The sequence below is a fragment of the Lycium barbarum genome, chromosome 1 (assembly GCF_019175385.1).
Source record: "Lycium barbarum isolate Lr01 chromosome 1, ASM1917538v2, whole genome shotgun sequence".
In the NCBI taxonomy this organism is placed as follows: domain Eukaryota; kingdom Viridiplantae; phylum Streptophyta; class Magnoliopsida; order Solanales; family Solanaceae; genus Lycium; species Lycium barbarum.
Window position 1 is genome coordinate 169104997 of NC_083337.1, and position 108742 is coordinate 169213738.

The following is a 108742-nucleotide window of genomic DNA, read 5'->3' on the forward strand; positions in this document are numbered from 1 at the left end:
GTCACGATTCTCTTAGCTAATTTTATAATGATCCTAATTAATTAAAATTTCAACCCAAACTCTGGATCCATGTAAGAGTCATACCCGCCATGCCTAAAAGCTTTATTTCTCATGGATTCACAATACACCCATTTGGTCTTCGAGCTTTTTCAAACCTTCCAATGGTTATTACAATTTTCCTTTGAATACATATCCCCTAACTTAGTAAGTACATCTAAACCTAAATACAACAAATGATTTTCCAAATGATTTTAACAATGGGTAACCTACAAACTTTAGTTCTCATATTTTTGAATTGGGATCTGAAATCCTTTAGCTTTAAAAATGGAGTTTCAATAGTTTCCTTCAACTTTTTCTTCATATTATTCACCAAATCAACAACTAAATCAAATTAGGTCAAACCAAAACGACCTCAAAGATGGTTATACTCAAAGATTCACCAACTTACATGTGACGACCCACCTCTGGGGACCCACTACTCAGGTATTGTCTATGCCAGGGTACAGCCAGTCCGCACAGGGGCTTGCCCCATTATCCCTCTTCACGCTGCAGCGCTACGGGGTATCGAACCCGGAACCTCTGGCTCCTTTACATTCCCCAAAGGGAATCGGCTCTTACCAATTGAGCTGCAGCTCAATTGGTAAGAGGCGATTCCCTTTGGGGAATGTAAAGGAGCCAGAGGTTCCGCGTTCGACCCCCCGTAGCGCTGCAGCGTGATGAGGGTTGGGGCGAAGGCCTTGGGCGGACGGGCTGTACCCTGGCATAGACAATACCTTGAGTAGTGGGACCCAAAGGGGATCGTCACATTACAACTAGAGGAATGGGCTGGCCCAGCCCAACCCAATCCAATCCAATCCAATCCTAAAGGGCCAAGAATTAAATGGGCTAGGACGGGCTGGCCCTTTTAACTGAAGGGCATGTAAAATGACAGCCCAGCCCAGCCCTAAGCGGGTCGCGGGATAGGACGACCTAGCCCTTTAAGTTTTTTCGTCTTCCGAAATAACATTTTCTAAGTGATTTTGGTGCAATTTGAACGTGAATTTTTTGCAATATGAAATAAAAGAAACTTTTGCAGTATGAAATAGAATCCTCTACCACCCATTCTTGCGCAAGTCGATATCATAGAAGAAAAAATTCAAGAGAACAAATATAAATTATTATTTTTAATCATTAATTCAGATAACGTTCAAAAGAAATTAAACACAATATAAATTCTAAGACTAAAAAATACTACTCCACTTTCTAATTACTACTTAGTCGTAAGTACATTCCTTTTTCTCATTACTTTTTATTTAATTTACTTATATTTTAAAAAAAATTAATTAATTTATTATTCTTTTCTGGCCTCAAGGAGCCCAACCCTTGAGGTCGGTGGGCCAAGAAAGGCTGGGCTTATGAGCCTCACTTCTGTATAGGCCAAAGAAATATTAGCCTAACCCTACTTAAATAAAGGGTTGGGTTGGACCGGCCTCGCGGGCCAAGCCCATATTGACAGCTTTACTTACAACTTTAAACAAAACCCCAAACAAATTCGAAATCCTTGAACCCTCAAATCAGTAGATAAATTTGATATTAGTAAATGTGCGATTTTGAGCTTAAATATGATTAGTGTTGTATGTGAAACTTAAAACTCATTGTAAATCATTTGAATATTGATAAGAAAAAAAATTGATTTCAAAATCTGTTGACTTATTTTAAAATTTGTTGAACACCATTGAAGCTCGGATGAACCTCTAATGGAGATTTTGAATTTTCAATCCATAATTTATTGCTTATTTTCAAGTGGGTGATTCAAATTATTGTTCTTAGCATCACTGTAAAGTTGTATTTTAATTTTGGAGCGCTCTGAAGCTGGACTAAGGTGGCTTGGATCGATTTTGGAGTTGAGTTCAACGAAGAAGATGATCAACATTTTGAAGACCAAATCAAATTTAGAACAATTAACAAAATGGGAATCAAGGTTTCTTTTCTTAGTTAAATGGGGCTTTTAGACGGGGCGGGAATGGCTCTTAGATATGGATCCAACTTTTGGGTTGGGATTTTAATAATTTGAATCAATTCAAAATTAGCCAATAGAATCACGCCACATAATAAATAATTTCATTAATTTTAATTTTAGAGTGGCCCGCTAAAATAAGGGTAGTTTACAACCAAAAGTTTGACGGGGGCATTTTTGGCCCAAAAGGTAGATGGAGTGTATTATTCTATCAAAAATGATAGTTCAGGGCATTTTAGGCCATTTTCCGTTAAAATTATGATGATCGGGGCTTGAGCTATCTTTTTCTTGTTTTTTTTTTCTTCATAATAAACGACTTTATTGTATTAATGAATACACGGTCTCAAAGAGTTAAATGGTGCAGTAGCATCAATTATAATCCAACTACGAAAGCCAAAAACCCAAGTAACCTTACGTAACAACAAAATATAAAACTTAGCTAAATTATGCCCTGCCATATTACGTGATCTAGGAATATAGACAACATGAACATCTTAAAAAATAAAATAAAATAAAAACTCATAAGCTTCCAGGTATCTTCACAAGTAGCCTCTTTCTCCCATGAAATTACGCTTCTTTTCAATATCATGTCCAACACAAATTTTGCATGGGCAAGATTTGCACTTTTGACCATTCATTTTCCTTAGCGTTTTCCAATGCTTATTGCTAGTGCTTCAACAGTGATGGTCTTCCCAACAAATTGAATTGGGGTGCCAAAGGCTTGAAGCAAATGACCACAACTATTCATACTTGTCACTCCAATGCTTGTCATCTTTTTAACCTTTTGTAAGCTATCATTTGCAAACACAATAATATGTTTATCATTAGTATAATCTGATAAATGTGTAGGAGAAAAGGTAGTGAGCAAATTGTTTTCGTATTCATGAAAATAAGAAAATGCTTTGTTTACAATTTTACTGAGTTCACAAAATTTCCTGTTAAAGTTCATTGAGTTTCTTGCCTTCGAAATGTATGGGGCTTGAGCTATCAAACTACTATATACAATTAAGAAAACAAACTTCGTTGTGCAAATCAAATACTATATAATTTGGACTACGAGAGTTTAACTAACTAATTTTTGTTGTGAATGCAAATATATAATATATAAATTTATTGAATTTAGTTTTATATATTTTAAAAATTACATAAAATAGCTATTATAAGTCGCAATACTAAACAACTCTTCACGTAGAAAGTAGAAAGTAAGGAATAGTAATAGTGGCATATTGTTACGCCTCGCACTTTCAGAGCATGAGCATTGCAAATACTTCACCGTATTAATGGAGAATCGAAGGCGTCCCATGAAGTTTTAGAAGGTACAAGTCATAGGAAGTACGTAACAATGAAGTAAAGAATGAATTACGATCTGGTAAGTCGTGACCGGGAAGGACAACTTTGGAACCAAAGGATATGACCATTATCAAGTATGATTAATGATAAATATCATGTATGGAGAGTTTTGGAAGATTCTGGGACCAAGCAAATCGAAGAAAATAAGTTTGTTGAAAATTTGAAAAAAGTTGGAAGAATTTTGGACAGAAATTTTGGGTCAACTTTAGAGGGGTATATCTCCTAGTATATCAGGAGTTTTGAAGTGAAACAAAAGCCTAAATTGAAGTTCAAGAAGTCTAGTTTCCAACGCAACAAACTGTTCGTCAAAACGACATCGGAGTAGGGAGTTATGGGCATTTCAAGATAAGCCTCCAAGCTGTCAAATGGCTCCTCGCGGGCTCCACTTGGAAAGTCTGTGGAACTGACTCTCAAGGGGTATAAATACCCTATCATTCCACTTTTGTCATCATTTACACTTCTTGGGAGTTCTAGACACATCCATACACATCTCTTAAACACTTATAACCCTTTAAATCAAGAATTCAACAAGATTACACCAAATTAGTTCATGAAGAGTGATTGTTCTTATTTCTACTTGATGTTGTAGTGAGTTTGGTCTTGAAGAAAGTTGGTGTGGCTAAATTTCTTCAAGTATAAGTTATGTTCTTCATCCTATCTCTTATCAAGTCTTAAAAGTCAAAATAGTTATGGAGGAAAGGTCATAAAGTGTTGTGTTGTAGTTGTTGAGTTTATGGACTGCTTTAGAGCATGTTGTACCTGTGTTGTTGAGCTAGTTTCCATGTATATGGATGATATCTAATGTTGTTGGTGTGTTGATGAGATTATGCTCCTTGATTGGGAAGAAAGTAAGTGTATAGTGTTATTGTATGTTGATAAACATCGTGTGGGAAGTTTTATGGAATATTTGGTATTGATGATGATGCTATTGATGTTAGTGTTGTTGTTGTTGTGTTGGTTCTTGGTATTGTGATTGCGGGCTAGGGGTATAAACAGGGGAGATACTGCTCGAATTTTGGCAGATTCTAAAGGGGTTTAATTTGAAGACTTAAGATAAACATATGACAATAAGCCTAACAGTGGTATGAATTCTCTTGAATGTAGATTTACAAGCTTGGAAGGATAAACGTTAAGTTGTAGGAGACCAAAAAGGTATGTTAAGGCTAAACCCTTTCTTTTTAAAGGCATGATTCTTTTCTTATGAACCCATATATGTTTTCCATAATATCCTTAGTCTCAAAAGCTAGAAGTTCATGATGCTTAGAGTTTCTTATGATGCTAAAGATAAGTATGTTCCATGATGATAACGATGATGATGATGATCCTATTTTTGGAGATTCCAAAGCTTATGGATTTGATGCTATTATGAGATTATTAAGCTTATTTCAGGATTTCCTTGATTTTATTCATTGTTGTTGGTCTCACCTTATGATAATTGTTCCTTCGAGGTGAGATATAGCGATGATGATTGTTCCATAATATAATCGGAGGTTACCGATCTTACGTCACTCTGATAGAGTTGTAGCTTTTGATTGGGCTCTCATGCATGCTTATTTTTATGTATGATTACATCGGGCCTAGTTGGCCGGGCAGACACCACTTCGGTGGGCGGCTTATGGATAATGATAGTTACACCGTGCCTAGTTAGCCGGGCAATCACCACTAGTGGGCGGCGTGAGATGATTACCCGGACGCAGGCTAATGATGATATTATGTTATGTATGTATGAAAAATGTTTTTCTTAAAAGGCCAAGCATGCATGGTATTCACCTTAAAAGGCAATCATATATGCAGGTTATCTCTTTATCTCATGTTATGTTCTATCTCTCTTGTATGTTGTTATTCATGCCTTACATACTCAGTACATTATTCGTACTGACGTTCTTTTATTTGTGGACGCTGCGCTCATGCCCGTAGGTAGGCAGGGAGACGGATCAGATCCGTAGGTGCTTTATCAGCGGATTCTCAGGAGCACTCCACTTACTTCGGAGCTGCAATCTATTGGTATTGGTCTTTATGGTCACTTGTATTCTATGTAGAGGCTCATAGACACGTGTGTACAAATAGACGTTTCATAACCCTACCGGTTCATACCATTGTATAACATTTTAGTAACCTTGTCGGCTGGTGATGATGAACATAATTGTTGAAGTTATATAGAGATGTGCCGTTATGTTATGATATATGTCCTTACAGATTATGATATCCATGAGCTATCTTTATGGTCCACCCAGAAATGTTTATGAGATATATATTTAGAGGTGCTCGGTGTGTTAGCTCCGGGTGCCCGTCATGGCTCTGTGGTTAGGTCATGATACATATTATATAACATCGTAAGATATTCTGCCAATACCGAAATAAACTATACTGAGTTACTACCTCGAGGCCACTTTACTTGTCACATTTTTGTTTTACATGTCCCTTAAGAAACTACGTGTCTTGACTATTATGCCCTTATTTATTATCTTAAATAATTAAGAATGTTAATCTCGGTGTGGGTTCCCAGTAAAATAAACTACCATGCAAAAAATAATCGGACAAAAACACTCCAAGGGAATCGATCCCGCGTCAATGACATGAGCACTGAAACGGGGGTTCCTTTGTTGTTGATGAGGTAATAACTTCTTTTAGTAGTGGATTCCCAACTATTAATTTATTGTATAATTAATGAATTCTTGATATAAATATAGGGTTCAGGCTATTGGTGCGGTTCTCGAAAAATCCCACTTGATATTCCGAATCCGCCCATGAATCTAAACAATCACAATGTTGGAGGATATATATATATATATATATATATGCTTTCCACTCAAGTTTTTTATGCTAATTAGTCAATATTTATTACTAAAAGCAAAATGGGAAGAATGAATATAATTATCTCTTGATTTTCTTAAATGATAACTATTTTAGACCATCTATTTTTAATAAGGGTGACAGAGTATTTGATTAGTCATGGGAGTTTAGAAAACACAAATCTAAACACCAAAAATCACAGTCTTCTAAAAATAAATAAAACTTTGAAAATTGTCATGCAAACACAATTTATATTTTCAAAAATTCTTTTCCGACAAATCTGCCGAGAAGCCACGTAAATATCAACTAAAATTTTCAATTTCATAATGCTACTTTTTTTTAACACAAAAGAAAAAGAAGTTGCGGGTCGGACCAGATCCATATCAAAGAGAAGACATGTCTCTGAAAGCCCAGGCCCATTCACTTGCTATATATACTGAAATTTCTTATGAAGGAACATAGCTGCTTGTCTGCTGAACCTTAAAACTTCGAAACTTCAAACTAGGTTTTTTCAAGATGATCATTCCAGTTCGCTGTTTCACCTGCGGAAAGGTAATTATATTTATTTACCGAGGAAAAGAAGCTGATTTTTACTTAGTGTTTTCGAGTGATTAATTCTGTGAAACTGGTTTAGTGCATAAATCGATTGTTCTTTTTTATGTATTTAGGTCATTGGCAACAAATGGGATGAATATCTTGATCTTCTCCAAGCTGATTACTCCGAAGGGTAAGAATCCTTACATTCCCTGACCCCTTAACACCCCCCCCCCCCCCCCACACACACAAAAACTAAAAAAAAAAAAAAAGAATAGAAAAATTGTCTGCCATTATTTTTTTAAGGAAAACATTTTCCAAGATATTTAGTTCAACCAAACAAGGAAAAATAGGAAAACATTTTCCATCATACCAAAAACACCCATAATGGATTTGATGGAACAATTGATTATGAAAGATGCTTATTCGCTTTCGTTATTTTTATTTCCATATCGCTTTGAATTTCTTGGCTTTATCTGACCTCTTTTTATGCTTTCTATTGAGCCGAAGGTCTTTCGGAAACAACTGTCCTACCTTGGTAGGAGTAAGGTCTGCGTACACTCTACCCTCCCCAGACCCCACCCAGACCCCACGTTGTGGGATTTCACTGGGTTGTTGTTGTAATTGATTATGAAAGATGATTTTTGATAACCCAGCTGATAATAGGCAGCGAATATCTCTCAATCCCTAATGAGTTCCCTAGGGAGTTGATGATTTGACCATCTTTTACGTTGTTAGTATACATATCCGGGCTTGGGACATAGAATGCGAAGTTTAAATCGGATGTGAAGCTCATGTAGGTAGAGTTATACAAAACTATGCACGAAGAATTTGCTTCAAAATGAAACTCGCAGAACCTTATAAAAGTCTTTTGACTTTCGGTTATGTTAGCATGGATCTTTGATATGTATTATCTCATCGTGCAGGGATGCACTTGATGCATTGAATTTGGTTCGCTATTGCTGTCGTAGAATGCTGATGACTCATGTTGACCTCATTGAGAAGCTTCTCAACTACAACAGTATGTTCCTCCTCTCTCCCTCATTTGTATATAAGTATATGATGTTAAGGAACAAGTATGCATTTTTTTTTGGAAAAGGTAAATGTTATGAACAAGTATTATGCTTGAAAAACTAATGGGACTTGCCAATTAAAGACTTCTTGTCTAAACGGGCTCGTATGCGTAATATGCTTGAAAAACTTACAGAACTTGCCAATTTTAGACTAGTGTACACATTCGCCTTTGCTTTGCAAGTCTCTTCTTTTGATGTTGGTGTATAAATATGTGTACCTAGCTTATTTTGCTGATTGACAGGGCTATATTGTTAATATATCGTTCTCAATCTTGTAACAATAATTAGGGGGTTCAATTGAAGGTTTTGGAATTGGTTAAGCGAGGGCTTTCAAAAATAATGACATGTATAATTCTTAAGCAATTATCATACAGCTCTTTTATATTTTGCGAAGGTGAAAGATTTCACTGATGACATAAATCTTCATGTGATTTGAGTTAGACTCACTTTCAGTTGCTGAATATTTTGACACCGCCAATGGTGAATAAACTACTTGTTTGTGTCTTCTTCTCCATTCTTAATCATGTATTCAGCAGATAGAACCTCCTCTTAGAAAAACTAGCAGCTCTATGTCTGTTTGACTGAAAACCTGTATATATTGCTTGTTTTTCTATATAGAGTTATTGTGCTAGTGTAGCTCCAGTGAAGGAGGCACCGCCTCACCCAGTCCCCTTCGTCTTATCATGGAAAGCACCAAATCAGTCACTATGACAATGGCCCGCCTTGCACTTCCATTAGTCTGTCCGTTGATCTATCTATAGCAACAGCACATAGCACTTCCTATTAACATGTGCCCTTGATAGGAACCTTTGGAAATTGTTCTTCCCCTGTTCTCTTAGTAAAGAAATCAATATCACCTCATGGAAGGAGGTGATGATGCTACTTAAGACCAAGCCAATATAGAAATGATAATCTACATGGTTTTAACTGCTGACTCATAAAAAACAATTAGAAAAACCGTGTTCAAGTTATTCTGCAGAGAGATATGTAACTGGAAAAACCAGATAGAAATATTAGTTATTAGTTTTATCTTTAATGTTTCCACTGTGATCAAATGACATGATTAACTTCTTAAAGCACGAGTAGATCAATTTTCTAATGTGGAACTCATGTTCTAGCTGCTAAAATTATTATTTTCATCTTCTGTGGTGCTATATTTGGTTATCACTTCTCATTACGTGCTGGTAAGAGAAGCTGGCTTTAATACTAACATGGTCATCTTATGCCTCTTTTCCCCCTTTTTCTTTGGCAGCACTGGAGAAATCCGAAGGCAGTTGAAGCAACTTCCCGGACTAATGAGCTTAATTAACTAGTGTTTATATCTAGAACGTTTACTTTTAGCTGTAATTCTCTTTCTAGTTGTAAGGAGGTGAAGTAAATTGTTCCCTTATGAAGTGAGCCTTTTGATTCGTGCAACCACTAAACGGTGTGATACTGCAAGCTGCACTTGATTTTTGTTGGTTCTTAATCTTCTGGTTGCCTATTGACAATGTAATTGCTGGTGTAGTAAAACCCAAAACTTTAAAGTTTGGACCTTCTACTATTTTTGTTTTACATTTTAGTGCAAGGCGTTCCATTTACGGTTTGTTTAGCATTTCATTCATGGTGGTACATTAAAATAGTTGAGGAAAGTAAGAAGGAAGAACAAGGTATTTTCATTCGCCAAAACACCTCTCGCTTTTATTGCAGATGGTTATTCAAATCCATATTTCTAATTTCTCTGCGGAGAATCAAATAGCTTATATAATAGAGATAATCATAAAAAACGTACTTCAAGTATCACTTATTTTTGAGTTTCTACTTGAATTATAAAGTGTCAGAATTTCCTACCTAAACTAGTTCACTTTCCTTACCTGAATTATTACCAACTAGTTTGCAAAACAAATCTCAACTATTAATTTTGAGGTGTGTTTTGCTCAACTATCAATTTTGAGGTGTGTTTTGCAAATAAGTTGGTGATAGGAAAAGTGAACAAGTGATAGTTGAGGTGTGTTTTGCAAATTAGTTGGTGGTAGTTTAGGTAGGAAATTAAAAATAAGGTGATACTTGAGGTGTGTTTTTTACCCTTAACCCTGTATAATACTTTTCAATGTTTCACATATGGGTTTTGTATATAAATTTTACCTCGTCTCAATATTTACATCAGATGGTTGACCACTTGACCTTTGCGTTTTTTGTAAATTGAATCGAGTAATTAGTAGTATTGGAAGGAATAAATAAAAAGATAAGAGTAGAAATAAGAGACAGGAAAATTGCTTCAAGCCATGCATGTGAGAGGATGGTGGTTTGGGCAACGATCAATGTGGAATTGAGCTGTTGGTATCAATCAATTCGAATGAATCATTGGCAGCGAGGGCTCGTGCATGTGATTTGTTGATGGTTGGTCATCATATTTATTACTAGTACTAGTGCTTGAAAAGGAAAGTAGACAGAAATCTCATCACTCGCGGATGATCAAGGAAGTTACCAGTTCTTAGATTGAATTTGGAAATACTATTGCATGTGACTTTGCCGGGAGAAATGATATAAAAGATTGTTTTTCTCCAGGTTTGACCAGTGAATTGAACTGAACGGGAATCAGGTTTTTCATTTTACGAAGTAAAAACGCATAAAGTTTTATAAGCTGTCGATGTAAATGTTTTTTCCATCAAGTCATAAGTATATCTATAAAGATTTGAGATCTTAAAATAAGACATATCACATTTTACATCATGCAAAGATCCTTTGGGATGCTTACCTGCCAATACCTTAAAACAATACGTTTAATATTGCACCACGCTAATATACTAATTGGGTCTAGTTGAAGTACATTCATACCTTATGAAGTAGTACTTCATAAAACTTCTTACAATTTGATACTGCGGAAACTAAAATTCACAAACAAAAATTGACTCTTCAATAAAAGTTTAACAGAGATGGAACAAAAAAAATTCTGGTTCTATTCTCCCCCTTTTAAAAATCCACCCTCTCTTTTTTAATTAAACATTGGCAACAAAATACGTTTTCCTCGGGGTGGGAGTTGACTGTTGAGTGGGAGAATGTGAAACAAACGTGAACAACGTTAATGCACCAAAGTGACAATCTGGAAAAGGGAAGTGTTAAAAAATAGTATTGTTATGTCACCATTACTTATGTTTCACTTCTTGGTTAAACTAATCCAATCTTTATGTTTATGTTAGTCTTTTCCATGTTGCGCCTAATATATTTTCTTATTCTAGTAAGTTTTGAACAGAAGAAACAATAAAAATACACTACTGGTACTAAATGAGACTTACCATTTCTGCAGTTTCCTGTCTTCTGCTCATCCCTGTGCTTTCTCTCTCTGACAGGAGATTTCATAACTTTATTTTTTTAATATATTTCGGATTTGAAAAATCCCATCTTTTAAGCATATTTTGAGCGACTTGTTCCCCATTTCTCTGCAATACGTTATCATATTCAATGATAGTTACCGCACCCCCTTATAGACTGGTATGAAGCTACCTGGCAAATGTCACAAACTAGCATTTTGAGCTAAAAATGCAATCTTTTCACCTTCAATTGTGGATCTAAATTTTATGTTCTTTCTTGATTTTAAAGACAACCCATTTAAATTAAAGCTATAACAATGGTGGGTTTGATAGAATCTTGGTGTTTCTGTAATGGAGGTGGCAAGACTGAGAAAATGAAAGGCACCATTTTTACAGGCAAAGGTTCTGCTATGGCTCATATAGGTGAAAATGGCACTGGTTTCTTGATCCACCGGAATTTACTGCTTACTACACATGTAATTCTTCCTTCTGTGAATGCTGCTGAAGGTGCTGAGATCCGCCTTCAAAACGGTGTCGTTGCTTGCCTTTTTCCCCACAGGTTAGACTTTTCTGTTATTGACTTTGATCTTTGGTCTTTAGTTTATGCTTTATATAGAGTGGAATTGATACTTATGAGTGGCAGAGTTAGAATTTTCATTAAGGGGATTCATAGTATAGTCAAACTTCTCTATAACAGCGTCATTTGTTTGGATATGTTTTTGCTACCATAGCAAAATGTTGTTATAAAGAACATATGATATATCATGGAAGATCGGTTCCACAGAAAACATGGTTGTTATAGTGAAATGTTGTTATAGAGTATGACTGTTATAAACAGGTCTGACTGTATAAGGAAGTACACACGCAAAAGCCAATGTGATTCAATATCTACTATATATACATAAAAGATAATTTTGACCTTGTGCCCCCTAGCTTTGCCCCCTGATGAGTCATATGGTTTACTCCAACTAATTTGGGAATAGTTGTATTTGTTGCTGCTGTTTTATTGTAATGACTGTTTGTTCAGACTCCAAAGGGTGAAAACTTTCCTCTATTATGCTTGTCTTAGTCTATTGAACACCTAATTGACTTAAGGATTCTGTTAGTTCATGACTGTTTTTGGTAAAAAGTTTACTCTTTGTGAGTATGCATCAAATCATTGGCCTTCCATCATCTACATTGTATAGGAATCTTTCAAAATCATATTTTCCGTCGATAGACCTTTTTATGTGGCATTGACACCATTTCAAGCTCCAATTATACATAATATCTCTAAGGGTACAGGAAAGAGTAGTATTTAGTAGTCAAAACAGTTCTTTCTCAAACTATCATTTCTGGTTCACATTCCTGGTCTACTGAAATCAACACTGTGGGTTGTGGCAATTAGTGAAGAGATTGGAGTCTAGATGCCTGCCGATGAAGCTTGAAAGGTGTATGCCAGGCTTCAGCTGGCAAATATTCTTGTTAATGAAATTTGTAATGGTGTTCACTAGTTTGATTTTAGTGAAGCGGATGGTGGTGTTGGTACAGTCCTTCAAACTAACCTTTCCACCAGGCACTGTTCTGTTCACCTCTTACATAAATGATTGATGATGATAAGAAACAGATCAAACTAGCTCTGGTGGTGGTAGGTGTGCATGTTGATCTTGAATTGCTCAAAAATCAGACTACCTGCAGAAGCCAGAAGCTTGTTAATACTTTGTACATATTGAATTCAGTTATACCATGTTCCTCCCCAGAAAGGGAAAAAGAGTAACTCAAAAAACCTCATAATACTCCCAAGTCAAAGAAGGAAACACTAGGAGATTATAGTAATAATTTCTCTGTTTCCCCGTAAAAGAAAACATGCTAGAGTTTCATGAAGAGCTAGTCCTAGTCAAGTGGGTAATACTTCTGTGCTTCTGAAAATTGTTTTGCTGGATCCTTTATTCCCAAGAGTCACAGAATTTTGCTGTGAATGTATATGTTTGAAAGGTATTTATGAATTCAATCATAAGATTAGGGCCACTGCTGACGGAATGGCCCAAATAGGGTGGAATATATAGAGGAGTCAATTGTTGGGCTGAGGTGTAGTTGATTGATTATCAATCACATTAGCAGTAGTTCAGATTGGAGTCATTAATAGTTTATGAAGTGGTTTAATCAACTCAAGTACGATTAATTCTGTGAATAGATATCACACTTGACCTTCCCAAACAAAAAGAGAGATCTGTGGCCTACCAACTCCTGTATTTGCCCGATATGATGTATGTGACAAGAGAGCATGAGAACATAAGAGAAAATGCAACAAGGATTAGATCTGCTAATCTCCACACTACAAGTTTGATGTTTTGCAGAAGATCGGGCGGATCTTTGGGCATTCCATCTTTGGACGAATTTGGATTTTGGAGCTATAAAAATCCATCTCTAGTCGCTGATGTCATCTGTGGCTTTAGATAGAGCATAGCAAACTAAAATGCATGCATGTAATGTTGATGTGTATAAAAATCATTTTCTTCTCGTGTTGCGCAGCAGCTCAAGGTGAATTAATTTTAATTATAATCAGGTTTGAATTTCTTTGACAGGCTACAGTAAAGGTTGCCGATAAATACTTGCAAGTTCTAAAAAAATGCAACATTGATCCATAAAAGGAGAATAAAAATTCCTGGTTAACTGTTATTACCCGGTTCACCAGTCATTGAAGGACATTCTCCTCTTTCCTTTTCTATTTTCCAGTGAGGGAGGCAAATTCTGGAAGTTGACTTGGGCACTAAATTTCCTCATTTTTATCAGATTGAGTGCTTAACTTTATTTTTGTTTTTTAGACTAGCGAATGCTTCTGAATGTTATGCATTATACTTGGGCAGATTTGTCTACCTGGTCAAGTAAGTTTTTGTTTTCGCAGCCCATCTCATTTTATGTAAACTACCTTTTATTGCAGATTCTTCATTACCAGCACCATACTAGATCTGACTATAGTGGGCCTTGATGTCATGGACGGAGATACAAATGCACATGTTCAGCAACCTCACTACCTGAAAACTTGTTCCAAACCTAATCTCGAGCTGGGTAATGTCATTTACCTGTTAGGTTATAGCAAGAAAAAAGAGTTAACAGTTGGCGAAGGAAAAGTGGTAATAGCCACTGACAATCTTATAAAGTTGTCAACCGATGGAATAACTTGGCGCCCGGGCTCTGCTGGTTTTGATGTAAATGGCAATTTAGCCTTCATGGTATGTGATCCGATGAAGCTAGCAAAATCTCCTAACTCGAAATCCTCATCAACTTCACCATCCCCATTATCATCACGGAATCATGGTATTCCTATGCAATTTGGTATACCCATACCTATCATATGCGACTGGTTGAACCAACACTGGGAAGGAAGCCTCGATGACTTCAACAAGCCAAAGTTACCGCTAATTCGGTTGATGTCTGCTGGGCAAAAAAGTGATCATTCTTGTGCATCCTTCACGATGCGGCGTGTTTTTAAGTCAACTGAAGCTGAAAATGACGGGACACCATCATCTTCGAACCGATTGTCCAGACCTAGAGAGGATCTTGGACCAAGCTGTTCTGCTACTAACACTAATTTGGAAGAGGAAGCAGTAACTACTGATCCGCATGCTATCACTCATGTCCAGGTAAGGGTGTCAAATGGGCGGGTTGGGCTGAATTTGGGCAGGTTAACAACCTGTCGAAAAGTTACTTGGGCTGAAATGGGTTGGGCTAAAAAGAGGATCATAACCCAACCCAATTTTTATTAAGTTATATTTACTTTCTTTGGTCTTTTATAATATCTTAGTACCTAATTAAACTATCTTTTTTTTTATTATTGCTTTATATATCATATCAAATAAGAAAATTGACATTCTGAAAATATTTAGACAAGATTTCTCATGGGTCAATTTGAACTACATATCAGCCCAATGTTTTGATGGGCTGAAATGAGCGAGTCAATAACCAGCCAAATCTTGGGCGGTCATGTTTTCATGGGCTAATTTTGCCACTTCTATGTCCAGGGAATTCCAACCCCTGAAATTTTTGAGTCGCGGAGGTTAACTTCAATACAAGTTAGGAAGAAGGAAAGTACTCAAATCCAGCTTTTGGATATTAACTTTCCACCAAAGATTATCAAAGCTGATGATAATTGTATCAATAAAGCGAGAGAAGAAAAATCTAGTGACATCGGCCAGCCAAGCCCTGTGCCAGACGCTGAGGTGTCCTCGACTGGATCTGTTAATGGGGCCCATCAGAGTGAGGTTGAATCAAGTTGCTCTCTCATAGATGTATTGGAAGCTCAAAATGAATACAACAGTGATGGAGAGACAACAATGTACTCCGCTGAAACTGCTGAAAGCAGAAACTATCCAAGTCCTAAAGGGGGAAGGTTTCAGCAAGTAGGAAGAAGCCAAAGTTGTGTTAACTACAATAGATGGGGTCCGGTTTCGAAAAATTCAGCAGCTCGTATTAGGGTAATGCAAGAACAGAAGAGGGGAATTATGCAAGGAAGAAAGGTCTACTCTCAAGGGGCAAATTCTCATAGGAGTAATAATAGTAACTATTACAGCCCGACAGTATCTTCAATCGTGAAGAAACGGAACAACTTGGAGCCGCAAACAAGACCACCCCGTTTAAGTACAGGAAATTCATCACCGAGATGGAATTTCTGATTAATAAATTCTGAAATAAAATCATTCTTTATGTCAGTAACTTTATGTTGGGACGACATTGCAAAGGAATAAAGAAAGAGAGAGAAAAATCAAGTTAGTGGTCATTTACTGAAAGTTCAATGACAATTCTGTGAAGGGGAAAAGATCCTTGAGGCATCTTCAACAGTCCAACATTTTCACCAGTTAACGATTGGTTAGTAACTGCTGCTTATCATTCTGTTTGCTGAGAAAGCAAAATAGGTGGATATAACATACAATTCAAGTGTTAGGGAAAGTGAAAACAAAGCAAATGTTCGATATTGTGTTCTCTGAGGTAAATAATACTCGCAAAAAGTGACTTGCTTTTCCTGAAGATCAAGTTGACCTCATTTTGATGCGATTCTTTATTAGAGTATATTGTATTATGTGTATTTACTCTATGCAAATCAATAAAATTGGCTTCACTTTCATTTCCATGTCTTAGTATGCTTGATTTTATGGAATCATCATCAGAAATAGTGTGTTGTCCTCTTTGAAGGGTTAGTATGCAAGAAAAACTTGACCAGTTCCACTGATACCAAAGAAAGACTATAGTAAGGACCATTTTGAATCCCAGAAGCTGGTCTACTAGAAACTGACATCACAGAGTATAATGCTTTGAAGGTATTTACAACATTTTGACGTGAAATCTCATTTGGTCAGTCAAAACTTCTAAGAAAACAGACAAAATCATTACAACTTCCAAACATGAAAAGGGAAGTACAGAAGATCAAAATGACGCCCATGATGGATTTTGTGATTTGCTATGTCAGAAGAAGAGACAGTGCTGGAATTATGCAACATCTCTGGGACCATACTTGCAGTGATAACATAATACTAGATGGTCTTAACATAGTTACCGGCCCCAGGGTGTGAATGAAGTGGCAATCGTAACTCATAAGGTCTTGTGTTCAAATCCCGAGAGAGCTACTTGGTACTTGTGGGCTTGGTAGAGTTACCCGGTAGCTGTTATGTGACGGGAGGTAGTAGGTACCGTACCCCCTGGAATTGGTCGAGATGAGCGCAAGCTGGTCCGAACACCACAGTTATGATAAATAAGAATAGTTAGTGTGGGGCATATTTGGACTTCTTAATTGACTTGGAATATATTTGAGAGAAATGAAAACGTTAGGCTCATTTGTAAGTGATAGATTAACGAAGGCGAATATGAGACAAATTACGAATGTTAAAGGGTATTTTTGACCCTTTTTCAAGGAACATAGACTATCATTTCATCAATACCTACCAACACATGCACCATATAATCCTATGCACTACGGTGTAGATAGATGAAAAAATATTAAGTACCACACTACAATTTAGATAGATAAAAAGAAATTAACTAACTTGTAGGCACTGGGTACTCCAGACTATGACAAAAGACAAAAAGTCCACCCACTTAATTTGCTAGGCAAATAGTCAAGATCTTCGCTGTAATATCGAAACGTGTAATATAGCCTTAGTCATACCATACTCTATCAAGCTATTAGAACTTCTACATTCTGGTCCTATCCACCTATTGCTGAATCAAACCAATTTTTGAAAAGGACGTGAACACTTCTGTGAAAATAGGCAATAGATGGCGAAAGTTAATAAAGTTCGAGGTTCTTTGTTTATTTTGTTTTTATCTTTTGATTATTATTCTTGTATTCTTTATGCTTAACTTCTTATCCAATTACTATAATTTAATAAACTTAGCATAAAGTTGGTGTGGCAATAGATGGTGAAAGTTAATAAAGTTCGGGGTTCTTTGTTTAATTTAATTATTGTTATGATATTCTTTATGCTTAACATCTTATTCAATTACAATTTAATAAACTTAGCGTAAATTTGGCTGTCCTCAAATGATTATCGTGATCCCTCAGCTATGAATGTACACGAATATATCATCAATAAGCTATGAATGTACAAGAATATATCATCAATAAACACTGTATTATAAAAGTGTTTAAAATGACTTGAAAACCCGCTTCATCACTTTTATAAAGCTATCGGTGGGTTCGTCAACCCAAAAGACATGCTAGGTAATTCCTGGATCAACAAGTCAATGTCGTAAATCGAACTTAGGCACTTATCGATTAAAAAAAATTGATCACCTTAAAGCTCAGCTGAGCTCGAGTGGTTAATTAGTCCGGTTATCTCGGGAAATTCCCGAAAGGGTTGGATTTGGATTGAGCAGAGCCCAACGTATGCGTGGAGATGACTTCATTCAAACGAAAGTTTAAATTTAAAATCAACGACATCGAGCCTAAAGTTAGGATTTGACAAACCCAACCTTAAACCCGTATGTTTGAAATTTCGAACTACATATCCGAGATTTTCAACCTCAATCACGTATGTCTAGAGTTGATTTTGAATGGGCTAAATATTAAATTCTTTGTAATTTCGATTATGTCTTAAATATCGATCTTCCAAGCAACTACACGTGGTAAAAATTTGTAAAGACTAGCCATTTTTCAGACCGATTTTTAAAAAAATAATCATGTCTGAAAATTTGTTGGAAAGTAAAACATCATGATAGTATCATGGATTTCATACTTTTAGTTATGTCGGATCCGGCATAACTTTAGTTTTTCTTTAAGGAGTGTATGCCGGATCCGGCATACACGCCCCAAGGCTTGCCTTGCGAAATTATTATTTTTATTTTATGTCTGAGCAAGAGTTCGAACTCAAAACCTCAGGTATTCGCCCACCTTTTCAAGCGAAGGAAAAAAGTAAGAGATAATATGAAATGGAAGATCAAGTATCTATCTATATTCGCCCACCTTTGAAAGTGCTTTGAAGTTTCCTTCATGAACCTCTCTATGTACATATTTGAGTTGCGATACAAGAGATTAGACGGATCTTTTTCCGCTTAATCATGTTTAAAGATCCTAAAAAAGTAATGCAACACCACTCTAAAACCCAAGCGTAAAAAAGGAATTGGATTTCCAAGTAATTTGTCCATGATGCACCACCGCTCTACAACATTGAGGGAGCAAGTAACTCTTGGAGATATTGATTTTTCAATCTAATGTATAGGTTCTAATAATCAATAAGATAGTGCAAGTTTATCCGAAAATTTTGGTTTGGTTTATCATGCGGGAAAATTTCACTAATGTACAATCTAGCATATAAAATTACATTTGCGTAGTCATATTTTTAAATTACATCCCGCATAGCCACTTTTTTCACAATATACAACATTATACAATAATATACAACTTTATAAATCTGGAGTAGACGATGTATCAACCTTGTATAAAAGTGTATAATAATGTATAGTAATGTATAGAGCTGTTTATATCCAAGAAAATTCAATTGTTTATAACAATATACAAAAAAAATTCAATTGTATTATCACATATGTTAGGTAGCCCCAGACAATGTATCAACATTGTTAAAAATGACATAACGAATTATTAACACAACAATACGAATAATTGACACAACAATCAATATATCAGTAATAGCCAATTTAATCGTACTTACCTTCTATTGCCAAACCTTCCAAAAACGAAACCGCCAATCCTTTTCGTAAAATCTGGCATGCCAGAAACTTAATGATCTTCCGTAATAGTCGCAGCAAAATTCCACCTGGATGTAAATCAATTCTTTCATATTTTCTATCTAAAAAAAAATTATTTTCCTTACTACTTCAAAGGGATCCCGTTATATTTTCTCGCTAAAATATATTCTCTTCCCTAAACGACTGGGACAAAAATACTTACTATCCATGACGTGTTAAAAAACTTTAAATATATTTCTATTAAGATTAAACTATTTATATTTTTCTTTTCAAAGTTAAAATGTTTATGTAACTAATGATTGTTACAGCTAATAGAAGGGAAACTTTTATGTTGATAATGGCTAGTGATGGCCTTTGTGTTGATCCAATGACGTTACAGTGAAGGGTAGAACGGAGCTTTGCAAGACCAATACATATTTTTAATATCATTATTCAAGATTATTTGGGAACTATATGATAGTTAACTGTGGTTAAACACTAAGAACTATAGTTAAATAAAATGACATGTGTTATGCGTTTATTGGCCGGGTGTAAACACCCCGTGTGGGTAAGTTTTTACCCTATCAAAAGTGTTGATAAGTATAGCATTTTCATCGCCAATGCAGAACTTTGACACATTATTATGTTACTATAACAACCTGAATTGACCAAGCAAGATCAGACGTAGCCCCTTATATAGAAAATTATAGTATCATAGCAACTAAATATATAAATTTCCATAGAGCTCTTCAGTTGATTTTCAAAATATCAACATAATACACGGTCTTAACAAAAGTACCAAATCTTTGAATAAATAGACATTCCAAAACTTACATGCTTGTACAAAGGACGAGACAGGCATATAGTCAGGAGCCTTTGGTACATTAACAAGTTACTATAACATTCAGCTCCTTATATAGAATATCATAATATATAGCAAGTAAATATATTAATTTCCAAAGAAGGTCAATTCATTTGATTTTTCAAAACATGAACAAAATCTATCATAATTAATAATATTCCAAAAAAGGGACAATATTTTTGTATAAATAGACACTCCAAGATACACATTTCTGTACACAAAACAAGACAGACAGATAATCATATAGACAAACAAAAGCCTTTGATTTGAGAAAATGGCTATTAACAAATCCATTCTATTAATTGGTTTCTTTTGTTTGGCTCTTCTTTTGATTTCAAGTCAAGCAGCTGATGTAGTCCTTTTAGGACCATGTGATCAATTCCCAGATTGTAATGCAGCTTGCATGAAGGCAGGATATCAGAATGGCACTTGTACTAAGATTGGTGCTGGGATTTTGGGTTGTTACTGTGCATCACTTTAGTGAATTTACTTTTTTACTGCAAGTTATGGTCATTTTTGTTTCATGAATAAGTTGTACTCTCCACAGTATTTGGATGTTCCAAATCTATAGAATTCCGTATGGTTAATTAACAACAAATTTTTTATCTTCTATGAGTCCAATTCAATTTTAGCAAATCTTTATCTTCTATGATTTATCGTGGTGATGAACTTGCAGTACTGTTTCTCCTTCTATAATCTTTCCTTATGTTGGAGAATTCAACAAATTTTATATAATTAAAAATAGTAATTTATTTTTACTCTATTTGTATAATATAATTTTTTTGATAAAGGGAGAATCAATTGAATCTTCTTACCAGAGCCGACTCAACAAGATCAGGGGCTCAAAACCAAACTTCACAAAGAGGCCTATTTTTTTTTTTAAGAAAGGAAAGATTCATACATAATTTTATTTAAAGCCTACTTTTCTAGATTTTTAGTTGTGATGTCATTAACTACTGGTTTATAATCCATTTGTTCTAACAAATCGTTTTCGATTGACAATGTAGCTATCAAAGATTCCTTTTTGGGATTTAGTTAATTCTTCCCAAAAAAAAAAAAACCTTTTTCAAATTAGAATATTTACAACAACATACCCACTTAATCCCATAAGTGGGATTTGGGGATTATTGGTTGTATGCTGACCTTAGCCCTTTCGGAGGTAGAGAGGTTTTTTCCCATAGACCCTCGACGCAAGGAAAAACATATTAAAATAGTACATAAATAGAAATATTTAATAATAAGAATAGTAAAAGCGAGAAAATTAGAATTTGATAATATATAGTATATTACAATATTTTAGGAAAGGGGCCTAAAAATGTTGGGACCCCAAGCCATTGCTTTACCGGCCTTATGATCGAGTCGGCCCTGCCTCTTACCTCCAAGCTCGGTTTTGGTTGTGAAATTAGGGCTAGCTGTGGTTGTATTTGTGAAAGATTTGAACAATAAAGTAAACACAATGTAGGTTTTTTTTTTTTTTTTTTTTTTGGTTTCCCACCCAGTATGTGTATATGTGTGTGTGTATATATATATATATGTAGATTACCCGCATTGGAGCCCGACAACATTCGGGATTGCGCCGCGTAGGGCCCCATTAGCGGGGAATCGCTCACTACCAAGAATTTTTTCATACTCAGGGTTTAAACCCGAAACTTCTGGTTAAGGGAGTAGCAGCCCCATCCGTTGCACCACATCTTTTGATAGTACACTTAATTTAGTTAAATATAAACATTGAAATACAAATCCCCATTAAGTGAAAACAAACAAAACCTCATTATTATTTATTTTAGAGTTTAAATTATATATACTTTGCCCTTCGCCTAGAATCCCATGAGTTTCGGGTTCGAACTCCTGTTCAGTCAAAAATTTTAAAAAAATTCGCAAGACAGAGTTTGAATTTCGCTTTGACTCTTCCGGCAGAATTTGCCTTGAGGCATATTTTTTTTTTTTTTTACTTTTCAAGGCAAACTTTTAGTTATGTCTTAAGGAAAAGTTCCGCTTTATGGAACATACTTTTAGTTATGCCTTGACTAAAAGTGTGCCCCATAAGACATAACTAAAAGTATGCCCATAAGGCGGAACTTTTTCTTAAGGCATAACTAAAAGTTTGCCTTATAAGGCAAAGTCTATGCTTTAAGGAAAAGTTCTGTCTTACGGGGCATAACTAAACTATGCCTTAAGAAAAAGTTCTGCCTTTTGAGGCAGACTTTTAGTTATGTCGGATCCGGCATAACTTTAGTTTTTCCTTAAGGAGTATATGCCGGATCCGACATACACGCCCCCAAGGCTTGCCTTGCGATTTTTTTAATTTTATTTTATACCTGAGCGGGAGTTCGAACCCAGGACCTCAGGTATTCGCCCATCTTTTCAAGCGAAGGACAAAACTTAAAGACTATAAATATGAGGGCCAAAATTTAAAGATAACCCCAAAAGAAGGGTAATCCGCGGAAAAATAAGTTGAATTTTACCACGTGTGCAGTAATTCCAAGACATTTGTGGTTTAGACCGGATCGGGTCCCGGGTAGGTAAAATTGGCAGGAAACAAGTGGCATCATTAATTTCCTCTGTAAATGCGCTAACTTCCTGAGAACCTCAACTTCACTTCACCTCGAGCACATCGATAAAAAGAAAAAAATCAAGACAGACGCAAACACACAACTCACTCAATTAACATTCGACCACATCAAACACTCAACTCTCTCTCTCTCTCTCTCTCTGTATTAATTCGGGGTCAAACAATGTTGTTGCGAACGACGTTTCAAGCTTGCAATGCAACAATTGGAGATAACAATCAGTGCTCTTCAAAGCGATTCTTTAATTCGAATTCCGTTTCAATTGGGTGTAGAAAATCTTTTATTTCTTCTTCTTCTTCTTCTTCTTCGGCGGGTCGGGTCGGGCTGGTTCGGGCTGTAGCTACTAATGAGACGAAGAGTAAACAGGTTGCTTACGAGCCCAGCCTAGCGGATCGGTTAAGGTTAGGGAGTATGTCGGAAGATCGAATGTCGTATAAGGAGAAGTTTATTGTTAGGTGTTATGAAGTTGGGATTAATAAAACTGCTACTGTTGAAACCATTGCTAATCTCTTGCAGGTCTGTTATTATTATTTTGCCATGATTGATTTTTTTTTTGGGGTGTTGATTAACTCTTCCAGTGAATTTGAGTTTGTCAATGCACGTCTATTTCTAGAAAGCATCGCCTAACTTTTGCTGGTCTGCTTTTGTGACAAGATTGATTTTTTGTTTTTTGTTTGGTGTTGATCAGCTCTTTCAGTTAATATGAACTCTTGATTTGTCAATGCGTATATGTTTCTCGAAATCATCGAATCCATTGTATGTGTGCTTTATACTCTCTGTGTATCAATTTATGCGGCACACTTTCCTTTCTAGTTTAATGTCACCTTTCTATATTTGAAAGCAATTTGACTTTAAAATTCCTCTTTTATCCTTAATGAATGAGATATTTATGACTACACAAATATTTAAGGCTTGTTTCGGACCATAAATTTTAGAAGTCCTCTTTTTTTTCTTTTTCTTAAACTCCGTGCCTAGTCAAATATTGTTACATAAATTGGGATGGAGGGAGTAATAAGTTTGATTCTTTTGTGTTAATCAACTCTTTCACTGAATATGAGCTCTTGGTTTGTCAATGCATGTCTTTTTTCTTTTACTCCCTTCGTCCCCTTTTAACTGTCACTTTAGCTGGAAAAGATTGTCCCAAAATAATTGTCACTTTAGGAATTCAAGATTAAAGTTGGTAATTGTTTCCAACTATACCCTTAACGCTAAAGAAGTAGTTCTTTCTTAATATTGCTCAATTCTCAAAAAAAAAACAAACAAAAAAAAAACATAAAGGGTTAACTTAGTAATCTATATCTTAACGGGCATGAAAAGAGCTAGAGCGATAGATAAAATGGGACTGAGGGAGTACTTTTCTTTCAGCTGGAATGGTATGAGTATAAAATTTCGGGGTATTATCTTTCGCTCTCCTTACTCTGTCAGTGGTCCTATAGTATTATTTGGCTAAACATGTATGCTTATATGGGCATAAATATACCTAAACTCTATTATGCAGGAGGTCGGATGCAACCATGCACAAATGGTTGGATTTTCAACTGATGGATTTGCAACTACCCACACCATGAGAAAATTGCATCTCATATGGGTTACTGCTCGACTGTACATTGAGATCTATAAGTACCCTGCTTGGTAATCCTTTTATACCTTTGAGAGTGTTCACTGTATAGTTGATTTGACAAGGATGTTGCAGCCATTTTTAACGTTGCCTGTGATATGGAACAGGAGTGATGTCGTTGAAATAGAGACTTGGTGCCAAAGTGAAGGTCGGATTGGGACTAGACGTGATTGGATTCTCAAAGACTGCGCTACTGGTGAAGTCATTGGAAGAGCAACCAGGTGGAGAATTTATTATAAACTCCATAATCCGTAAATAGACCTAATAGAAAGAATATAGGTAGCACTAAAAGAGATTCTTGTCTAATGCACCTCTCCAGGTGTCCTTATCCACAGAAAAGAAGAAATAAAAAAATGCACCTCGCGAAGTGGACATGTATGCTTCTGGGCATGCAGTTTTCTGGGCTTAAATATATTTGTTGCAAATACTTAATCTTTTTTATACATATTGTTATCCTGTGAATTCCTTACCTAACAAGTGTGGTCTAGTTTTTCCATGCCACTTGGTTATTAAATACATTTCCCGCAAAAGTAGCTTTTGGAATGAATGAATTCTTCTTGTAAATTACTGCATAAAAGCTGAAAGGACCTCCCATGGAGTATGTGTTACGCTTCTAAATCAACCCGGATCAATATATTTACTTTGTGGCACTGTAAATGATTTTTCTCTAGTATCAAGGTCACAGATCCCAATTTTTGACAATTGATAAATCCTTTCTTTTCCTATATTGCTTGTCTTGTTATTCTACAAAACTTAAATTAGGATATTATGATATTTGATTGCAGCAAGTGGCTCATGATGAACCAGGACACAAGACGGCTTCAAAAGGTCACTGATGAAGTTCGTGATGAGTTATTGATTTATTTTCCAAAAGAATTGAGGTAAACTTAGGTTCCTTTTTTGCCTTTTTCTTATTTCCCTTCCCTTCGGTGGTACTTGTAATTTCCTTAGTGAGTAAATTCTTGTAAAAATAACTCTAATGAGAAGCTGTTCATTGAACTTCTTGAAAGGACTGGTGTTAGGTGGGTACACGCTTCTTTCTACTTGTAGATGAAAATTTAACTGTTAAATACTATCATAAGTTATGCTTATATCTAACACTTAATTGGTTTGGATCTTGAGGATATTACAAATTCGTAATTATTACATCTATTTCTTGGTATTTGATGAGTATGTCTGTATCTTAGACTGATAGATGGAATGGAAGAGTATAACACTTACATTGATGGTGTAGAAAATGGGAACCTGGCCCCCTCCTCAAAACTCCTCAGATCCATTTGACTACCTTACAAAAATTATTGAGTAGAGATATGAATTGCAGGGGGAGTTTTTCGTTCCTTTTTTTTTTTTTTTTTTGGGTTCAAAATATTCCTTCATGCCATTATTAAAAAGATCATCAATAAAAACTTATCCTTCTATTTATCATAATTTACATCTTATTTATCTATAGTAGTTAATGCTCCTTTCTTTCCGGACTGTTCTACCATGACTTTCTCACTTTTGTTATTCCTTGTTTTCATATTGTTTTCGATATGCTTGGTCCTATCTGACCTTTTGTCTTGTTTTCCTCTCTTGTTCTCCTCTCTTGAGCCGAGGGTCTTTCAGAAACAACCGCCATACCTTTCAAGGTGGGGGTTAGGTCTGCGTACACTCTATCCTCCCCAGACCCCACATGGTGGGATTATACTGGGCTTGTTGTTGTTGTTGTACAGTCTAGGGCTGGAAAACCATTTGTTCTCCGAAAAAATTTTATTTTGCTTTCTGGAAAAGTAAAGGTTGTTTCTCAAAAACAATGCTTCCAACATATGCAAAACTAATGCTTCAAAACCAAATCCAAACATGCATGCGCGCACACAGTTTTGCGGAAATCAAAACCGAACTAAAACCAATCTGTTTCCCAATCCAAATGCTATCTGCCACCATTCTGAAATTGGACTGTAAGGAGGAAATAAATATTGGTCTTTCACCTCCCTTCCACCTTTATCATCTTAGGGATCTGAAGAGTACTTCACTCTAGGGAGTCAAAAAATATCTACCCCTCCCCCTCCTTTAATCAAACATTTAAATTGTATATACTTTCTTTTTGATAAATGTGGTGTCCGGGCCAACTTGCGTGTACCTTGACTAATTCCACGGGATACCTCACCAGCAACAGGTACCGGGTAACTCTGTCCACCAAGGCTAGGACAAATGGGAAGAAATCACCTAGTGTCTTTGTCTCTGCTGGGATTTGGACCTGAGACTTAGATTGTATATACTTCATAGTAACACCAGCCATAATTGTGTTATGTGTAACTTGTTACTCTGTCTACTCTGTTGCATATGCTCTGCAATGTCAGTGACGGCCTTTTCACATGTTATAAGGGGTGCTCAATTTTTGTTTGACGGTTCACAATTCCAGGTTAGCTTTTCCTGAGGAGAATAATGGCAGCCTAAAGAAAATAGCAAAACTTGACGATCCGGCTGAATATTCGAAGCTAGGACTGGTGGTAGGTATCATTTTAAAGTATTGAGTTCAATGACATTCTTTTTCAAGCACTCGGGATAACATTCAGTGTTTGTTGGCAGCCACGAAGAGCTGATCTGGACATGAATCAACATGTAAACAATGTCACTTACATTGGATGGGTTCTTGAGGTTTGTAGCTGGTTCCTATCTGTAATTGAATAATGTGGCCAACCATATTTACAACACATTCTTTTTCTTCTTGTAACTAAAACTGTTCTCCCCACTGAACTGTCTGCCATTATAGTGGTAAATTTGACATTTGTGCTGAGATGTTTTAGGGTCTTTTTGAAGTCTAGTTGACAGAACTTTTGTTGCTCATCATTGTGATAAACAGTTAGACTAGTCACGGAATGTGTTTTGTTTTGCATCTATGGACTACTTCCTCTATTTTGCTAACAAAAAACTTTTCTGCTGGCAGAGTATGCCTCAAGAAATCATTGATACACATGAGCTGCAAACAATTACATTAGATTACAGGCGTGAATGCCAGCAAGATGATGTTGTCGATTCCCTTACAAGCGTTGAACCTATTGAGGATGCTGCTGCTTTAGAGATTCAGGGGGCTAATGGATCTGCTACTGCTCCAAAGGATGTAAACAAGAGCTTCTTACATTTGTTGAGATTATCAAGCGATGGGCTTGAAATAAATAGGTGTCGAACTGAATGGAGAAAGAAGCCTGCAAGGATTTAAGTTTTAAAGTATTCTATTGTTCATTGTAGCCTAAGTACTCGACGGAGGAGCTCCCTTTTCTTTTTCTTTTATTTTTTTAACTTTCAGCGTCTGTCTCTTTTCTCGCCTTTCTGCAGTTTTTCATTGTTCTTCTTCTCTTTTTCCTGGAGCTCTGGATAGATTTTGGTTGAGATGAGGCTTCATTGGTTTGTACTAATGCTTTAGTTATGCAAATAGACAGGATGAGAAAAAAGTGTACTAGTATGGGAACGGTAATTATTTTTATCATGTTACTTATGGCATGTATCTCCTGCTGGTAGCTTCATTTGTTCTCATCAGTTCAAGTAGTGTGATTTCAGCGTCATCTTTGCACTAGGGCATTCTTTACCTGCTTAATTTACTTGTTTGCTAATTGCACAACCTTTTAATCTCGAAGTTAGTTGTCAAAACAACTGCATATTAAAGTTATTTCACATACCTCTAATAATAGGTTAGTAGAGATCCAAAATGCCTCGCTCCTACGAGTTCCGTCACTTTAGTCCTCTTTAACTACCTTTTTTCCTGATTTGCCATTTTTGGACGCATTTCATTACAAACAAAAACCAGTAATATATGCATGAATTTTGCCTTTTTTTTCTCGGTAGGGAACGACAGGGGAGGTTAATTAACACGGATCAATTTGATTTAGGAACAAACAAAACATGATTAAAACAATAAGTAGACAATACAATTGCAAAATTCAGCTGAAAGCGTAACAAAGACAAGAAACCACTAGCCCAAACTTATTGCTACAAGAAGCCTCGTAACATAGAAAAGATGGCATAGCACAGGAAATTGTTGATCTATTTACACATCCACTTATAGCTTCAGATCACCAGAAAAGCAAGGCCCTCAATTTCACCAAAAAGGACAGCAGCAACTCTGCATAATACAGAGGAAAGGATAAGTAAAAGGATGAAACAAATGGATAATCGTAGCAAAGCACAAGTAATTACTGTTGAGACATATATAATTATGTAACTATGCCCGCTCTATCTGCTTACGCTTTTAGATGAAAAGGTCACACAATTTAATGTGGTACCAAAGCAAGCAAGAGGTCCTCGATTCAAATCTCAACGTCAACCAAAAAACATGTTTGGCCAATGAAAAGGAATGAGGTCCACACGTTAGTAGGCGTGTTAAGACATAATATAACTAAGTCACTATACCTTCTGCTTTTCGTTTCGTTGATTCCTTTGTGTGCTGTAAGATGGTCTACCAACTGCGCCTGGATTTCCAGAATCAACGTGTCTTTCCTCTCGCACCTTGTTAAAAACCTCAGTGTAGTTTTCTGCAGCTTGAGGATCGTTGTCGTCCCATTCACCAAATTTTGGAACTACAGCTCCTCTATCAGGCTAATAGAAGATGGAGAATAATCCCTTAGTTCAATTTCAATATCACCATAGACTTTTTAAGGTCAAACTCAATGATATGAAAAATTAACTGGGCAAAGATTTAAAATGATTAAACATTTTTTCGTGCAGATTTAGCTGCAGCATGCATCAGCTTGACCTCAAAAATCAAATGCAACATTCAGTTTGCAGTATTTGTTAAATAATTGGTTACATGTGATCCAAAGGATACAGTGTAAGAGCCACTAGCTACTATTAAAGCAGAAGTATCAAGAACTTATATACACTGACGGTATAGCAAGATTTATACGAGCAGTACATTTTAACCTGTTGTAGCCTTGTAAGTGTAGCTGGTAACCTGCTTTATTTTCCAGTGTACTAATTTTAAGATGGTTACCTTTTAGTTATCTTTTACGTTACTTGATAGTGCAAAATCTTTTTATACAGTTAGTGTATATACAAGTTAAACTCAAGGTATCAAATGCAGCTCCAGGAATGACCAAATATCTAACTCCTCCTAATTAGCTTGTCTCTGTCAAATAGGACAAATAAGACATGCAATCACAAGTTGAAAGTCAATCTTTTATGATGCAAGATGAAATAGAATATGAAGAAACGTACACTTTCTTGCTTCGTTTGGTACCTCCCAGGAGTAGCATGAGCACTTTCAAATGATCTTCCAGGAGTATTACGAGCACTTTCAAATGATCTTCCAGGAGTATTACGAGCACTTTCAAATGATCTTCCAGGAGTACCATGGCTACTATCATATGAATTCTTCCCTTCCAAGACAGGAGATGCAGCTACTCGTCTCGATATCTTTGCCTGGTTATAACGGGAATTCGGGTGAAGTGGTGACTTCGCAATGCCGTGATCCGAACCTCCACTTTGTCTAGCAGGTCGACCAGAATTTGATCCACGACCTCCATTACGGGCAGGAGAATTAGCACGAAAATCACCATCTTCTCTACTCACCCGAGTTTTAGGTTTGGAGGGAGGAGCAACATTGGGAAACATGTCTGGATTCTCTTGAGGGTCATTTGGATTTATTATCTTTCCACCACCACGAGTTTTCCTTGCATTGTCAAAAACGGCGGTATAGGGAGTGTCGTCTTCACTTTCCCAATTGCCAAACTTGGGCACATTCGAACGCTGCAGTAACAATTAAAAGGAAATTCAATATATGTGAGTGTGTCTTGTATGATGGTAGTCATTTTCCGTGAAAAATGTTGAAAAAGCTAGTCTATTTTTTACGATCAAGTGTGTTTAGTATGATTCAAGTCATTGTTCTACCCTTGATCATAAATAGCATAATATTCAATTATTTCTAATTGTACAAGAAGGTAAGTACTTTACACACAAATTTCAAAAGAATTACAGTTTGTTATCAGCTTCACTACATGAGAGTTAAGACAAGTGAAACCATGGAACAAAATTTTTGATGCATGAATAAAAAAGAAAGTATCATAAGAATCATTATAATTAGGTAATAAAAACAAAAAGAAGTTAATTTCAACCAACTGGTTTTGTTGAATAGGATTAATATCTATTCAGGAACTTATTGAATCTGAGCTAAATCCTTGAAATAGATCCTCATAGTATGTTACAACAGCAACAACGAAAACTACTTATCAATCCGAATTATATTGGGGTCAACTACATAAATCATCACTATCCATGTCGATCCTTTTAAGCTCGTCTCAATCCAATATTATGATAATTAGTTTCTCTAGCACTAGAAGTTCTCTAACATTTCTACCAGCATATGAATCTCTAAGAAGACCAAATGACTCCTAACAATAGAGCTGGAGCCGAGATTTGAAGTTTTTGGTGTTCCAAATTTGCCACAGAACCCCTTTTTAATGGATTCATTGATGCAAATATGGGGTCTAAGCAAAAGCTACTCCTCCGAACCTGTATCTTATAGCTTAGACCCAGCTAGCAAACACTGAACCTAAAGCAAACATACTAACACGACAAAACTTAATCCACATATAACACACCAAACAAAACAAGTAATTAAGCCTCAGCCACATATTGCTGAGCAATTAGGATTGAAGCAAATGGAAACCAAAAGAACCAAGAAAAAAGACTTACAGCCATTGCTCTTGACCAAGCTGTTTGGAAAAGAAAAAACAGATAACAGTTTCTCGAGCAGAGCTTCAGACTAAAAGAGGAAAAATTTCAACAAGAACTCAAAAAGAGAGAAAGAGAAGGGAAGGAGAAAAGAAGATACAAAGGAAGGCAACTTTAAGAGAGATATATAAATACATGGGAAGAATTTTCAAAGCATTGACTTTGTCTTAGCACGTATTGGTTGACTATTCTTCTCACACAACCTGTAAATGTAAATTCTGTTTTAAGTCACTGCCTACTCGTCTTTCTCAAAGTCTTCCCCACTTCTATGTTATTTTTACCCCATGCAGAGAGTGGACTAGCATTAATGAGTTTTATCTGCCTTGTTGCTCTACTTGCTTATTTATGTCTATCGTGAGTCCTTTCACCACTTCACCTTTTTGGAAAGTCACGGCCGAAGTTTTGGAACCTAGTAAAAAGTGAACACACAGTAAGTCAAGCTGATTCAATATATATACAATAAAAAAGGTTTTTTTTTTTTTTTTTCATCTAGCCACACAATTTAATTCATCCCGGACACGGTTTGATTCATGATTCATTATAGGGGAAATGTATCAATAAAATTATTCTTCTTCTTCTTGGCGGAGAAATAATCTTTTGCACTGTTATGACGGAAAAAATGATGGTTATGGTAAATTTTGGGGATACGTATGGCAATTTTTTTTATGCTGACATAATTGTATATTTGGGGTATGTCGGGTGTATATGATTGTATATCTTATGTATCACTAGACATACAATGGCAGACACGCGTCATATAAAATATATATGACATCATTGTATCATATTGTTGGAACTGAGTATTTGATTTCATTTACTAATTTTAAGCTTTTGAAGCGGAACAAATTCACAGTTGGAGAGCAAGTTCATTGTTGATGGTTATGAAATAGTCTTTTCTTCTCCTTCTTCTTCTTCTTCTTCTTCTTCTTTGTACAGGAATGATTTTTCATTATTATGGTGAATGAGTGGTGTTTATGGTGTAGTGTTCTGGTGATCGTTATGGGGTTCGTAATTGCGGTCTAGAGGAGGAACAATGATGGCTAGGGATAGTGGGAAGAGAAGATATGAAGAAAATAAGAAAGGAAGATCTTCAAAATTTCTAATTTTGTGGGATTTGGTGAATGCTATATATATTTTGTTATAAAATTATTAAAGTGTAATTCTTTCGTTAAATAGATTAATTAATTTTGTCTCTCTAGGGAAAAAATTGTTTAAATTTATTAATTTTTAGATTTTATTACTAGATCATTATACTTTCGAAATTATAATTTCTTACTTAATATTTGTCAGAATTTTAATAATAATTTCCATACCTATGTATGTTCTTATAAAAAATATACTAGTATGGTGGCACCTACTAATGATATCCTTCGTTCGCCTATAAATATTCTCCGCTATCTACCGAAAAGGCCAACGTCTTTCAATTATAGTAGCATTCTCTAGCGTCATTGTGTTGCCCAGTAAAAGGTCACAAATTCTCAATAGTCAAATTAAAGGAAAATTACATATAAGTATTATGTAGAATTTAAACTTGTAATATTGTAATTCGAACTGTGACAATTAATAATCTATTGTAATTCGAACTGTGGCAATTAATAATCTTCGTCAAAGGAATAGGATAATTTTGCTTGTTTCTTAGATTCCTCTTTTTCAATTTAAAAAGAAAATTGAACGTAAAAGCAAGCAGCACACCAAGTTGGACCGAGGGTGTGGTGGAATGTTTAATTCTTTCACTCTTAATTAAATTTTTAGATATTAAATTGGAAATTTGAAACATAAATTTTTTTTTTTTTAAAAGTCAGAATCTGGTAAGTCTGGGTCGTGACTCGTGAACATCTCTGTTTGACTTTGATGTTCAAACATTAATATTTCACAAAAAAAAAAAAAAAAAAAAACCCATTAAAATATTACTGTTTGTGCGAGCCACCATCTTGGCAAGTTGTCTAATAATTGGTACCATCTGTTCTCGTAATAATATATATTAACTTTATGTCGGTATTTCGTCAATACACACATTCGAAACATATAAGAAGGATATTTTGCTTCTCAAAACAATAGAAGCTACTTTTTCTTTTTTTGAGAAAGCTATGTCAAGAATATGTTAATTTGTTGAATGATTTTCCAAAAAAAATAAAATTAGAGTAGATGCTGTAATTTGTTATTATAGAAGCTATCCTAATTTGTTGAAAGAAATCACCTTATAACAAACTACGGTAAGTGATTAGCTACACGATCAGTATATTTTAATTACTTTTATAATTACTTGACCGTAGAAAAAAATAACTTTATATGTGTATAGAGAGGTTAAACCAGTGACGGAAAATTGTTTCATTCCGTTTGATTTCATGTAGATATCCACTAAAATAGAAATACATATGATTTATAATGCTAATTAACTAAGTATTTTGATGAACACATTCTGGGAACCTACGTCTATTATGCCTACAATAACTATAAACCATATGTCGTTGTCTGAAATTCCTCATAACTTACAATTGTTTTTGGTCTAATTTGGGCCTAATCCATGGATAAAGAACTGGGGACATGCAATTATTGTCAGGTTGGTATTGTCAGGTTTGTGCGAGCCACCATCTTGGCAAGTTGTCTAATAATTGGTACCATCTGTTCTCGTAATAATATATATTAACTTTATATCTGTATTTCATCAATACACACATTCGAAACATATAAGAAGGATATTTTGCTTTTCAAAACAATAGAAGCTACTCTATTTTTTTTTTCTTTTTTTGAGAAAGCTATGTCAAGAATATGTTAATTTGTTTAATGATTTTCCAAAAAAAATAAAATTAGAGTAGATGCTGTAATTTGTTATTATAGAAGCCATCCTAATTTGTTGAAATCACTTTATAACAAACTACGGTAAGTGATTAGCTACACGATCAGTACATTTTAACTACTTTTAAAATTACTTGACTGTAGAAAAAAATAACTTTATATGTGTATAGAGAAGCTAAACCCGTAACGGAAAATTGTTTCATTCCGTTTGATTTCATGTAGATATCCACTAAAAGAGAAATACATATGATTTATAATGCTAATTAACTAAGTATTTTGATGAACACATTCTGGGAACCTACCTCTATTATGCCTACAATAACTATAAACCATATGTCGTTGTCTGAAATTCCTCATAACTTGCAATTGTTTTTGGTCTAATTTGGGCCTAATCCATGGATAAAGAACTGGGGACGTGCAATTATTGTCAGGTTGGTAAGGGCAACCAGAAATATCGAAGTCTTGATAGTAAGCTATAAATGGTTCTCTGTTCCAATTAATAGATCCAGCCCAAAGACTTTGTGAATACCATAGACTTCCTTCTATCCACATTGGTTTCGTCGGGAAGTTAATACCTCTGTTCGTGTTGTTCTTGAATGTCCTTACTGGTATGTTGTCCACAAAAAATCTACAAAAATCAAGAAGTCAATAATGTTGCTGGCAGCAACGAAGTAAGTAATTTCAACAAGGTGATTCAAAAATATACTAGAATGCAACATTTATCACTTGTCAAGGGATTCAATATTGTGTACAGATATATATAACAAAAAATATCTTTACCCTTGTTACGTAGTATATATAGTTTTCAACATGAGATTCAATTGAACTACACCGGCAGTTGGTTAGGTGGATACATCAAGTTTCCATTGAAATAGAATTCACACAAAAAAGATTAATTATTATGTGAAACTAAATAGCCAAGCTTGTGAACATGAAGAAATGAGATACCCCCTCTCACTTTATGTGGTGGGGTCATCTGATGGTCAAACTACTTAAGTTTTGGTGTGAATTCGGATATACATGCCCATTCAACACTTTATTTAGTAGTTAAGGCAAATTTATTGGATATCCACCTAAGATAAACTACACCATGTGTGAGAGAAAGAGATGCTACTATTGATGGACCGGTGCTACATCTAGATCTAAAAAACATGAATATGCTTATTGATAAAGTCTTATTTCAGACTAACAACTTGCTTTTGATTTCTATCTGCTATAAAGTTAAAACAATCAGATTCAGTTAAATCATTGTAACAATCATTAATTGGTAACATAATAAAGCTAATTGACATGCTTAATTTTATTAAATTGTATTGATCTCAGTGCAACAACAACAACATATCCAGTGAAATCCCACAATGTGGGGTCTGGGGAGGGTAAAGTGTACGCAGACCTTACCCCTATCTTGGAAGATAGGGAGGCTGTTTCCGAAAAACCCTCGGCTCAAGAGAAAACACAACGAGAAAGGTTAGATAAGCACAAACAGTTCAAAGTATGCAAATGAAACTAAAGAAAGAGAATAAGTTAAGATAGAGCAGTCTGAAAAAAGGAAGCAGTAGCTACCACAGATAAATAAGATAATCGAAGTACAAGAAACAACATATAGTAGCAAGAATCAAAGGGCAATAGCCTATAGATCGAAACAGCGACTACCTACTAGTCTTCTACCCTAATCTGAGTCCTTCATAACCTCATATTTAAAGTCATGTCTTCGGTAAGCTGAAACTGCGCCATGTCCTGTCTCAGCACCTCTCCCTAATATTTTTTCAGCCTATCCCTATCTCTTCTGAAACCATCCATAGCTAACCTCTCACACCTCCGCACTGGGGCATCTGTGCCTCTCTTCCTCACATGCCCAAACCATCTCAGCCTCGCTTCCCTCATCTTCTCCTCCACTAATGCCACTCCAACCTTATTCTGAATATCTTCATTTCTAATCCTATCTCACCTGGTGTGCCCACACATTCATCCCAACATTCTCATTTCCGCAACTTTCATCTTTTGGACGTGAGAGCTCTTGACTACCCAGTATTCTGCCCCGTACAATAAAGTCGGTCTCACAACCACTTTGTAGAACCTGCCTCTAAGTTTTGGTGGCACCTTCTTATCACACAGCACTCCTGAAGTAAGCCTCCATTTCATCCACCCTGCACCAATACGATATGAGACATCATCGTCAATATCCCATTTTTTTGTATAATAGACCCAAGATATTTGAAACTTCCTTTCTTTGGGATGGCCTGGGTACCAAGCCTCACTTCCACGCCAGGCTCATGTGTCACGTCACTAAACTTGCACTCCATGTACTCTGTCTTGGTCCTACTCAACTTGAACCCTTTAGACTCCAGAGTTTGTTTCCAAACCTCCAGCTTAGCGTTCACTCCGCCGCGTAGCTCGTCAATCAAGACTATGTCATCCGCAAATAACATACACTATGGCACCTTACCTTGAATTTGTCGCGTCAAACAATCCATCACTAAGGCAAATAAAAATAGGCTAAGAGCTGACCCTGGTGCAACCCCATCTCCACCGGGAAGTGCTCCGAGTCTCCTCCCACTGTCCTTACCCTGGTCTTGGCTCCCTCATACATGTCCTTGATCGCCCTAATGTACGCTACAGGTACACCTTTGGCCTCCAAGCATCTCCATAAAACCTCTCTTGGCACTTTGTCGTAAGCCTTTTCTAGGTCGATAAAAACCATGTGCAAATCCTTCTTCCTCTTCCTATACTGCTCCACCAGTCTCCTCACAAGATGGATGACTTCTGTAGTCAAGCGCCCCGACATGAATCCGAACTGGTTCTCTGAAATGGACACGTCTCTTCTCACCCTCATCTCTACCACCCTTTCCCACACTTTCATAGTGTGGCTTAGCAGCTTGATCCCTCTATAGTTGTTGCAACTTTGAATATCACCCTTGTTCTTATACAAAGGAACCATCATACTCCACCTCCATTCCTCAGGCATCTTCGCCGTCTTAAAAATAACATTAAACAATCCAGTCAACCACTCCAAACCTGCCCTACCCACACTCTTCCAAAACTCCCCAGGGATCTCGTCAGGCTTGGTAGCTCTTCCCCTGCGCATCCTGCTAATAGCACCCTTAACCTCTTCCACCTTTATACTCCTACAATACCCAAAATCGCGATGCCTCTCAGAGTACTCCAAATAATGTCTATATCTCCTTCCTCGTTCAAGAGTTTATAGAAGTATGACTGCCATCTCCGTCTAATGAGAGCTTCCTCCACCAATACATTGTCATCCTCGTCCTTGACGCACTTTACTTGATCCGGGTCCCGTGATCTCAGTGCATATTACATAAATCTTTATGTTTACAAAGAAAGAAAGAAAAGTAAAACACGAGAAGTTATTGCTTACACTATGCGGTAGGGACTGTAAAGAATTTGATAAGTATGATAATCCTCAGAAGGATCAAAAGGAAGTTGATAAACTTCTTCTCTGCCACCCATATCATTAGCAAATAAATTAGTCTGTAATTTGCCTTCAGTGCCTACAAATTCAAAGTCAATCTCATCGTGACTGACCCCTTGAGCTTGATCATCTGAAATAAGCTGTCATATATAATCATCCACCTTTCAGTTCAAAATTATATATCATATATATGCTCGTAAATAATGTACACCAAGAAAAAGATTATTAACATACGTAGAAAGTTGTAATGACTCCATTGGTCTTCTTGTCTGGTATTTTCATTCTAATTGTAAATAATCCAGATTCATATTGTAATTTGGACCGAAATCCAGCTCCTGCGTCATTAAACAATTGATAATAAAAGTCGTAAATAAAGGTCATTGTATATTTATCCTAGAAAAACGTTAAAAAAAAAACCCAATGTTTAAACAAATGATTTTTTTCATATATTATATATGTGTGTGTCTGTGTGACTTACTAGAATATTTTTTAAAAATGCCACGGACATTACATAATTTCTTCTAAAAAAATGTAAAAAAAAAAAAAACTATCCATTTGCATGGTGGAGGAGAAATTATAATCTAAGGCCAGTTTTGTGATATACATATTAAAAATACTTCCTCTGGTCCAAAATAATTAAGGTCGCATAGATTAAGAAATTCACTTACTCCTAAAAATTTAGATGTGTATTGACTAATATATCTCTAATTAAGAGGGACTTTGAAACCATAACAGGCATTAAATTTGTTCATTGAATTAAGAATGTATCAAGAGTAAAAAAAAAAAATTATGGGGGGGGGGGGAGGGAGGGAGGATGAAATACCTTCTTGATAGACTAAAAAACCTCAATTATTTTGAATCAACTTTTAGAGGCTAAATCCTCAATTATTTTAGACCGGAGGAAGTATTCAAAATCCACTTACTCTAAATTCTGACATCACCAATCCAAATTAAACAAAAGAAAAAATAAAAGGAGGACATAATTTTAAGTTATACCTGAGTTTCTGTCCAAAAGGAGTTGCACTGCAGTACTTTGGTTAAGAAAAGTTATATGATTTTGACCCCATAAAGGATAATAGTTTTGATTAAAATCAACCATGGCATTAATAGGTGCCAGAGCAAAAAACAGCAAAATACAAATAATTATACTCATGAGCCCAAAAGACGCCATCGAGAGAGAAATACAACCTGTCATCAAACTAATGACAATTTTACTGACTGCTAATTAAGTTTTTTTTTTTCTTCCTGTGTTGTGTTCCAAACTCCTGATATTTATATTGTCAATGCATGCTTATTTATGGTAGTACTTAATTATCTATGTGAATGTAATTAATTTGGATTACTTATGGTGAGTAAATTATTAAATTATTGAACTAACCCAAAAGACATAATTAACTTGAGTCTTTTGACCCTTTTTTCCTTATTTGGATGCGTATGATCAGAGTTCCTTATTTGGATGCATATGATCAGAGTTAAATTTATACGTACTTGCCTAATTAGATGTATGATCATGGATTATGATAAAGTTCCTTGAATCGTATGTGTCAGCATGAATACTTGCTTACGTAAACACCTTTTTAGTTCACTTAATTATGACTTATAATAAAATTTCCTGACAATATACCCTTCACTTTTAAATATTGTTTGGATACATACATGACGCATTAATTAGTGTCTGATCTTCTTAATAATTAATCAAATAAAAAGTTTAACTGATGACTCCATACAAAATCCTTTGAGAATCTAGTTACATCCTTTTGCGTGAAAGTTATATGTTCGGTCAAACATTCAAAGACGTTTAAAAGATTAGTTTTTGACCAAGTTTAAATTCAATATTGGATAAAATCTAGTGAAATAAAGAGAGCGGGATGTCAAAATAGAACAAGTACAAGTGTCAATTAGGTTGTTCAACCATTTTGTACAACCAGAATTTTAATTCAAAAAAAAAAAAAACTTTATGCTAATCTATATCTATATCTATATATATATATATAATAAAGCTGGGCAATAAGAGAGTGACGTGGTACCTCTCTAAGGCAGGATTAACATTTATCTTTTTTCTCGGTTTTTTGAGCTTTTTCTCCTTTTTGTGGTCTTAAAAATCTGCAAAAACTATTAAAACTCCTTATTTATCTCTTTCCATTTGTTAGTACTATTTATCTCTTCCTCCCTTTTTTTTTGGAAAAAGGCCAAATATATCCCTGTACTATCGGAAAAGGGCCAAATATACCCTTCGTTATACTTTGAGTCCAATTATACCCCTGCCATTATACTATTAGTTCAATATACCCCTCCTCCGTTAAAGTTGTCCAAGTTGGACATCCAATCCTACGTGACACTAATATTTGATGAGGTGGATGCCACGTGGCATGTCACCTCACCACCACTAACCCATTTTACCCCTCCCTTCTATTTGTGCTTTCACCATTTCCTTCTCCTCCACCTCCACCACCATTGCCACAACTAAGAATTGAGAACTTTGGCACTTACATAAAGACAAAGAACTTGGAAATGAAGAAATTTGGGAATGTGAAGATGCAAAGATTTTAGGACCATGTTCCAAGAATTAAGATTTGGGAGGTACTGTCTAAGATGGTAACGACACTGAAGCGCGCCCTATCAATATTCATCAGATTCGGATTGAGCTTTCAAGGAGCATATTTTATTTTTGAGTGCTAATGGATGGTTCTTCTAAGTATAAGCAGTTGTACACTGTTTTTGTATCAATCATCTCGATCCTTGTTTTTTGCATTGTTTTTTTGTTTGGGCGTTAACTTGCTTTAACAGATGAGTTAGAGGTGAAGAGGATCCCCTTATTTTGTATTTCTTTTTTCTTTTGGAAATTAATGTGACTATTTCTACCTTATCTCATAGCAATAGATCTATCTTATTGATCAGTGCACGGTATATCTTGGTAATTCCATTGACGATGCTAGTTCTTATCATTGTGCCATAAGAATTCTCTGTCTTTACGTGAGTGTCAAAATTCTCAATTCTTAGTTGTGGCAATAGTGGTGGAGGGAAAGGAAATGGTGAAAGAGTAATTAATAGAGGGGAGGGGTAAAATGGGTTAGGGGTGGTAAGGTGGCATCCACCTCATCAAATATTAGTGTCACGCAGGATTGGATGTCCAACTTGGACAACTTTAACGGAAGAGGGTATATTTGAACCAATAGTATAATGGGAGGGGTATATTTGGACTCAAAGTATAACGAAGGGTATATTTGGCCCTTTTACGATAGTACAGGGGTATATTTGGCCCTTTTCCGTTATTTTTTTACCCAACCGTTGTCTTCTTCATATAGTAATTCTTTTCTCAATTAATCTCATTTAATTCCTTCCCAAAAATCACATCCCACATCCCACAAATCACAATCTCTTAATTATACTGCCCAATACTGATCACGTTTCCATCTAAAAATTGCAGAAATTTAAAGGGTTAATTTCTTTCCTTATTAATTCTATTCGTTCCTACTCTACTGAAATCTCTCTATACAAATAACCGTTTCATCCATTATAGATAACTCAAACCAACGTTTCTTTCTATTAGTAAATAAATCCCAAAAGCCTTACCAGTAATCCAAAAGTGTCTTTACCCTCCCTGGTGCAGTGATATAAATAGTGGAAAAAAGGGAGAAGTGCACTAGACCTTCGCTTCAACTCTCTCTCGCTTTCCCGTCTTTCATAGTATTTTATCCTGCTGTTGTTGTTGAATAATGCTTAATTAGATTTTTTTTTTTGTCTGCTGAATGTATAATTGTGTTTAAATACAATAATTATTAATCAGACGATACAATGATTATATTGTATGTTCGTTATGGTTGTTATAGAAATCTGTGTTATTCAATATCTACTGCTATTGCACAATATGGTCATCGGCAAAGAGTTTATGTGTTCGTGCGAGAGATAAAGATAGATGTCTGGCTCTCCAATTTGGTGAACGTTGTATCCTTTTGTAGAGCATCGCTCTTTCTGTTTGGCTTCTTCTTTTGAATTCGTAAATTACTTTTATCTGTTTTATTATCAAAAATGGATTTTTATGTTTTTGAGCAGATCCCAACAAAATTCGCCTAAAAGCTAATTTTATTCATATGTTCTACTGATCTATGCTATGTGTTTCTCTTTTTCCTTTTTAAATTTTGTGATTTCACGTCCAACACTTAAATCCACTGAACAATAGTGCATTAAGTTGCAGTATTTTTTTCATAAAACACATGTATTTATTATGGTTTGATACCGGGAAAGTAAAAAGTGCTAAACATTTTGCACAACAAATTTATTTGGTTTCTCCTTTCGACCAAAAAACATAAAACAAATTTATTCGTTTTGTTTTTTTCCTTTAAATTTTTGTTATCTTTTTTTTTTTCCTTGTGTGGGTAAAGCACGGCTTTGATTAGCTCTCTGAAATTTTACATGTTATTAATGCCACATCAAGTACCTTAAGCGGTCTAGATTAGTTATGAGGAAATCAATGTTTTATTTTATGCAGGGTTTAGTTATTCATGTAGTATTAGTTATTTTACTTTTATCTGCCATAAAATAATACATAAATTTCTCATAACTTATACATGTAATATATGAATAACTTACCTCTTAACCAACTGTCAAACACAATATTACTTATGCGAGATTTAATATCTGCATAACTCGCTTCCAAATCAGCTACCAAACGACCCTAAATTCATAACCACATAACACTATAGGCATATAAGGCTGTTGACTATACTTTCAAGAATAGGTGGACAAAAGGGTGACAAAAATATATTGTCAGCCAGTAAATTTAAAGATTTTTATTTAGGCTTTTCGTTGTGATGCCATCGCAGTTTTTCTATTTTTTATTTTTTTATTATTATATATTTTTACTTCTTTTCCTAAATAAAACATATACTCCTATGTGATCGTCTGATTAGACTTTTCGTTTTTGGAAAGTTAAGCTTTACAACGCAGCTTTCATCAATTTTTTGCAGGAATTTATTTTTGCTTATTTTTAATATTCCAGAACTATGAAAAAGACCCCTTCATAAAATTCGACCGGCAATTTGCAGGATTGTGCTTCGCTGGGGTGGTCTTTAATTTTTGTCCCTCAAATTGGTGGTCTTTAACTTTTACCCTTCGTTAAAAATCCCTTGGTTTCGGGTTCGAACCCCCGTTCAGTCAAAAATTTTAAAAAAATTCGCAAGGTAGAGTTTGAGTTCGCAAGGCCTTAAGACAGAATTTGCATGGCCAGAAATTGCAAAATTTGTAAAATTCTGCCTTGCGAATCCAAACATCTGTCTTGCGATTTTTTTTTTTTAACTTAGCTAGTTCAAACCCACAACCTCGGGTATTAGGCGAAGAGCAAAACTTAAAGACCATCAATTTGGAGGACAAAAATTAAAGACCACCCCAAATGAAGGGCAATCCGCTCAAAAAAATGAAATTCAACAAGTTTTAAAACAAGGCTTTCGCCAAATGTTTGCAGGAATTTACTTTTGTTTATTTTAAATTCCAGAATTATGAAAAGACCACTTCATAAATTCAATAATATTTAACATTTAGACCAAATTTCAACAAGATCAGTATTATAGATTTATTATTTTTGTTTATGACCGCGCGCTCGGGGAAAAATTAACTAGTTTATATATAATGTGAAGTCTTTAGTGGAGAGTAGCATATTTGCTCCATCTAGCAGATCGTAAGTTAAAGTATATTTTTGTGCCAAAAAGTAAATGCTCGGCAAAATAGCGCTGTTTTTAATAGTTCAAACTTTAGAGGCATATTCGCTCCACGCTTAGCTAATGGTGGGAGTATTTTTGTGCCAAAAAATAAATAAAAAAACATCAAACTAATGATATAATTACTCTATTTTCAATACTAGTTCATAGTAGCATTTTTTTTTACCTTTTGACTATAACTATTGGCTACTGATTGACATATTTTTCTGGTTACCATGGCAAAATGATTTATAATTGGGCGCCAAAAAAGTTAGTACATTTGTGTCGTTTTCCTTAACAAAAAGGGTCATTTGCACTTTTATCACTATTTTGTGCTGGTACTTAATTTTTTAGCCTTCAAATGGGCTGGTCTTTAATTTTTTTTCCTTCAAAATTGAAAGAAAAAACAATACTTTTACCGGAATTTGTTTTGGGAAGTGCAAAAGCTTTAATTTTTCGGAAACCAACATCATTGCCGTTTGATTGATAAACAAAACAGCTAAATTTCATTTTACACAAATGAATAGTTTAATTTACAAAAATATACTTAATAATTATGAGTATCACCAGTTACATGCTTGCCTGCCAACTCATGTTTTGTAGTGCGTTCTGCTATCTGTACAGAATAAAACATGCCAGAGTATAAACATATATTATAAAAGTAATATAAGACAAACAAATCAGAATACCTTGTCAGAAGCAGATAAAATTATCTCACTCAGAAGAATGATACAACTTGTATAGGGGGTGAAGAATGATACAATTTGTATAGGGGGTTTCTCAATTTTTTGATCCTCTTCAATTTCAGGTGATAATTTTATGAATGATAACTCAATTTTCATTTTATTATACTAAAATTATTAAAATATTCTTGTAAAAACAAGTCATTCAATTTTGATATGAGTCTCATAAAAAAGTCACCAAACTATTTTGAGAAAATAAATAAGTTTCCCTCTAAACTTGTCCAGAAAACTCAGTTTCACACTACAACTTTATGAGCGTTTATTTACCCACTTATTCTTGTTTGAAGTGGAATAAATATCACCCTAAGATTATTATACTAGTCTCATGATGAGAGGTGCATTACACACGCGCCACGTCACTACCATGCCAGCACACGTCACTGCCATACAACACCACATCAGAGCCTCATCTAAAATTATCTAAATTTTGATTTTTGTCTATTCAAAGTCAAATCTGTCTCTTCCACCAATAAATCTTGAAGAAGATATTGAAACAACCAAAAATAAGTGTCACTTGCACACTGTAAAGAAACTAAATTGAAAGAAACAAAAAATTATCGAACAGGGAGAAATAACTCATCCGTCGTGCCCTAGCAAGGCGCACTTAAATCATAATCGGTGACAGAAATAACGGGAAAGAATTCTGCACTATAATACTTTGACATTTTTATTTTTAAACAATTAATCCCTAAAAATCATGACAAAGAAGATGAGGATAGAGGAGCGGCTTTGATTCTTATTTATTGCTTCCTCCGGATAAAAAAAAGTGTTCACTTTTTTTTTTTTTTTTTTCAAAAAAGGTGTTCACTTATTAAATCAACAAACAATTAACCTTATCTTTCCAAATTTGTCCCAATTAAGTGTTATGTGATAAAATCTCAATGTCTATTTAAATAGGGGTAATTTAGTCAATTTACATTTTTTTTCTTGGAGTGAGTAGTTTTTTAAGGGGTGTGCAAATGACTAAGTGAACTCTTTTTTTGATCCGGATGGAGTATTTATTTATTGTATAATAGAGACATCAGTGGGGCCCACCCTTTTTTAAAAAAAATTTACGCGTTTTTTTTTTCCATATCAGAATTTGAGGTGGTATTTATTCCACTTCAAGCAAGAATAGCGGGTAAATAAACGCCCGTAAAGTTATAGTGTGAAACTGAGTTTTCCGGACAAATTTAAGGGGAACTAATGTAACGCAACTAACTTTTTGCCATCCTTCCGTGCATCATTATCATTAATCACTATTATACAATCACAACCGTTAAATATTACCAGCACCACCATCAGTTATCACCGATAATTATTTCCACTAAACTAACATTAGAAACCATTATTAATATCATTGCCGCCAAGGCACCAATCACCCTTACAATTACCTATACTCCCAACCACCAAAATCACCATCCAAACCCGTCACTAGGGGTGTACATGGATCGGATTGGTTCGGATTTTTCAAATACCAAACCAAACCAATTGTGTCTGGTTTTTAAATTGACAAACCAAACCAAACCAATAAAATTCAGATTTTCTGACCTCGTTTTTTTTTTCGGTTTTCTCGGGTTTTTCGATTTTTTTTTCCAAAAAAAATCCATACAAAATATAACTTTTACTTCAAATATTTCTTTAGTCCTAGGAATATACAACTATATAATTAAGGTGTTTCTTAAGAAAATAACAAAAATGTGAAATGTGTGATGGCATTGTAATAAAATATTCAACAAAAAAGATAATGAAATAGTATAAAATAAATTTATCTAATTAATAAGGCATAATGAAAATGATCATCATATAAAAATACTAAATCATGCTAAAATAAGTACGGCTAGTAAGTATTAATTACAGGATAAATAAAAAAGAAATTAAGTTATGTCATTTCATTATCTAAATTAACAATGCAAACCTAAAGAATAGATATATATCCACATTATTATCATCCCTAGTGTTAGGATTGAATTACTTTTGTTAGCATTAATATTGATTTGGTTTTGACTTTCTTTGAGTTGCTAACATCTATGAGCTATAAATCTTATTGGAACATTCAAACTTTTAAGTCCAAATTACTTGAAATAATATGTTAAAAGACAAAAATTATGAAAAAACTTAAGAGATATTAATAAATTACACTATAAGTTTATGTATAAAATATTTTAAAATTTTATATACATGTAATGTCGGGTTGGTTTGGTTCGGTTTGACTTTTTTTAGTTAAAACCAAATCAAACCAATTATGACCGGGTTTTTTTTCCAACACCAAATCACTAGTCGGGTTTTTTTCTCGATTTGATTCGAATATCGGTTTGATGCGGTTTGTCGGTTTACTTTGTAAACCCCTACCCGTCACTATGATCATCCACTACCAGCAATCACATTGTCATCTACTACCACCATTACAACCACCTCCATCTACCACTACCACCGATTGCCACTATTCCACCTCCGCCATCACGCAACAATTACTGCCAAGAATCATCGTTGGTAGTTTTGCTGCACAGCAATCGCCTCCAACTACATCCTCACAACCTAATATTTTATGTATATAATATTTTATTTTATTTAAAATTTATGTATATTATTAAAAAAACAAATTAAAAGATATGTTAGACAAAAAAAAAATTAATATTCATATCTAAATACAACAAATTAAAATTTAAATATATTGCTTAGATTTAATAAATTTAGAGGACTACATTTGTTAAAGAATTAAATGAGAAGGAACATAATTGTACCCCTAAACTTAAAGAACTACCTTATTAACTAAACTAAGGCGAAACAAAACGAAAGAAGGGGAGAAATCAAGAGCGTCTCTAGCATAAGGTCATTTTTTTGCGCGGATTGCCCTTCTTTTGGGGTGGTCTTTAAATTTTGCCCTTCAAATTTATGGTCTTTAAATTTTGTCCCTCATATTTATGGTCTTTAAGTTTTACCCTTTGCTTGGAAAGGTGGGCGAATACATGAAGTTCTGGGTTCGAACCCCCGCTCAGGCATAAAATAAAAAAATAATTTCGCAAGGCAGGACTAGGGAGTGTATGCCGGATCCAGCATACAATCTTTAAGGAAAAGCTAAAGTTATGCCGGATCCGGCATAACTAAAAGTCTGCCCCATAAGGCAGAATTTTTCCTAACACATAGTTTAGTTATGCATTATGGGGCAGAATTTTAGTTAAGGCATAACAAAAGTATGCCCCATAAGGCAAGAACTTTTCTTAAGGCATAGACTTTGCCTTAAGGAAAAAAGTTCCGCCTTATGGGCATACTTTTAGTTATGTCTTGAGGGCACACTTTTTAGTTAAGGCATAACTAAAAGTTTACCTTGAAAAGTTTAGTTAAACACAACGAAAAGTCTGCCCCCTCCGGCAGACTTCTAGTTAAACACAACTAAAAGTCTGCCGGAGGGGGCATAGCAAAATTTAAACTTTGCCTTATAAGACAAACTTTTAGTTATGCCTTAAGGAAAACTTACGTCGGGCATACTTTTAGTTATGTTTTATGGGGCACATTTTTAGTCAAGGCATTACTAAAAGTTTACCTTGAAAAGTTAAAAAAAAAATACGTATATATGCTTCAAGGCAAAGTCTGCCCCCTCCGGCAGACTTTTAGTTAAACATGACTAAAAGTTTGTCGAAGGGGGCATAGCGAAATTTAAACTCTGCTTTGCAAATTTTTTTAAAATTTTGACTGAGCGGGGGTTCGAACCAGGAACCTATGGGTTTTAGCCGAAGGGCAAAATTTAAAGACCACAAATATGAGGGGCAAAATTTAAATACCACCCCAAAAAAAGGGCAATTCGCAAAAGGTCACTAAGGCACATGGCTTAGGCCCATAATTATGGGGGCCCATTTTTACTTATTGATTCGCAGAATTGCCCTTCTTTTGGGGTGGTCTTAAAATTTTGCCCCTCATATTTGCGGTCTTTAAATTTTGCCCCACATATTTGTGGTCTTTAAGTTTTGCCCTTAGCTTGGATACCTAAGGTTCTAGGTTCAGGCATAAAATAAAAAAATAATTTCGCAAGGCAAGGCTGAAGGGAGTGTATGTCGGATCCGGCATAAAGTCCTTAAGGAAAAACTAAAGTTATGCCGGAGGGGGCATAACTTTTCCTCAAGGCATAGTTTTAGTTATGCCTTATGGGGCAAAACTTTTCCATAAAGAACAATGCCTTATGGGGCAGATTTTTAATTAAGGCATAACCAAAAGTATGCCTCATAAGGCAGAATTTTTCCTTAAGGCAAACTTTTAGTGTTGCCTTAATGAAAAGTTCCGCCTTATGGGGCATACTTTTAGTTAAGGCATAACTAAAAGTATGCCGCATAAGACGGAACTTTTCCTTAAGATATAATTAAAAGTTTGTCTTGAAAAGTAAAAAAAAATAAAATATATGTCTCAAAGCAAAGTCTGCCCCCTCCGGCATAAGTTTAGTGTTTCCTTAAGGATTGTATGCCGGATCCGGCATAAAGTCCTTAAGGAAAAACTAAAGTTATGCCGGAAGGGGCATAACTTTTCCTCAAGGCATAGTTTTAGTTATGTCTTATGGGGCAAAACTTTTCCATAAGGAACTATGCCTTAGGGCAGACTTTTAATTAAGGCATTACTAAAAGTATGCCTCATGAGGCAGAATTTTTCCTTAAGGCAAACTTTTAGTGTTGCCTTAATGAAAAGTTCCGCCTGCATACTTTTAGTTATATTTTATGGGGCACACTTTTAGTTAAGGCATAACTAAAAGTATGCCCCATAAGGCGGAACTTTTCCTTAAGGCATAATTAAAAGTTTGCCTTGAAAAGTAAAAAAAAATAAAATATATGTCTCAAAGCAAAATCTGCCCCTTCCGGCATAACTTTAGTTTTTCCTTAAGGATTGTATGCCGGATCCGGCATACACTCCCCCCAGCCCTGCCTTGCGAAATTATTTTTTTATTTTATGCCTGAGCGGGGGTTCAAACCCAGAATCTCAGGTATCCAAGCGAAGGGCAAAACTTAAAGAACACAAATATGGGGGGCAAAATTTAAAGACCACCCCAAAAGAAGGGCAATCCGTGCAAAAAAATGCATATTTATTACCATGTTAATTTTTTCTAATTTGGGTATTTTTTAAGAAAAAATTCAAAGCTGTTGGCATAAAAATGGAATGACAACTTTTTTTTTTCATGAGATTATTGATATTGAGTTACGGAGCCCCCTTTTTTTACTATGAATATATTGTTGTCAGTTTTTCATTCTCGGAGTAATTTGTTTTTCATTTCTCTGAGTAATTTTAAAGAAAAATTCAAATTACTAACATAAAAAAGGATTATAAGAAAACTAAATAACATAACATCTCAAAAGGCTAGAAAATAAATAAGTTTTACACAAATATACGTATAGGTTTTATTTACTTTAGGTCTCGTATTAGAGTTTGGTCTTAGGCCACAAATATTATTGAGATGCCTTTGCGAGAAATGTTGGAGACAGAGAGTGATGGCCCCAGCAAATAACGAACTTTGAGGACCACTAATGGAGACATATAAATCTAATAAATTGCTTCACCCACACAAAATATGTTGTTTAATGGTTCAAATTTGTGGTTAAACTTTGTCAGTCATGAAACTGTCAGAAAATTGGCTTTGTTTTTATCACTTCTATTACAAAATGGTAAATCAGTATTCAGCATAGGCGGGTGTTGTATGAAGGTACCTTCGGGTTAAACTACACACATAATGTTGTCAAAAGAAAAGTTAATCCTGGTTGTACTCTGTGATATTCAGTTATTGATTTTCTCTATTTTATTAGTAATGTTCTCCAGAGTACTATTTTTCTGTCTTCATAATTGGATGATTGATGATAGATAGAAATGGTCTGTTACTCTGTTATCATTAATCCTTTAATTTCTTGAAGTTGTAATTTGTAATTGTTGTGTAATGGTACTGTGCACCTGCTAACTTCGCCTAGTGACACAACTTTATGTCTCTTCTATATATTCTGTATGTATCATGCGTGATTTTATATGTCTCACTTTTTCTGCATTTATTTTTTGGCTTTCAACCCTATTAATAGATTTAAAGATTAATGATTCTCTCATGAAGAATGAGATCTGTTCAAGTGAATCTTTTTACATGTTGAAGAGGTGGTTCAAACGTCAATATTTGTTATAATAAAGAGTCTAGAATTGAACGGGTTCATTGTTCTCTTTGATGAAACCATACAACGAGATATGAGATTGACAATGTGGGAAAACTTTTCTTGAAGATAGTGAATTTTTTTTGTAAGCTTAGCTATTTTTTCTAGTAATTTTAAGTGACAATAAATTAGTTGAGGTGCAGTCCTCAAACAGGGGTATCCGAACTCTATGGACTGGTGTAACTGAAAATAAGATGTGTATGCGTACAGAGAAGTTAAACTTGTAAATAGAAATTTTCATGTATAGATCCACTTAAAAACGATTTCTAATGCTAGTTAATTTTGAAATTAATTAACTAAGCATTATGAGGAGCACATTCTGGGAACTTAGCTCCATTACGCCTACAATAATTATAAATCATATGTTGGTGCCTGAAATTCCTCATAAGCTGCAACTGATTAGGGTCTAATTTGTGCCTGTTCCATGGATTCAGAACTGGAGACTTGCAATCACTGCCTAGTTGGTGAGGACAGCCAGAAATATCGAAGTCTTGATAGTAAGCTATAAATGGTTCTTCGTTCCAATTTATAGCTCCAGCCCAAACACTTTGTGAATACCATATGCTTGCTTCTATCCACATTGGCCTTGTTGGGAAGTTGATACCTTTCATTTTGTTGTTCTCGAATGACCTTACTGGTATGTTGTCCACAAAAAACCTACAAAACAAAGTACATGTATGAAGCAATTTTCAGCATGATTCTACTTTACTTTGACGATAAAAAACAATCGAATAGGCTCTCCATTCATAATTTGCACTTGCATTTTCCTCTTCAAATTTTGTGACAAATCACACACATATGTTAATATTATTTATATTATTTTAGAATATCGATATTAAAAAAAAAAAAAGTGAAATGTGAGAAGTTATTGCTTACACTATGCGGTAGGGACTGTAAAGAATTTGATAAGTATGATAATCCTCTGAAGGATCAAAGGGAAGCTGGTAGACTTCTTCTCTGCCACCCATATCGTTAGCAAACAAATTGGTCTGCAAATTTCCTTCAGTGCCTACAAATTCAAAGTCAATCTCATCATGATTGACCCCTCGAGCTTGATCATCTGAAATTAGCTGTCATAAATAATCATCCACTTTTCAGTTCAAAAATTATATATCATATATATACTCGTTAATATACACCAAGAAAAAAATATTAACGTACGTAGAAAGTTGTGATAACTCCATTGGTTTTCTTGTTTGGTATCTTCATCCTCATTGTAAATAATCCAGACTCATATTGTAATTTGGAACGAAATCCAGCTCCTGCATCATTATATTAGACATTTGATAATAAAAATAATAAATAAAGGTCATTATATATTTTTCGTACAAAAATGTTCAAAAAAGATCCCAATGTTCAAATTACTACACTTAATTCAAGTGTAAAATTAATGCTGATCATGTATATGTGACTTATTAGAGTATTTTAAATGGACATGGCATACTTATTTCTTGTAATAAATGTTAAAAAAATAACAAGAGTATCCATTTGCATGGTGGAGATTTAAATTAGTGATAAATCTAAGGCGAATTTTGTAGGAATAATTGAATTAATTATTTATATATATATATATATATATATATATATATATATATATATAATATTCAAAACCAACTGACTCTAAACTTCGAATTAAACACAAGAAATAAAAGGTGGACACAATTTTGAGCTATACCTGAGTTTCTATCCAAAAGGAGTTGCACCTCAGTACTTTGATTAAGAAAAGTTATATGATTTTGACCCCAAAAAGGAGAATAGTTTTGATTAAAATCAACTAAAGCATCAATTGGTGACACAGTAAAAAGCAGCAAAAGACTAATGAATCCAAAAGAAGCCATCGAGAGAGAAATACAACTTGTCATCAAACCAATGTCAATTTTACTGACTACTAATAAATTTATATTTTCCTGAGTTCCAAACTCTTGATATTTATATTGCCAATATATGGTAATACTTATCTATGTGAATGTAATTAATTTGGATTACTTATTTTGAGTAAATGATCAAACTGTTGAACTAACCCAAAAGAAATACTTAAATAACTTTGAGTCTTTTGGCCCTTCTTTTTCTTAATTGGATGTATATGATCATAGTTAAATTAACTAGTTACTTGCTTAATTGGATATATGGTCAAGGATTATGATTAAGTTCCTTGAATCGTGTTTGTGGAGCATGAATACTTGCTTACGTAAACACCTATTTAGTTCATTTTTAGAAATAATTTGGATACATACATGAAGCATTAATTAGTTTCTCATCTTCTTAATTAAATAGAATGTTTAACTGATCACTCCATACATAATTCTATAGAATCTAGAAACTCCCTTTTGCGAAGTGCTATGTTCGGTCAACCGTAAAATATGTTTAAAATATTAGTTTTTATCAAGCTCATATATCTGGATTATATCTAGTAGAACAGAAAGAACGGGATGTAAAGATAGAACAAACACAAATGTCAATTAAGCTATTTGGCTATTATCTTTTTTATAACATGATTTTTGAATTTAGCAAAAGAAATATATGCTAAGTTACAAGTTCGGTAGTGTAGAGGATCATATCTACTCCATTTTGCTAATCATAAAGTGCATTTTTTGTGCCAAAGAGCAAACAAGCAGCATAATTGCTCCATTATTAATAGATTAGAGACATATTCGCTCCACTTGACTAACCGATAAGAGTATATATTTGTACCTAAAAGCAAACAATTGACATAATTATTCTATTCCCAATAATCATGAATAATGTTTTACCCTTTTGAGTTTTGACTACAGCTTTTGGCTACCAATTTAGAATATTGTTCCTGAACGATACGATTTGGTGTAAAAAGTTGTATATTTATGTTATATTTCCTGAAAAGAAATCCTCACCTGTTTATAATTAACTAAAAAAAGGCACAAATTAGCTTGAAAAAAATACCGGTACTCCTACTGGGCTTTGCTTTTTGGGAAGTGCAAAACCTTGGTTTTCCAGAAACCAAAACCATTGCTCTTTTATTTCATAAAAAAAGAATAGCTGTTTTATTTTACAAAATTAACGAATATTTTCATTTTCAACTTAGAAAAAAGAAAAAGAAAAAGAAAAAAAGATTTGATGAGTTTCACAAGTTACATGCTAGCCTGCTAACTCATGTTTTATAGTGCGTTATGTTCTCTGTAGAGAATAAAACATGCCAGAGTCTCCGCCATCCAGCTTCTACTATTATAAAAATAATTAGATAAGACAAACAAAAGTTAATACATTGTCAGAAGCATAAAGAATTATCTCACTCTCAATCTCCAAATGGATTATACAATTTGTTAAAGTAATATCACAAATGCTTACTCAACTTTTATATTATTACTTTAAAATAATTAAACAAATCATTTAACTTCATTTAAGTATGATAGAAACTCACAAATTAGTTTTGATAATAAAAAGTAACTCAATTATGACTAAATATCATACAAAGTCACTAGATCATAGAATCCAAACATCTATATTGATAAAGTTACCTGATACCTGTGTTGATAGAAGTAACACGTACTCCGTAAAATTAGGCTGAGTGCACGCAAGGTGACTCAGACACCACGACTACAACAACAACATACCTTCCGATAGACCCTCGGCTCAACAAAAAGCAATTCAAATCAATCTAGCAAAAGAAATAACAAAAGTCACTCAAATAATTTAATGACATTTTATAATATCTAACACGAGTGATTTTTTACTGTAAAAAATATTTAGTGACTTTAACAGAATAAAGTGTTAAGTTGGATGATGGGGAAGATTGTAGTGACAAGACCTCAATTGTTGTTGTCCTTTAACTATGATCGCGCACTTTCTACATGTAATACAGTTTTTTTTTTTTTGGTGTGAAATTTCCGGGATTTGCAGAAATTGATTGAATTCCTTTTCAAATAGACTTAAGGCTCCATTTATCTACACCTTTTCCCCGGATTTATTTACACTCAACATAACGTAAGTATGAATTCGAGTAGCTTTCAGATCACTGAATCTATTGTTCTTTTTTAAAAAAAAATTAACCATTTAATAGATTTTTATAGATCTGATTTTGAATATATATAGTTCTGACATTATTAAAAGCTATATTTTTGCGAAAATAACTTTTCACTACCATTTCACCCGCAAACATTACTAGTCATTATTATACTAGCAGAGTCTTCATGCATTACCACAATCACCACTAATAACTAGTGATAAATCATTACCCCTAACCATCTATATACAATCACCATTGTTAGCTACTGCTATCACTGCTCTCAACCATCATTGTTATCCACTCCACCCACTGCCTCCATCTTTACAACAGTCACCACACAAGGACGCATGAGAGAAGGATAAACCAAACTCTTAGTGGTCATTGTCTTATCACGCCAATTCACATTCACAATCATAACCATCACTGTCAACTATTAGCGTTGCTGCTTCTACCACGTAACCATTACCACCAACCATCACGGCCAAATGCCACTATCTAAATTTTATATGTATTAATTTTTTAATAAAGATAATTATAAGATTCAGATGTTAGATAAAAGAATTTATTTTAACCATTCAGTATTCATAATTAAATACAACACATTCAATTCCACTCATCTTAATCTTAAAAATAAACAAACAGTCCATAAAAGTGCTTATAGATTTAATAAATCTAAAGAACCACATATGTTAAAGAATAAAATAATTTAATGAGAAGGAACATAAATGATAAATGTACCCCAAAAATTAAAGGACCACGTTATTAAATAAACTCACGCAGTCACGCGAAACAAAACGAAAGATAGGGAGAGATGTTGGCGACAGAGAGTGATGGCCCCCACTAGCAAATAACGGATTTTAAGGGCCACTATATACTCTCTCTCTATGTAATGGACATCCTTTACCAAAATATTTATACATAAAAAAAATGGGCTAAAAATACTTATAAACTATTCAAAAATAGATTAAATTTATTCTCCATCAGATTTTCTGTTAAAAAAATATCCTCACTTTATGTTTTTTCTCAAATAACAGACTTTGAGGGCCATTATATACTCTTTATAATGGAGCACATAAATGCCTTTAAATTATTTACTCCCTCTGTATCAATTTATGTGATGCAGTTTGACTGACTATGAAATTTAAGAAATATTAAAAGAAATGTCTGAATTTTGTAGTCTAAAATAAGTTAAAGTTATTTTTGTGGTTAAAAGTAAAATGTAAAATTAAATTATTGTCAAATTTATCCTCTGTTATGTTTTCTGCTAAAGAAACGTCGTGATCCTTAGTTTTTTTCCTCAAATAACGGAGTTTGATGGCCACTATATACTCTCTGTAATGTAATGGACGCATCCTTTGAAAAAATATTTATATATGGAGACTTGCAAGACGCAATGACTCCCAACATATACATCTGCTAGTAAAAAACTAAAGTAAATTGTTACACCCACTCAAAAAAACTGTACGCAGTACGCCAAGGGGAACGGGGAAAAGCATTATTTTGTGGTTATCTAAGACAGACCAGTCAGTCACTTGTTGGCACTCTTTTCCACATACCCATCATTCTCAACATTTTTACTCTTTATTTACTCCTTTTTCTTTTTCATCCATTTTTAAGTTGAGGGGTTAACTGGGATGCCTGATGTACCCATGGATTTCGATACTAACAGGTAGTATCTTTTTTGTTGATTTTAGTATGTGTTTTTGTTGAGACCCAAGTGAATATATTTGGGTTGTTGTTGCTTAAATAGAGCAGCAACATGGTCAGTGATGACTGATGATTCATATGGTTTATCCTTACTTGCTTGGGATTGAGGCATTGTTTTTTTTATTTTCCATCCGTCATTCGGTACCCGCATTGTCCCCAACTAAATTCGGATTCATGCCGGTAGTCCCACATTATGGGCAAAACACTCCCTAACAATAACAATAGTGACTCCGTACCAAGGGTCTCGAACTCGAGACCTCTTGATTAAGTATAGAGTAGTACCCGCCATTACACCACAACCCTCGTTAGTGTTGTTGTATGAATATATGGAGTTATTGTTTGTTTGATGGTGCAGTTTTTTTTTTTTTGGGGGGGGTGTGTGGGGTGGGGGGGTTTTCTTTGAGCCCCAGAAGAATATGTTGGGTTATTGCTTAAGGAGAGCAACATGGTCAGTTATGATTTGTATAGTTGACTCCAACTTGTTTAGGATCGAGGCATTTTAGTTGTTGTATTATGAATATATTGGGTTAATGTTTGTTTGATGGTTCAGTTCTGTAGTGTTCAACTTTGTCTGTCGTGAAAATGCTCAAAAATTGAATTGTTTTTATCCTTCTATTATAATGGTAAATCAGTAATCAGCATAGGCGGGTGTTGTAGGCATGGTTTTGGGTTAATCTTTTCAAAAGAAAAGTTAATCCTGGTTGTACTTTGTGATATTCTGTTATTGATTTTTTCTACATTCTATTATTCAATGTTGTTCTCCTTAGTACTTTTTGATAATGTGTCTTCATTGGATGATAGATAGAAATGGTCTGCTATCATGTTTCCTTATATTTTATTGTAGTTGTAACTGTCTATATATTGTGTAATGGCTAATTTATTCTAGTGACTCAATTTTATGTTTCTTCCCTATTCTGTATGTATCACGGGTGATTGTGTCTCAAGCATTTTCTGTTTCCCACTCTATGGACCAATAAGCGTATGCGAATTTCAACCCTGTTAGTAGATATAAAGATTACTGATCATCAAGAATGAGATTTGTTAGATATAAAGATTACTGATCATCAAGAATGAGATTTGTTCAAGTGAAATTTTTTACATGTTGAAGAGGTAGTCAGAACGTCTATATTTGTTATAATAACAAGTTTTGAATTGAACGGCTTCATTGTTTTCTTTTGATGAAAATGTAGCAGCGAGATGTGGGATTGGACGTGTGGGGAAACTTTTCTTGAAGACTGCGAGAACTTTGGTACGTTTAGCTGCTTTTCCATAGTAAATTTAAGTGAAAAAAGATAGTTGAGTGGAGTCATTCATATGTTAAACAGGGCTGCAGCCTCAAACAGACGTATCCGAATCTCTATGGACTGGTGTAACTGAAAATAAGGAAGACATTTCCTACATGTTTGATGATGAGAAAACACCAGTTAAGGACTGTGGTGACTTGACTTTCAATGTCAAGGGTAAAGGATCTAAATATAGCAATTACTTTCTTCTAGTACAATCAGACCTCTCTATAACTGCCATCCTCTATAACAACATTTCACTATAACAACCATCCTCTATAACAAAATTTCACTATAACAGTCATCTATGGAACCGATCTTTCATGTTATGTTATATTGTATGTTCTCTATAACAACATTTCGCTATAGCAACCAAAAAATATCGGAACAAACAACGTTGTTATAGAGAGGTCTGACTGTACTCAGCATAGTTAAAGCATCTTAACAAGATTTAAGTGCTTTGATCCCAGATGTTACAAACAAGGAATTGAAGCAGTGCAGAGAATCTGGTAAAGTGGTAAAAAGACGCCGAGTGCTACAATTTGACGCCGAGATCCTGGATAATCCTGGTTCAAATGAAGAGCTTGCATTAACTTTCTTAAAATCAAAGGTTACTACTACCTTCTGCCATGTATTTTGAGATGTCTAGCAAAGCACACTTCTAATTAGGGGGTGTCAAATGGGCGGGTTCGGTCGAATTTGGGCTGGTCAAAATGGGATTAACCCGCGCAAAATTACTTGGGCTAAAAGGAGGGTCATAACCCAACCCACCCAATTTATTACTAAGTTTTAATTTCTTTGTTTGTTCTTTTATGTAATTGTTTAAGTACCTAATAAAAAAAATCTTCTTATTTATTATGGCTATATATAACATATCAAACCAAAAACAATGTCTTTTTGAAAATATCTGACAAAGTTTCTGTGTTATCTGTCCAATTTTTAGATTGTCTGAAATGGGTTGGAACAAAATGGGTTGAGCTAATATCAAACTTGAATGAGTTGGGCAAGTTATATTTTCATGGGCTAATGTTGCCATGCCTATGTGAAACCCAGTTAAGAGTGTCGTTAAGCCAACAGATCAGTAGTGGAATTCAGTATGTAAGGAAACCTCATGTGACAATGCACCTTTTTGGTTCTGCTTCATTTTACATGTTTATGTCACTAGGTAAGGCAGAAAAAGTATATGAGGTAGAAACTATTTTTATAAAAGGGACTTTACATGGAAGTTGGATAATGCAGGAGAGGAATGCATATTTTGAAGAAGCTATATGCGAGGTGTCAAATTGGTTATCCGAATGTACAGGTCAATCTGTGCAACATTATTCTTAACTTATATCTGCTTAAAGTTTATCAAATTTGTTATTGATAGAATATGTTTTTCTAGATGATGCAACGTCATCGGCTCATGAAGGCTTGGATGAGTCATCTGAAGAATGGCTCACTGATTGCTTTAATGATCCTGAGTTGCAGATTGGTTCCGAGGATATGTAACTTTTCATCCTTAGCCTTCTGTGCTCATAACGACTTTTAGTTATGCCCTGTGTGCTCAGCTCTAACACATACTTAGTTTAACAGGAACACATCTGGAGTATCCGATGTTCAAGCGGACACAATGGGTAGACATCTCTCTTTTCTTTGAGTGATCTCTTTCGTTCTGTTCTATATTTTTCATATGCTGGTGTTCTTGTCTTCCTGTTCACGTTATTCTAGTTTAATATTTTATTGATGTCAGCTTCTTATCTGTTTCAGAGGTTGTCAATTCCCCGCCAGAATGCGAGATAACTATGGTTAAAAGCAGTCCTGCTCGTACTTGTGGAAACATTGTTATCAAAGGTTAGTACTTTATCTATAATTACACTTTGTCGGTTGGTTGCTAATTAGAGTTATGCATGTATTAATAATGCAAGATTAGTTATGTAGGGTTTAGTTAGTCATGTATTAGTTTTATGTTCTACCTTGCATAAATAATACATAGATTCCCCCATAACTTATACATGTAATTAGCTATGCGGGATTGTAAACTGGTAACCAAACACCTTACTTGGTGTGCTGAATTTTATACATAACAACTAAAGTACTATCAAACTTGGTACTAATTTATGCTATTTTAATACATGAAGAACTTACTTTTTTACCAGCAACCAAACGACTCCTTAGTACTCTATTCATGGTTAAACTTATTAAATCATCGAGTCTCAAATAGCTGAAAATTGATTACATTGAGAAGAAATCCCCTTGTTATAATATTCTCAATAGTATGGGCAGGTCAGTGTTATTTTTTCTTTTCGCTTCATTTATATTGCATGAAATCACATGGTAAACGCTACTGAGCTCCTATTATTAACTGACTATGCACTCAGGTAGGAATTCACACATTCAAACTCCTGAACAAGGTGCGTCTTCTGTAGTGTACCCGTTTGGATTTATCAAACCCTGCAGCGTTCGAGGAGACATGACTTTAAAAGAGATTAACAAAAAGATACACACTCCGCCACCATCTAAATCAAAGCAAAGGAATCAAGATCCACCTTGTTATCCCACATCAGCTTTTTCCGGGAAGCCTGTCATTGGCAAGACGAAAATTCACATAGAGGGCGGAAGGGGCAGCATTACAATCATGAGAACTAAAGGGTGATTTTTTGAAATGTTTTATCTTTTTTTGACAAACTTTAGCATGGCATTGCTCCAAATTCCCTTGAAAGAGCAATTTCATGGTAGTGTTTGGATCTTTGGCACATAAGTTGATTTGTGAATTAGTCTTTATTAGGGAGAAAATGGGGAGACTTGCTAGTGGATCAGTCTCCCATTATTTTGGGATCTCCATGTATATTTTGGGTAATTAGATGAATGACTTATTTATTTTGATTAAGTAGCAAATTCTTAGCGCAATTCTTAGCGCTCAAACTCTTAAAGAGGTGTTGCCTAATCAATTAGGCCAATATATATTTTTTGTATACTTATCCCTGGGCTATGCAATGAGCTTTAAATGAAGAAGTGAGAATTCATATAGCAGATCTCAACTATTTGAGACTGCTACGTAGTTGTTGTTGTTGTTGTTATCCCTCATCCAATGTAAGCGTAATATCACAGGATTCTTCACATGCAATGTCAATGGATTTTGTTAACAAATTACATAACTGGGATTGTTATGTCAGTATTTATCTTTTTATGCATGGCCATTGGGAGAATGAAATTTAAGTGACCGAATTTGCGTAAGTACAGTATCTTTTGTTTATTGCAAAATAGGCTGATTTTGAAATGCTGTCGGCTTGCCAAGCTGTGATATTGCGCAAGATGAGAATTTGTCTTTGTATCATTCTAATTTTATTGGAAGGGATTAGAAATGATCTCTGAGTAAAAATAACTGCATTGGCTGATCTTCTTGAGTAAAAATTAAAATGTTAGTTAATGCCTTACGCTTCAAAAAAGGGAAAAAATCGAACCCTTCAAGTTTGACCATCTAATCATATACTTGGATCCATTCTATTATAGGAAACGATACGATAACTCAGAAGTTAGAACTTTCTTTTTGACCACTTAATGAATAATATGAAAATGCTAATGTCTACATATTCGCAGAGATTTTGGGATCTTGTAATTCATATTTGAATGCACTGATTAGCGGAGAGTAATAACTTTTGGTATATTAATCTTTTGAAATACTTGCAATAATATGGGCAAGACAATCGTTATGTAATAGTATAGCTAAAGGAAAGCTTCTAATTAATTATGTTATGCAAATCTTTTTCAATGGAAAATTTAGGCAGGAATCACGGTTAATCTGTTCTTACCATATGATACTAATTTACCATATTGTGTAAACTTAAGGATAATATATAAAGGTGCCATGAAACAACTCTTTCAAAAAGTAAAGTAAGAAAATCAATTGCAAACACCATATACTCAACAATGGCCGCTTCAAAAAGATCTCAAGCTATTTTGCTTCTCTTGTTGGTTGCCTCATTGTGTCTCATTGAAGTTTCTCTCGTGAGTAAATACGAATGCTTTCAGTATTTTGTTTTGCACATATTTTTTTCGTGTATCCGATATTTGAAACACACTAACTCGACTAATTTACCACGATTTATTGTTTAAATAGGCACGTCAACATTTTGATGCTTCACTTCAAGCAAAGCCTCCCGTTGGTCCAACCACTTGCCCAGTTCCAACTGATCGTAAGAACTTTTCAATTATTTTTATTACGGAAAAGGCTCAAATATGCCATCGAACTATCGGAAATGGACTCATTTATGCCACTCGTCAATAGTTTGGCTCATTTATGCCATCGAACTATCAGGAATGGCTCATCCATGCCATTTTTCAATAAAGTCGTTTTACAATACCAGATATGACACTTGGTCACCAATTAGAGGTTCACGTCGTTTAATTAAACCAACACAAATTAAATCCTAAATTAAACTAAAACCCGACCCACAAATCTGTGCTGGTTTAATTAAACGACATGGACCTCTAATTGGAGGCCAAGTGTCATATCTGGTATTGTAAAACCTGCGTTAATGAAAAATGGCATGGATGAGTCATTTCTGATAGTTAAATGGCATAAATGAGCCAAACTATTGACGAATGACATAAATGAGTCATTTCCGATAGTTCGATGGCATATTTTAACCTTTTCCGTTTTTATTAATCTGATTAATAACTTTCCTTCAAGAAATTAATTATTTGATTTTTTTCTTCTTCTATTTTTGTAGAATGTTCGGATGCATGTGATAAACGATGCTCAGCAACAGCCCACAAGAACAACTGTTTATTGTTTTGTAACAAATGTCCACCGGGTACTTATGGACAAAAAGAGTGTTGTTCATGTTACAATGATTGGAAGACACAAGAAGGAGGACCTAAATGCCCTTAAACAAATTTGAGTTGAATTGTAATCATTGTTTTAAAAGACAGTGTCAGGACTCGTTCCGGGGCTCGCCTCGGGGCAGGGCAGTGGCAAAACGCCCTGGGGCTAACGTGCGGGGCTTAGTTCCTATGAGGCTTACGCCCTAAGCGCCCAACCGTACGCCCTAAACACGCCTAACGTCCAACGCCCAGGGCTCGCCTAACAATTCTTACACAAATTATATTTTAAATTTCTTAATTAGAATCATTCACCCTCATAATTGTTTAACAAAATAATGATACTTAATAGTTTTTCATCTATAAAAATAGAAGATTGGGTGTAACTCATATAACAGGTCGTAGTATTGGATATTTACTATTTGAGAACGTAGAGAGGGTGAATATCACTTATTTTTTTTAAAAAAAAATACATAGCGGAATTGTACATTTTCACTTGTCATTGGTCATAAGTCCTATGTATCAGAATTATCATATAATTTTATTTTTTGTTCATGAAGAAGTTATGTTTTAATTGTAATATTGATAAATTTTATTGATTATTTGCTTATAGGGAGATAAAATGAATAGTATGATAGTAATAGTGTTTTAAGAAACTGTGTTTTTTTCCGTGTTTGAAAGTTAAAATGTTAGAATTGTTTTGCATTTCATAATAGCTTTTATTTCATTATATTGTTTATACTTGTAAAATTATGTTATATATAATTACAAGTTATAAGCGGTGTATAATGGGCTTTGATCATTTTTTTGTGAGGATCAAGCGCGCGCGCGCTCACACACACACATATATATACATATTTCATTTATTTACAGTTTTCTTTTATTTTTTTATGTAATTTTACCTATTTAAAAATACTTATTGTAATTATATTATTTTAAGAAATACTAAAAATTAAATACCCATGGGGCTTACGCCCTGTGCCTCGAGGCTTACGCCTCTCGTCAAGACGTATGTAAAACGCCCCGCCTTACGCCCCCGCCTTTTAAAACACTGATTGTAATAATAAAATCTTACTAGGTTTCTTTTTATTTCTTCCTTGTTAAAGTGTTTCTTATGTAATGTGGAACTTATGTTTCTTATTAATGAAAATGAAAATTAACTCTTTACGATGGTTATCTTATATATATTTGAGTTTTCATCATCAGTCTTTGGTTTTTAGCATTGTAAACAATAATTGTGGATGACATGTTAAACGGACAAAACAGCTTATGACACGTACATTTTATCAAGGATAAATAATTGTAATAATTTATGTACAAAATTGCAATCAAGAACCCCTCTCGCCCATCTCTTCCGCATAAAAATAAAATATGTCTTAATTTTTTTTTCTTCAAAACACACTAAAATCCAAATAAATGTATACTTTCTAGTCTAGACATGTATATTGAAAAGAAAGTTTGTGGTTGGATTGATAAGATAAAGAAAGTTTGTGGTTAGATTGATAAGATTTTTTCACCCTTAATTAGAAATTTTTTTTGCATAGTGAATCTAAATTATTAGGGTCCTAATATTTATATCGAACACTGAGTGAATGATATAAAAAACGAAAAAGGGTCAAAATTACCCCTGAACTTTGGGAAATAGTTCATTCATACCCTTCGTTATACTATAGGGTCAATTATATCCTTACCATTATACTATGGTCCAGATATACCCTTATATTAAACGGTCTGCCACGTGGCATCATTCTAGACGCCAAATCCATTTCCCCCCTAAAATAATTTTTTACCCGTCAACTTAACCCAACCCGACCCGGATATAATATTTTCACCCAAAATATACGGACCCAACCCGTATATCCCTAGAAACCATTTCCCTCCTAAACCCACACACACACTCTCTCTCCACACTAAATCGCCGACCACCTCTTCAGCTAGCATGTAATTTAGTGTAGTTTAATAACTGAGAAATGTGTTTCTTGGTTCTTTACTTGCAATTATGTATGAAGAGTTATTTATATTGGACCAGTAGTTGCTGGAGTAGTTTTGTGTGGTGCAGATCTGTTTTTAGCTTTAACATGTGCCTGCACCTTAGAGAATTTTCGAAACTAGACATCTTCTCCATTAGTTAAAAATGTGCAGTTGACAAATTGACTTGTATGGTTACCTTCCCTATTTCTTTGCAGACTGCTTTTGTTGGTTCTAAGGCTATGGATGGTTTCATTGTTGTCCACTGGCAGTTTTCGAGTTACTCTTTGGCGTTCAATGGTGTTTCCATCACATTGTGTCATAACATAAATAGCTCTTGATTGCAATAAAAAACTTAGATAACTATTGATTGATTCTAAGAGATAAACAAGAGGTGGTCGGCGATTTACTGTGGAGAGAGAGAGAGTGTGCGTGGGTTTAGGGGGAAATGGTTTTTAGAGATATACGGGTTGGGTCCGTATAATTTTGGGTGAAAATATTATATTCGGGTCGGGTTGGGTTAAGTTGGTGGGTAAAAAGCTATTTGGGAAGGAAAATGGGCTAGGCGTCTAGGATGATGCCACGTGGCAAACCGTTTAACATAAGGATATATCTGGACCACAGTATAACGATAAGGGTATAATTGGCCTTATAGTATAACGAAGGGTATGAATGAACTATTTTTCAAAGTTCAGAGGTAATTTTGACCCTTTTCCGTATAAAAAAAATATATATATCTTTTTTCGTTTGAGCTCATGAATACATAGTGATTTCGCTATAATTTAGACCAATCATCACTTTAATTTATAGAGATAATTTTAAAGGCCTTCCTCTAGTTTGAATTTGTAATATTAACCTTCCTTGTGGTTCACCGTAAGTGATAAAATCTATATCTTTTTTCTTTCTAGCTCATGAATATACAAAGTGGTTGTTTAAACTTAACAAAATCTTCGACTTGCACCTTATTATTTTAAGGTTTCGAACTAAATGATCATTTTTTTTCATATTAGGGACTGTTTTGTTAATGACTAAAATGATCACTTTGTTTATACGTTAAGAGGTCGTTTGGTTCAAAGATAAGTTATACATGGATTAGTAATACTACATGAATTAGTAATACAAGAATTATTTTTTGTTGGGTGTTTGGTTCATTTCACACACAAAAGATACCATTTGAATAGTTATTTATTTTTAAGACTAAAAAGTAATTGGTTACAATCAGACCCTCGGATGCTAGGCCTTTACAGGTTTCTTGGAACAAAACAAGGCTAGTTTTGTCATTTTAGTTTTTTATTCGTGTATAAGCTATCCATGGATAAGTTATCCCATGGAGATGGTGTATGAAATAATGCACCCTATGGTGTATTAAGTAATCTCGGTATTAGTTATACATGTCCCAAAATGTCAACCAAACATGATACAAAATAATACCACATGTAATATCATGACTATTTTATCTAAGATCTCCTACAGAATGAGCTCTAAGGACTATTTCAATTACGTGGTATATATGTAGGACTAAACAGTCTAACCTCCACTAAGTATTATTTTGATAAGGGGCAAAAGTGCAAATATACCTCTCAACTTTGAGATTTAGAGCAGATATACCCCTCGTTACAAAAGTGGTGTTTATATATCCCTGTCGTTATAAAAGTGGTGTTTATATATCCCTATCGTTACAAAATGGTGCAAATATACACCTACCGTTACAAAATGGTGCAAATATATTCTTTTCGCTGACGAAGCTTTTTGAAAAAAAAAAATCATTTAGGTTATTTTTTAATTAAAGAAAATGCCACGTGACTGTAAAAAAAAGTACTCATTTTTTTTAGTAGACATACTTTTCTAAAGCCACATAGTAATTTTTTTTTTATGGGTCGGATCTGATTCGTTTATAAAAATGGGTAGACTTATTTTTTAAAAGTCACGGAGCTATTTTTTAAAACGAACCATACCCGACACACAAAAAAAAAAATACTATGTGACTTTAGAAAAATATGTCTACTAAAAAAAATGGGTAGACTTTTTTTTAAAGTCACGTGACATTTTTTATTTAAAAAATAACCTAAATGTTTTTTTTTAAAAAAAAATTATCAGCGAAAAGGGTATATTCGCACCATTTTATAACGACAGAGGTATAGTTGCACCATTTTGTAACGGCAGGAGTATATATACATCACTTTTATAACAATATATTTCTACTCTAAATCACAAAGTTGAAGGATATATTTACACCTTTGCCCTTTTGATAATATCCTTCTAATCCATGAGTAGAAGTTTCAAAAACAAAAAAAAATTCAACCTCACAATTACACGTTCGGTGGAAGAAAAACTGAGAAAAGAAAAAAAAGAAATTCCATTTCTTCTCGATTCTTCTGAACTTACTATAAATTACCTTCTCCCCCGACCCCCCACGAGTCCTCAACTTCTCCAATTTAATATTACCAAATTATTATTACTTCCATTCTGCTCTCAAATTTCAGCGTCCATCTTAAGCTAATTAATTCTCTTGCAAATTCAATCAGGTAATCCCCCTATTTGATTACCCTTTTCTTCTCTTTCAATTTTGGGTTTTGTTTGGAGCTATCTTTCTAAAATTCCTCGTTTATTTTTCTCTTTTGGGTTTTTGGTTTTGGTTCCAGGATTTTTGTGTAGAGGTATTTGTGGTTAGATCTTTGTTTGGCTGTTGGAGAATCAAGAATGTCTCATATCCTTCTGATATGTTTCTTTCCTCTGATTTACATCATGTTAATCTCTTCATCGTTCTTCCTTTTTTGTTGCTTAATCATAAACAAGGTTCCTTTTTTTTTTTTTTTTTTTTTTTTTTAACCTCTGTTTGGTTGCTTAGAAATTGGGTGGGGTGGGGTGACAGGGGCAGATCTAGAGGCGTGTATTTCGAGAGTCAAACAAGAAATTTTTTGATCAAGATATATTCATATTGTTCTTTAAATATTTTAAATTGTTAATTATGGTGACTTGTAATACTTTTTATCTAGTTACTAGATATTTAAATCATTTTTTTTTTTTTTTTTTTTAAAGATTGTGCGTCCGAACTTACGGTCAAAATAAGGAAAAGGAAGTTTACTCTCGAAATCCAAAATGTATTATATAAATTGGGAAAAAGGGTGTACATAAATATATGATAGTGAATTTAATTATTATTGTAGTATTAACTTGAGTTTGGGTTAAGAACTCATAAACGTTAAATTCTGAATTTGTCTTTGAGGAGATAAAAACGAGAGATTTTCTTGTGTAATCTCTCATATTATCTATTCAACATTCTTTCATATTCTTGCTTATCTATGAACAAGATTATTTATTCCTTGTTTGGTTGCCTAGAAATTGGGTTGAAGGTCTGAAAAAAGAAACAGGACTCTTTTGATCCTTTGTTTGGTTGCCTATAAATTGAGGGAAGGATCTAAAAAAAAGAGTTTTTTAGTGTAATCGCGTTTTATTATTAATTGATCATTCTTTATACTCTTGCTTATTCATAGGCAAGAGACATTTTTCCTTGTTTAGTTGCCTAGAAATTGAGTTGATGATCTAAAGAAAGAGTCTTAAAGTGTAATTTCTCGTATTATTAATTTATCGTTCTTTCATATTCTTATTCTTAAAGGACATTCTCTCTCTTTTTTCTTTTTTCTTTTTTTTAAAAAAAAATCCCCTTTTGATGCTTTTGGTGCCAAAGCTTACAACAACAACAACAACCCAGTGAAATCCCACATCTTGGGGTTTGGGGAGGGTAGAATGTAGGTAGATAAGAGGGGGATGGAGCCTATATTAAATGGATTCAACTGAACTAGTGTTTTTTTGGTATGGAACATGTACGTGAAAAAGAGAGCATTAAAGTTTCAACTGTAATTTGTAATAGAGAAAGTTAAATTGTGGATCTGCTTCTGCGCGAGATCTTATCTAAAGCTTTCATTTTTTGTTAAGATGTTGCCATATTTCAATTTGATCCCTGCCTGTTTTGGCCTTAACTTAAGCTAACGCGGGAACCAGAGAGACAGAGATCGTGAAAGGGCACAAGCCAGAGGAAACCACAAGGCCAAGAATCCTAAAAATGATGGATTAACCCCTGAACAACGACGAGAAAGGTTCCTCCTTTACTGCCAAAACAACTCTTGAGTTTTAGCAATTGCTAAATTCGTGTTCCTAACATGGCTGTTGTGTTTAATATCTCAACAGGGACGCGAAAGCCCTTCAAGAAAAGGCGAAAAAGAAAGCAGCACAGGTGGCTGGTGGAGGGAGTATCGACAAATTGGAAAGTTATAACATCAAGAAGAAATAATTGGGAAGTGGTTTAATCTAGATTAGGTAAAGGGGGAATCTTGTGTGTGAATCTGGCATTAGTTGTTGATTCTTGAGGTCATTGTTCATCGTGTCGTTTCAAGTTCTGAAACTTTTTATTCTCAGTAATTCTTGTGTCTGGCATGTATGTTTGGCATTTGTACCTTTAACTTGTGTCTTGATCTGCAATAAAATTTCCTCTTGTGATTAGTCTTACTTGTATCTCAGAGTCTTACTTGTATCTCAGTCATTTCATTTAGCCTGTGAGTTGCCATTGTGGTTTATTTCATTAAGCTTGGTTGACAAATGGTTCTTTCTTTGATGAGCTCTAGCCGTGGATATAGCTTTTTATTGTAAAAAATTGTTAGTATTAGATAAGGTTTAAAATTCATTGCTAAATGGATAAAACCCCTAGCAAGCTCCACCAATTAAACCTCTGACAGCATTATGGCTTGAGATTCAATTTTATGCTGCATTTTGGCCATGGATTTTTCGGAAATAATCTGTCTGCCCTATAAAGATTGGGATATGGTCGTACATCCTACTCTTTTCATATTTCACTTATTGAATTGCACTAGATATATTGTTCGAATTGGCTGAAGCCGTCAACATACGCTTTTGGGAAGTTTAACCACGCAATATCTCAGTGAACGTATTGGAACCAGGTAGGAGAGCCAGACAAATTTCGTTTCTAAGAGGTGACCCGAATAAATGGGCAAGTTGGAGCGGAGGCAGCTTGTAACAAGGAAGACAAAAGTCTCCTTACGCCGCCTCTTCTTTTCCACATCCTCATTCCTCCTTTTCGGATACTTAAGCTTCTAATGCTACGGAACCAGCTTTTCGATAACAGAATGAATGCAGCTACTTCAGAGGGTATATTTAGATTCTCAAAAGCAGACACTGCGCTTCTGGTCCTAAAGAATCAGACCCTCCGCCTTTTTCTACCTGCACGAATGCCTTCCCTTCCTTGCAAAGCGAACTTGGTCAAGCAATGGAAGGAGAAAGGAAAAAGACCAAAACGGGTGAAATCAGGGGCTAATCTACCTTTTCAGCCCGAGTCTCTTTTCATCTCTTTTCATATTTCACTTATGGAATTGTACTAGATATGTTGTTCTATTTTAACAATAATAGAACCTAGCCTTCAAAGTTGTTTATATATATATTTTTAATGATTTTTGGGGATCTTGGTTAAATGTACTGTAGTAAACAGAGACATAAACCATTAACGTGTTGGAAAGAAGAATAAACATAATAGATTGAGGCATCCTGAACTTGACGATTTTTATTTAGAGCATACATGAACTTCACGTTGACCTAATTACTCTCATAAACAATTTTCAGTATCATCAATTCCCTATAAGTATTATACTAGGCTGAAGTCATTGATAAGATTCTCAAATTTATTCGTGAAATGCATTTACTCTCCAACTGAGACTCCTACCATGTGAATCTTTTAAAATCACTTTTAATATGTCACTTGGACACAAAATTAATATGCAGCTGAACACACAAATTGCATGCAATTCACATGCCAAATTAACAAAAAGAATGGGGACACGTGGATTTTAACTTAAATAAATATTTTTAAAAAAAAATATTTTACAAAAAAGCCAAAAAAAAAAAAAAAAAACCCACCCCAACCCTCTCTCCCTTTCTTCTTCTCCTATCTTCTTCTAACGCTGCAGGCTCTTAACAAACCCAATAATAGATGTCATATTAGCCCCGCCCCACCCCACCCTGGCCCCTCTCGCGCACACACCTTTTAGCAGGCAAAATGAAGCACTCGTAACGTCAATTTGAAAAATCCCTCTCTCTTCCTCACTGTTTTCTCTCAAATTTTCAAGAATAGTGTCCTCCATCATCATACTTGATGCAGCCATTAGAGTCTTTTTATAGACCATTTTTGTACTTTTTTTCTGTGTTATGAATTGGAGGTAGGAGTGTAACCGAGGTATTTTAGGGGTTTATGGTGAGGTGAAGTGCTCAATTTTTTCCGTTTGTTGCCGAAAAAATGGAGATGGCCGGAATTCTTTTTTCCGTTTCAGTTCTTTCTGATAAGTTTAAAAATAGCAACCTCAATTTTTCATTTTTTGCTTTTGTTACTCGTCTTCATCATTACAATAGTCGTAGCTTCATTTTCATGGCTGAGCAACACGAAGTTGCTGTTGATGAAATTATCATTCAACGGAGGAGAACCGGATTGGGCTGAATGCAGGCACTGTGCCACCTCAACAAATTGTGTCCAAGTGCCACATTAAAAGTGGTTTTGAAGGGTTCAGATAGTAGGAGTCTCAGCTGGAAGGTCTAAATGGATTTCACGGATACGTTCGAGGGTCTATCGATGACTTCAACCATTATACTATCAAGATTAAGGGTTAATTCACTTGATTAGCACCTTCATGTTATGAGTGAGTGGTCGGTTCAAATTCTAATTAATAACATTTCCTTGTTTTTATCTTTCGCTGGCTCTCCTTGTAATGAAGTTAAACAATCCAACTATTAAAGGTTAAAGGAAATAGATGTAGTTACGGTTTTTAAGTATGCATACTGCTAATTGGGACACTACGAATGTCAACAATAATATATCCCGTGAAATCTCACAGATTGTGACCGGAGAGGGTAGAGGGTGTATGTAGACCTTACCCCTGTCTTGGGAGATAGAGAGGTTATTCCTGGTAGATCTTCGACATTAGGACAAGCAATTCAAAATAATATAAAAAAGAAATAAAGTAAATGAATAGGCCATGAAGGACAATACGAGTGTCTTTTGTTTCAAAATTGCAGTTGAATCACATTATTTCAACAATTTAAAGTTAGAACAACTTCAGCTATTTTTATTTTTCTTAATGTAATGATGCATGAACTATAGCGAGATGAGTACTCACGGAGGGTCCTAGCTAATCATCCTTGAATTCGAATTTAGTTATTTATAAATTATAATTATATACAATAAAGCGACTGGAATGATAATATTATTTATATAAAAAAAAGAAGCTAAATATAATTCTTAACATATGTAATCTTGACGTAAATACTTTGTTGTGAGGTAGCTAGCATTGTTTTGATTGAGAGTGACAATATCTAACATTCAATTTTTTCTAGTTAAATTGTTAATGTAATTAATATGTTATTAAGGGAAAATAGTCACAGTGCACCCTAAAGTTTGGCCGGATTATTTATAACACACTCAACCTTTACGGGTGACCTTTTACCCCCTGACTATTTTTTAAACGAAATTATTATCCCTCCTGAAACTCTACCACCAGATCTGTATTTGAATGGTGAAATGCACGCACCTGACATGTATTTGTTTTTTACCTTTTACTTCTAATTTAGAAATTTCTACACCAAATAAAGCCAATCAATCACCAAATGAAGCCATTCTTCACCAAATCAAGAATGCTATACTAATCAATACCAACAAACAAGGCTAAATGGATTTTTTTTTCTATTTCTGTCAAATGGGTACTGAAATTCTGATTTTTCTTTGATTGTTTTTTTTTTCCACCTTTTATGTCTTTGCTCACTTTTTAGGTGTATATGTATTTGTGGATGTTGAAGTATAAGGAAATGTTTGGGGATGTTGAATTGGATGTAACAAAGAATTCCCTCAATAATGAAATGATTGAGCTTTACCGGTGATGATGCGGTACCCACTAATGGAGGATGAGGAAGAAGATGATAGTAGGGAAAGAGAGGAAATTGAAGATAGTGTTAGGATTAGGGCGGTGAGTGGGCAAGTTTTGGAGTTGGGTTTGGGTAAAAGAAGCTGGGGGAAGTAATGGGTTAATTTTTTAGAAAATTAACTGACGGCGGTGAAGGGTGGTGGACGGCGGTGGACAGTGGCAAGCGGTGAAGAATAAGGGAATAAGAGGAAGAGAGAGAGAATGAAAAAAAAAACTAAATAATGCTTATAATTATTTTTTTTTAACATTTTTATTTGCTTCTCACTCTCTCAAAGAGAGTGAACTAAACTCTCTATGCCACCTCACCATCCAGAGAGGTATTAATTTCACTTTAAAATTGTCCAGGGGGTAAAATGTCACATGTAAAGATTGAGTGTGTTATAAACAATCCGGCCAAATGTTAGGTGCACTATAGCTATTTTCTCATGTTATAAACATACTTGGCGAAGTTTTGAAGGAACAAGAGGGGAGCATTTTTTTTTTGCGTGGATTGTCCTTTAAACTCGTTGGTCTTTAATCCCCCTCCCCCCCCCCCCCCCCCCTCAAATTGCTGGTCTTTAAATTTTAATCTTCGTCTAAAAAAGTGATCGAAAATATCCTGAGATTCTGGGTTCGAACTCCGGTTCAGTCAAAAACATAAACAATTTCCCAAGGTAAGGTTTCGCGAAAGTTAGGCCTTATAAGGCCTAAGTTAGTTTTGTTATAGTTCTAAGTTATGCCGGACAAGAAAAAAAGTTATGCCTTAAAGCATAACTTATATATAGAAACTATGCCTTATGACATAACTTGCCTTACGATATTTTATTTTACTCTGCTGGTATTTAAGGCCTAACGTTTGCCCGAATACGCTAAATTTGCTACGAAATTCTTCCTTGCGATTTTTTTTTAATACTCTGCTGGGGTTCGAAAACCAGAATCTTAGGGATATTTTTGATCACTTAAAGTGCCGAAGGACAAAAATTAAAGACCTGCAATTTGAGGAGCAAAAATTAAAGACCACCCGAATAAGGGCATTTGTGCGAATGATCCCTTAGGGAGAGCCAGTGACAGCGCGGGCCTATGCCAAGAGAAATAGTTGACAAAACTGAGGTCCATTTAAGCAATTAAATTAAATTATTCTATCTTTTATGCATGATATACAAAAGACTGCAGCACACAAAAAAACATGAATTATCTGAAATACCCTTGGAGCAGCCGGTTAACTCCAAGGACGTGTGGTAATTGTCATAAAGATTTTATTTTTGTTGACTATCAAAGGAAAAGTACAACAACAAGAGCCTAGCTGTACAAGCGGATGATGGAAACACTAAGAAGCAACCCTAAATGCCCCTGACCAAGGTTAGATAGGGAGTTCAACTGTCCCTTCTATATAGATAGTAAAGTAATATGCACATTATCGTTAAAATAAAATTTAAAAAAAGAAACATAATTCGATCCAAGTAATTAAATTGGCTAAGTTATAAAGTAATTTAAAATAATGAACATCTACTATAATTGAATGCAACTCATATATAGTATTCTAACATAGAAACAAATACTCTAATATGTAATGTTTTTTAATCAAGTAAATATATTTTCATTCATAAACATAGTCAAAGTGGCCGTATACAAATGGTATACTAAAAGGTAAAGAATCTACCAAATGATATGATTCTTTATAAACTCCGTCCAATCATCTATGCAACAAGGAACTTTCTGTTCACACCAAAAGAAAATAAGGGAACATAGACTACTTCTTAACTGAGAGAAATTCGACTCCATACCTTCAAAAGGTCTCTTGTTTCTCTCTCTCCAAACTACTCACACTAAAGCAAGTGGAACCATGTTCTCAACCCTTCATCTTCTCCTCCTTATCCCGCTCTTCCAACAGAACATCAAATCTTTCGCGGTTTTTGGCATTACCCATGGAATGCCAAAGCATCAATGCATCTCCCATCATAGCCTCTTAGCTAACCCACAATATAGGAGAAGGTGATCCACGTCCTTGCCCACCTCATTATACATATAGCACCAATTAACGCATACAACCTTCCACTTTCTAATCTAATAAATAATGTTATAAATGAGTCGGGATATATAATACTATAAATGAGTATCTAATATATAATGTTATAAATGAGTCGGGATATATAATACTACAAATGAGTATCTAATATATAATGTTAGGCATGATTTACCGATCAATGAACTGAGTAAAAATCTTGAGAGATCGGATTTTAAATTTTAATGAAGATAAATAACTGAGGCACGTATAAGCTAGCTGAGACATTATAATAATTTTTAAAATATTACAACTCTAAATTAGATGATGGTAAAAGCTATACCCCAAAAATTACAAATCAACAAGAACAGTGAAAGGATAATAGAATAGTTACTGTAGGACACTGTGTTGTGTGATTTGTATAAATTTAGGGAGGCAAAAATAGGGCCCAATTTGACCCGAAATTGAATACCCAAGCCCACTACTCTGCAAAGAAGAGGAAAGAAGAAAATCGAACGAGAAGACGATCTAAAGAGCATTTTCAACGATCAAATACGCTTGAACATACGTATTCATGTGTTTATACACACGTACTTTGTATTTATAAAGGATAAGAACCTTGTATTAGAGTTTAATTTTTTTCAATTTCTAGGGTAAATATGTCCTGCTTTGAATTGAGGTATTCAAAACCCTAGAAATTGGAGAAAGTTTTTGGGGCGATCCATTACTTGCCCCATCTGCAATTCGGGTATAACTATTTACAATTCAGGTACTGCTTTTGGTTCACAAGCATTACAAACCCTAGAATTTGGGTTCTGTTCATTTTCATGGAAACCCTAGAATTTTACAAGTGTTTTATTTGTTAATTGGGGAATGTAAAGTTTAGAATTTTGTATCTGTGGTTGTGCATTTGGCTTCAATTGTTTGGAAGTTTATATGTTCAGTGCTTTCCATACATATAGGTGCTTAGTTAGAGCTTAATTTAATGTGAGAATTTATTGTTGGAAAGTGAAACTTTGTTTGTCGTGAGCTGTTCTTTCTCGTGGGATGTTATCGAATATATTGAAGCTACTGATCACAAAAATGAGTGTGCTTGCGGAAAATGAATGAGATAAGAACAGTAGTGATTGGTGCGCGAAAATGTTACCTTTCTTGCGTCTTTATATTTGCGATTGTAATGTTGCTGCTTTACCGTCCAATCATGCAGCGGAATGAGCTTTTTTCGTACAGCTGCAATTGAGAATTTAATATATTAACTGTTTTGTAGAATGAATGGTTACTGATATCTATGTAAATGCACGTGCACCACTTCGCGTTTGCGAGCACGTGCATTTACATAGGTTTGATTGGTTATAGATGTAGTCCATGGATATAACCCAGTGTAATCCCACAAGTGGGGTATATCTATGGACTGCATTTATAACCAATCAAATCTATGTTAACGCACGTGCACCCAAATGCGGAGAATCTCTTTTATCACGTCTATAGAAAGACTAAAAAAGGAAAAAGGTTCGAGAATGTGCACATTTAGGATCTCTTTTTTTTTTTTTTGGTTTTATTTCTCTTTCAGATTTAGGTGATCTGTTGTTTTTCATTCTCTTACGACGTGTCTAGTTGTCCAGCTTAAACTGCTCTGCTTAGATTTGTTCCCATGGATATTGTCTCTTGCTTGCATGTGGTCGTGTGCTGCTTCCCCTTCTCCTCTCCCCCCCCCCCCCCCCCCCCCCCCAAAAAAAAAAAAAAAAGCACCACCAAAGAGAATATTTCGCTGTAGATACTCCGTAGGACTTGAATTTGTTATTATGTATTTGTCTGAGCAAGTATTACGTCATATATGCTTGCCATAAATCTGAAATAATTGTGATTCCTTCTGAAACATATTGTTAGATTTTTATCCTTCCTTGGAAAACTTGATATTTTGGGATGGTAACCATATGTGGATCGCTCATAAGAATTCAAGCGTCCGTCCAATCTATATGGTGGTGTTCATATGCTCTTTTTTAGCTCAAATAAGCACTTCTGCCGACCCGTTGATTTATTCCTGGATTAAATACTGAATGTGTTCGATATGATATATGGGAACTTATTGCTCATGCCAGTCTGCACCTGAGAGCAATTGTTTGACCAGCTAGTAAATTATGTAGTCCACAGTGTTTGAACAATTGTTTAGAAATTTATTAACAAATTAAGGTAATTTATCAGAAGTCTTGATATCATTGCTTTTCTTGATACATTCAAAGGGTTTTTTAATTTCATGAGTGTGAAAATTGTTGTTATTGGCTTAACAACTTTTTAATAAAGCAAGTGAGATGTGAATGAAAAAGCTGCACTATGATTATATGTCCTAGGGAATGCATTGGGCCATGCTTATGTATTTTTCTAATGCACTTTCTTAACTGTAAACCTAAGTGCCATGGGGTTCATGGAAGTTCAGAAAGTGATAAGCTAGAATTCTTTACGTATGCTACAGCCAAAACATTTTTTAAATCATGTCATTTCCCTTATGATACCCAACGAAGGCGTACAATTTTGGTAATATGCACTGATATGATTGTTACTTCCGTTGTGTTATTTTAATTTATGCATGGAATTTTACAATTCTCTTGCTTGTAGGTATTTGGTTGAGGATTATGTTATTGGAGGGCAATATCCTGTAGATATAAGGAGGGAATGCATGGATGTAGTGTTGGATCTGATCTTGTAGTCAATGCCGAGGTTGATTCCATGGGAGGATTTGTTGAAGGCGGAGTGGGTATTGGTACCAAAACTTCTCCGCGCACAGCAGCAATTGAGAAGTTTCAATCAAAACTAAGGTAAATCCTAGCATAATCTGCTTCCTCTACATGCTAGGTGTAGTTTTATGATGCAAAAAGCTCCCCCCCCCCCCCCCCCCCCCCCAACACACACACACACAAAAAAAAAAAAAAACCTGTCCCCGAAACTTACTTTAGCAATCTAACTTTCAGGCGTTTATATACCCCCTATTCTAGTCTGAAGTGAAATTAATACCCCCTTAAGGGGTGACGTGGCAATAAAGTGTGATCAATTTCTGAAAAGCGCATGTGACGGAAAAAATAACACTAAAAATGATCCCCAACTGTATATATGTCATCTTCTAATTGGACGACAATTTATTAAACTGAATTATACCTTTTTAATAGGTTTAATAGCATTTTTGGTTCCTAAATTATAGGTATATTCTGATTTTAGTCCTTGTGATATATGATGAAACACATCTAACCTTCAATTAACCGAAGTGTGTTTTTTTAGTCCTTTTTATATAAGAATGCTGTTGTATTTGAACTACTTTGAGAACTATATTACCGTCAAATATGGTGTAACAGTACAAGCTTAACATAACACATGGGTAACTGAGTGGTGGATGACTAATACTTATGGTAAATTTGTGAATATTCACAAGCAATTGGATCAAAACCCCACATTTCAATTAATTGAAGGTTAAATATGCTTTGTTAGATGTCACAAGGATCAAAATTAGAATTTACCAATAATTGAAGGACCAAAAGTGCTATTAACCCTTTTTAATATTTTTCCTTTTAGGTCTTTTTCCTTCTCACTTTCTTCTTTCTCTAGATTTCCTGACGGCTTCCTTTTTGAAACTTGCATTTTTATAGAATCAAATTCAAAAGTCATTTCTATTTTGATCATTCTTAGATTCTGTTGAATTGTATCGAATCTTCATAGATCCGCCTCTCAAATACCCCCAAATCAGGAATCCAGGCGGACTCGAACGGGATCAAACTGGGTATGCTTCTGTTTGTTGATTCAAGGTGTTTTTGGTGAGTTTTGCATCGGAACAAGGGTGCTCTGATGGGTGGTTGAACTGGATTTTTAATCGTGGTTTCAATCTAAGTTGGCAGACCCTTCGTTTTTGACGCTGCACCTGTCTCGATACAGGACGGGTGCGGGGTACGTCTCGGATACGGTCAACCATCTTCGGATACTTTGACCGGAGTCCACGGACAAATTTGGGGGAAAATTGAGATTTTGATTTCTCAAAATGAAAAAACAAATTTAAGACATGTGAATTTGCATACCTTCAATATTATATTCCTTTTGTCTCATTTGGTTGCTTGATGTTTTAGGCCAAACATAAAGAAACCCAAAATTCAAAGGGTCGTTTTTCTTTATAGCTCTATTTTTATTATTCTGAATTTTCTTAGCCAAATCCCTGCACCCGTATCCATACCTAGATCCGCATTCCCGAATCTTAAAATTTAGATTTTGCCGAATCCGACACTCGGATCCGTGTCGGATGCCCGCACTTGAGTCCGAGCAACTTAGGTTTCAATTGAAACCTAAGTTGAATTTTATAGACATAGGAAATGGCATACCTTCAATATTATAGTCCTTTTGTGTCATATTTGTTGCTTGATGTTTTAGGCCAAACATAAAGAAACTCATAATTCAAGGGGTCGTGTTTCTTTATAGCTCTATTTTTATAATTTTGAATTTTCTTAGCTGAATTCTCGCACCCGTATTCATACCTCGATCCGCACACCCGAATCTTAAAATTTATGCCGAATTCGACACTCGGATCCGTGCCCATATCGGATACCAGCACCTGAGTCCGAGCAACTTATGTTTCAATAGAGGGGTTATTCGATAATGGAGCTGTCGGCAGTAGTTCGCCGGTGAAAGGAGAATGGCAATGGCTATCCCATGGTTATATCCAATGGAGGTGTAGGGAAAGAGATGGAGAGGGATAGTGTACACTGATGGAGACGAAAGGGAGGATGACTGTGTTTCTCCGATAGAGATCTCGTGCTCTGTGTTTCTATCGTGCTCGTACCTCTCCTGGTGAATCCCCTTTTTTTTTTGTGCTCAATTCCCTCCGGTAAAATCCCCAAAGCGCTCTCGATCTAGTGAATATTTTCTTTACTTGAGCCGAGGGTCTATCGGAAACAACCTCTCTACCTATCAAGGTAGAGGTAAGGTCTGCGTACGCTCTACTCTCCCCAGACCCCACGTGTGGGATTACACTGGGTATGTTGTTGTTGTGCCTAACCCATGGAAGAAGAACATTGTGCTATGTGTACGATGGTGTGAATGGCTCGGGTTTTGTTAATTTTATAATAGTTTTTTTAGTTTGGACGAAATTATATTTAAAAAAACTCATTAAATGACATGGCCGAATTAGAAAGCGAGTGGCTCAACAACACACAACGTTGACCTGGTCTGGGCAAGGGCGGGTTGAACAAAATTCACTTGAAAGTTGTTTAGGGGGTACTGAACGCCCGTAAAATTAAATTGCTAAAGTGAGTTTGGGGGACAAGTTAGGGGGGATTTTATGCATTTTCCCTTTTATGATTACAAAGTGCTCCATCCGTACTTATGGTGAGATATCTTTTTGTTAACAGACAGGAGCGCGATGGCCAACATGGGAGGAGAAGACAGTTAGAGTTTCTGGAGGAAGTATGGAAGGCAGTTTATTTCTTGTTAGATGTTCGGATATTCTTTTCTTTTGGCTTTAACATGATTTGTTACTAAAAATTGCAGGGTGGCAATCCCCTGGATTTCAAAATTGAGGATGCTGCATCACTTAGTGTTCAGTCCACCTCACTGACAGATAAACAACTAGATCAGTTTGTGACCAGGTAATCTCTCAGGCATTGTTACTTTTTCTTAATCCTGTATTGGTTACAACTGCTTAATTTTTTCCTTTTGCATGTCAGTGAAGTAAAAGGTAGTTTTGCAATTACTACTTCAGCTCACGGAGACTCAGTTGAAAGTAGTGGTCGACCTGGGGCTCCTCAACTTTGTGAACCCAACAGTGCTGACAATCTCATGCTGTTTGATGGGGAAAATAAATTTGTTGGTGGTGATAGGGGCTATAGACACCCCCCTAGGAGCAATGTTACTCCATCAGGGCAATCCTCTAAGTTCGAGGAAAGTCAAAATGCAAAAGAAGTAGGTAAGTCTACTGCTTTTGGCATCCCTAAAAAAGCATACAAGCGAAGATACAGGCCCCGACCAAATCATGACAGTGCTAGATCAGGTTCATCTGATATAGCTCGTGGTGGTCATGCCACATCTTTGCCTTCACAACATTTTCCCGGAGATGTAAAAAGACTGGTTTCTGATTCAGATAAGGACCAGAACTCGTCTTTGAATATTGCACAGCCTCCTAGTCCAAATGGTGGTATGCCTCTCAAGACTATGCCTTCTGATAATCAGCTGGACTTAGAAGTAGATGGTGTTAAAGCTGCAGAGTCAACTACTGACTTTAAGAAAGATGATTTGCTGGATACTGTTCCTGATGCTAGTGCTTCCAGAGGTTTGCTCGATGACCAACATGATCAGAACTCACTCACTGGTGTCCAGGAAATGCCTATTCAGGAAGCTCCTGAAAAGCCTCAATTGTCACTGGTAAAGGAAAGGGTAGGTTCTGCTGGTCTTGATTGTCAGCCACATACAACTGAAAGAGAGATTGAAAATGATTCCAGCCTAATGAATGGGTTCAGCAGTGGAAAAGAATTTAAGAAAAGCTTCGCAAATGAAGCTGAAAATAGTGGTGCGGCACTGGGCGCAAAGCGTTTAGATTCGGAGTCTTCGTGCACCCAGACTAGTCTTAGTCTAGATGGACATAATGATAGTGAAATGTGTACCAACCTGAATATTTTAGATTCCAACGGCAACTTAAACGGACAACTGGTAGTGCCAGATGGCACGCCAGTTACTGAAAGTGATGTTAAGGTAAATACTGAGATTAAAGCTGTCATGAATAGTGGTTTAAATAATGAGAATTTTAATTCTGGTAGCCACAATCGCCAAAGTAATGGATGTGTACCCAAGTCACCAGAAGAACTTGTTAATACTGTATCAAATTTGCCAAGTGAGACAAAAGATAAACTTATCACGGAAAGAATGGAAGAAGTAGGCCCATCTGAATCAGAAAGCGCAAGAAAATGTACAGTGCTTAAAACTGAAGATTCCAACCCCCAAAACGTTTGTAATGTTGGAATTCAGGGTATGATTGATACCTGTATACCAGAGAACTCTGAGTGTGTATCAGAGACTAGAGTTTCAAACCTAGCTCCCGAGGGACAAGCACCTAGGATCCACGGTGATGAAGACTCGATCTTGAAAGAGGCACAGATTATAGAGGTTGTTCTTTTGGCCTTTGAAGTAATTCACATCCTCATCTACTTTACAGAAGTGTTGCTATGGCTTTGTCATCTGACCTTGTAGATCTAATGTAATGTAACAAACAGGCGAAGCGTAAAAGAATTGCAGAATTATCTGCTGTTACCTGTCCATTGGAGTATGGTCGAAAATCTCACTGGGATTATGTACTTGAAGAAATGGTTTGGCTGGCTAATGATTTTGCTCAGGTGTGAGCTTAGTAGAGCCTTGCCTTTTAATGTATCTTTTCCCTTTCTGCTTTCTAGCTATCTATCTAAATGCGGTCTTGAATCATTGTAACATGATTCAGTTTTCTTTGATTCCCAAACACTATTTTCAATATGTCGTTCTAGATTTTAGCACTTACATAATTTAGAGTATCTTTTCATGTAGGAACGTCTCTGGAAGATAACTGCTGCAGGTCAGATATGTCACAAAGTTGCCTTTAACTCACGGTTGAGATTCAGAGAACAAAATCGCATTTGGGAGCAAAAAAAGGTAGCTCACAACGTGGCCAAAGCTGTCATGGATTTCTGGCACTCTATCGAGGTATTTTCTTTTCATCAGTCTCTGTGTTTCTAAGAAAGATCGTTTACTGTAGAGGAGAAGAAAAGCTCGTGGCTGGTCTTTGTTATCTCCCTTCATTTCTGAATGCATATTTGCACTTTTTTTTTTATCTCTCCGCCGTAAGCAGATTAGCTTAAATTGTATACATGGAATCTCTTGATTCCTTATTATGTATGCTTTTCACATACGTCCATAAAATATAAGTAGGATGATAGCATCTACAGAATGTATTCTTGCCTTTTTAAATGCTGAGATCTGGTTTTGGTATGCTATTATGTAGGATTGATATTCTAAATTTGGTGATTTACTCACCATTTAAATCTTACGTAAAGTTCATTCATTTTAATAGGGTGAACTAACTTTGGGTTTGTATATTAAAAATTGTTCGGCTAGAAGAGAAGATGTGATCTGATTTAAAGGCCAATGGAATTTGTACTAGTTGGGATAGGCTTTTGGTTGTTCTTCACATCCTTAGCTGTTCAACTTGTTTAAACCAAAATTAGAGTAAATGTAAAACATCTGGAAGTTCCCTTGTGATTTTTTCTTCCACTGGAAGAGGGGGATGAGGTTATCATTTGGTCCTTGTTATGCTTATTTCAAATTTTATGGCAGGGGAAAAGCCAAAAAATGGAGTTCCCAAGACCCAAAAAGGATTACACTAATGCTATTAGGGGGTATGCTATGAGATTTCTGAAGTACAATGACTCAGATGTTCCAAAAAGTCAAGCTGAGGCTCCATCGACTCCAGACGGGATATCTGACTGGGGAATCATGGACACATCATCAGAAGACCATTTGACTGAGGTTTGACTGTGTTTACATCTTAATCTTGAACCTGCCCTCTCTTATTATGCTCTGCTGATCTCTTTAGATCTTGTTTTGTCGTGGCATGATAATATTATGATATTTTTCTGTGGCTTCATCAATTCCTTCTTGGGGTCATACTTATTGCTCCTTGTTTTATTGGCTTTCATTCCAATTGATCTTCACAATCTTTCATGCAGGTGAACCTCTTCTACCCTGTTCTGCCTGGAGCAATGGATTCTTACAGAAAATCTATCGAGGCTCATGTGCAACTTTGTGAGGTCAGCATATAGACCATCATATTTTCCAGCAGCTTTACTTTTATATCTTCTGCGTTTTTGACTAGCAACTTATGCTTTCCAACCATAACAGTTGGTTGACCTTTGTGTATATATAAGAATGATCGAATCATAATCAGGTATCCAACTTTATTTTATCTGAGGCATTTTCAGGAAGGGAAGCCAACTGAACTCACCACATTTTTCTTGTTAGGTCGTTGCTTGGGTACTCAAGTTGGGTAATTGGTAATTGTTTGATTAACCATCTTTATGTATGGGTTTCTAAAATTCATACCCATTCCTAAAGTAATGAGTGGACAGAGGGGGGAAATGAAGTATGCCTTCTTTCTCTGATCCTTTAATGTGCCACACTTCTTAAAATGGAACTTGCTGACAAATGTGCTATATAAGGTTGTTTATGTATTGGGAAAAAGTGGTCTTTGAGTATGGGAGCCCAAGTTAGATCTGTATCCTCGAGTATGCTGTGTTTTCTGGTCTTGCATTTACTGTTTCTCATTTGAAGTAGTTAGTATAATAGCTTTGGCTAAAGTTAGTTTTTGATAATTTAGTATCGGCATGATACCAAGATGTATTAAAAATATGCAATGTGAAGTACCTTGAACTGGTAATAGCCTCGACAGGAGGAAATGTGATCTCTTGCTCTGGCTGTATGTTTCAAAGAATAACTATTCCTAGTTTACCATGTATTTGACAAAAGCTACTCCGAGTTTACTTTTATTATCTTTTAGGTTTGTGGTCGGGAGCTTGATTTTGGTCTTTTTGACATTTCTCGAGGGATATACCTCATAATTCCAGTTTGATGATATGGTCAGTATTATCAAAGGGAAAACAAAAAGATAAATTCAGCTTGATCCAGCCAGCTTTGATGGTTGGTTTTCTGTACTTAGGCTATCAATTGTGAGAAAGGTAGTTTGCGGCTGCCTTTCTTGCTTCCAGTTGACTTTTTGATGAATTGCAAAATCTCTAGCATCTTAGACATTTCATTTTATTTGTAAATTACAAGTACTTCTCGGACATGGACAATACTCATCAATACAACTGCTATCATGTCAGCAATCTGAGCTGTTAGAGATAAAAATGAAAGGTTGCAGGTTTACTGTTTACAGTTCTACCTTGTACCTTAGAAGGATTATGCTAGCTTTAGCTATATGCTTTTATCTTACTTGTTGATGCTGGTGTTTACGATCCATCCTTGTACCCTTAGAAGGATTATGCTTGCTTTAGCTGTATGCTTATATGTTTTATCGCACTTGTTGATGCCGATGTATTATTTGAAATTCCAGAAGACAGGTAATATGCAAGAGGAGGTGGAGACATCTGGATGTGATGCAGTTACAGGTGTCTTTCTTTATTTTTAGTTTCTGTATTTGTGATGATTATCTCCTGCTTATTCTAATTGATCGCATCTCTTGACCAATCTGCTTGTGTATGCATACTTTGGATCTCAAGATTGTGCATATGAAATGGTTGAAGGAGAAACAAGTGCATATGATCGAACAGTTGCCTTAGAAGGTAACAAATCGTCAAGATTTCCCCAGAAGACGCGGAAGATCCACCTGAAGGGTTACAGTGGTAGACCATACGACGGTGGTGCTGATATACTATTTACACAGTGCGTGGAAAATAGAGTTGGAAGTCATCAATCTGTGCTGCTGGGGAAACGGCCGGCTAGCACCCTTAATGTGTCTATTCCGACCAAGCGTGTGCGTACTGCTTCTAGGCAGAGAGTTGTTAGTCCATTCGATGCAACAACACCTGGTTTTGTTCAGTTGCCAATCAAAACAGATGCTTCAAGTGGTGATACTGGTTCATTTCAGGATGATCAGTGTACATTGCATGGTGGATCAAATATGAATAGCTTGGAGGTTGAATCCGTGGGTGATTATGAAAAGCAGTTACTATTCGACTCTGCTGAAGTATCAAAACCTAAAAAGAAGAAAAAACCAAAGTTTCTGGTACTTGACAAGTTGCTATATCTCTGACGAGTAATTGAGGAATTTGGATTATATCAATGCACACCTTTCTAACACTGACCCATTGTCTGCATTCTCTTTGTTGCAGGGTTCTGCATACGGGCAGAGATGGCAGGGTGACTCAAATTATCAAACCAACCAGGTGATTTTCTTTCTTTTTTCCACATTGTGGCTCAGTAATGTGATGATATTGAATTTGCTAGTTTGACCTTCATTAGGAAATGATCCACTAATAGCAGTCTTACAATAACATTATAAGTGAGTCTTTTTCTTTTAATATAGTGCTTTGATCCTTTTCTTCCTTTTGAGCAGTTTTTCTCTTTTAATATGGTGAATTATTGCTCAACGTTTTCAATCCTGTTCTCTTTTTCCAAAGTTTGTGTGCAAGTCGGAACCAACTACCTTTTTTTCCTGAATCTGTAGTGTAGATGTATCACTATGCATCCTCTCATTCCTTTTTTAGGGTTTTGTGGGGGGGGGGGGGGGGATTGTAGCTTCATGATGTTTGTGCCTGATACGCTCAAATTACACCTATTAATGGCGTAAAGCGGACGTTGTCAAATATAGTAACCCAAACAAGGTTGGGGTCGAATCCCACAATGAATATGGAGAGAAAAGGGTACTAATTGTATGCGATACTAATCTTTAAAGGCTTTAATCCTATTCCGAGTATTTTAAAAAGGAGATTTGGTTTGTATTTGCTATTTTGAACTGTTTGAAATTTGTTTGGATATGGAGAGCCAAAGTTGTATCCCCGCAATGATTAGATGTTATGCTATGGGTGTCAATATGATATATTTTTATTGGTCGCGGTTATGCATGCACTTAATCTCTAGTACACTTCCTAATATTTTCCAATAGTTAGAGAGTATGTCTTTTCATGATTTTCCCAAATGCAGAAAAGTTATAACTAAGGCTGATTAAATATGCCAAGTAGAACTCATCTTATTCCTAAGCGAGTTCATTAAACGAGGGTTAGCGCCCCAAGTCCTTGTTATATTATTTCAAATCACACCCTAGTTCATCTTTCCAAATAAACTAGGGTTTGTGCATAAACAAGTGTTTGCAACCACTTATAGAACAATGAATACAAGAAATAATAAAATACATCACAACCCAATATATATATATATATATATATACAATGTTAGATACCCATTACATAGCACCCATCATTTTGGGTCCACAACTTTGATTAAAGACACTACTCACACATTATGGTCTCAAAAGTGGTAAGCAATAAATGAGACATAAAGCTTACAATGATAATAAAGATGGTGGAATATAGAATCTTATGGTCTTCACTAAGTTCCAAAAGAGGAGTATTCAATGCTCACCCACCAATGCGATCTTTTAGTTGAGTACAATAAAATCTGAATGAAAAGTAAAACCTAAAATGTTCTTTAAATAGGCTCCAAAAACGCACAGCAAAAACTGACAAAATTGACCCCGATAGCAAGATCGACAATCCGTCGATTTCTTCGTCTCTTGTAACTTCAGCCCTGTGTATCGTTCAACGGTGCCGTCGATCAGTTCGACGCACCGTTGAATATCCCGTCGTTTTCTCCTCTGCTGAGATATCCTTCTTGACGACACCAACGACGAAACGTCGATCAGTTCGACGCTTCGTCGATGTCTCCGTCCTTCGTCGTCTTCAACTTTTTCATCATTGGAAATTCAGGCTTATCAACGATTCGAAGGACGTTTCGTCGATTGATCGACGGACCCTCGATTCTCATTTCATGCACTTTTTCTGTTGTTCTTTGCCTTTTGCTTTTGGGCCATTGTTTTTTCCTAGAACACAACAAAACATATTAACGAGTACCAGATTTACTTGAAAACAACCAAAATTCATAGTAAAAAGGCGTTGAATGTGCCACAAATTCGCGGCACATCAGTGCCTCGTCTTATCTTTCCTTCATAAGTTCTTTTACATCTTATCCTTCTGAATTTGAATGAGCTATTGTCTTGCATAATCATACCTGGATTCTCCAGACAAAGCAAGGTTAGCGTGAAGGCCAGGCCTTTGCAAATGGCTGGGAACTATATATTTTAATAGACCAGGTGTATTTGATATCTTTGTATATTGGTTTTATACCCTCTCTTTTACCATTGTAGCCCTGTCGAGAGCCATATGATTTTTAGTCCTTCAGATTATTCAGAAGTTATTCATAAGTTAACCAGATTCTTTTGTAGTGTATTTACTCGATGGTCGATATGTATTTGATGTAACATTTAATCCATGTTGTTTGGATCCTCCATAAATGCCACCGCACCCATGTTGGATCCACCAAAAATAATGCATTTTTAAAGGATCGACACGGGTGCGGCGGCTTCTTTTGGAGGATCTGAGCAACATCGCATTTAATGTTATGCTTGTTGAATTCATCATGAATTGTTTGGTTTCAGAGGGATCATTCCAGAAAGAGATTAGAGAGCCATCAACTTGTATCAAACGGTAGCAGCGGTATAGCTTATCCTAACTTGCATTGGCTTTTAGAGCTTGATATGGAGTGTGTTTCTTGTCATGTTAAGGGTGTCTTTATTTTGAAGGTTTATTTGGTCAACATAATGCAAAGAAGCCAAAAATGCTGAGACAATCACTTGAAAATTCGTTTGAGAATAATGCCCCTATTGGTGGATCTATTCCATCTCCAGTTGCTTCCCAGATGAGTAACATGTCCAACCCAAATAAACTGATGAGGATGCTTAGTGGAAGGGACAGGAGTAGGAAAGCTAAAACTTTGAAGGTACTTATCTGAGCTATAATCTCTTTCCTTCTTTCAATTTTGCCTTTTTGTTTGTATGAATGCTAGTTTGATGATTTGGCTGATTTTTTTTTTTTTTAAAATGAATTTTATCATATCTAAAAAAACAAAATTTGATCATGTATAATCTCTTGCAGATGCCTGCTGGACAAGCAGGTTCAGGAAGTCCATGGTCACTATTTGAGGACCAGGTTGGTTTCTTATGCCACATGATATGGACCTTCTTCTTCATCTCTGCTGTAGTTCTTTTGGCTAGCATGTGTTTAAAAGGAATTAACTTCAAAATTAGGCACTTGTTGTCCTCGTGCACGACATGGGTCCGAATTGGGAGCTTGTAAGTGATGCCATCAACAGTACCTTGCAATTCAAGGTGAGGGGTAAAGTTATGCATTTTCATATTATCTTTTAGTACCTCTCAAAGAATTCACTTTATCCCAGTTTGATGTTCTTTATTTGTTCATCTTCTTCTTACCATAGTTTTTTTTTAACAACCAGTCATGTTCAATAAATGCAGTGTATATATCGCAAACCTAATGAATGCAAGGAACGCCATAAAATACTTATGGACAGAACTACTGGTGATGGCGCTGATAGTGCTGAAGATTCAGGATCTTCTCAACCATATCCTTCAACATTACCTGGCATTCCAAAGGTTCAACTTTCTTTTACTTCCATTATTTATTAGAGCCCAAAGCTTTTTATCAAGTAAATCAGTATAATTTAATCAACAACTGCAGGGAAGTGCCAGACAGCTATTTCAGCGTTTGCAGGGACCAATGGAAGAGGATACACTCAAATCTCATTTTGAGAAGATCATCTTGATTGGGAAGAAATATCTTTTACGGAAGACTCAGGTATGCTCTTCACTAACATTTATCCATAAATTGTGTCTTGCTTGGTCGTGTTGGGTAAGTTAACCCCCCTCTAGCCTGCCAGTTTAGCCTTTTTAGCACCATTGCTTGGCATCATAGGGTTACAAAATGTGATTCATTATAATTTAGTCTAGTCTCTGCCATAGTTTAGGTCTTTAATGTCCCAAATATGTTCTGCTGGGCTTTCAGAAGTCCTGTAAGTTGAGCTCCTAGTATTATTTTTGTTATGGAATGTGGAATTGTTTTATGTTTTTAGGAAACTGAAAATTGAAGTGTTCGTTCAAATGACTTCGGTCTGGAGAAGTGGCATAAGATCTTATAACATGCAAATTGACCTAAGATTTCATAACTTGCAAATTGCCTTCAATTTTATATCCATTGTGAAGGTACTTAGGATATTCTTCCTTGAAAACTTGATGCTTTATATGCTTTCAATTGTTTTACTAAAGTCGGCTCATCAATCGAGGAAAAGGCATTGTGTCATTCATATAGCACACTCCTGCCTTGGGTGCAGACTTCAATGAAATTTTTGTTGTGCTCAGAAAAGGAAGCACCAAATATCTATAATCTTTGGCATATTTACAAAATAAGAATAGTCTAGAAGCTGTCAGAAGGTTTAGAACTTTCAATTGCAGACAATTGGAGTTAAAGGTGGCATTTGTCTGTAGAGTTTCTTTTCGTTTTTTGAAATCTTGAAACTGGTCTTTCCTAAAACGTGTTTGTTTTGGTTTTTCGTAAGAATCTTTTTGCAAAAAGGTTTTTGAAATTCTTTTAAGAAGTTACTTTTGAGGTTTTTTCTCGAAGAAAAATCCTTCTTCACTCCCCACCACCACCACAACAATAATAACAACAATATATCCAGTATAATCCCACAAGTGGGGTCTGGGGAGGGTAAAGTGTACGCAGGCTTTGCTCCTATCCTGAGAGGTAGAGAGAGTGTTTGGGATAGACCCTAGGCTCAACGAAAAACAACTCAAAACAAAAGAAATAAACAGTAAGTGAAGAAACCATGTCAAAGCATTTTAAGAAAGGAACAATAACTACATCAAAATAATATGGCAATTGAAGTACCCTTCTTCCACTCACAAAGCACTCGCAAATCTTCAGAAAAGAAACTACAGCTATTCTTGGACATTTACTTTTTTTCCCAACTTTTTTTCTAAAAGACTTTCAGAAGCTGTCCAAACAGTTGCTTCCCATAAAGTCTTTGCTGTTATTTTAGACACTGTCACGAGTTTTTCAAACCTTTGATTATGAATGATTGAAATTAAGTCGTGATGTGAAGCTTTCCGGGTTGACATTTTATATAGAATTGGCTAACTCTTAAATTTAATGATTTTTAAAAGAAAATTACTTTACATACAAAATGTCTTAACTGAATCGGTCATTTCTATGTCCAAGTGAACTCTATCCTATAAAATAGATGGTCATACACTTTCAATGGATCTTAATTGGAGAAACTATTATAGTTATTTAATCATCATGATATTTGTATACGGATCAGTGCGTGGGTGTTCTCAATATGCTGTACAAGTTACTCATCTATATCTGATATATGTTACAAGTTGATCGGAATGGAATTATTTACCGGGTTTGGTTGCTCAACCGAAGGGCTGATCGGAATCAATCAGAAACGTTTAGTTTTGGCAAATGAATATTTGAATAAAAAAGAAAACTGAAAAGCGGAAAATAGATATCAATCACTTTTTCTGCTCTTCAATATAATATTTGGTATAACCTGCCTAAGTTTATTATTAGGAACTTTAAAGAACTGTTGAATTTTAATTTGAGATGAAGGTTGTACATACTAATTTGAAGCATTGCCATTTGAGTTTGTGCATTAAATAATTTGGTAATAATAATCATAGCGCAGAGTCAATTCCAATTGATTAAACATTTTACCGGATCGGGTTTAAAAGATAAATAACTCTGCCTTATCACGAGGAATACACATAATTAATTTTTTAGAAATGTTAAATATCGTGTTTTTCTTTCCTTTGTTCGTACCCCCGAGCTTCTGTAGGATGGGTAGGGGCTATGGTTAATCAATCTGATGAAGTGCTCGAATAGTTTACATTCTGACGAAGACATAATTTTTTAGTAATGGCAACTTACGTGTACCTAGACTAATTCATGAGCTACTTGCTACTACTCACATGCATAGTTACCGGCTCAGTGTGTCTGCTGAGGCTTAAGTAGGTGGGATGTCTTCAACTAGTGTCGCTTTCGTCGGGTTTCAAACCTTGGTCGACATGTCATAGTTTTCAATCGGCATATTATGATTGTGGATTACTCTCTACCAGTTTCGCTTATCCTATTTTGTATCGGGCAACTGGGTATAGTTGGGACAAGGATAAATATTTGCTGTGTTAGGAAAGAGCAGGATTCATTTTTTTCAAATATTTTGTGTAGGGACAGTCGGTAACCTCTTGTTCTCTTTTATGTTTGCTTTATATACTTATGAGTTCCAAGTGGTTATAATGTTTAGCTTCTTTTGGGTAAAGGGTGAAAACTATGACCTAAAACAACTTCAGCAACCACACGATTCTCAGATGCATGCGCTTTCCCAACTTTGTCCGAGTAATCTGAATGGAGGACCTATTCTTACGTAAGTTTATCTCGAGTACATATCGGAGGTTGACCTTTTCTCAATAGGCTATGAAGCTTTAAATTACCATTTTCCAAAAAAATAAAAAATAAAAAATAGGCTATGAAGCTTTGATTTTAACTTTCGTTTTTCTTCGTTCTGGTCTACTATTTTGGTTCGATGAAGGCCTCTGGATCTGTGCGATGCACCTTCGTCTAGTCCAGATTTTCTTCCTGTTGGATTTGAAGGTCCACACTCAAGTGGATTATCTATCTCGAGTCAGGGTGGAGGATCAATGCTTCCTGCATCTGGTGCAAGTTCTGGAGTGCAAGCATCCTCCAATATGATTCCTGGAAGCAACTTTCCATCAGCATCATCAAGTCCACTAAATGCATCTGTCAGGTAATGAACGTTTTAGCTTAAAACTATGTATTGGCTCCTGAGATTTCTTCATCAAGTGCTGATATGGGTAATGATGCTTCCAGGGATGGTAGATATGCGGTTCCGAGATCTGTATCTTTTCCAGTTGATGAGCAGCAGAGATCCCAGCAATATAATCAAATATTATCAGGGGGAAATATGCTGTCCAATATATCTGCTCCTGGAGCCCTTGCAGGCAGTGACAGTGGTGGTGCTCGTACACATCCCAGTGGCAACAGCACGGGAACCTTGACTGGGTTTAATAGAAGTATGCCAATGGCAAGGCCTGGGTTTCAGGGAATTGCATCATCATCTATGCTGAATTCTGGGAGCATGCTTTCTTCTGGTACGGTAGCAATGCCAAGCACTGTGAATATGCATTCTGGAGTCAGCTCTACTCAGGCGAATTCAATGGTGAGACCGCGAGATGTTTTGCACATGATACGAGTAAGTCGGCTTCTGGCTACAAATTGCTCTTTTCTTGTGGTTAACATATGTGTTATTGGACCATTAGTAAAGCAACAGTTGGTTGTGTTTTCTTGACTTTCTGCTTCTAGTTAGTGCAGTTATTAACTCATTTATATATAATTTCGAGCTTGCAAAACTTCATTATGAATTGATAGGTGAAGATACATTCGGTTATTAACTCATTTATATATAACTTCGAGCTAGCAAAACTTCATTATGAATTGATAGGTGAAGATACATTCTTCTTTCTACAAGAAATTTCACAAGTTAACTTTTAGTTTCACCTCTTTTGCCTAACCAGTAAACCCTGACTTTAGGCATGTACCCTGAATAAGTTCTGTAATGAGTTTCTTTGACAGGATTTGTTACTTTTGGATGATATTTAATATAATTTTATAAGAAAACACATCTGTGCATTCAGTGTGCTCTTTGGCTGGTTATTTAACTCGCAAGTATACCGGTGTTGCCATGTGACATATGGTTTCAGCTGGTAAATACACTCTTGAATCAGGATAACACGGTCTAGATGTTCTCATGTTGAAGAACATGTGAATCTAAGAAGTTCAATTAACAGCGTGAAAATTTCATTGTGAAAAGAAGTTCTCCAATATGAACTGTTGGTTGATCAGGTTCGTTTACTAATGACAAGCTAATGCCCATCGAAAAGTGGAGCTCTTCTTGGGGGTCCTTGGGGAGAGCAAAGGAGGGGTAGGATGGTGCTGTTAAAATACAGAACTGTTGCCATTTCAGTATATGGAGAAGGCCAAAACAGTTAGCTTTGGATGAGTTCAATTGAGAATTTACTATTTCACGAATTCCATTGGAGAGTAGATCTATCTTTATATACTGATGAGGTGTAGTTTTAGTGTCCTCTGGCATGCTTTGCTTTTCTGTGATTTTCATGTTGTTGCTTGACATAAGTTTTTTGCATTTTGGCTCCTTTTTAGGTGTAGTTCATATATCTGATTTTTGAAAATGCGGTCTGAAGCATTCCCTGCTTGTATACTTCAACTCTCACCTCATTGGTATTTTGAGTTCAATAACAGAGTATGTGTATCCTGCTATTGCAGCCCTCACAGAATCAGGAAGCTAAGAGGCAAATGATTGCTCCTGAGCTTCAGATAAAGGCCTCTCAAGGAAGCAGCCAAGGAGTCCCTCTTTTTGGTGGGTTAAGTTCCTCTTTCCCCAACCAGACTGCCTCCTCACCTGTTTCACCACACCCACTTCATCATCAGCAACCACATGTCATGTCTTCACAGCAGCCTCTTGTGCATAGCCCTCGGCATCCTCATCTTCAAGGGGCCGGTCATGCCACCAACCCACAGCATCAAGCTTATGCAATTCGCATAGCTAGAGAGAGGCACCTGAAGCAGCGGCTTTTACAACAGCAACAGCAACAACTCTCAAATACACCGCCCCATCTCCCTATACCATCCTCGTTGCAGAATAGTCCTCCGATCACGTCACAAACTTCTTCTCCACCAGTATCACGTTCTTCTTTGGCATCTCCTGCCTCAATGTCTCCAGTGCCACAGCATCAACTAAAACATCCATTTCCAGCTCATGGTCTTGGACGAGCTGCACAACCTGGGGGTAGTAGTTTAATAACTCAAATGGGCAAGCAAAGGCCACCTCAGACAGGGCAGCAGCAGCTTCAAAATGCTAACAGGCACCATCCTCCACAGCGCCAGCAGTCAGATTCTCAAAAACAAGCTAAAGTTTTAAAGGGAGTGGGGAGAGGGAAATCGATGATGCACCAGAACATTCAGATTGATCCTTCCTTATCGGATGGCCTTCCTACAGATCAAGTGAATCAATCTGCAGAGAAAGGTGAGCAAGCCACACAGTTAGTGCAAGGTCAGGGAGTGTATGCAGGGCCAGGATGCAGCCTGGTCCAGCCTGCAAAGCAAAAGGTGAGTCAGCAGCAGCATCCCCACTCTCAGAGCTACTCTGGCCAAGTGCCTCTATCCAAAAAGCAGCAAATTCACTCTAATTCTGACAATACCAATCAAGGTCTTGCCTCATCGAGTGTATCGGGTCCTAATTTGCCCCACCAATCTGCTCCAACCTCAGTTGTAGGTTCTTCCAATCACCGAGTGTTGATGCATCCACAGCAGCAGGTGCAACTGCGGCCAAAGTTGATGACTCAAAGTCAAGCAGCTCTTCAAGGGGTGCTGCAACGGAAACGTTCACTGAATTCTGAACCACCAAACAAGTTGCAAGCTGGTGAACCTGAAAGTGAACAGCGCAATATTTGCAACACTTCACAGATAGGTAAGACGCCCCTGCAGGACTCCAACAATGTAACTAATGCCACAGAGGTTTCTGTCCCGGGTGCTACTCAAATGAAGGCTGCAGTTCCATCATTAGATTCAATTGGGACGCCACCAACAAATTCTGCTGGCAATGAGACAGTCCCAGAAGTCAACCAAGGGGTAAGCCAAATGCAATCTTCTGGCTTGTCTTCTGTTGGGCGTGATGCTAGTGTTCAATGGAAGCAAAAGTCTTCCGAGTTACATCCTCCCTCGCCAGTGACCCAACCTCCGTCGCACCAGCAACAACAGCAATGGCCACCGTTGCAACATCCAGATCAGGCAGGGAATAGAAGTTTGTTAGCTAGACCCAGTGAATCTTAGACTGGATTGAGGCACACCCAAAACATCAAAGATTACTCCTTCGTAGCTTGTCATTTCCTTCATCATGCGTACAGCTTACAGGTAGAAAAAATTCTCAATTAGTTGGCCTTGGTGTCAGAAGGTTAAAAAAATACTTGAATTTTTCCATGGGAACACAACTTTCTACGCACACCACCATAATTAATGTCAACTGCTATAATACGCCTGCTAGATTTGTGTATGATCAGATTCCAGTAAGGAAAAGTCTAAATTAGTGAGATGCTTCTACAGGGCTTTTGATTGAATACTTCCCCTAGGTTTTGGTCGAGATTATTTGGGCTCTTGATTAATCATATTTTCAACACGGCTAAATATATGGTATACGTTGTTGATTCTTGCTTATTTTGTTTTTCAGACAAAGATCACATTGGGACGAGAAGGTGAACTTTCAAGGTTTTGGGAACGTAGAGGATCATCGGTTTAAATTTTGCGTTTTGTATAGTATTTGTTGCCCTAGAGCCTCAGGAAGGTAGGGACAGATGTAGAGGTAGGTGTACAGGGTCTTTCTCTTCTTCTCTTTTGCCCCTTGCCCCTCAGCTCACTAGGGGTTTTGTGTGTGTAGGGGGGGGGGGGGGGGGGGGCTATTTGATTGTCCCCGTAGTCATCCCATGTATTATAAGCCTTTTTGTATTCAGTGGGGTAGCTATCATTTTTATGGCCAAAGGCTGTGGAAAACCTTGTGAATATTAGGCATGTGTATACTCCATATTTGCTGACTGCCCACTCTCCTGGGAGCTTGTGCAATTCTTGTAAATTGTTCCTTTTGGCATTTTGAAAATCTTGAAATGGGATCCAATCATGCATATTAATATAAACACCTCTTTGGAAGAACGAACTCAAAAGTACTCGAAACTTGATCTTTGTCTATTTTGAGTTTGTTCTTTTTGATTGTAATCGAAGAGGTGTACTTGGAATTGGTTGCCAATGAGTCAGAAGTATAACGGAGGCAAAGAAAGTGTCATGCATGCTAATAGTAAATCTCATTATCCGCAACAAGCTTTTGTAAATCTAATCTACAAAGCATCATGATGTTAGTATCTTATGATATTATAAATTTCTGAAGCAGCGCATTACCCTTTGAATCCATGTGTCGATATTTTTTACGGGGAAACATCAACTGCTAAGACCAACAAATAGAAACCCAACAAGACATCATGGTTGTTTGCAAAGTTTGGATGGAGTTGTTTTAGGTTCAATATCATACGTAACTGGCAAGGCCTATCACAGCTTTAATAGTTATCACATCAATCAGGCCAGAACATTTGTGTTCCAACAAAGTCGTCAACAACAACATACATAGTGAATCCCATAGCGTGGGGTCTGGGGAGGATAGAGTGTACGCAGACTTTATCCCCACTTTAGGGAGGGAGGCTGTTTTCGGAAAACTCTCGACTCAAGAAAAAGCATAAGAAAGGTCAGATACGGACAAACAAATCAAAGCAATTATAAAAATGAAAACAATAAAGTAAATAAGTCATTATAAATCAACAGATACTCGCAGAAATCAAGAGACAAGAAACTATAGAGCAATATAACTACTCGTAAGAAAGAATAAACGCGACTACCTACTAGCTTTCTTCTACCCTAATATGGGTCCTCCATACCCTCCTATCTAAGGTCATGTCCTCGGTAAGCAGGAAATGTGTCATGTCCTGTCTAATCACTTCCCCCCAATACTTCTTCGGCCTACCTCTACCTCTACCTCTCCTGAAACCGTCGCTAGCCAGCCTCTCGCACCTCCGCACTGGGGCATTTGCATCTCTCCGCATCACATGCCCAAACCATCTCAGTCTCGCTTCTCGCATCTTGTCTTCCACTGAGGCTACTCCTACCTTGTCTCGGATGACTCCATTCCTAATCTTATCGCTCCTAGTGTGCCCACACATCCATCGCAGCATTCTCATTTTCGCCACTTTCATCTTCTGAACATGAGATTTCTTGACTGGCCAACACTCCGCCCATACAACATAGTTGGTCTAACCACCACTTTGTAGAACTTGCCTTTAAGTTTTGGTGGCACCTTCTTGTCACACAACACTCCGGAAGCAAGCCTCCATTCATCCACCCTGCACCAATAAGTTGTGTGACATCATCATCAATCTCTCCATTTCCTTGTATAATAGACCCAAGATACTTGAAACTATCTTTCTTCTATATGACCTGGGTGCCAAGCTTCACTTCCACATCAGCCTCATGCACTATATCACTGAACTTGCACTTCAAGTACTCTGTCTTGGTCCTACTCAACTTGAACCCTTTAGACTGCAGAGTTTGTCTCGAAACCTCTAGCTTAGTGTTAACCCCGCTGCGAGACTCGTCAATCAGGATTATGTCATTTACACCATGGCACCTCACCTTGAATTTGCCGCGTCAATCCATCTATCACCAAGGAGAATAAAAATGGGCTAAGAGCTGATCCCTAGTGCAACCCCATCACCACTGGAAAGTGCTCTGAGTCTCCTCTCATAGTCCCTACCCTGGTCTTGGCCCCATCATACATGTCTTTGATCGCCCTAATATACGCCACAAGTACACTTCTAGCCTCCAAGCATCTCCATAGAACCTCTCTCGGCGCTTTGTCGTATGCCTTTTCTAGGTCAATGAATACCATGTGCAAGTCCCTCTTCCTCTCCCTATACTGCTCCATCAGTCTCCGTACAAGATGAATAGCTTCTATGTTCCAACAAAGTCATATTAACTAAAAGTATATAAAATGCTACAAAACCATCTTCCTTGGGTAATAATAAAGCCCGACACCTGAATCTTTGGTTTGATACATCTGAATAATACCTTTAGACCGACATATTTTTCTGTGGATGTATAATACTTGTAGCAAACATTTTAGGCGAATATGCAAGCATGAGCAGGCAATTTTGGAAGATTTCATGGAATTCAACTTCAAATTTCAGCTCCTTGAAAAATGGTGTCTTGCTTTTTTAATATCGGCATTTGGTGTTAAATCCGAATTCCTAGGCAATCTTGAAGAACTTATCACACACCCTACTCAGCAAGTATATCATTTCAACTCCTTGAAATATGTTGTATGCTTCATTCTGCACAAGCTTGCACATCTGTTCATTTCTTTTTCACCAGTCTCTAAACCTAATATAAACCAAAGCGTCGCAAAGAAGAGGTTCACCAATAGTATAGGATGCGCCCCTCAAGAAAGCACCACGCCAAACGGCAAATGGAGAATATCACCTAATACCATATCAAGGATATGGATATGAGTGCCCGCAAATTTGGCAGTGAGAACAATGACAAATGTAGGAAAAAACTAACTCTCGTAGAGGTACCAACAGAAGAAACAATCTGCAACAGTTCTGGTATACTACTTTGTGAAATCATATTACTATAATAGGGTACCAAGAACCAAACTGCAAAAAAGCATAAACTGTTGCTGTCTGCAATTTTAAGATCTCACCAACATACAAAAACTAGATTTCACTTACAACTTGATCTCGGCTGTGGGTCATACAAACAAGTTTGAATTTCACAACAGATGCCAATTGAAAAGCACAAGGCATTAGCAAATGAGAACAACGAAAGCAGCCATAAGTTTACAACTGAAAAGGATTCATCTTATTGCATTGTTGATGCTGAAAAACCAACCAACTAAGAGTAGTCTGAATTTGTTTGATTAGCTCAAATCCAGCACAGAACAAATTTACATATCTACTAATAGAAGCAACAGAAATGGTAATTATTCCTAACAAATGTTAGATGGATGAAAAAGCCCCATAAATGAGAACAAATTTACTTGGAAACAAATTTAAAAAGGCGTGAAGCTTGAATGGAACCTCGTGTTCTTTTAGCATCAAAGCACTTCTTTCCATTCCAAGAAATGTTCAAAATTCGTGAGCTACCTTCACTTTCTTATGCGATCCAACGACGCTATTAATCCGATCAATCAGACTCCTCTGTGTCTCAAGAATCATATCCATTCTCCTTTTCTCCATTTCCATTCTATACCTCTCCGTCTCCTTCATCATCTCGATTTTCTTATGCTCCATTCTCATAAATCTCTCCGCAAATCCCCTTATCTCCGCAGCCAATTCACTCCCTCCAACACTTCCTTCTCCGTCCTGTTCGTCTTCGTTTTCCTCTTCATCCACTTCTTCCTCAACGTCATCATCATCGTCCTCGTCATTAACACCCACATTCCCAAAATACCCTTTTCTCTTCTCGTTCATCGAGTTCCTACCTACAAAGGTAGGAGTAAAGTCTGGAAACATCCTACCCTCCCCATACCTCACAGACCCCACTTGTGGAATCGCACTGGGTATGTTGTTGTTGTTGTTGATCGAATTCCTCATAAAGTTTCGATCTTTCACGATCCTATTCATAACATTTATATTATCACCACCAACATTCACATTCATACCCATCATATGATTAATACTTCTACACTTAGTATTATTCCTCCTCAAATCCATATAACTAACATCAACTTCATCACTATTATCAGTATCATAATACCTCTGATCACCACCCGAATTCGAACATTTCACCATAGCAACAGGATGAGCTGCGATGGGTAGAGGCCCACGTTCCATATGATCCATCAAATCAAAATACTGCCAAGAATTTGGGTATGGTTTGAGTCTTTCAGCCCGATAACGTTTACGAAGCTTTTCGATTTTGTGACGACATTGTGTTGCTGATTTTGATGGTTCATCGAAACCACAACGAGCGGCAACTGTAATGGCAACTTCTTCCCATTGGCTAGCTTTGAGTTGACCTTTTTTTAAAGAGTACCATTTTTCTTGATAAGATTGGATTAAATTGAAGGTTTCTTGATGTGTCCATGGGATTGGTTGGGTTTTCTTTTGGGGTGATGGGATTTGGGGTTGGGTTGATTCTGGGGGTGGGAGGAGGAGGGGTGGTAGGGGTGGGGGAGATGAGGGGGTAGCCATGGATGTTGAGTTTTGGGTGGGGAAATTTGTGTGTGTTTTTTGGTGTTTGGGGAAATTTGTGATGCTTTGTGTGTTTTTTTTTTTGGGGAGATTAGGTCTTTTTTTGGATGTGTGGGTGGATGGTGGCAGAGGAGATGGCGGTGGTGGGGTGGGTGTTGGTAGTTGGTGGTGGGTGGTGCAGCCCATAATGGGCTATTGGCCTAGTGGATGGCTGTGGAAACTTCCAATGGACTACAAGCCCAAAGTGTAATTTGCACTTTTGTTCCTAATTTGGTCTTTAAATTTTGTTCCTTAGAACCAATAATTTTTTTTAGTGAGGCATATGTTTATACATCATGATATTTCATAGTTATATCCCACTCTTTAAAAAAACTTATATTTTTGATATAAATTCGATTTTGAAAAGAAAAAATTAAAAACTATACTATTTGAAGGCTAAAAATTAAAGAGCAGCACATTTGAAGGATAACTGTGAAATTTCTTCCAATAAAGTGTGTATTGTATAAACTTGTCGGTTAGGCCCATAGTACTTGGGCCACGTGTGTCGATAAGCCTCGAGGGGGAGGGGAAGATTTGTACAAATGATTATGTAAAATTTTCACAAACAGCTACCTTTTAACTCTTTCTAACAATATATAACTACATATTCTATATTTACAATTCGTAACTAGATAGCCCTATATTTATCTAGTAGTCGGGTATACCAAAATATAGCATAAATATAGCGGAAATACAGATGCGAGTTTAACTGACAGTGCTATATTTATGGAAACAAAATCTGTTCCAATTTTAATTAGAATCGGTTATATTGTTCCCTGATTCACGCAAATATCCTCTCATTCCATATCTGATTCCATATCTCATTCAAACAGCTAACAAATTAAAAAAAAATTGAATTCAAACATTACAATCATATTTTTAACCAAAAATAGAAAGGTTGAAAAATCTTTGAAAAATAACAATATCAAACCAGTGAACATAGCTTGATTATCACGACGAATATATATTTGATTTCATCAAGTTGAGTTCATAATTGAGGTAACGATTTTTTCACTGCAAACTTTTTTTTTTGTTCGTCTTTTCTGAAATTGTTTCAGCTAAATTGAATATAACACATTGCTGTATTCGAAAACAACAGGATAATGACAAGCGTAACTGCGTTGATCCGTCATTCTGGTTTTTGGAACGATCAGAACTGTTTTGTGAATTACAAAATTGATGTTGTTGTATTCATTGATAATTGCAATTACGATGAGTTAGTTTGTACGATTACAAATCAATTAGGCGTGGATACTGTTAGGAAAACTATTTCAATAAAATATACTGTTGAAGGCGATTTTCAACCAATTGAAATACACAACGATATGGGAGTTCGTGTGTACGTTGAGCTTAAGAGAGAAAACCGAGTTTTGGGGATGTATCCAATGTGCGTTAGTATTCATGATTTGGATGTTGAGGATGGTGCAACTGGTAATCGTATTATTGGAGATGATGTGCTGCAAATTGGATATAGCTAGAATCGGGATGGTATGAAAGTTTGTGATTCTACTGTAAATGTTGTTGTTTTGTTTGGGAATGATAACAATTTGGTAATTTCGAAACCGGAAGCGAAAGGAGTTTTTGTCGATCAAATTTACCAGGATAAGGAAACTTTGAAAATTGCGATGACGAAATACGCAATTCGTGAAAGATTCAATTTCAAAATAGAGAGATCGAATGCTATAAGGTATGATTTTCTAAATGTATTCTGGTAACAGAAAGTGCAGATGTATTTTTGTTATATTTGTACTGTATTGAGATGATTTGTTAACTTATTTAGCACACTGTTAATTTTAAAAATGTTTGATGCAATATATTCTGATATATTTTTTGTATATTTATACTGTATTTAATTGATTCAATATGTACTATTTGCATTGTATTATGTAGTTACACTCTGGCATGTTGGTCGCCGGAATGTAAATGGAAATTCAGAGCGTCGAGAATTGGGTATTCTGAAATGTTCAGGGTTAGAGCTTTCGATGACGAACATACATGTCCGTTGAAGGACAAGGTGTATTCACAAAGGCAGGCAACAAGTTGGTTTATTGGAGAAGCGGTTGTGAAGGCGAAAATAACTAACCATAAAAGGAAGGTCACACCTGGGGGTATAATAGATGGTGTTAAGAATGAATTCGGCGTAGATGTTTCTTATATGATGACATGGAGAGCTAGAGAGAAGGCTATAAAAGATTTCAGAGGTGATCCAGCTGATTCATACAAGAAGTTGCCGGCATATATATACATACTTGATAAAACGTATCCTGGATCGCTCGTTAAAATGCATAAATCACCAGAAAATGAGTTTATGTATTTGTTTGTAGCACTCAAAGCATTCATAAAGGGATTCGAGTGTTGTAGACCAATAGTTGTAGTGGATGGTGCACATCTTAAATCAACGTATGATGGTACATTTGTGTCGGCAAGTACTTTGGATGGAGCAGGTATGTGTAATTCTATTCTATGAATGTTTTTTTTATAAATACAACATTATGCTTATTGATTTGCAAATAAAGCTGCTAAAAACATACTCTGGATGTATTGCTGGTGTAAATTTGTGAATATTATATGCTGAAATACACTGTAAATATGAGGTAAATATATTGTAAATATATATTGTTGTTTTATAAATGATGGTGCTAAAAATATAGTGTGAGATCAAATTCAGTTGAAATATGTGTTGAATATATTATAAATATATACTGATTTTTGTAGGTAATATCCTACCACTAGCGTATGGTGTGATAGATTCTGAGAATAATAAGTCGTGGACGTGGTTCTTTGAACTGTTCAAGCAAGCTTATGGTGTTAGGCAAAATATGTGTGTCGTGTCCGACAGACATGAAAGCATAATACACGCAGTTTCTAAGGTGTATCCTACTGTTCCTCATTTGGCTTGTATATGGCATTTGTGGAAAAATGTGACAAAACAATACACAACAAACAGTGAGGTGTTGAGTCTTATATTTTATTCACTAGCGAAAGCATACAGCCAGGATGAGTTCGATAAATTGATGGAGAAGATTGGGAATGTTGATATTCGGGTAAAACGATACCTAGAAGATGCTGGAAGAGATAAATGGTCTAGGCTTTATTCACCTGTTAATAGAGGATGGACAATGACTTCGAATATAGCCGAATGTATTAATGGAAAACTGGTTGCTGCAAGAGAGTTACATATTTTTTATTTCCTTGAAGAAGTGAGGAAGATGTTTGGTAGATGGAATTGCACAAATAGAAAAAATGGTACCTACACATTCACAACACTGATGAGGCGGTATCAAGAGATGTTGTCAATCAACGAGTACAAATCAATACGAATGAGGGTATCTTTGTTTGCAACACAAAAATTTAATTTATATTTTTACTATATGTAATGTATATTTATATATATTCCCAATATGGTAAAACTGCTCAGGTAATGCTTGTTTATTTGTTAAATGGTTCTCAGGTTGAAGCGTCAACTGAATATTTTACACAGTGAATGATGGACCGAGGCGTTTCATAATAGATTTGAAGAAGAAAACTTGCAGCTGCAGGATGTTCCAACTGGATGAGATACCGTGTTCTCATGCATGGGCAGTATTGAAGAATAAAAATTTGACTGCTGATGTATATTGTTCGGATTTATTCAAGCCGGAAACAGTTGTGAACACATATGATGTGCCAGTTGATCCTCTTCCCGATGAGACCGAGTGGAATGATCCTAAAAGTATATTAGATGAAGTTGTTATGCCACCGATCTATAAGAGACCCCCTGGGAGGCCAAAAAAGAAGAGGGACAAGCCATTACAGGAGTTGATGATTGGTAAACGCAGAAATTCCTGCGGTAAATGTGGACGTCTTGGTCATAATAGGCGTTCGTGTGATAATCCGCCGCTCAATAAGAAGAATAAATAAGTCCATTTTGATTTTATTTGTTAAGACAATTCTACTTTAAATTTCAGTTAAAAATAAAAAATGAATTCATCTTGAATTCATATTATTCTAGTATGATTGTATTTCACATGGTTGAACATCCGATGTTTTTCAATGTAATGCTATATTGGTGGTTAAATGGTATTTGGAAAGTCTACTCTATGTTAACTGATTTGACCTTTTGTTTTGGATTTATGATTTAATAGTTGTATTTCGTATATATTTTGGCTATATTTTAGTTGCATTTTGTCTGATCTGGTAGATAATACTTATTCTGGTTTACTATTAACTATATTTGATATATATTTTACATATATTCGAAGTGTATTTAGATGAAATTTTAAATTTTGTAACAAACTGTAATTTTAAAAATGGACTTATGGAATATATCTGAGTTATATTTTCTGTATATATCGACTGTATTTAAATGGTTATATATACTACTTTGTTAAATGAATACATTTCACAGATAATGAAAAATGGAATTTATGCATTGAAAAAATAACATACTTGAAAGAAACAACAATATAAAAACCATAAGGTGGTGTTCAATATTAATCATCCTAAAAAAGATTACTGCACATGAAACAATATGTCCAAAATGAAAAAACAGCAACAAAAGTCGCAACCAACTATGCTATTGTTCAACATGAAAATAAAAAACACAAATGAATTGGTGGCCTAATCAAGATCCTCTTTATCAACTGCATCGTAATCAACTGCCGGTCTAATTGGTCTTGGAGGCTGCTCGTTATCACTTGATGCATTGTTGTTTGACTTATCTCATGCATAGTCGCATAAAAGGGCGCCGTATCTCATACGGAGTAACTTTGCATCGAATTCGGTTGGGATGACTGCACTTGAGCTCAAGTATTCAGCGAAGGCTGCCACATACACACCACAATCCCTGGAACAAAAATGATCAAAAAATTTACTTATCAAAACCCACGAAAAAAAAGATGTATTTATTGTGTTTTTTATTGGAAGAGATTCTTACATGCTAGAGGGAGCTTGTTGCGGGAGATTGTCTACATTCACAATGTCAAAGTTGTCGGTCTGTTCTCTATTTCTGTAAAAAGGATGTGTGGCAAAATCTATATCCGCCTTCTTCTCATAGAAATCAGTCATTTGTAGACTGTGTGTCACTAGAGTAGCCAACATTTTCACTCCGACTCTAACGACAGCATCATGCCTTGCAGCTCGGTATGAGTTGTATACGTAGATGGACCTGTTTGTAAAAAGAAAATATAAGAAAAAAACAAACATATAAAATTTGTAGGAAAATGAATGATCTTTTCATTGGATGAGAGCAGACCTGTCAGTGAATGATATCACAACCAAAATCCAGTGATTTTCCTCTTTTATGTTGACAGGAATTAGTACGCTGTCAACAGTATACCATGGTACATTAGCCAACAGCCTGTGCCCGTTAATGTACTCACACAGTTCATCTTCCTTATTGGCGACACATGTGGATTAATCAGGGTTTTCCCAAGATTTGTAAATTTCAGCAACTAAAGTGTGAAAAATACAGCTGGCAGTGGTGAATCTATAGTTGTTGTTATTGTGATACTTCCCCTTCTTGCGTAGGTGGTAGAAAATAACATCAATATGCTGTAAAAACATCAATTCAGTGACTATAATCAACACTATGTTCAAAAAAAATATTGCTGTATATATAGTAAATATAGTGAAATATACTCTTAAACATAGTAAAAATACAATTCTGTATACATGGACAGTACTGTGCTCAACTAGTAAATTAATGTCTGTATATTAAATATAGTGCAAGTATAATGATGACAATATTCTAAAAATACAAGTTGTGACAATAAGTACCTCAACCTACTCCCTCAACCTAAAACAATAAAAACATGGTTCAAATGAATTTAAAGGCATCAGCAAAACAGATACACATATACACATATATAGTACTGCTTTAAAAGTTAAAAGTTTCAGTTAAATATAGAGAAAATATATGGTAAATATGCCTGAATTATATTTTCAACAACAGAAACCGGATCATTAATTGGCAACCCAACTCTTTCAACCTAAAACAATAAAAACATGGTTCAAATGAATTTAAAGGCATCAGCAAAACAGATACACATATACACATATATAGTACTGCTTTAAAAGTTAAAAGATTCAGTTAAATATAGAGAAAATATATGGTAAATATGCCTGAAATAGTTTTTTTACTATATATGTCAAATATAGTAAAAAATATACTCTAGATACATCACATTGTAATTCTATTATAAAACATAAAAAAATTAGATAACAAGCAGAAAGATATCAAAACCTCATCAGTCCAAAGTTGTCCATCCATAGATAACAAGTAAAATCAGTTTTTGTCGGCTACGGCTGTAACGCCTAAATGCAACCGAAGTTCGGCATCCGCAGGATCGAGTCCTTCCTTGTTCTTTCTGTAATGATTTTCATTTGGCTTCCTGTATATCAACAATGGAAAGAACATACGTTAAGTTTATTGATAATTGAATTCTGGAAAACTAAAAAAACAAGTTGTGACAATAAGTACCTTTTGTCATGCGATTTCAACAGATCCTTCTCAAGCCACTTTTGATATTCTTGAAGAAACGAAGTATCTAACGAGACATTTATAGGGTGGTCAACAAATGGGTGTTTTTTCTGATAAATGCAAGGACCGATATTTTTGGCAGAAGAACCCGCTGAGCTGAAATTGGGACAATAAGGGGACAGGTTATATTTGCTTGGTTTCCTTTCTCGGGCAACACCTGGATGGACAATGATCTGTTTTTCAGAGTTTGAAAACTGTGCAGTCTCACCACTTGAGCTTTGGCCCGCATTTGGTTGTACGGGAACTTGTTGTCCAGTTTCATCACTTGAACTGTGGCCAACTATCAGTTGTACTCCAACTTGTTGTTCAGTTTCATTAGTTGAACTTTGTTCGGTTGTTGGTTGTACTCCAAGTTGGATTGGTATCTGAGAATCAGGAATCATCCACTGAGAGATGGTTACCAGGTTATTATCCACATTCTGAGGAGTCCTTAAACTTGACAAATCGGTTTGATCATCGCGTGATACTGGAGGAGGACCGAGAGGAATAACACATGCTAAAGGGCAGTTGATTAGCAAGTCCGCTACCATTTCCTCTGATGCTGTAAATTCAGCATTAGCATTCTCCATATCGCCGATTTGCTGAGATTCTTGAAATAAAAAACAAGAAAAAAACGACTGGTGTTTGTCAATTATTGCTTATCAAAACGACATTTCAGTACTTAAAAGCCACATTTCAGTACTTACATCAAAATTTAAATGGATTGGTGTTATGGGCACTCCATCTGTTTGTGCATCACTTTTAACTCCGGTTTCTTTATCCACATCAACAACAGAAACCGGATCATTAATTGGCAACCCAACTCCCTCAACCTAAAACAATAAAAATATGGTTCAAATGAATTTAAAGGCATCAGAAAAACAGATACACATATACACATATATAGTACTGCTTTAAAAGTTAAAAGTTTCAATTAAATATAGAGAAAATATATGGTAAATATGCCTGAAATATAGTAAACAGAAACCAGAATAAGTAACATTGAACATAATAATCAAAATACAATTAAAATACAGCCACAACATATATGAAAAACTAATATTAAAATATCAATCCAAAACAAATATAGCACTGCTAGTATATATAAACACAATCATAACAAAAATAGCACAAATAGATACATCAAAAAGAACACTACTAACAAATCACCATGTGAAAACTATATATGTAAATACACTATAGGTAATACAAAACACAGCTAAAAATTCAATATTTTCACTTTGAAAAATATACTGCAAATATAGAAAAGTGAAAGAAAAAATGAGTACCACTGGATGACTCCTCTGTGCAGAAGTGGCACCACCACCTTGATTCTCTTTGGTTGAAAGCTTTACTGCACCGCCACTTTGATTGCCTTGAGAAATCTCACCATCACTATGTAAGTCAGCTTTTAACATTGTGTCGCCGACCTTTAAAATTTTCCAAAAGAAAATATAAAGTCTTCCAATAAATATATCAAAATAACTTAAAAAGTAAATAATTTCCATTTTTAGTGTTGATTTTTACCTTATCTGGTGTTTGATTGCCCTTTATTGCATCTAACAACTTTTTGAAGTTGTTATCCATGTAGTCAAACACCTACAGTTTTGAAAGATAAAAAATAGAATTAGAATTGTTAATTACTTGACACAAGCAATATGAAGTAAAAAAAACATATTGAAAACAAAACGCCTACTTCTTTCTTGAAAATCCGAATCTCTTCCCTTATCAGTTTAAACTCATCTGTTCGGGGTGCTGTAGGTGCATCTGGTTTCCTTGTCCCTTTTAGCCCAGATTCCTTCCGTGATGGTTGTTTCCTGGAAGGAGGAACAGAATCTGGAAACTGCGTCCGTTTCTTGCCTCGCGGGGAATCAGAATTGGCACTCCTTTGTTGTTGTTTGCCACTGGACAGATGCGGTGGTGTGGTACTAAAATCATCGTAATCATCGTCTACCAAATCAGTACCATGTACACCATCAACTCCATGTTTGACGTCTGGTATGTTATGTGCAACAAGAGGCAATTTAAGAGTTTCTAACTCATGGGGTGTTGGCACAACTTCCTCAAATCTACAGGACTATGAACAACAAAATATAGAAACTATATTACCGTATATATCTACATTGGTAACATACTAAAAATATGAGGAAAATATAGTCAAAATATATTGATCACAAATGACTTATTTCATAAATATAGACAAAATATAATCAAAATATAGCATGTAAAATAAACTTATTAAAAAAGTTAAATGGTAAAAGACACAAAACTGTTAAAAGACTGTTTTACCGGATTTTTATCGTCTCTGAACATGCCATCCATCAATCTCTTGAATTCTGGTTTTCCTTCCGTAGTCCGCCAGTTCAAAATTCTAGGAATTAAATTCCCCGTCTTAACTGCAATGGTGGACGGGACTTTTGAGAAACATTCATACAACCATACTTGCATAGCAAGCGGCAAACCATGAATCCTATAATTTTTCTTAAAACCAGCATATTTCTGCTCGATGCTTACAACCAACTCTCTAAACGAATCTTTACCCCAAGGATACTCATTATATCTCCCGTCCTCTACAACATCAAAATGGATCCTTGGTATGTTTGTTGAGTTCGGCTCACCACAATGTACCCACGTATTTATGAAATACAATATTGTCATCTTGACTGCGTCATCCCCTTTATCATCCCAGACAGTCTTGTTGAAACACTCAATAAGCTCGTGTCTTTTAACTGGCAATTGGTTCTCCTGATTTCTACCAAAATACTCAACCATAAGCCTATTCGGTTTTGAGTTATCATAAACAAAATCATTTTCATCAGATACACAATCTAGCCCAGTGATCAGTGCAAATTCTCTAAGGCCAAAACGCAGAACTTTACCATTTATTTCAAATGTAAAGCACCTATATGTACTGCCCCTAAGTTCTTTGACCATAAAACACCGAAAAATCTGTGCTTGTACATCCAATTGCTGCATTCTAAGATATTTACCAAAACAAGAATTCCTAAACATATACATCTGTGGATCTGAAAATACAACAAAAATATACCTCTTCATCATCATCCTCATCCACATTACGTTTGGCTTTAGCAATTTTTTTGCCCTTAACATTAACAACATTGTCACCAGCCTTTCTCTTCTTTTGTTTCTCCATTTGAGAAACATTTTTTAATTTTTCTTCTTGTTTACTCTTCGAATCAACATATTCCTTAGAACGCCTAGGATCGTTAATTCTTTTTTAACGATTCTCAGCATA

The 108742-nt window shown here is 35.6% G+C and overlaps 10 protein-coding genes across 14 annotated transcripts; 6 read left to right on the top strand and 4 right to left on the bottom strand.

Moving 5' to 3' along the window:
* Positions 1-6557: 6557 nt before the first annotated feature.
* LOC132607142 (DNA-directed RNA polymerases I, II, and III subunit RPABC5) lies at positions 6558-9275 on the top strand. Its single transcript, XM_060320982.1, has 4 exons — positions 6558-6691; positions 6808-6866; positions 7600-7694; positions 8999-9275. Exons 1-4 carry the CDS (start codon positions 6656-6658, stop codon positions 9022-9024), a joined length of 216 nt encoding a protein of 71 aa, XP_060176965.1. The 5' UTR covers positions 6558-6655; the 3' UTR covers positions 9025-9275.
* Positions 9276-10526: 1251 nt separating this feature from the next.
* LOC132607151 (uncharacterized) lies at positions 10527-16143 on the top strand. Its single transcript, XM_060320994.1, has 3 exons — positions 10527-11595; positions 13957-14659; positions 15038-16143. The coding sequence occupies exons 1-3, from the start codon at positions 11354-11356 to the stop codon at positions 15686-15688; spliced, it is 1596 nt and encodes a 531-aa protein (XP_060176977.1). The 5' UTR covers positions 10527-11353; the 3' UTR covers positions 15689-16143.
* Positions 16144-22613: 6470 nt separating this feature from the next.
* On the top strand, positions 22614-27714 carry LOC132607156 (oleoyl-acyl carrier protein thioesterase 1, chloroplastic-like). The gene is made up of 7 exons (XM_060321008.1): positions 22614-23141; positions 24124-24257; positions 24351-24464; positions 25029-25124; positions 26645-26732; positions 26812-26880; positions 27170-27714. The coding sequence occupies exons 1-7, from the start codon at positions 22791-22793 to the stop codon at positions 27440-27442; spliced, it is 1125 nt and encodes a 374-aa protein (XP_060176991.1). The 5' UTR covers positions 22614-22790; the 3' UTR covers positions 27443-27714.
* Positions 27715-28081: 367 nt separating this feature from the next.
* Positions 28082-31067, bottom strand: LOC132607165 (RPM1-interacting protein 4-like). Its single transcript, XM_060321018.1, has 4 exons — positions 30910-31067; positions 29434-29964; positions 28630-28815; positions 28082-28342 (listed from the first exon to the last, which is right to left on the bottom strand). The coding sequence occupies exons 1-4, from the start codon at positions 30913-30915 to the stop codon at positions 28319-28321; spliced, it is 747 nt and encodes a 248-aa protein (XP_060177001.1). The 5' UTR covers positions 30916-31067; the 3' UTR covers positions 28082-28318.
* Positions 31068-33920: 2853 nt separating this feature from the next.
* Positions 33921-38443, bottom strand: LOC132626642 (putative xyloglucan endotransglucosylase/hydrolase protein 1). Its single transcript, XM_060341581.1, has 4 exons — positions 38171-38443; positions 37409-37509; positions 37121-37314; positions 33921-34372 (listed from the first exon to the last, which is right to left on the bottom strand). The coding sequence occupies exons 1-4, from the start codon at positions 38367-38369 to the stop codon at positions 34012-34014; spliced, it is 855 nt and encodes a 284-aa protein (XP_060197564.1). The 5' UTR covers positions 38370-38443; the 3' UTR covers positions 33921-34011.
* An 11609-nt stretch (positions 38444-50052) lies between these two features.
* LOC132617935 (putative xyloglucan endotransglucosylase/hydrolase protein 1) lies at positions 50053-51631 on the bottom strand. The gene is made up of 4 exons (XM_060333003.1): positions 51432-51631; positions 50918-51018; positions 50633-50826; positions 50053-50413 (listed from the first exon to the last, which is right to left on the bottom strand). The coding sequence occupies exons 1-4, from the start codon at positions 51616-51618 to the stop codon at positions 50053-50055; spliced, it is 843 nt and encodes a 280-aa protein (XP_060188986.1). The 5' UTR covers positions 51619-51631.
* Positions 51632-55077: 3446 nt separating this feature from the next.
* LOC132607176 (protein XRI1-like) lies at positions 55078-59824 on the top strand. Of its 2 annotated transcripts, none has more exons than XM_060321038.1 (9): positions 55078-55404; positions 56636-56691; positions 56768-56902; positions 57196-57335; positions 57965-58028; positions 58110-58212; positions 58301-58341; positions 58475-58558; positions 59086-59824. In XM_060321038.1, exons 1-9 carry the CDS (start codon positions 55370-55372, stop codon positions 59358-59360), a joined length of 933 nt encoding a protein of 310 aa, XP_060177021.1. In that variant the 5' UTR covers positions 55078-55369; the 3' UTR covers positions 59361-59824. The 2 variants fall into 2 exon arrangements, with proteins under 2 accessions (XP_060177021.1, XP_060177013.1); XM_060321030.1 differs by having other exon boundaries at positions 55080-55404; positions 56633-56691.
* Positions 59825-65875: 6051 nt separating this feature from the next.
* On the top strand, positions 65876-68002 carry LOC132607189 (uncharacterized). The gene is made up of 4 exons (XM_060321048.1): positions 65876-66021; positions 66139-66202; positions 67487-67593; positions 67685-68002. Exons 2-4 carry the CDS (start codon positions 66197-66199, stop codon positions 67785-67787), a joined length of 216 nt encoding a protein of 71 aa, XP_060177031.1. The 5' UTR covers positions 65876-66021; positions 66139-66196; the 3' UTR covers positions 67788-68002.
* Positions 68003-73895: 5893 nt separating this feature from the next.
* LOC132607198 (chromatin modification-related protein EAF1 B-like) lies at positions 73896-94874 on the top strand. 4 transcript variants are annotated; one of them, XM_060321078.1, is made up of 24 exons: positions 73896-74222; positions 76067-76266; positions 78835-78889; positions 78974-79071; positions 79150-80581; positions 80689-80808; positions 80993-81148; positions 81779-81970; positions 82171-82251; positions 83553-83607; positions 83719-83972; positions 84087-84224; positions 84331-84384; positions 86652-86709; positions 86796-86992; positions 87148-87201; positions 87300-87380; positions 87525-87662; positions 87748-87864; positions 90387-90490; positions 90656-90871; positions 90955-91336; positions 92428-94074; positions 94388-94874. In XM_060321078.1, exons 2-23 carry the CDS (start codon positions 76124-76126, stop codon positions 93991-93993), a joined length of 5691 nt encoding a protein of 1896 aa, XP_060177061.1. In that variant the 5' UTR covers positions 73896-74222; positions 76067-76123; the 3' UTR covers positions 93994-94074; positions 94388-94874. The 4 variants fall into 4 exon arrangements, with proteins under 4 accessions (XP_060177061.1, XP_060177044.1, XP_060177054.1 ...); XM_060321061.1 differs by having other exon boundaries at positions 73906-74021; positions 74106-74222; positions 83719-84224; XM_060321071.1 differs by having other exon boundaries at positions 73906-74021; positions 74106-74201; positions 83719-84224.
* Positions 94875-97591: 2717 nt separating this feature from the next.
* Positions 97592-99161, bottom strand: LOC132607218 (trihelix transcription factor ASIL2). Its single transcript, XM_060321096.1, has one exon. The coding sequence runs from the start codon at positions 99132-99134 to the stop codon at positions 97881-97883; it is 1254 nt and encodes a 417-aa protein (XP_060177079.1). The 5' UTR covers positions 99135-99161; the 3' UTR covers positions 97592-97880.
* Positions 99162-108742: the final 9581 nt, after the last annotated feature.

Coding starts and splice junctions, on each gene's coding strand:
- LOC132607165 (XM_060321018.1), bottom strand. Junction 28,816..29,433: donor ACCAAACGAAGCAAGAAAGT/GTACGTTTCTTC, acceptor ATCTTCTATTAG/CCTGATAGAGGAGCTGTAGT. Junction 28,343..28,629: donor AACGAAACGAAAAGCAGAAG/GTATAGTGACTT, acceptor TGTATTATGCAG/AGTTGCTGCTGTCCTTTTTG.
- LOC132607156 (XM_060321008.1), top strand. CDS start 22,791: ATGTTGTTGCGAACGACGTTTCAAGCTTGCAATGCAACAATTGGAGAT. Junction 24,258..24,350: donor ATCTATAAGTACCCTGCTTG/GTAATCCTTTTA, acceptor GATATGGAACAG/GAGTGATGTCGTTGAAATAG. Junction 26,881..27,169: donor ACATTGGATGGGTTCTTGAG/GTTTGTAGCTGG, acceptor TTCTGCTGGCAG/AGTATGCCTCAAGAAATCAT.
- LOC132617935 (XM_060333003.1), bottom strand. CDS start 51,618: ATGACAAGTTGTATTTCTCTCTCGATGGCTTCTTTTGGATTCATTAGT. Junction 51,019..51,431: donor CCTTTTGGATAGAAACTCAG/GTATAGCTCAAA, acceptor ATAATGATGCAG/GAGCTGGATTTCGTTCCAAA. Junction 50,414..50,632: donor TACAGTCCCTACCGCATAGT/GTAAGCAATAAC, acceptor TTTGTTTTGTAG/GTTTTTTGTGGACAACATAC.
- LOC132607198 (XM_060321061.1), top strand. CDS start 76,124: ATGCATGGATGTAGTGTTGGATCTGATCTTGTAGTCAATGCCGAGGTT. Junction 80,582..80,688: donor AAGAGGCACAGATTATAGAG/GTTGTTCTTTTG, acceptor TGTAACAAACAG/GCGAAGCGTAAAAGAATTGC. Junction 84,225..84,330: donor AGAAAAAACCAAAGTTTCTG/GTACTTGACAAG, acceptor TCTTTGTTGCAG/GGTTCTGCATACGGGCAGAG.
- LOC132626642 (XM_060341581.1), bottom strand. CDS start 38,369: ATGACAGGTTGTATTTCTCTCTCGATGGCGTCTTTTGGGCTCATGAGT. Junction 37,510..38,170: donor CCTTTTGGACAGAAACTCAG/GTATAACTTAAA, acceptor TTAATGACGCAG/GAGCTGGATTTCGGTCCAAA. Junction 34,373..37,120: donor TACAGTCCCTACCGCATAGT/GTAAGCAATAAC, acceptor TGATTTTTGTAG/ATTTTTTGTGGACAACATAC.
- LOC132607176 (XM_060321030.1), top strand. CDS start 55,370: ATGCCTGATGTACCCATGGATTTCGATACTAACAG. Junction 56,692..56,767: donor TGAAGACTGCGAGAACTTTG/GTACGTTTAGCT, acceptor TATGTTAAACAG/GGCTGCAGCCTCAAACAGAC. Junction 58,029..58,109: donor TTGGTTATCCGAATGTACAG/GTCAATCTGTGC, acceptor ATGTTTTTCTAG/ATGATGCAACGTCATCGGCT.
- LOC132607142 (XM_060320982.1), top strand. CDS start 6,656: ATGATCATTCCAGTTCGCTGTTTCACCTGCGGAAAG. Junction 6,692..6,807: donor GCTGTTTCACCTGCGGAAAG/GTAATTATATTT, acceptor TTATGTATTTAG/GTCATTGGCAACAAATGGGA. Junction 7,695..8,998: donor GAAGCTTCTCAACTACAACA/GTATGTTCCTCC, acceptor TTTCTTTGGCAG/CACTGGAGAAATCCGAAGGC.
- LOC132607218 (XM_060321096.1), bottom strand. CDS start 99,134: ATGGGCTGCACCACCCACCACCAACTACCAACACCCACCCCACCACCG.
- LOC132607151 (XM_060320994.1), top strand. CDS start 11,354: ATGGTGGGTTTGATAGAATCTTGGTGTTTCTGTAATGGAGGTGGCAAG. Junction 11,596..13,956: donor GCTTGCCTTTTTCCCCACAG/GTTAGACTTTTC, acceptor CTTTTATTGCAG/ATTCTTCATTACCAGCACCA. Junction 14,660..15,037: donor ATGCTATCACTCATGTCCAG/GTAAGGGTGTCA, acceptor TTCTATGTCCAG/GGAATTCCAACCCCTGAAAT.
- LOC132607189 (XM_060321048.1), top strand. Junction 67,594..67,684: donor CCTGAACAACGACGAGAAAG/GTTCCTCCTTTA, acceptor ATATCTCAACAG/GGACGCGAAAGCCCTTCAAG.